The 144,179-nt window shown below is 42.8% G+C and overlaps 3 protein-coding genes across 4 annotated transcripts; 1 reads left to right on the top strand and 2 right to left on the bottom strand.

The window, feature by feature from the left end:
- Positions 1 to 4,005: 4,005 nt before the first annotated feature.
- On the bottom strand, positions 4,006 to 17,155 carry FAIM (Fas apoptotic inhibitory molecule; the record flags this gene model as incomplete). The annotated part of the gene is made up of 5 exons (XM_084231260.1): positions 4,006 to 4,152; positions 6,604 to 6,653; positions 14,589 to 14,817; positions 15,430 to 15,562; positions 17,112 to 17,155. 5 exons carry the CDS (start codon positions 17,153 to 17,155, stop codon positions 4,006 to 4,008), a joined length of 603 nt encoding a protein of 200 aa, XP_084087386.1.
- Positions 17,156 to 43,192: 26,037 nt separating this feature from the next.
- On the top strand, positions 43,193 to 94,524 carry CEP70 (centrosomal protein 70; the record flags this gene model as incomplete). 2 transcript variants are annotated; one of them, XM_084232027.1, is made up of 16 exons in its annotated part: positions 43,193 to 43,273; positions 51,622 to 51,712; positions 51,817 to 51,940; positions 52,253 to 52,433; positions 59,695 to 59,864; positions 65,163 to 65,219; positions 70,609 to 70,735; positions 70,828 to 70,916; positions 73,353 to 73,427; positions 84,683 to 84,788; positions 89,217 to 89,387; positions 90,136 to 90,282; positions 90,473 to 90,641; positions 90,794 to 90,908; positions 91,917 to 91,996; positions 94,463 to 94,524. In XM_084232027.1, the coding sequence occupies 16 exons, from the start codon at positions 43,259 to 43,261 to the stop codon at positions 94,522 to 94,524; spliced, it is 1,779 nt and encodes a 592-aa protein (XP_084088153.1). The 2 variants fall into 2 exon arrangements, with proteins under 2 accessions (XP_084088153.1, XP_084088152.1); XM_084232026.1 differs by having other exon boundaries at positions 43,259 to 43,273; positions 70,648 to 70,735.
- Positions 94,525 to 100,323: 5,799 nt separating this feature from the next.
- On the bottom strand, positions 100,324 to 143,533 carry ESYT3 (extended synaptotagmin 3; the record flags this gene model as incomplete). The annotated part of the gene is made up of 23 exons (XM_084231165.1): positions 100,324 to 100,360; positions 100,681 to 100,730; positions 101,591 to 101,696; positions 103,239 to 103,370; positions 107,327 to 107,425; positions 108,080 to 108,573; positions 110,253 to 110,402; positions 111,097 to 111,183; positions 111,767 to 111,835; positions 112,337 to 112,399; positions 112,494 to 112,556; positions 112,946 to 113,035; positions 113,267 to 113,315; positions 114,735 to 114,817; positions 115,492 to 115,662; positions 117,566 to 117,686; positions 119,099 to 119,154; positions 119,614 to 119,703; positions 120,625 to 120,691; positions 122,256 to 122,332; positions 123,573 to 123,707; positions 125,229 to 125,270; positions 143,216 to 143,533. 23 exons carry the CDS (start codon positions 143,531 to 143,533, stop codon positions 100,324 to 100,326), a joined length of 2,649 nt encoding a protein of 882 aa, XP_084087291.1.
- Positions 143,534 to 144,179: the final 646 nt, after the last annotated feature.

Raw genomic sequence — 144,179 nt, 5'->3', positions numbered from 1 at the left:
TTTTTCTTTTTCCTTTTCATTTAGTTCACTGAGCATAATCCCTTCCAGCTTCATCCATGTTGCTGTGAATGGAATGGGTTTATCCCAGTACTCCGTTGTGTATGTATACTACATCTTGATCCATTCATCTGTTTTGGGGCATTTAGATTGTTTCCATATCTTAGCTATTATAAATAGTGCTGCAATAAAAAGGAATGCAGGTTTCCTTTCAAATTAATATTTTTGTGTCCTTCAGGTAGATTCCTAGGAGTGGAATTGCTGGGTCATATGTGATTTGCAGTTTTCTATGTAGAGTCTTTTTTTGTTAGATTCTTGGGTAGTGACTTAACATTTCATTGTTGCTAATCTATGAAACTTGCTACAGTGGAAAGAAATCCATTCCCTTCAACATTTGTTTTTCTTTCCCTTCTGCATTGATTAGTGATTTCTATAAAAGATTGAATGGAAGCAACCTCAAAGGAAGTTTTCCTTACAAAGTTTGGTGTTTTCCCAAGAATGAAAGGATGCTGAAACTTACCATTACATGGAATGAATCAAACTTATTTTTAATTTAGTATTTTTATATAGTGTAGGATTTGAGTTGCTAATATTTCATTTGGAATTTTTGACATCTATTTTGATCAATGAAATTGCTCATAAATACCTTTTAAGGTCTGGGACAGGTTCATTTGCAAATAAGTTTTTGTGATCTTACAAGACAAATAAGATTTCTTACTTGAAAGTTTTGATAGGGGCCTCCCCGGTGGCGCAGCGGTTGAGCGCTGGGTTGCAAAGCTGCCCGCAGCCTCTGCAGCGCCAGTTCGATCCCTGGCTGCTCCCCGGCCACCGGAGGAGGGTCCCACATGGCGCTGGCGCGCAGACCTCTCCTGCCGCCCGCTGCTCCCCTCAGCAGTGTACTTCGGTCCTTCTGCCTGCTCTGCTCCCCTCTCTGGCTCTGGTGAATTCTCTCACCCTCCCGCGCTTCTGACTGTACCCAATGCTTGTATAAATAAATAAATAAATCTTAAAAAAAAATAAAAGTTTTGATAGATATCCCAAAGTTTTGCATGGCACTGCCCTTCCTCTGCAGCATCCATTTTGAGCAGCAGCAAGCCTCAGTGCTACCCTTGACTGTGGGCCTCAGCAAGAGCTACATGGTGACTAAGAACACGAACAAGCGGAGGCATAACTGCCACCACAGGCACCCACCAAGCACACCAAGTCCAAGTACCTATGGGACATGATCCAAGAGTTGTGGGGCTCTGCCCCATAGGCAAAGTGCCCCACAGAGCTGTCCAAAGTTTCCAAGAACAAGGAAGCCCTGAAGTTCATCAAAAAAGGGATGGGAGCATACATCTGAGCTAAAAGAGAAAGAGCAACCATGACTGCCCTTAGGTAGGTGGCCACCAAGAAAGACTGAGTTTCTTCCCCACCATGTATGTAAATAAAATCTTTTCAGAAAAGAACAAAGTTTGACAGAATTTTTCTAATGATAGGTGTTTTCTTTGAGGTATGGATTTAATAGCTAGGGGAATAATCTGATTTTTATATCTTAAATTGTGTGTTTTAATGAGTCGTCATTTCCTAGGAATGTATTTCATTAACATTTTCAGATTTATTTTATGAAGTAATTCATGTGTTAAGAATTTATTAATGTTTCAGAATGGATAGTAATGGCCTCCTTTTCATTCTTGTTACTGGATATTACTGGGTATTATTAGTGCCTTCTCTTTTCTGAAATAGTCTCACTAGAAGTTTATCAGTTGTAATGATCTTTACAAAGAATTGTTTTTTTCACTTTTTGATCTTCTGTTGTCATTGTCTCTCCATTTACCTTTATAATTTCCTTTCTTCTACTCTATTTGGATTTACTTTGACATTATTGCCCTTTCCAATTGTATGAGAAGGTTGCTTAGCTGATTTTAGCCTTTATCATATTTACCTGTAGCTTTTATAACAATTATCTGTATCCTAAGTCTTGATATGTTATTTTCCTCATTCAGTGCAAAATACTCCTTCTGTATTACCATGTGGCTTTGAATTAAAACAAAATATGGGTTCACCAAGTCAAAGGCAAAAGTACACCCCAAAGTTAGTCTCCACAAAACTAAATCAGACTATATTCCCAAGTGTTTGCTGAGGTACATGACACACAATGAAAAGCATGGATTTTGAACCCTATAGATACTAGGACTCTAGATAATGTGAGTATAATAAGCCTCAGAAGCGTTCCTAGAGTTCATGTTCTGGTGTCTCAGTGGCAGTGATAAAAAGCTCTGGGGTGGCATGGGGAGAGGTGGGGGATACTTTTTGTAAAGGCAGTATGCTGATGTGCCAATTTGTAATTTGTAAAGACTTCAAATTAAGAAAAATAGTAGTTGTTGAAGGTTGACAGTAATGTTTACTCTCCCACCAAGCATGTTGTCTGCCTGGCCCAGGCCCATCTCAGCTACCTTTCCTCACCGCTCTCCTGCCCCTTAGTTCTTTCTCACTGGTATTAGAAATATTCGAATCTGGGCCTCCCTGGTGGCACAAGGGGTTAAGACGCAACCTATGAAGCTATCCGCAGTCACTGCAGCATGAGTTCGATCCCCGGCCAGGGAGCAACCCACATGGCACAGCAGACCTCTCCTGACTCACCCACTGCTCCCCTCAGCAGTGTATTTCAGTCATTCCGTCTGTTCTGTTCCCCACTCTGTCTCTGATGAATCCTCTTGTTCCCCCCCACCTCCGACTTCTGGCCTGTCCCCCAGTTCTTGTATGCATAAATAAATAAATCTTTAAAAAAAATTTTTTAAAATTCAAATCTGGTTTTGTCTCTTCTGCCGAAAAATCTTAGAAATATATTAATGATAGGGATATAGTAATAAAGGGCATTAATTATATTTAATTTAACTTGAAGAGCTATATAACTATGGCTACCATACTGGACAGAACACTTCGAAAAAATGGAGAATTCCCCCACTCACGGAGATCACCATGTGATAACATAAAATACCACAAGAGAAGCTATATCCTGCCGTGAAAGAACTTCAAAGAAGAGTCCTGAAACTATCTGAAGTACTTAACACATTGACTTGGTGTTCTCTGTGAATCAGTCATCCAAGTAGGTCTGCTTTTGTCCCCAAAGTGCTGCCACTGGTGCTCCCTGCAGATGCAGGTCTGCACCTCTAACTTTGAAAAAACCACCCTAGAATGGAAGTGGTGTAGCCTGGTGTAAAGAAGTTTGCTTCTTCCTCTTTTTTTTTTTTTTTTAAAGATTTATTTATTTATGCTTACAAGAACTGGGGTACAGGCCAGAGGTACAGATGATGAGAGGATTCACCAGAGACAGAGTTGGGAGCAGAGCAGACAGACTGACTGACTGAAATACACTGCTGAGGGGAGCAGCGGGCAAGACAGGAGCGGTCTGCTGTGCCATGTGGGTTGCTCCCTGGCCAGCTGGGGATTGAACTCTTGCTGCAGAGGCTTCGGATTGCTTCACAGTGTGGTGCTTAACCCCTTGCGCCACCAGGGAGGTCCTGTCCTCACTGTTCTGATTAAACAAAATAGCTGTAATTTTAGAACTCCATTTTTAATTTTTTTGACATTTCCTTAATATTGTTTGCAGATCATAAGATGTTTCTCATTTTCTCCAGTGAAGCTAATCTTACTAAGCACTAATGATTTTAAACAAGAGAGGCAATCTGTGTATATGGATTACAAATATAAAAAGGCACCAATTTTTAGAAACACAAAACACCAGTTTTATAGTATTTATTATAGTAAAAGCTCCTCATGTAAAACATTAGCATTTTTGGTCCATATTTTCCATTTGGCTTTAGAACATTTTACATTATTTACAAAATAAGTGGTAATTTTTCTGTTTGTACATAATTTTTTTTCCTGGCCCTTGGAACATTCGTTTTAAGAAACTAAAAAATGAAATTATGGCAGACTAACTGTACTGAGAAATACATAATGAATACACTTAATTACCACATTAATTTAAGTGTCCTGCTCTTTACTTATGAAGATTAAAATTCATTAAAGAATCTCCGGGATTTCTCTATTATCCACAATGAGAGTATGAATAATGCCTTCTTTCCGCTTCCCACTACTGACAGCCTTTATGTAACAGTCATGGTTGCCAATACTGAAGTGAGTTTCAGTTCCGTCATCTACAAACTCACCCTAGGCAAACAGAAGAAGGAATTAGTGTTAAGGAATATTTATCTTTGTGTAGAGAGGTAACACCATCTATGAGGAAGGTATGAAGAAGTATGTCTAGTGAAAAATTAATTTTACAAAATTAAAGTCAGAAGGTTGTATTTGGGGGCCTCCCTGGTGGTGCATGGGGTTAAGACGCAACTTATGAAGCGATCCACAGCCACTGCAGCACGAGTTCGATCCCCAGCCAGGGAGCTACTCACATGGTGCAGCAAACCTTTCCTGACTTGCCCACCACTCCCCTCAGCAGTATATTTCAATCATTCCTCTTGTTCTGTTCCCCACTCTGTCTCTGGTGAATCCTCTCACCATCCCCCGCACCTCTGGCCTGTACTCCAGTTTGTGTATGCATAAATAAATAAATCTTTAAAAAAAAAAAAAAAAGGTTGTACATGGATACTTTCACACACATCTGCTATGACTTAAAGTTTTGTTTCTTAGTTGTATTCCCTCCATTTTTAAGACTCTTAAAGTACAGGGTGTATAAGGGAAACAAGCATTTTCCTAGCTCTGGGAAGAATTTGGCCAGGCCCTTTCTGGAGGTGTCCCAAACATCACAGAGGAATGGGTGTGCTGCACCTGGAATGCAGTGGTGCTCTCACCTTTTTTAATATTGAGGCTTGAAGAAAGCCTGTAGGTCATGTTTCTGAGAGGTCAATTTAGAGGGCAAGACAAGGGCTGAATAATATAATCCCTATAGGTAACTTCTTGGCAGTTTGACAAATACATAATCTTGATCATGGTGCTCTGAGATTAAAAGAAAAAGGGAAACCTAGGCTGTAACTCATAGGCAGTGAAAGCAGGTATGCAGAGAGCTGCAGAGGTTGTCGGACATGAAGCTGCCAACACTGCCCTACAAATGAGGCTGTAGTTAACAATGAGGAGGCAACCGGGCTATAGAGAGTAGGTGTCCAAGTATTCGTAGTCTCCTGTCAATTACAGGACACTGTAGAGGAACATTTTTAATGTCTTACTTATTTACAACAACATTCTTTACATTTGCACTGAAAAATTCATTGGAGGTAGGGAGAAATGTGATTCAAAACTGCTGATTCTCCATCTAGAAAACTTCAGGAAGGAAAGAAATAACAAGTAGAGCCCCCAGTTGTGGCAGTGGGAACACAGTAGGTACCCCACCCATGTCAGCAATATCTGAAGTTGTTGCAAAAGGGGTCATAAAATACAGGAAAGCTCTTCAAGCCTCTCTGCATAAAAAAAGTCTCCAGTAGTAGTAGATTTAATTCAGAGAGTGGTTCAAGCACTGAGGATCAATTTTGAGTGGTTAAATTTCCCTTCAAGAATCAGTAGCAGGATTAAGAAACTGTAAAGCAACTGTTTCTTATTCCTGCTACTGATTCTTGGCACTTTGAATCTTTGATTCTGACTTCAGCACTTCCTGAGAAGCAGACATCTAAAAGATCAGCAGGTTCTAGGAAGTCTGTTGGATAAATTCCTCCAAGCCTACCTTCCGTCCAATCACTGCCCAACTTCCTATAGCCATATTAGATAAAGGAGATAATGGTAGCAATTCCAATATGCAATTAGCTAAAATATGACTAGCGATGAGAGCATTTCATTATCTCTTGTCCTGGTGTTCAGGTAACGGGACATTTCCACCCAGTGATTTCAGCTCCTATTCCCATATTCCCTGCTTCCCTACAGTCTCTTTCCATGTTCTCCCTGTGTTTGTGTACACATTATTATTTCATTCCTATGTGAAATTCATTTCTATGTTCATCTCTTCCATAGCTATAACAATGCAAGTATCTGGGAGCAAAAGCTGAATGCCCTGGGGTTTGGATTGGATTTCAACAGGCTTGGACACAAATGAGAAGGACACCCTCTTCCTGTCTGCCTTTGTCATCTGACACTGTATGCATCACTTCATTTTCAAAAACTTTGCTTTTAGAAAAGTTCCATATGCTTTGAGCATTTGGTATAAAGCCTTCCTATTCAAAGTGTCACCTACGGACCAGTTGGCCTGGCATCAGCTGGGGAAATGTTTGAACTTGCATTTTAACAAGATCCCAGGTGATCTTGTTTGAGAAGCAGTGGTATAAAGCACCCTTGTAACATAGATAAACAGAGGAGGATGCCAGCCCTTGGGAGAGAAGTTCCGTGTTTTTTTTTTTTTTTTTTAACATGGAAACTTTTCAGGGCAGCACCTGGTCTAGGAGATGAAAGGGAAAGATGTGATTGGTGTCAGCTCACCACATAAGTGTGGCCAAACTTACTGCCCACGCACTGTCTGGGAGAGGTCTTCAGAATTTGGAGTGAGGAATACTTAATCTCTTTTTTTGTTTTTAACCAAGTGGGCCTTGGTTAGTTCTAAAGGCTCTGTGATTAGGAAGCACAGAAACATTTCAGTGGTAGCTGATAGACATGGTGGTAAGAGAAATCAGAAGTTCAACTTACTGCTGTCTCCATTTTTTTTCCATTGCACCAAACATCCATTGTGTCTTTTTCTGTAACAGAAATTTTAAAAAATTAACAGCTGTGGTTTAAAGATGAAGTTAACTCTTTATACTTATTATTTGAAGAAAAGTTTGCTATACTGAATTTAAAAGACTCCACTAATATTCCAAAACTTAACACATGGATTTGAAACTCTTATAAATCTGAAGAAAATATATTCATTTTTTGTTCATAGACAAAAATGAAACAAAACAAAATTTAAGATAAAATTGTGGTCCTAATATAAATTGAAAACTGTTAAAAAAAAAAAGCTGAAGCAGTCATTAAAGGAGATACACATAAAGGAATATGAGGGACCTTTCCACATAAATCCTTAAATATCAGTGACTTGATGACTCATTCCCTTTACTTTTCACACTGACCCAATAGGATGATGAGGCCACAAAAAGAGCTGCCACGGGGCTCATTTAAGATAGACAGAAAGTATGTAAAGTTTAGAAATTTAGCTTTAACTTTCTTACTGCATAGCACAATCATCTCTATTCATTTTTATAATAGTTGAGGCTTTGGGAAAAAATTCTAGGTACATCTGGTGAATTGTGTTTAGTATAGTGCTGATACCGTGGAATAAAATGCTACCATGAAACTTGGACTTTAAGCCCTCATGACTCATTTCAGGGTGATGTGTGTATGCGCACCCATAGGCACAAATGTGCTTGTGAATGTACTCCCTGGGGATAGTACGAGAGGAGATGGCTCTCATCAAGCAGCCAGAAGGTGAGCTTTCGGTATTAGAAAAAAGCAAAGTGAAGTGTGACGTGTGGGTGCAGGAGGAGTGCAGAGATCAAACACTTGCCTGGAGCTCAAGGTGAGCTTGACTCTGACAGGACTTAGCTCCAGGAACAGATTCTTTTCTCCCCACAGCTCGAGCTTGGGATAGAGGAAGAGAGAGAAAGGCAAGGGTTGCCCCAAACTGTCTGAGTGGGAAGCATCTACAGTCACAACTACAGGGAAACCCAGCGTGTACAAGCACACGATTAGACACACAATGCTAAAATAAACCACAATGGTGGGGAAAATTGGAGTTTTATTTGTATGGCTCCTAAACATATGCATATACTCAAGATTTTCTATAACACCTTATTATTGATACACCTCTGAAGAAAATCGCTAATCTAGAAGCCATAAAAGAGTGGAATAAATTAGACTACATAAAAGTAAAAAATATGTCTGCATGATTTAAAAAATACTGAGCAAACACATAAGCGAAGTTATACAACAAGTGACACACTCACAGCACAAGGGGCTGACATTACTAAAATGAAGACTCCTAGCAATCGAGGATAAAAAGACCAACAATCCAAAAGAAAATGGGACAAAGGACACAAAAAGACCCTTAAACACTAAGCTGCTCAACCTCACTCAATTTTGTTTTTTGTTTTTTTAAAAAAAGATTTTATTATTTTTTATTTATACAAGAACCAGGGTACAGGCCAGATGCATGGGAGGATGAGAGGATTCACCAGAGACAGAGCGGGGAATATAACAGGCAAAATGACGAAAAACACTGCTGAGGGGAGCAGTGGGCAAGACAGGAGAGGTCTGCTGCACAATGTGGGTTGCTCCGAGGCCGGTGGGGATTGAACCAGCACTGCCGAGGCTGAGGACAGCCTCACAGAGGCACGCTCAACTGCCTGCGCCACCAGGGAGGCCCCTCACTAAATTTTGAAGAAAAGCAAATAAAAACAACACTGAAAACCTGTGAACTTGTGGAGAAATAGGTAGGAATATAAAATGATAAAAGCACCACAGCGGGCATCTGGGTAAAATCTACTAAAATGACAATTGCAATTCTTTGACTCAGCAAATATGGGGATTTATCCTAAACAGATATACGCACTGTTTCCTAAGAGCCAAGTAAACAAACTCATTCAATATTGCTCTGACAGCAGCAGATTAGAAATAGCACAGTGCTCATCAGCCAGGTATGAACTAAGGAAACTCTTCTATTTACTAATGAAATTTATTCTGATTCTATAAAAAAGTTGGAAAAGTTCTTTCTGTACTGATATAAAAGAATCTACAAAACACTCTAATAATAAGGCAAGATGTTTTTATGCAGTAGGAACTAATAGGGCCTCCCTGGTGGCGCAAGGGATTAAGCTCCTCACTATGAAGCAATCCACAGCACGAGTTCAATCCCCGCCAAGCCAGGGAGCAACCCACATGGCGCAGCAGACCTCTCCTGTCTCACCAGCTGCTCTCCTCAGCAGTGTATTTCAGTCAATCTGCCTGTTCTGTTCCCCACTCTGTCTCTGGTGGATCCTCTCACCCCCTGCATCTCTGGCCTATACCCCCACTCTTACATGCATAAATAAATAAATCTTTAAAAAAATAGGAAGTAATAAAATATTTGTATTACTTGCATCTGAATAAAGAAACACTATAAGGAATTACTATTAAAATTGCTATCTTTATGAAGTAAACAGGGTGGAAGCAAGATTTCTCAATGTATCTTTTCATATCCTTTTGATTTCTGATTCAGAGTATATATCACCTGTTCAAATATATTTTAAAAAGTACATAATATACCTAAACACATAAAGTCAATGACAGCTCAGAAGTTTATTCTCTGAATCATAGAAGATACTTGGAGCCTGCCTCTACTGTCTGCAAATTCTCTCAGCCCACATGACTGACTGACCAGCAGCAAGGGAGTCAACAGGCGAGTCCTGAGAAGGCATGTTCTGCAGATGATTTCACAGAAGTGCAAGGTTTCAGAACAGAAAGAAAATTTCCTCCCAACATAAAGTTTCATCATAACAGTACCTTCCTCCTGCAGTCTTTATTTTCCTCCCACAGTGTTCAGTGGTTTGGCAACTTCTAGACCTAACAACACTTAACTATTCTAGTCTTTGGTCCCCTGTGTGCTGCATATCTTTTGAATAGTGAAAAAGAAGTGCATTATCATTATCTTTGAGTTCACAGAGGCCTGGGTTCGAATTCCAGCTTCATGATTTACTATCAGTAACCATTCTTCAAGTCACCACCACTCTGAGGATCAATTAACCTCAAATTTTCTCACGGTGTAATGAAGATGAACCCACTTTTATTGCAGGCTGTTATCAAGATTAGAAATAATTTATGTAAAGCGGGCCTCCCTGGTGGCGCAAGGGGTTAAGACACAACCTATGGAGCTATCCACAGCCACTGCAGCACAAGTTCGATCCCAGCCAGGGAGATACCCACATGGCACAGCAGCCCTCTCCTGACTTGCCTGCTGTTCCCCTCAGCAGTGTATTTCAGTCAGTCTGCCTGTTCTGTTCCCCACTCTGTCTCTGGTGAATCTTCTCACCCCCCCCCCACCCCTCCACACCTCTGACCTATACCCTAGTTCTTGTATGCATAAATAAATAAATCTTAAAAAAAAAAAGAATTTATGTAAAGTGCTTAGCATAGTATCTGCCACAGAATATGGCCTCAGTAAAAATGTACCAGTTTTGTTATCAAGTGCTTTTTTGGCTTTGTTTTCTTTTAATTTCTCATAATGTTTAGAAAGTTATAAAACATTGATTTGAAACTGGTCATATAATATATAAGTAATCATCACTCCAATACCTTAGATAAGCCCATTCTTTGCCCATAGTAACTACAAAAAACATATTTAAAGATCCCATGATGTGAGAAATACTATTAAATATGTTATATGTATTAACTCTGTTAAACTACAACCACCAACAACTTTGTGAGGGAGATACTCTTACTAGCCCCATTTTACAGAAGAGGAGACCAAGACTGGGAGATGAAGAATTTGCCCACCACACAGTTCTGATACTGGAGTCAGCATTCTTCATCACTAAACTGCAAAATGTAGAACTTAGTCACAATAGCCTGGAGTTGGTGAATCTTGGAAGTGGAAGCTCAAGCAAAATGAATGCTCTCAGCAATTTTGCCCTCACCTCAGCAAAAGACTCTGGCCTGGTGCTTTTACCAAGTTCCTTTCAAACAAGCAGCAAAAGGAATAAGCTTGGTCTGAAATTTATTTCCCTTGCAGGCTCATCAAGGGCTACAAATAGAGAGGAGTGAAGGCAGACAAGAAGTGAAGGAGAAAAAAGGATTTTAAAGCCCTAAGAGAAGACACAAGTACATGATCCTGGGTATTTGAAAGAATTATGAGCTAGGCACAGCTTAGATATTCTCTTCCATTTTGCCTAATGAGATGGAGACATTCTCAAATTTTATTGAAGAGTGAGCCACTACATTTCTAAACACACCATTGTGAAATTTTGGAAGATAAAGATGACTCCCTACCCCCCAGCCCAAGAAAAGTCACCAAAAAATTTAACTTTACATATTGAAAAGATTCACCATACACCCCAAAAATGATCATTATCCTGACAAGTTAATAAAATTAGACAAAACACCAATGAACTTTTACGGGAAATAAAATTAGATTGTCATCTGATATTTTGACAATTACCATTTATACAGAATGTAGAACAATACGTCTAAGATAAAAAACCATAAAGTGGTCTTGCCAGGAAAAAAATCAAACGTACATTTGACCAATTCTCAATTACCAATTTACAGGCAATATTAAAGACAAAGGAATATAGCCAAGAGTGCAATCAACAAAATCAGAAATATTATATTTAGCAACTGACATTTAATATAAATGACACAGACAAATGTCACCAACATGCAAGAACTCAAGGAAAACTGTTCTCATGAGTTTTTCCTATGGAATGTACTAAAGAACAAGTTTTAGAGAAGTGAAATGATCAGAGAGAAGGAAAAGTATAATGATTTTGAAGGAATAAATATTTACTTATAGAAAAGTGTGGGTTGGAAGGGATAGGACATAGTATATAATGGTAATATGCTCTGGCAAAGTACATACAGTACAAATGGAAAATGATATGCAAGAAAATGTTTTAAATTTTTTGGTAATACATAATGGTGGTAGTGTTTATGTTGCTAATTGAGACTATTATGTATGTAATATGCCACAGAGCAAATGATTAATTATGTCATATTTTATTTTATTTTTTTTATATATATATAGGCATGTTTTATTTATTTATTTGTTTGTTTGTTTGTTTTGTTTATACATGCACTGGGTACAGTCAGAAGCGCGGGAGGGTGAGAGAATTCACCAGAGCCAGAGCGGGGAGCAGAACAGGCAGAAGGACCAAAGTACACTGCTGAGGGGAGCAGCGGGCGGCAGGAGAGGTCTGCGCGCCATGTGGGACCCTCCTCCAGTGGCCGGGGAGCAGCCGGGGATTGAACCGGCGCCGCAGAGGCCGCGGGCAGCTTCACAACCCAGCGCTCAACCGCTGCGCCACTGGGGAGGCCCAATTATGTCATATTTTAATTGCATCATCCTCTGTGTCCTTGAGAAGGAAGATTCTCAGTGTGGAAGAAAGGATGTACAGATGTTAGATGAGGTTAAGTAAAAACATGGTATTCCTGAATTTGAATTACAAGTATCAGTATGAACTCATAAGCTACTTTATCTTCACAAAAAGGCTCTCCATCTATTACTTTATCCATCTACTGAAAATCTATAAATAATAAATGAACATCCTATTATGTATGCTTGGATTAAGCTCTTAAAATACCATTTTCTTCTAATAGAATCCAAGGCTGATTGGAAAAATGGGTGATTCTAGGTCTGGGAAGAAAAGGTTCAAAATAAGCCTAAAGCATCTTATACCAGACAGCAAGGAAGGTATCAAAATCTACCTAGGCTATGTCAAAGGAATTTTGGAGCCATATAAGGAAACCACATTGGCCCCAAATGGCACAATTTGATCATCAATAAAGATAATAGTTGTAATGTACTGAAACACATCAAATTGTTTAAATCTATGAGTTAATTATCTTAAAAAAAAAAAAAAACAAAACCTAAATGGTCATCTTTCAAGGAGAACAGTCAATTCAAAATTTTGAAAACTGGGAAAAACAAGCAGCTATCCTACATGCCCTATATAAAATGTACCTCTGTATAAATAATTAGATGATAGAAGTTTCTTGCTATAGACATATTCCAGCTAATGAACTAAGAATGATAGAAACAAAACATTACCATTTGACAACTGCTAATGAATGGATATCGGCACTAGGTATTAATGGTTGCCATTAACAAATTTACAATAAACACCATTGTGCCTCTTGACATAAAAAACCTTAAAGTGGTCTTGCCAGAAAAAAATCAAACGTACATTTGACCAATTCTCAACTACCAATTTACAGGCAATATCAAAGACAAAGTAATATTGCCAAGAGTGCAATCAACAAAATCTAGACCATAGGAAACTCTTCAAGACAAACTGACCCAGTTTTTCCAGTAAAGTATACTGGAGTTTATGGCTGTTGTTTTTTTGTTTGTTTGTTTTTTTCCAAGTTGACAAACTTCTTCATTCTTAAATTTTTTTTTTTTAAAGTAATTTGCAAGCATTCAACTAAACTATAGACAAAGTATGTTCACCTATGGATCTTTATTACCTGGTACAGTACAACTGGCATTTAATATGTACTTAATATTATCTAAATAAGTAAATCAATACATTAACAAGATGATCTAAATAGTCTTAACTTAGTGGTATAAGAAGCAGGACATACTAGAAGTAACCAGAAGAAAGAAAAGGTAGTAACAGTAAAAATATCTGTCTTGCAAGCTTTGCAATAGAAACTGAGAACATAGATGACAATATATAACAACAGAAATTAGCTTAACAATCATTAACTTGTTCTATTTATTTTTAAAATCTACTTTATCAGGACTTTGATGATTTTGATCTGCTGCAGTCCCATGTAGAGAAAAATTCCCTTCTTAATGATGAATCTTAAATTTCCAACTATCTTTACGTATGCTTTATTTTTTAGATTTTTTTTTAATGCATACAAGAACTGTGGTGTAAGCCATAGGTGTGGGGGGTGAGAGGATTCACCAGAGACAAAGTAGGGAGTAGAACAGGCGCATCCATTGAAATACACTGCTGAGGGGAGCAGCAGGCAAGACAGGAGAGGTGAGCTTCACTATGTGGGTTAGCTCCCTGGCTGGGGATTGAACTCATGTTGCAGTGGCTGGCAACAGTGGCAGTGGCTGGCGATAGCATGAAAGTGCTGAGACTTAACCCCTGCACCACCAGGGATGCCCAAATTGACACATACTTTTTTTTTTTTTTTTTAAGATTTATTTATTTATTTATACAAGCAGTGGGTACAGTGAGAAGTGCAGGAGGGTGAGAGAATTCACCAGAGCCAGAGCAGGGAGCAGAGCCGGCAGAAGGACCCAAGTACACTGCTGAGGGGAGCAGCGGGCGGCAGGCGAGGTCTGCGCGCCATGTGGGACCCTCCTCCGGTGGCCGGGGAGCAGCTGGGGATCGAACCGGCGCTGCAGAGGCTTTGGTCAGCTTCGCAACCCAGCGCTCAACTGCTGCGCCACCAGGGAGGCCCTACACATGCTTTTAAAGAGAAATATCAGTGGCCTGCCTGGTAGCATCGGGGGTTAAGTCTCACCACTATCACCGCTAAGGACTGAGTTTGATCCCCCACAGACCTCTCCTGCCTTGCCTTCTGCTCCCCTCAGCAGTGTACTTCAGTAGACCCCCTAATCAGCTCCCCACTCTGTTTCTGGTAAATACTCTCACCCCACACACCTCTGGCCTTCACCCCAATTCTTATATGCATAAATAAATAAATCTAAAGTAAGAGAAATATCAAATAATAAATGTCTACATCATTTCTCTTTTTTTTTAAACCCAAGCATATAATCCTCAAATCCATCACTATAAAACCTGGTTCTCTTATGTTTCCTATATAAATAAGTCTATTAAACAAATACTTCATTTATACAGGATATATTAGAAATACACACCCTCTCCTACTCACAGCTCCCATAAAAGGCCTGTACAGTTAGAGGAACTAATTAAGTAGCCATCATAAGAAGCCAATATATTCTGCAGAACAGCACCACTTACCCAACACAACTCTAATGTCTTCACCATCCAAACATAATATCCAGGTATTGGTGGTTTTTAATCTGTTCTCCATATACTTCTTGAGACTTTTCCCATTAATTTCCAGGGTATATTCATAAGCAAAACCACTGACAGCATCTATTTTTATGGTTGCTTTTGTCTTTGCAGCTCCAACACAGAAGGTTTCTTTGCCTACTAATTTGAACATCCATTCTCTCCTAATCTCTTCCTAAGTGATAAAATATAGACAAACAAACGGAAAAAAAATTAATATCTAATTTTAGAAATAATTTAAGTGAGCAAATGGTAATGCTATTTAGATGTAATTTTTTTTAAAAAAAGAGTTATTTTTGCATAGAAGAACTTAATGTAGGCCAGAGGTACAGGGTTGAGAGGATTCACCAGAGACAGAGTGGGGAGCAGAACAGGCAGACTGACTGAAATACACTGCTGAGGAGAGCAGCGGGCAAGTCAAGAGAGGTCTGCTGCACCATGTGGGTAGCTCCTTGGCCAAGGATCGAACTCAGGCCTTAGTGATGATAGTGCTGAGACTTAACCCCTAGGCCACCAGGGAGGACCTAGATATAAGTTTATTAATGTATGACACAAGGTTTTAGAAAATAAAGGCAATTTAAGTTTAAACATTAGATATTAGTATAGCCTATGAATTTTGTAACCAATATTAGTGTGCTTTTCTTAGGAAAATGATATCTGCCAAAGTATAAAGATAAACACAATAATAGAAAAGCCTTGAATTCACATATGAGAATCTAGATTAACAAAATCAGGTTTCTCTGATACCATATTTTTATTATACAAAGCAACATATTTTTTTTCTTACCTTCCCATCAATATATACCACTCTTTTGCCTGATGTGGTTCCATGTTCAAATTCAATCTTATGGACTCCGTCACTTAAAGCAACATCCCAAACAGCTACAAGATCTGTCATTTTTTCCAAGTTATAAGGAGGGCTAAGGAAATAAAGCAGGTATAATTGGTAAAAGATATAGTGATTGAAAAACCAATTAATCCTTCCAAGAAGAAAATATGATTTTTAAAACCCCTGAAGTTACAAAATAAAATGACATTACCTAAGCAATCTTACATCTTCTTTTTCTTATATACACTCTTCCTTTAAGATGAAACTACTATATAAGGCTATTTAGCCAGATAATTCCAAACAAAGTCACCTTAATATTAATAGGATTTAGAATCTATCAGTTTATCCACATTAGTGTTCTAAGATAGGCTACGGAATAATACTTGGAAAGGTCAGTAAAAAAACTCTCTGCTTCTCCTTCACTTCATTTAAAAAGCACAGTATGTAATTATGGTGGTTTGTTTTTCAGATGCAATCACTACCAAATAAGAACTCTCTAAACCTTCCATACTTAACTAATGACTAGGGGTTCACAAAAAGGGTTCTAATTTTTTATCCTAAGGCTGAAGAAAAGAGAGATCCTGGAATGTCCTATAATAGAAATAAAAATGTTATGAGGAAAAAAAGTCATTCTTGTCATCACTCCAGGAAATCTTAAAAAAAAAATGGACTCTATGTAAAAGTTTCTATTATAAGAAGCTCTCCTCCCAAATATGTGCCATGTGATAAATATTTTGACATTGATATAATTTCTCTATTTGAGGAAAGTAATATTTATTATAGTAATAATGATTACAGAAAAGTTATTAACTGCTTGCTGTATGTCAGTCACTGTTCTAAGAGCTTTATACATATTAACTTGCAGATTCCTTGGCATGAGATACGTGATATTACTATCCCTGTTTTATAAATGAGGGAACTGAGGTTCAAGAGAGGTTAAGGAGGGCCTCCCCGGTGGTGCAGTGGTTGAGAGCTGGGTTGAGAAGCTGCCCGCAGCCTCTGCAGTGCCAGTTCGATCCCCTGCTGCTCCCCGGCCACTGGAGGAGGGTCCCACATGGCGCGCAGACCTCTCCTGCCGCCCGCTGCTCCCCTCAGCAGTGTACTTCGGCCCTTCTGCCTGCTCTGCTCCCCGCTCTGGCTGTGGTGAATTCTCTCACCCTCCTACACTTCTGACTGTTGTATAAATAAATAAATCTTTAAAAAAAAAAAAAAGAGAGAGGTTAAGGACTCATCTAAGGTCACAATGACAGGAAGTAACAGAGATGGAATTTAAACCTAGCACTCATGTGTCAGAGCCTGTTCATCCTACTGTTCATTCATTCTAATCTCTTCTGTGTGCTCTAGATCAGAGATGGCAAATGGAGTTTAAATCATTTTAAAGTGAGAACTTCAGGAACTTTGTAATTCAAGGAATTTGGACCTTACAGCCTTGTCCTATGGGAAAGGATGTCACATTAGTGGTAGTCACCTTCATGCCAGGTATTTACTAACCTTGCTCTAAATCACAGAGAAATAAAACCAGGCATTCTAAAATTTTATGAAATGTGTCCCTAAAAAAAGTGGACTGGATAGCTGTTCTGAATGAGTAAAACAATCTTGAAAGTTTCAAATGCAATTTTATTGCAATGTAAGACATTTACCTTTCGTCATCTTCAAAGATAGGACTGTCATCTCCAGATGCCATGGTTAGCAAAACAGTCTTTAATCCAATTAGCAGGCAGGAAAGAAAAGAACAGAATTGCAGCAAAGAAAGGTTGAGAGCAACAAAGATAGCATCTGCAAAGGATTTTTGAAACTTTGCGATTCATTTCTTAAATTGCATGCAGTTTCTGATGAAAACAGCTTTTACATACAATATAATTGCAATTTCCAATTTTCCAGGGAAATAAGTCATGTAAATTGACTTATCATATTTTTCCCTGTTACGGATTTATAATATCCTAAAACTACAGAATAAATTCTTGCTTATTTCAAGTATTATATCACATCAGAGCTGCAAGAGATCTAGAAGTCCTCTGGGTCCCATGCTTCTCATACTGAGGCAAAAGGAGCCCCAAGGGTATACATTAAACTCCAGGATAAACAGAAATGATCTTCTGGTAGCATCAATGTTACAGAGCAGTAACAAATTAAAAATGTAATCTTTAGCTTAAATTTTAGAAGACTATGTTGTGGTGTACTAAATACTTAATTTTTTTTTTTTTTTTAGATAAATTCAAAGAAATGTTGAGTTTTCAGGAAGCAGCCAGGGATATATACTTGTTTGCCTTCTAATTCACCCACTTACTCAAGCCCAGTTTATTCACTAGTACCAATAACAAATCCACAAAAGTTATATGGTTTGCTCACATCACTAGCAGTTCCCAAGTCAGAACAAGAGCCCAGCACTCCTGGTACATTTAACTACACAGTAGCTGGGCTGTGGTGCTAATTTTCACAGAAGCAGAAACACATTATTCACATGCACAGGAAACCCTCCACATTTGACGATTTGGGGCTAAAACTGTATCCTTCCCATACCTACTAAAAAACAGACTGAGCAATTTTTTTACTCCCAAGATCTACCCTAGCCTAGCCAAGTGTGCTCTCCTTTTTAAAAATGAGATATTGCCAGTCTTTTTTGGCTGGAAATAGTCAGATGTCACAAATCATTTTTTGAAAGGTATTAATGAAGAGGTCTGCACACTTAAAAGCAATCCAACAAGCAAAGAATAGATAAAAATTTAGAATGAAAACTAGGTAAAGATTCAAAACATTTTTGTTTTTTGTTTTCCTTTTATTAATCATTTAATTTTTCTACATTGTTATTCATTTTTGTACAGTATTTGACTTCTCTCAGATGTAGTCCCCATAAATATCCCACCGCCAGTAAACTATCACTATGGTCCCTTGTGCTCTTCCCATCCCTGTTTAGTTAGAACCTTATAACTTTGTGGATTTTTCTAGTCTTAAGAAGCCCTAGGATAGCTCCTATGAAAGTGGAGAGTATCCTGCAACTACAAAAGCAAAGAGAAAATATAGCAAAAGAATAAGCCAAACAGCACAATATAAATTTGGATAAGGCATCTTTGTAAATCAAAGTGGACTAGGAATATCATTCAAATTTTGCTCTACAACTTTTAGAGACTTTAGAAAATTCAATAATTCAGCAAACTTGAAAGAATTGACCCATTTTCCATTATAAAGAATTTCAAATATTATCACCCTAAGATAAAGCACAGTGCCATCTTCATTACAACTTTTTCCATAAAGAAGTAGATAAAAGACAATATAACAAATTACAAGGGAGGTTAGAAATCAAGAGTACATTTATTTTTAAATATTTGTCTGTAAAATATCAAATTCATTCATACACTCACCATTTATTAATGGAGTATCTGCTTAAAGTGTTGGAAAAATTTTGGAAATAGATAGTGGTAATGGCTGTACAATATTGTGGATGAACTTAATGCCAATGAATGGTGCGCTTAAAAATAATTAAAACAGCAAATTTCATATTATATATTTTACCACAACTTAAAAAATTAATATTGTAACTATTTTAAAAACATTGAGGTGTATACTTTAGGTACATTTTAAGTGAATTATACCTCAACAACATTGTTTTTTCAAAAAACCTAGGTGCCCTGTTGGCAGTGCTTCTTGGAATGTGATGACACCTATAACCAAAAGAGGATCGCATCCGTCCTTGTTTCCGGTTTCTACTTTATTCACTTGAATGCCAAGTAACTGGATTTAATAAACACATGTCACATTCTAAATCCATGCAGCATATCACCACTTATGTGCCAAACACTGAGATGGACACTAAGCTCACAGAGGGGGATTCTAGAAAGACCAAGAGATGATGACAGCAAGCAAGGACACTGTCCTTGTAAAGGGAAGCAGTAAAGGACAAAGTGGGTTCACAGAGAAGGGATCCCAGCTCTGCCAAATGGGAAGAAAGGCCAGGGAAGGCTGTGCTTTATAAGTTGTGAGCAATGAATTAATCCATTGTCATTTTAAAGCTCTTAAACGTACATTTTAGGATCATGTGACCAAACTGAAAAATTCCCTCTATTTTATTACAAAGGTGAACAGGATGGATAAACAAATTCCATTTATTTTCACTGATGGAGATGATGTCACTCACTTGAAACTGTTTACGTATCTTCCAAGAAAGCTTCTTGAGCACCTAGTGACCTGCATCAGCACAATCTTCTATACTTTCTCTAGCGTCCCAATACTCATGTTTCAGAGTATGACTTAAGCTATTAAAACGTTCATTTACCCCCGGCTTGAATTTTCCCTTAATTTAGGGACTGTAGCGGTTTGTCCAAGCTAAACCTGTCATTTTTACAAAAAACTAAGATTCTCATAGGAATATGAGCTTTTCAGCAAAAGCCCTGAGTAAGGCCAGCCAAGGCAGTTCTCTTGAACACCCAGGGGTTGATTCTGTGACCTCCTGCAAAGCCCGTCTGGAAGCTACTTGGGCCAGGTATTTGTCAAATGCTACAGGGACAGGGTGGGGTCGGGGTGTGGGGATACAAAAGTGAGAATAACTTTTCAGAGGATCGTTTTGCAACAGGTATCACAAGCCTCATGAGGGATATACCCTAAACACATAGCCATGCTCCCCAAACCAGACGGAACGGCGTTCAATGAACTGCTTTTTGTAATAGCTACAGCCAGAAAAACACCTGTAAGTTAAGTTCACCATCATGGAAGGAGCCGCTTAGGTAAATCACGGTCCTGCCACTCAACAAATTAAACATCGAGAGCCGGGGACGAACGCGGTGGTCAGTCCAGCACACACACACTGTTCAGCGTAGCCAATGAAAAGGATAAAGAAAAACACAACGCCGGGGTGGACAGGGAGCCACGCTACAGCGCTTGATGGTCCAGGCTCTGCAGACCGCGGCTCAGACTAGCACGGAAAAGGAAATGGAAGGAAACACAACTTCAGGGTAACGCGGGCTGCTCGGTGGGGGGCGGGGGGAGGGGGCTGGCTCTGATGCTTCCTTTCTTGTGCTTTCCTGTCCCACTTTTCCTACGGCGACAAGCGATCTTGGGGGAAAGGCGGCGGCCGGGAGGCCGGGGAGGGAGTGGGGGGGAGGCCGGTCGCAGGCCTGGTCGGCCCCGGCGCCCCCAGCCCGCCCCCCTCCCTGGCCGCTCCCGGCCCCGCCCCGGGCGGCCGCCCGACGCCCGAAGACCCCCGGGGCACCCCCGCGCGGGCCCGAGCCTCACCGCAGGGTCCCGGGGTCCACGCAGACACCGCCCACCACTGGGGCGCCCGCCCGCCGCCGCAGCCCGGAGATGGCCGCCGGCCGCGCCGCAGCGGGGGCGTTCGGGGCCGCGCGCAGGGGCTTCCGGGAGCCGGGCCGGGGCCGCCCGCCTGGGCCGCCGCGCTCACCTGGGCGCCTGGACCGCAGGAGGCTCCGGGCCGCGCTGCTGGGGTTCGGGAGCCGACACTTAGGCCGCCTCTCGGGAAGCTGGAAGCTCGGCAGCTGCGAGTCCCGGGCGCGCCGGCTGTTTGTGGCGCTTCAGGTCCCCTGAGGGCCCCGACGACGCGGGCCGCCCGGCGCTTCTCCGCACAGCCGGCCCGACCCCCGCCCGCTGCCTTCGGGGTGGCTTTGTGCGTCTTCAGAGGCCCTCCATGGACCCCCAGACATTATGGAGTCCCCCGCCACACCCGGTCACAATGCCAACAAGCCGACAAATGCTGGTGAGAGCCAGCTGATGCCAGGCGCTGGCAGGACGCTGGGCATAATCTGGTGGGCAAAGCCCTGAGTCTGCACTGAAGCCACGCAGGTAAATCTGGTCGTGGTAGTCCTTGAAACCGCCCTGTGGGTTCTGGTTACTCTTTAGCTTAAAACTCAAAACTCCTTAAAATGGGCACGAGGCCCCTGATCAAATTTGAGGTAACCCCTGCTGTCTTAGCTTTGTTTACATTCTCAAAGATGTCAAGTCATTGCCCCAAGACCCCTGCAATGCACTTCCTTTTGTCAGGACCCACCTCCTCCTGTCGTCTCTTAGTTAACCTCTATTTTATTTTTGAGATTGTTCAGTTATCATTTCTGAAGGAAAGCTATCCTGGTCCCTAATATTTGAAGCACGTGGAATTCTCCTTAGTCTCTTGCAGAGTGTGCAATAATTTGTGTCATTTTTGCTTACTGTGTAACTTACTAGTAGGCTGAGGTCTGTAAGGCGAGGACCATGGCTGCTTGGTGCTCGCTCACATCTGCGAGGTGCTCTGATATTTGTTGAACGAACGAATGAGAAGGAAATCTGGATAATATTTTAGGTGACCTCGACTTTTAGTCTAAGGAGGAGACAGTGACACATGGAGAGGAGGAGGAAGGTTGTTTAATGGGGCATTGAAGAAAACAGTGAGTGATCCCTATGGAGAGTGGGCCTGGCAACTAAATAGAGACGTGAAGGTATTCAGAAGGAGTTCTGAGGGCCCAGCAGTTTTAGGGTCACAGAGGCGTCCAGGCCCCATTATGTAATTTCTTCTGGCAGCTTGATGTTAATGTAAAGAAGTCTCTTTCACCTTTAGGGTTGATAGCGTGGATGCTGTTTATACATGCGAACAAGTATGTGAGAGAGGGATGAGTTGAGAGACAATAGGGGAAAATCTCTTGACTGGGTTAACCCATCTACAAAGTATTAATAACTGGACCTTCCTGGTGGTGCAAGGGGTTAAGTCTCAGCACTATGAAGCTATCAGCAGCCACTGTAGCATGAGGTCGATCCGGGCTAGGGCTCTAACCCACATGGTGTAGCAGACCTCTCCTGTCTCACCCCCTGCTCCCCTCAGCAGTGTATCTCAGTCAGTCACCTGTTCAGCTCCCCACTCTGTCTCTGGTGAGTCCTCTTACCACTACCCACCCCAGCCCCCGCACCTCTGGCCTACACCCCAGCTCTTGTATGCATAACATAAATAAAATAAATCTTTAAAAACAAAAACAAAGTAATAATAGCTGACTTCTTAAGCAAATTATATTACAGGAATTCTGCTAATTGAATGCTGATTTTTCTATCCTGTATTGAAGGCTCCCCAAAGACAAAAACTTTTCATATTTATTTTCTTCTGTGCCAATGTGTTGATCAGTTTTCAATAAATTATTGTTGAAAGAATGAGTTAGGAAGGAAAGCTCAAAGGGCCCAGAAGGGAAATTTCTAGTGATAGGAGGAGACTAGCTCAAGACAGCTGCCTGATTCCTTTTTCCTAGTCTTTAGTTCTGAGAAATAGTCCTGAGTTGTCAGACTATGACCAGAAAACCCTAGCTGGGGAACAACCCAATATGAAGGATCATATTTTCTTCTAAAACTTTAGGAATCTGAATATCTTTTACAAGACCTATAAGATATAATTCATTGAATGCTTGCTATGTGCCTTATTTATCATTGCCTGTAATTCCCACAGTTACTCAGTGGTTATATTTATACACATTTTACAGAGAATTCCACAGTCTCTCAGAGTTGCAGTCCAGGCCTATGGGATTTGGAGAGTTCATGTGAACAGAGCCTATTATTTGAAAAGTATTAATTGTGCTGGAAGAAAAATCTAGTCCTTGTTTTAGAGGCCCTGTGAGCTTCTCTTCCCTGAGATCCCAGAGTTCAGTGGGTTGGGCCCACTTTTAAGTGCATCCAGCCCAGGCAAGTCAGTGTGTGCTTCCTCATCTGCCTTGTTCTGTGCCACTCTTTGCTCTTTCCGTATAATTTCTGGTATACAGGTTTCCCCCACTATCTGAAAATAAAGCATTCCTATTTGGCATGATCTGATAGTTTATTTTTTGGATCTGGGAATGATCAAAAATTTTTCCATATAAATTAATGATAATAATAGTGATAATAAAATAATGTTCCAAATCTACTAATAGGAACATTTACTTTCAATAGCAGTGGAAACCTGTGCTTGGAATTAAGAAATATGCCAATTTAAGCTGCAGTTTTCCACTTATCCATTCCCTGGGCCCAGAACACTGGAGTAGAAATGGTTAATTATTACCAGAAGGCATTGTCATGGAGAGAAAGAAATGAACAAGGGCCTCCCTGGTGATGCAAGGGGTGAAGACACAACCTATGAAGCTATCTGCAGCCACTGCAGCACGAGTTTGATCCCTGACCAGGGAGCTACCTACATGGCACAGCAGACTTCTCTTGACTTGCCCGCTGCTCCCCTCAGCAGTTTATTTCAGTCAGTCTGCCTGTTCTGTTCCCCACTCTGGTGAATCCGCTCACTATGCACACCTCTGGCCTGTACCCAGTTCTTGTATGCATAAATAAATAAATCTTAAAAAAAAAATAAAAGAAATGAACAAGACGCTGAAAGGTACTGGACTTCAATACAGAATATATTCAGTCAGACTGATTCTGCTTTTGACTTTATCACATTCTCAGATTGTTTCCTGTTTCCCGGAAAGCACTGTGATGCTGCTTTGACCTCTTAAAAGGCCTCTCACCAACTTGCTCACGGCTATCAGTGATTTATTTTAAGATAGCTGCTAAAAATTCTTTCCTTTACAATAGTCTGTGTTTTCACTGGCATTTCTTTTGAAAAGGGAATTGTTAATGAATTGAGTGATTTTTCTGAACTTATTTTTAAACAGCATAAATGGAAATCAAAATAAAATGGAAAAGCTATATGAACTTATACCTATAGATTTTATTTCATTTTTTTTAAAGATTTATTTATTTATACAAGAAAAAGGGTACAGGCCAGATACGCAGGAGGGTGAGAGGATTCACCAGAGACAGAGCTGGGAACAGAACAGGCAGACTGACGAAATACACTGCTGAGGGGAGCAGCGGGCAAGACAGGAGAGATCTGCCACGTCATGTGGGACCCTCGCCGGCAGGCCGGGATCGAACCGGCGCTGCAGAGGCTGCAGACAGCTTCGCAGAGCGGCACTCAACCGCCTGTGCCATCAGGGGAGGCCCGATTTTATTTCATTTTAAAAAAAGATTTATCTATTTTTGCATACAGGAGCTGGGGTATAGGCCAGAGGTGCAGGGGGTGAGAGGATTCACCAGAGACAGAGTGGGGAGCAGAACAGTCCGGCTGACTGAAATACACTACTGAGGGGAGCAGCAGGCTAGACAGGAGAGGTCTGCTGCTCCATGTGGGTCAGCTCCCTGGTTGGATAGTGGCTGCCGATAGCTTCATAGTGCTGAGACTTAACCTGATGCCTATAGATTTTAAATGTTCCATGTGCCCTTCCTGTGCCCAGTGTGACTGTTGGGCTCTTTGATAAAGGAAGAAGCACCTGTGCTTTAGAAATGAGCCCAGGGCTCAGGATTCTGGCCTCAGAGGATTGTGTGTGTAGGGCCCAGTTCCAGTAGCCACAATCTCAGTACTGCTGCTGGCCAAACAGCTTCTGCTTAGACATCTCTTCCTCAGCTCAAGGTGGCTGTGGCTCTATGTGCACAAACACAAAAAGTGGAGAAGCAGAACTTCAGACCAGAAAACTTAACAATTTCAGGAGAAAATAAGTTTTTGTCTGGAGTTAACTGGGGAGTGAGGTTTCTAGATACAGCCTTAATGAGAACAAAGAGCCAAAGGAAGGCAGTAGGAAACACAATTCAATTGGTTAAGACTTAAAAATTTGTATCTTACTTGTTCTGGGAGATTTTTAAAATAAAAAATGTACAGAGAATCATACCCATACTCCCCTGACCCAGCTAAGTCACTCCTGCATGCCTGACTCACAGAAACTTTGAAATAGTGTTTGTTTTAAGCTACTGTGCTTAGCGTAATTGTTATACAGCAATAGATAACTAATAGACGGACAGGTAAAAGAATTGCAAATCGGGTAATGGTGGAGCAGATGCCAATGGTGAGAAGTGGAATGGTTGAGTGCTTATGATATAGGCCTTTGAAGGCTGGATGCTGGTTTCAGATCCTGGCTCTGCCACATATGTCTGTGTGACCTTGGCAACTCATTTTTTTTATTTATATTTTCTAATTTGCTCATTTGTAGAAGATAATAACAGTATTTACATTAAGAATGTTGTGAACAGTCAACAAGTTTGAAAATGAAAGGGTTCAGTTCAGAGACTAGCCTCATGCATTTTAAGGGTTCAAGTAATGTAACCATTGTTATTCTGTACATGTACAGATTGAGTACTTTTCATTGATATAGTTGCCTGAGCTGTTTGCTTATTGCTTTTATAGTCACTGTGAACTGACTCTTGAAGGTGACTGCCCCCCATGTAAATCATTTAATTAAATTTAACATTGTAATGAGTGTGCTGGAAACTGCTGAGTCTTGAATAAAGTTTAGTAAGAAATGATCCATACTCCTGGGAGTTCAAATTTTCATTGGGGAAGCAGAAGTAAATGTATTAGTGTAATAAAGGATTCTAAGTGTGAAAGACTTGTGAGTTGAATCTTTAGAAATCCATCATCAAATGCCATTCATGTACTCTTTCTTTGTTGTGGGGTGAAAACAGATATTCTGGAAAGGCTTTGGTGGTCCACAAGAGGGGAACTCTTGGGCCTCCCTGGTGGTGCAAGGGGTTAAGCACCGCACTATGAAGCAATCCACAGCCTCTGCAGCACAAGTTCGATCCCCGGCCAGGGAGATACCCACATGGTGCAGCAGACCTCTCCTGTCTTGCCCACTGTTCCCCTCAGCAGTGTATTTCAGTCAGTCTGCCTGTTCTGTTCCCGACTCTGTCTCTGGTGAATCCTCTCACCGCCCCCCACCTCCGCATCTCTGGACTGTATCCAGCTCTTATATGCATAAATATACATTTTTTTTTTTAAAAAAAGAAGGGAACGCTTTTGAAGGGCAGTGCTACAGAGCCTTCTCCCCTCCATTTGCTATACATGCAACCCAGGAACTAGTGAAAGGGAGGCTCTATTGCTAGAAAATAGAGAATAATCAGCCTTCTTGTGTTTTGGAGATTGTGAAGGACGTTGGTGACTATCCATCAGTCTCCAGTGCCCTCTAGCCCCTCACAGGACTCTAGTTTCATTCAAGTAGCCATGCCTCCATCTTGCAGTCCATGTGTCTCAAGGAGCATACACTCACCAGTTCCAATTATGGTAACCCCTTTTCCCTGCTGAGACCCAGGCTTAAGTGCATTTGTCAAGCAGTTACTGGTTGGGAGACAGAATATCTGCCTGGGAACTACTTAGCTCAGAAAACCAGAGGGGAAATTTTTACACAGAATAGAAAGCATGTGGTCCTGATTGCTTCTGTTAGGCATCTGGAAAAGCACTTTATCATGAATTTGAAATCTGTGTTTACAGAAGAGCGGAGAGACTGGCTCTTGATAACTTGTTGAACTACGTATTAGCCAACCCCAAAGTCTGTCCTGCCTCTGGACTTCCTGCTATGTGCAATAATAATTTTTCTTAGTGCTTAAGAAAACAGTTTGAATTAGGTGTTATTTGCAGCCAAAGTAATCCTAACTGACCCAATAATGTTTGGCTTCCTGGCCACACTCAGAAAAGTAGGCAGGTCAATCTACTAAACTGGAGAAGGAAAGCAGTGAGATGCTTTGTGTTTTAAGGATTGAAAATGAAAATCTGTCAGCCATTGCTAATGTGAATACCTTGGTATGGAAAGTAGGAGGGTTGGGACATGTTTGCAAGAGGAGATACAGATCAAAAACACAGTGGCCCCTGCTGCCTGGAAGAAGGCTGAGAATGGGTGTGCAAGTATCAAACACTAAGAGTTGTGACGCTGAGAGCACCTTGTGAGAGACATGTGGCTGATGCCCTCTGTGGGAAATTCCTGTTGGCTACTGTGTCTCCTGCACCACCAGACACCTGCATCATTAGACCAATAGGAAAATACATGTTAACAGCGACACCATGTGGATAGAGGATGAAATGACAATGTGGCAGATGAGATGCCTTGTCTTTTTCTCCCCCCCAAGAACATTATTTATTATTTAGTAAATCTAGATACAACATCTTGTGCTCATGCCATTCACCAAGTTCACCTTATAACATTAGTAGCTGAAGACAAAGGAAGAATCAAGCTCCTCCAACTCCCCCAAAAATAAATGATTATATGATTGCTGATTATTGTCTTCTCTTTAGGTGTGTGGAAGTTGGATTTTTCCTTTAGGAATTTTTGGATCACATTACCCCCAAAGAGTTTTTGAAAATAGTGGAAGGGACCCTGTTTGTAGATTCTGGATTTACTAAACCGGTAAACTGGTAAATCAGCCTTAAAGATTTCGGACCTCCCAGGTGGCGCAAGGGTTTAAGACGCAACCTATGAAGCTATCTGCAGCCTCTGCAGCACGAGTTCCATCGCTGCCCAGGGAGCTACCCACATGGCGCAGCAGACCTCTCCTGACTCGCCCACTGCTCCCCTTAGCAGTGTTTCAGTCAATCTGCTTGTTCTGTTCCCCACTCTGTCTCCGGTGAATCCTCTCACCCCCCGCACCTCTGGCCTTTACCCCAGTTCTTGTATGTATAAATAAATAAAATTGGGTTGATTTCCTTTCAGTGTGAAAAAAAAACCCAATGATCTTATTGGTATACTGTGGACCTGATTTTTATAGCTTCTAATCCATATGTCAGGGTGCAAGAAAACTAGTATTGCAGACACCCAAACAAAACCCTTTTTATTTTATCATTTTATACCTCTTCTGAAAACTTATCTGTGGTTCTCCATTGCCTGCTGGATAAAGGCTCAACCCAGTAGCACACTCTAGTGCCAGCATGCACAGGGTAGGTTCTCTCTCAATTTGGGCAGAAGGATACAGGGGAGTCTCAGAGGCCTCAGTGGATTTTTTCAGGACTTAATGCTCTCTTAGGAAACCAGGTACACAGGTACACCAGGCAGGGAGGCTGGCATGCAAGGAGGCAAGCACAGGCCGGGCAGGGGGACTGGGAGGCAGGCAGGCAACTGAACCTCCCAGAACCCTATGAATCTTTATGCTTTTTCTCTGGGCTCTCTCTGGTGTTGTTTCGTTATCTTGTGCTCTTGCCTCTTCTGTAGTCATGCCTGTTGTCATCTTGTAGCCATGCCTGTTGTCATCTTGTAGCCATAGTCTATCTCTGAGTGACATCCCCCCTTATAGCCCTGCCCTCTAGTCTCAGGTGTGTACACTTATGCAGGCCCACACCATTCTCTGGGTGTCCACAAGCAGGCACATGTGCCCTGTGCTCATACTTCCAAGTGCCTTCTGCAACAACACCATTGAGGCCACAGGTGATAGCCACAGAGGCTTGTGGCACAAAAAGCATAATTCACTTACCCTAAACACACCTCCTCTTTTCGCCCTCTGCCTCTCCAATGACGCAACACACTCCACAGCTTCCTTTAGGAAGCCCTAGTAGATTCACTATATTTACAAACACTTCGGGAGTTAGGTTTTGGAAAGGGTAGATATGAACTGTACCACAGGGGCCCTCCCAGTCTTAATTATGAAAAAATGTAAGATTTATTAAGTACTTGTAGAGTCAGGACTGACCACTGAGCAGGTTTTCTGATCCCATGCAGACCGGGTAAAGGAGGAGTCAGAGTCCTCAGTGGCTTTTGCAGGTCTTTTATTGGGATTACCAGGTACACGGCAGGCAGAGGCGCTGGGGGGTTGGGAGGCTGGCAGGCCTCCCAGCCACCAGCAAGTCTTCACTCTTTCTGGGCTCTCCAGCATTCTCTCTGCTTCTCTGATCTTGGCTTCTTTTTCAGCTTCTTTCTCTGCTTCTCTCTCAGCTTCTTCTGCTGGCGTCCCCATGACGCAGCCCTTAAAAGCACAGTCTTAGCCCAGGTGAATCCCATCTACATCTGCCCACACCCTGTTCCAGGTGCCCGCTATCAGGCATGCATTCAGGACTGCAGGGAGCCATCATCTATCCTGATGGCGGGAGGGCAGAAAAGCCTGACATTTTTCCTTACCCTACAGTCCACCCCCTCAGGGTTTTCTGCCATATAGTCTTCATATATACAATTTTCTTAGCAAATATGAACAATGCAGCCATGGCCCACAAAAGCAAATATATCACAATATAACAAAATACAACAGAGCACAAATAAGTCCAGGCAGGGCCCCAACCTAGTGGCAAAAGACAATTATTGGTACCAGCAGATGAGCCACCAAATCTGCTGCCGAAGGCACTGCTCATACGAGGGAGGGGAACCACTCACGGCATCTACTGTAACACACCAGGAGCCGTCAGGCTTCCTGGCCTTCTTTGGCTGTAGTCTCGGCTGCAAGCCACACACAGCATCCACCCCCAGGATGCACTCACTCCTGGATTGGGGATTCTCTACTCTTTGGGGGTAATCGCCCAACCCTCAGGGTTTCTGTCTACAGTCACTCCAACACTTGGCTGTCATAGCCACCAATGCGACTTGCAGACCCCTGCACTCAGGCCAATCCACTGCACAAGCACATGGGTTGGGGATCCAAACTCTACATTTGGTTTGGGCTCCACCCCAAGCCACGTTCCCCACCCGTCCCCCAAGGACGGGTTCCTCAGCTCCTCACCCTCACTCAAGAATGAGCAGGGCATCACCCACAGGTGATTTTAAGAGACTCACTAGTCTTCAGCATACTTAGGCTGGTTAACAGCCGCTCAGGGCTTCTCAAACTTAGCATCACTACCAGCTTTTGCCTGCTCATTTGGCTTTTCTCCTCTGCCTAGCTGCTGGGCATACACAGGCTGCTTTTGTCCATCCCACTGGCCACCCCCAGATTCCCAAAAGACATAACCTGCCAAGGTCCTCTACCTTCTGGAGGGATTGTCAGTCCAAGTTCATCAGTCCAAGTCCATCAGGCCTCTCCCTGCCATCAGCACTGACGAGCTCCAAATCGTGGTCTTCTTTTCCCCACGATGATTCTTGCTGCCTCAGGGGTTGTTGGCTGGTCCTTTCGGGCGTCTCCTCCATGCGAGGTCTCGTCCCGCAGCTCCCAGAACTTGTCCCTCTCCTGTGCCGCCATGACGCCTCCAGCATCGTCACAGGCAAACAATCTGTTCTCCTTATTCCCTCCAGGTCTTCGGAGGGCTCCATACCCGTCTGCATGGATCATCTTGCCGACTTCCGCCAATTGTAGGGGCAGGACTAGACAGTGAGCAGGTTTTCTGATCCAGCAGACTGGGTAAAGGAGGAGTCAGAGTCCTCAGTAGCTTTTGCAGGTCTTTTATTGGAATTACCAGGTACACGGCAGGCAGGGGCACTGGGGGGCAGAAGGCTGGCAGGCCTCCCAGCCCCCAGCAAGTCTTCACTCTTTCTGGGCTCTCCAGCGTTCTCTCTGCTTCTCTGATCTTGGCTTCTTTTTCAGCTTCTTTCTCTGCTTCTCTCTCAGCTGCTTCTGCTGGCATTCCCATGACGCAGCCCTTAAAAAGCACAGTCTTAGCCCAGGTGAATCCCATCTACATCTGCCCACACCCTATTCCAGGTGCCCGCCATCAGGCATGCATTCAGGACTGCAGGGAGCCATCATCTATCTACATACTATAGAAATAGACATTATAAAAAATGTGCTTTGGAGTTATTATTTTACTTAATTTGCACGTGAAATTTTCTCAACTTTGTGTTGCAGAACTCTTATCCTCCAGTCAAAATCATTCTTTAGTATTCTTCTAGGTTTGCAGTTCTTCCTGTTGGCTGTACATTGGAATCATCTGGGGACTTTACAAACAATTGGCAATTGGGGCTCATCCTGCACATTCTGATTTAATTGGTCTGATTTAATATTAACCTGAGCACCAATTATCAATGCTCCCCAGATGATTCTAATGTGCAGTCAGAGAGAAAACCTGCTGGTTTAGGAAGTGACAGTCATAGGTAAGTCTTCTCTTTCCCTTCTGCTATCCACACACTCTTCTCTGATCATACTTATTACAATATATTTTATTTCAGTGTATGCTCATCTCTCTATCTAGACACAGAACATCTCTATGCCACTAAGCATTTCTAGAACCCCATGTATGGCATGACAATTCATGGAAGAAATACAGACTGGGAGGGTAAAATGTCATCAGCGAACACTTATTGATATCCCCCAAAATTTACAAACCCCATCCTGTAGTGGAAAAACTGTTTTGCTAGACTGGAAAGGACCAAACGGCACTCTTAAGTCCAAGTGGGTGCAGGTTTATTGTTATTACACTAGTGGGCGCCAGATAGGAGCGGTTTCTCTCCTTGAAAGATCCAGGCCCTGAACGTATACAAAAGTTTTCTTTTATACTCAGTTTAACATGGGTTATAATTTGGAGGTCAGACAGAACATGAGAAAAAGGGGAGTTTCACTAAAGTGGAGAGGGACAAGGTTCCAGCAGAAGATAGAGCCCGCTTTCTCTGCCCGGTCCCTCCTCTTGGAATGCAGCCTTGTCAGCAAGAGGTGAACTTGCAAATGGTAAGAAGGTGAAGTTGCTAATTGCGCCAGTTGGGAATGTTTGTCTAATGGGGCCCTTTCACTGCACCAGTGGTTTCTTTGTTTTCCCCTTCACTATTAATTTCAACAGAACTTTGGGCACTTTCCACTTCAAACCCAAGAGTGGATCCTGTGCCCATAGGGAAAGAATTCACCAGAGAGCGCTGTTGAACCAAGTGTAGTTAAACCAAACAAGGCTTTATTAGAGATTCATGGGTGGCAGGTGGGGGAGAGAGGCAAGGCAGAAAGAAGAGTTTAGCCTGGCTGCTCTAAAGGAGTTAGGAGGTACTTTAAAGATAAGTCCTTTAGGGGGCTTCGCCTGGTGGCGCAGCGGTTGAGCGCGGGGTTGCGAGGTTGCCTGCAGTCTCCGCAGCGCCAGCTCTATCCCCAACCACCGGCGAGGGCCCCACAAAAAAAAAATAAGTCCATGAGGATGGGAGGAGTGCAGCGTCATGGCTTGCTCAGGGTTCTACACCCAGAGGGACCGGCCTCCCCTAACACTGGAACCCAGGAAAATTTTCATGAGGGCCTCCCCTGGTGGTGCAGCGGTTGAGCGCTGGGCAGCGAGGCTGCCCACAGCCTCTGCAGCGCCAGTTCGTTCCCCGGCTGCTGGCAAGGGTCCCACAAAAAAAAAAAAAAATTCATGACACTGCATCCTAACATCCATATATTCGATCTTCACCACGGAAATGGTGGCAAAAAGTGAAAAGGGTGGGGCTTCCCCCGTGGCGCAGCGGTTGAGCGCTGGGTTCCGCTGGGTTCCGAAGCTGCCCTGAAGCTGCCCTGAAGCTGCCCGCAGCCTCTGAAGCGCCGGTTCAATCCCCGGCTGCTCCCCGGCCACCGGAGGAGGGTCCCACATGGCGCGCAGACCTCTCCTGCCGCCCGCTGCTCCCCTCAGCAGTGTACCTCGGTCCTTCTGCCTGCTCTGCTCCCTGCTCTGGCTCTGGTGAATTCTCTCACCCTCCCGCGCTTCTGACTATACCGTGTTTGTATGAATAAATAAATCTAAAAAAAAAAAAAAGTGAAAGGGGGGAATAGTTAGGGGTAAAAGGATGTCCTAAAGCTATTTCCATACAGGCTTTGTGGACTCCACCCCCACCCCAGGCCAAAGCCATCAGGACATTGGGAAAGACAAATCCCATCACCACCAAAGGGAAGGTTGCTGGAACCTGAGGGTGGAGTTAAGCAGCCAGGTTTGGTATAAAACCAGATACGTGGTCTTTTTTTTTTTTTGGGGGGGCGCCCTTTTGGCTCTCCGCCAGCTCTCAGGGTGACACTGGGTTTCCAGGTCGGCGGATCGGGTAGGACGCATTTAAGATTTTATTTCCCTATTTTCTCCCTGAGTTGTACATTTCCTCATTTCCCCTTCCCTTGTAAATAAACCTTTTATTAACCTGTTGTGTATGTCTGCAGTGGAGTATTAATAAGTCCCTTTTAAGCGCAAGGGTGAGGACCCACAGCCAGGCAACCCGTTTTATATCGGGGCTGCTCTGTAGCACTACTACCCTTCATACCCTTCTGTAAGGACAAGAATGGGCCAGAGCAGGATCTCTATGATCCGAGCAGATGGGGTAAAGAAGAGTCATGGAGGCCTCAGTGGCTTTTGCAGGCTTTTATTGGGATTTACAGGCACACAGCAGGCAGGGGTGCTGGGGGGCCCGAGGCTCGCAGGCCTCCCAGCCCCCAGCAAGTCTTCACTGTATCTGGGCTCTCCTCATGGTTCTTCTGCTCTTTGCTTCTGCTGGCGTCCCTGTGATGCCACCCTTATAAGCCCAGTCTTAGCCCAGGTGTACCCACTTACGCATACCCACACCCTACTCCAGGGGCCGCCATGAGGCATGCATTCAGGACCGCAGATCCATCATCAATCCTAATAGGGGGAGGGCACAAAAGCCTGATGCGTTTTCGCTTATCCTACACTTTCTTCCACCTAATGTAGGATAATCAGTCAAGCTCTAATGCTCGTTGTCCATCATGCCACCTTAGGGTCAGTGTAGTGGACCAAGTTGTTTGGACAGGGCTCCTCAGTCCATGATTCAGTCCACCTGTTCAAACGGGACTTGGGGCAACTCATCCTACCCACTGGCAACTGTTTTCACCTAGGTTGTCTCACAAAGTGAGGTGCTGCCGTGGTCTGTCAGGTCTCGAACAGAGACCAGGTTGAGCGCCAAGCAGCAAGCGCTCAGCCAAGGCTGTCTACTTGGGCAGGCTACCTGCCCAAGCGTCCGGAACTTCCCTTTCATTCACCACCCCCAGAGTTGTTGTCTTCCAAGCAACGAAGCGCTTTCTAGGTAAACGCATCCAGGAAGTCGAAGTTTGTCGAAAGTGCGTCGGCAGCGCGCAGGCGCAGATGGCTAGCGCGGAGCAGTGACGAGTAAGCCCCGCCCCCAGCGACGGAGCCAATCAGGGGGCACGTGGCCTCCGGCCTCCCCTCGCGGCCGCGCCAAACGCTCCTGGCGTTGGGAGGCCGAGCCCAGGCGGCCCCTCCGCGCGCCCGGGCTCAATTGCCCGCCTCCCTGGGCGCGGTAACGGTCACGGGGGCGGGGCGGGAGGCGGCGCAGCTTGGCCCGCGGGGCGAGCTGCAGGTGGGAGGCGGCCGCTGAGAAAGGTGAGTGGCGTTCGGGGTTCACACGGCCGTTTACTAAAGCCCCTCTTTGAAGCACCCCAGGCGTTGGCCTCACCGGGGCCCTGCGAAGGGTCAGACTGAGCTTTTTTTTTTGGGGGGGGGGGTTCCCCGGGCAGGAGCCGCCTGGGTCGAGTTCGCGCTAGTTAATCCCAGCATGAGGCTGTAGGGACCTTACACAGCTGGTTCGAGTCCCGACTCCCTCCCTGCTTTGTGATTTTTGATTTCTCAGTGAATTTTGTAGTGCCTCAGTTTCCTCACTTGTGTATTGCAGCGGGTAGTTCTTGCCTTACATGATGGTGGATGAGGTTAAATGAGGCAGTGAATGTAAAGTTTAGGATGATGCCAGGACTCGGGCTGGATTCGGTATAAATTGTCGGTAGATTAACCGCTCGTGTACACCGGGACTAACCCGCTGCACTGCTCCGTGTTAAGGTGTCTGAGAAGGTTGCTTGGCCTGGTGAAGACTTAGAACAGCAGCGGGAAGGATAGGCGAAGGGTTAGATGAGTCCCTTTTCAGGTTTACTAGGTATAGTGTAGATTCCGGGGGCCTCTGCCTTCATGCCGAATCTAATTTCATTCTTTTAAGAAAATCAACGAGGTGGAAATGTCTGAAGAATAAGAGACCTGTTACTTAGAGACGGAACAATCTCTAAGTTTGGCCACTTTATTCCCAACCGTAACACTAAACACTGCTTCTCTATCCCATATTGGTTTCCGTTCTCTGCCTACGTTTTCTTTTAATTTTGTTATTGCCAAATAGACCCGGACCTTCCCCGCTCCACCTTGGGTAACAGGTGGCTGGCTATGTTTTCCTGCACCTTGGGCTTTGGAAAGGCGTGTTCTGGCCCTTTATGCAACCTCCCCTGGGACAGAATGATTTAGTGGAGATCATATCCAATTGTAACTGCAATTCCTTGTTTGTGGTAGAAGCTCTCCTTCTTAGGAACATTAAACAGCATGTTGGCTTTAGCATTTAATTGCTAAAGACTTTGAAAGTGTTGAGACTTTGAAAGTATTGCATGTTCCATTTATTGCAGTAATGTGAAATGTATACTTTTGAGAAAGTAGATTACAGATTTTGGTATTATTCAAGAAAGTACAGTTTCTAGTCATGCTTGGTTGTTTCTAGTTTTTCCCCAAAAAAGTAGTGAAAATAATTACATTTGAATGTATCATGTATGTTACAAGGCCTTCAGACCTACGAAGGACAAGTTACCAAAGAACTCTTAGGAAACCTGGACAGTGCCAGCAGATAGTTCAGCTGTGTTTTGCTTCTCTGCACATGGCCACTTATGTCATGCATAAGCCAACTCTTACCCTGTAAGCTCTTGCAGTGCTAGCAAGCACAGGGCAGGTTCTCTGTGGATTTGGGCAGATGGAGAGTCCTGGTGGCATCAGTGGCTTTTCAGGCTTTAATGCTCTTTCTGTACCAGTTGTTGTGGGGCAAGTCTCCTCCTCTTGCAGCCATCGTTCCTCCTCTCAGCAGCTGCTACACCATGGCCATTCTCCTGTGTCTGAGTGACAGCTCTGATCACCTCCAGGCTCAGGTGTTCCCACTTATGCATGCCCACATCATACACCAGGTGTCCACCATCAGGCATGCATGCGCCTAGCCCACTCTCCCAAGTGCCTTCTGCATTCAAGGCTGCAGGTGATAGCCACTGAGACTGCGGTGTAAAAGCCTGAGCATAACTTACACTACACTCTATTCCCAGTCTTAGTTTAGGTTGGAGCTATACCTTCTGCCTTTGCCTTGGGAAACAGTTGGTCTCTTCCTGTGACTCACAGTTCCAGACCTGTGTGTCCTGTGGTAGCCCAAAGTGGGGAAAGTCTGCTGTAAACTGACACATTAATTTCATAGCACAGACTTCTGGAAAGGAGTGCTTGGTGAATTGAGGAGATAGTTTTTCTTCCTGCCTTTACCTTTTGTGTTCAGTGGTATTTTTTTTCTGTCTGAGAGTGCTTCATTTTTAGTACCTTTGCAGAAGAGAATATTCTTCCTTTGGGGCCCAAGTCAAATTTGATGATGACAGATGTGGACTCCCAGCTAAAATGTTTCAACAAAACAGGGAGAGGAAAAACATGAAGGGAAAAGAAGAGAAGGGTGGTGAGCATTGGAGTCTATTACTAGTTACTTCTAGTTCAGTGTTCTAATTCAGGGATTACCAGTACCATAGATAGCTTCTCTGGAATAACACAAGATCGTTTTTACTAGGAGCACTACCATTTTAAGATTTTGGTCTGTTTATCTTTTTAAAACTTAGATGAAGATGTACTTTCAGACATGAGACTCACTGGATGATCATTTCTTTGAAATCAACTTGAATAAGTGAAAAGTACCAGAGGAATTCACTATGACTGAGGTATGTCAAACTTGAGAGATGTCTGGATGTTGGGAGGCCATAGGAAGGATCAATATTTACTAAATACTATAGTAATATTAAAAAATCCACTCAAGGGGCCTCCCCGGTGGCGCAGCGGTTGAGCGCTGGGTTGCGAAGCTGCCCGCGGCCTTTGCGGCACCGGTTTGATCCCTGGCTGCTCCCCTGCCACCGGAGGAGGATCCCACATGGTGCGCAGACCTCTCCTGCCTCCCGCTACTCCCCTCAGCAGTGTACTTTGGTCCTTCTGCCTGCTCTGCTCCCCGCTCTGGCTCTGGTGAATTCTCTCACCCTCCCGCTCTTCTGACTGTACCCAGTGCATGTATAAACAAAACAAACAAAGAAACAAACAAATAAATAAAACATGCCTCTATTAAAAAAAAATCCACTCAACTGTGATCCAGTAAATCTGTAAATGGAAGGAAGGCTTTTATTTGAGGTCTGTAGGAAATTGCAATCAGGGGGCACCCTTAGCAAACCTGTGTAAGTGCTCAAAGTGTGGAGGGAAAAATACAAAGCTTAAATAGGCAGTTGCCCCCCACAGGTAAAGTAATAAAATTCTTTAAAAGGGGAAAGAAAAACATGCAAAAGGGAAGGATGCCTAAAGGGTGGTGGAGTGATATTGGTTTGAGGCAGAGTTCTGGTAGTGTTTATCAGTTTTTATGACTTTTGGAACTGCTTTTTCCAAATTCCTCAAACTGAGTGTCAGGATGCTTGTTTGTACAGGGTGATTATGTGGTCAGGTGTGGTAGATGTGCATGAATTTTACTTTCTTAATGGCCTTAGACTTCTTCGACATTCTTTTTTTTTTTTAATTTTTTTTTTTTTAAGTACCATTGGCTTACATCATTGTGTTTTGGAAGTATAGGCTTTCCGCCTTCAGGTGTAGTCACTGTAGCTCACCTGCATCCACCACCAAAGCGCTCTTAGTTCTCCTCTCTCTCCCCCCGCCTTCTTGATAATCCTTTCAGGTAGATGTTTTAAATTCAATTAAGGAAACAAATCCATAGAGGTTAAGTAAATACTTAAAATGACACAAAATGGTCACTAACTCTCACCACCCCTGTCTTGCTGAGTACCAGGAAAATAATTGTTCTATTTCATTTTTATATTAACTATTCCAATCTTCACAACAACTCTTATGTGCTAAATACTATAGTTATAATCATTTTGTGGTAAGGAAATTGAGGCACAGAGAGATTAGTACTTTCTTGAGTGTGTGGCAGAATCCACAATTCAAACCTAGGCAGTCTTGATGCTCCAGGGTGGTACTTCCTTTCATGTAGTATTTCCTTTACTTTTGTTTTTATTAAGTTATAACATCTTTATTATAAAATTTTTATTATGAAATCAAACAAAGGAACACATCTACCAAATGTATAGTTTAATGAATTACTAAAAGATGAGGTCTTTTAATGAAGGTCAAGTTGTAGAACCATGCTAGCCATGCCAGAGCCCCTCCGTTACCCTGTCCCAATTACAACTGCTTCTCTTCTCCTGTTAGTAGACAGTTTCCTGACTGTTAACTTTCTTCCTGTGTTTTTAAACATGTTTTATCATAAATGTGTATTCCTAGGCCCCATAATGTGGCCTTTCCCATTAAAATAATTTTTAAACTTTTTTAAGCTATAGGCCTTTCTGCTTCCTTTATTTTCCTTATAATCTGTCTGATAAAGAACCTGGGTAGGGCCTCCCCGGTGGCGCAGCGGTTGAGCACTGGGCTGTGAAGCTGCCTGCAGCCTCTGCAGCACCAGTGAGGGTACCACATGGCGCGCGCAGACCTCTCCTGGTGCACAGACCTCTCCTGCCACACACACTGCTCCCCTCAGCAGTGTACGTCATCAGTCTGCCTGTTCTGCTCCCTGCTGTGCCTCTGGTGAAATCTCTCACCCTCCCGCGCTTCTGACTGTACCCAGTGCTTGTATAAATAAATCTTTAAAAAAAAAAAAAAAAACTGGGTAAAAGAACCTGGGTATTTTGACCTGTGTATCCTATACCTGGACTTAGCTGATTGTGTACTTGTGTACACAGTTCTGTATGTTCCTCTGCCCTGTTTAATTCCAGCATATTAATAGCGGGATCCAAGACTGGATCACACTCTGTTTCAGTACTTTTTGCAGTGCTCTAGGTGGTGGCAAGACGGTGGGAGGCAGGCATACGTCTCAATGTTTCTCTGTAATCTTAGCAGCTTTGATACTTGATGCCTGTATCTATTCATTGAAAGTTGCAAAATAGTGGTATTCTAATTCCATCATTTTTTTTCCCACTTAGTTGGAATGCTAGTCTTTTATGTATCATGTGGATATGCAGCAGTACAGTTCCCTTAGGAAAGACAACATAAATGCCAGATTTTTTCCATTTACCTAACAATTTTCAAGATAGTGAATTGGTTCCCTGCCTTCCAAAGATAATTCTTTAAAAAAAAAAAAAAATCACCTAGGGCCTCCCCTGGTGGCACAGCAGTTGAGCACTGGGCTGCAAAGCTGCCCACAGCCTCTGCAGCGCCGGTTCCATCCCCGGCCACCGGCGAGGGTCCCACATGGCACGCAGACCTCTCCTGCCGCCCGCTGCTCCCCTCAGCAGTGTATTTCATCAGTCTGCCTGTTCTGTTCCCTGCTCTGGCTCTGGTGAATTTTCTCACCTTCCTGCACTTCTGACCCAGCGCTTGTATAAATAAATAAATTAAAAAAAAATCAGATATCAATATAATGTCATGTATTTAAACATGTTTGATGGCTTTTATGTCATAATTTTTGCCATATTGAAACTCATGTCTTATCCTTTACTGGGGTTAGCCTGTTCAAGCCTGTCCTTTTGATATGAACATAGTAGTCTTTGAGAGCTTCCTTATTTGATATTATCTCTTAAAAATTTTTTATTGAACATTGGTTTATAACATTATATAGATTTCAGGTCTACAGCACGATTTCCACTAAAGTCTAGTTTCCATCCTCCCCTTTACCTGATTTGCTCACCCCCTTTCTCTCCCCCTTCCCTTCTGGTAACTACCATTTTGTTATTTTAGTCTAAGTAAAATCATACAATATTTTTGTCTAACTTATTTTACTTAGCATAATCTTTTACTTTTCCCCATATATCCCCTTGTTGCTTTCTCACTCCTCCCCGTCTCGGACCCTCAGAGCCCTCAGGGTATTAAATTTAGTCCACTACTTTTGTAAGTATTTTACTCTGTCTAATCATCCACTATGTACATGTCCAGTATTTGTTATTCTGACTGCATTACTACACATAATTCCCCCAGATTCCTTCCATTTTGCTGTAAATAGTTGTTACATCTTTGTACTGAGTAGTATTCCAGCTGGTATATATATAAAATGAATATACCACCAATGGATCCAGTCATCCACTGATGGACGTTTAGCTTCCATGTCCTAGCTGTTGTGATAATGCTGCGATAAACATTGTAGGGTATATTTTTTTGCATCGGTAGTTTTATATTCTTTAGATAGATGTTCAAAAGTGGGATTGCTGGGTTGTATGGTATTTTCACTTTTAGTTTTTTTTTTTTTTTTTTTTAAAGAGGCATGTATTTTTTATTTATTTATTTGTTTGTTTGTTCGTTTACACATGCACTGGGTACAGTCAGAAGCGCGGGAGGGTGAGAGAATTCACCAGAGTCAGAGCTGGGAGCAGAGCAGGCAGAAGGACCGAAGTACACTGCTGAGGGGAGCAGCGGGCGGCAGGAGAGGTCTGCGCGCCATGTGGGACCCTCCTCTGGTGGCCTGGGAGCAGCTGGGGATCGAACCGGCGCAGCAGAGGCTGCGGGCAGCTTCGCAACCCAGCGCTCAACCGCTGCGCCACCGGGGAGGCCCCTCATTTTTAGTTTTTTAAGATAAATCCATATTGCTTTCTATTTTATATGCCAACCAAGAGTGTAATAGGATTCTTCTTTCTCTGCATCCTCTCCATACTTCTTGTTTGGGGACCTCAGCTGTGATATGGTATCTCATTGTGGTTTTAACCTGCATCTCTTTTACTGAAAATGATAACATTTTTTTCATATTGTCTGTTGGCCTTCTGGATATCCTCATTGGTGAGTTGTCTGTTTATATCTGCTGCCCATTTATCAACTGGGTTGTTTTTCTGTTGTTGAATTGTGTGAATTTTTTCTTTATCTTGGCTATTGACCAGTTGTTTGCTTTTATTTCCATTGCTATAGAGGTCAGGTCACCAAAAACATCTTTATTGTTTGTATCATGGAACATAACAAAAAGTTTTCGTCTATGTATTTTATTGCTACAGATATTATATCTAATTCTAATCCATTTGGAATGTATTTTTGTATATGGAGTTAATGATTCAACTTCATTCTTTTATGGACAGCCTTCTAGTTTTTCCAGCACCATTTATTTTTATTTATTTATTTTTAAAGATTTATTTATGCTAAAAGAATTGGGGTACAGGCCAGAGGTGCAGGTGGTGAGAGGATTTACCAGAGACAGAGTGGGGAAACAGAACAGGCAGACTGACTGAAATACACAGCTGAAGGAAGCAGCCGGCGAGACAGGAGAGGTCTGCTGCGCCATGTGAGTAGCTACCTGGCGAACTGGGGATAGAACTCATGCTGCAGAGGCTGCAGATTGCTCATAGTGCTGTGCTTAACCCCTTGAGCCACCAGGGAGACCTTCCAGCACAATTTATTATAGACCCTTTCCCTTTGTATGGTTGTGACTGCTTTATCATAGATTAGGTACTGATATGTGCCTGCATTTATTTCTGAACTTTCAGTTCTAGTCTGTTGATCCATGTATCTTACTTTTGTACCAGTACTATATTGTTCTTAGTAGTGTTGCTTTTTAGTAAAGTTGAAGTCAAGTAACCTAATGCCTCCATTTCATTTTTTTTTTCCCTCAAGATTGCTTTTGCTATTTGAGGCCATTTATAATTTCATAAAAATTTCAACATTTTTTGCTCAATGTCTTTGAAAAATATTGTTAGTATTTTGATGGGGATTGTGTTAAATTTATACATTGTTTCAGACAGTAATTTTGGTAATAGTGATTCTCATCTGTGAGCATGGGATGTCTTTCCTTGTGTCACTAAGACCTTTAATACTATCTTGTAATTCTTCTTCTTCTTTTTTTTTTAAAGATTTATTTATTTATTTATTTATTTGTTTATTTATTTATTTATTTATGCAAGCACTGGGTACAGTCAGAAGCGTGGGAGGGTGAGAGAATTCACTAGAGCCAGAGCGGGGAGCAGAGCAGGCAGAAGGACCAAAGTACACTGCTGAGGGGAGCAGCGGGCGGCAGGAGAGGTCTGCGCGCCATGTGGGACCCTCCTCCGGTAGCCGGGGAGCAGCCTGGGATCGAACCGGTCCCGCAGAGGCCGTGGGCAGCTTCGCAACCCAGCACTCAACCGCTGCGCCACCGGGGAGGTCCTTCTTGTAATTCTTCTTGTAACCTCTTTAGTTAATTCTGAGATATTTAATTCTTTTTGAAAAAATTATAAAATTGTAAATGGAGTTACCTTCTTGATTTCTTTTTGTTGTTCATGTTTGTATGTAAGAATACTATGGATGACTTTTGTATCTTGATTTTGTAAACTGCCATTTTGATATATTTCTCTATTGTGGGTTTTCTGTATATAATATCATATTTTCTGCAAATGATAGCTACACTTTTTTTCTTGGATACACTTTATTTCTTGTTTTGATCTGATAGCTCTGGCCCAAACCTCTTATACTAAGTTAAATAGAAGTGGTGACACTGGGCATCTTTGTCTTGTTAAGAAGTTTTCCACTGTTAAGTTTTATATTGGCTGCTGATTTGTAATATGTGGTCTGTATTAAATTGAGGTAGGTTCTTTCTATTCCCTTCTTATTTAGAGTTTTTATAATCAGTGGTGCTGAATCTTATCAAATGCTTTTTCTGTATCTTTTGATGTTATCGTATGCTTTTTATCTTTTATTGCTATGATATATTTCTTTAATTGATGTTTATTAAACCACCCTTGCATCCCTGAGTAAATTATACTTCATCATGATATATAATCCTTGTGATGTATTGTTAAATTCAAATTGTTAGTATTTTGTGAAGATTTTGCATCAGTTTATTAGCATCAGGTGCTTTTCACATCTATTGATAGTTAAAGCAAATGGTTTTTTTCTCTGTGTAAAACCACATTTTTTTAGTAGAAGAGAACATTGATAGATAGGGTTTAGTCTAATTGTACTTAAAATTGGCTTCTGAAGAAGTCCTAGAAATTTTAATATACGAATGGCTATATTGCTCTCCAAGTGTAATGGGTTTCTTAAAATATAGCTTCTTTTGACATGTATTATACTTTTTTCTTTTTAACTTAGGTAACTCAAAATTCTATATTGCCAACATCTACTTACCAAAAAATTACTGATTCTACAAAAGAAACTATACCTCCAGCAGCCTCTAAAGCCCAGGAGTCCAGTAAATCATCAAACAGACTAATGACTGAAAAACAGGTAAATTTGAAATATTTTAAGCCACTGTTTCTCTCAGTATTTGCCAAAATATCTGCAAATGTAGAAAATATTACTTTAAAAGGATAACTTAGTAAAATAATTTTGGGAAATACTAAATTAAACTCTTCATTGAAAGATTTTATTTTTATGCATACAAGAACTGGGGTGCAGGCCAGAGGTGCGGGAGGTGAGAGGATTCACCAGAGTCAGAGTGGAGAGCAGAACAGGAGGATTGGCTGAAATACGCTGCTGAGGGGAACAGCAGCCAGACGGGAGAGATCGGCTGTGCCATGTGGGTCAGCTCTCTGGGCAAAGATTGAACTCATGTTGCAATGGCTGCCGATAGCTTGATAGTGCTGAGACTTCTTAATCCCTTGTGCCACCAGGGAGGTCCCAGAACTAAAGACTCATAATGATTTCATTTAAGACTTCACAATGCTGGGGGGAGCAGGAACCCACACCGGGGAAGACCGGGCGCACAGGAAGTGCGTCCTGCATTGCCATTTTAGAACAGGGACATTTCTTCAGTAAAGACTACTTGAAACCAGCAGAAGGCTCCTGGAGGAGCCAGAGGTGAGCTGGGAAGTTCGCCCACGGCCCCTTCTGGCCTGCAGTCCGAGCCCAGAGTGGGAGTGGGAACCCACTGTCGGTGCAGAGCAGGCACGTAGGGGAGCGTGTCCCTGCATTGGCATTTTAGAACAGGGACCTTTCTTCAGTAAAGACTGCTTGAAACAGACAGATGGCTCCTGGAGGAGCCAGAGGGGAGCGGAGAAGTTCACCCAAGATGCTGGCCGTACCAGCAACACAGTGTCCCAATGCATACGGCAAATTAGAAAACAGACAATAGGGAGTAGAAGAACCACACGCAACCTAGTAACTCCTCAGGAAAAAAGCACACCACAAAAAGGAAACCACCCCCCAGATTGCAACGACAGTAACTTGGAAGAACTTCTGAGCCTTCCAGAAAGAGAATTTAAAATTGCCGTGATTAAAAAACTGACAGAAGTCATAAAGGAAAACAATGATAAGGGAAAAATAATCAACGATCAGAAGAATGAAATTGAGTCCCTAAAAAGGGAAGTAAAAGAAATGCAGGAGTTCAAAGAATTAATGGAGGCACTAAAGAACTCTGGGAAAAGCAATGAAAGCAGAATAGATGAAATGGAAGAACGAATAAGTACTCTTGAAGACACAAATAAAAAGAACCAAAACAGAAAAACAAAGAGAAGTACAAAGGAAAAAGACAGAAGAAAGACTTCGAGAACTATCTGACTCCATGAGGAAAGGAAATATAAGAGTTATAGGAACACCAGAAGGAGAGGAGAGAGACCTAGGAACAGAGAAAATATTTAAGGAGATAATTGAAGAGAACTTCCCAAATGTGAAGGAGCTGAAAATTGATATACAAGAAGCAAGAAGAACACCACACTTCCACGACGAAAGGAAAAATACAGCAAGACACATAATAGTAAAGCTCCCAAGAATCCAGGACAAGGAAAAAATAATGAAGCTGACAAGAGGGAAGAAACAGATAGCATTCAAAGGAAAACCAATCAGGCTGACATCAGACTTCTCCGAAGAAACACTACGGGCAAGGAGAGAGTGGAGGGACATAGTCAACAGACTCCAAGAAAACAGATGCCAACCAAGAATACTCTATCCCGCAAAGCTCTCCTTCCTCTATGAAGAAAGAATAAGGACCTTCCCAGACAAACAGAAACTCTGGAATTTCATTATGACTAAACCCCCATTCCAAAAAATACTACAAGGAGTCCTAAAGCCAGAACCTCAGAGGGACGAATAACAACGAAAGAAGGCCAAAAAAAAAAAAAGTTATTAAAAGAATAGATAAGTAAAATCAAAGGAAAGGCAAACACAATGGCAAATACAGATGCTAACATATCAATAGTAACTCTAAATGTAAATGGACTAAACTCTTCAATAAAAAGACAGAGTTGCAGGCTGGATTAAGAAACAAAACCCAACCTTTTGCTGTCTCCGGGAAACACATTTTGCTACAAAAGATAAAAATAGACTCAAAGTTAAAGGATGGAAAACAATCCTACAAGCAAATGGACCAAAAAAGAAAGCAGGAACAGCTATACTTATATCAGATAAAACAGATTTCAAACTCAAAAAGATAAAAAGAGACCCCAACGGTCACTATATTATGATCAAGGGGACAATACTTCAAGAAGAAATAACACTCATTAACATATATTCACCAAACAAAGGAGCACCAAAATATATCAGACAACTATTGTCATCTCTGAAAACAGACATCAGAGAAAACACATACATAGTGGGAGATTTCAGCACACCACTATCAACAATGGATAGATCAACGAGACAAAAAATAAGTAAAGACACTAAAGCTCTAAATAAGGATCTAGAGCACTTGGGCTTAACAGATATCTATAGAACACTAAACCCCCCAAAAAAGGAGTACACATTTTTCTCAAGCACACGTGGATCAGTCTCCAGGATCGATCACATACTGGGGCACAAGACAAACATCAACAGATACACCAAGATCGAAATCATACCAACCATCTTTTCTGACCATGAAGGCATCAAACTAGAAATAAACCATAAAAAGAAGGCAAGGCACTCTCCTACCTCATGGAGATTGAAAACCACACTACTGGAAGACCACTGGACTAATGAGATCAAAGAAGAAATTAAAAAATTCTTTGAATTGAATGAGAAGGAGGACACCAATTTCCAAAATGTATGGGATGCAGCAAAAGCAGTAATAAGAGGAAAATATATAGCAATAGAGGCTCACATCAAGAAACAAGAAATAACTCAAAGAAACAACCTAATCTCGAAGCTCAAAGATCTAGAAAAAGAACAACAAAAAAAACCAAAACCAGTAGAAGAAAAGAAGTAATAAAAACCAAAGCAGAAATAAATGAAATTGAAACTAAAAAAACAATCCAAAAGATCAATGAAACCAAGAGCTGGTTCTTTGAAAAAAATCAATAAAATAGACAAACCCCTAGCCAGGCTCACAAAGGAAAAAAGGGAGAAAGCACAAATAAACAGGATCATCAATGAAAGAGGAGAAATCACAATGGACACAGCAGAAATCAAAAGAATAATCAGTAACTACTATGAACAGTTATATGGAAACAAGTTCAACAATCTAGAGGAGATGGACAAATTCCTACAACTCTACAATCACCCAAAGCTAGATAAAGAAGAAGTAGAACACCTAAACAGACCAATTACAAGCAGCGAAATTGAAATGGTAATCAACAACCTCCCCAAAAACAAAAGCCCAGGACCTGATGGATTTACATATGAATTCTACCAAACATTCAGAGATGAATTAGTGCCTATCCTTCACAAACTCTTCCAAAAAATTGAGAAGGAAGGGACAATACCAAACACGTTCTATGAAGCCAACATTACACTAATACCAAAACCGAACAAGGACAACACAAAAAAGGAAAACTATAGGCCAATCTCCCTAATGAACACTGATGCAAAAATCCTCAATAAAATTTTAGCTATCAGAATCCAACAATGTATCCATAAGATAATTCACCACGACCAAGTAGGATTCATGCCAGGGACACAAGGATGGTTCAACATCCGAAAATAAATCAATGTTATCCAACACATCAACAAAAAGAAATATAAAAACCATATGATAATATCAATAGATGCTGAGAAAGCTTTCCACAAAGTGCAACGCCCACTCATGATAAAAGCCCTTGAAATTCTTGGGATACAAGGAACATACCTCAACATCATAAAGGCCATATATATATGACAAGCCAACAGCCAGCATCATTCTCAATGGTGAAAAGCTGAAAGCATTTCCATTAAGATCTGGAACAAGACAAAGATGTCCATTCTCACCATTGCCTTGCAATATAATACTGGAAGTCCTAGCAGAGCAATAAGACAAGAGAAAGACATATAAGGAATCCAAACAGGAAAAGAAGAAGTCAAACTATCACTATTTGCAGATGATATGATAATATACATAGAGAACCCCAAAAACGCCACAGAAAAACTAATTCAACTCATCAATCAGTTCAGTAAAGTGGCAGGATACAAAATCAACATGCAAAAGTCAGTAGCCTTCCTATACACAAACAATAAATCTGAAGAAGAAGAAATAAAAAAACCATCCCTTTTATTATCGAAACAAAGAAATCAAATACTTGGGAATAAATCTAACAAAAGAGGTAAAGGACCTATACAAAAAAAAAAACTATAAAACACTGTTAAAAGAAATAGAAGAAGACACAAAGAAATGGAAAGACATCCCCTGCTCATGGATTGGAAGAATAAACATTATTAAAATGGCCATCCTACCAAAAGCAATATACAGATTCAATGCTATTCCAATCAAAATTTCAATGTCATTCTTCAAAAAATAGAACAATTATTGATGAAATTCATATGGAATCACCAAAAACCCCAAATAGCCAAAGCTCTCCTGAAAAAAAAAGGGAATGGCGGCATCACACTCCCAGACTTCAAACTATACTACAAAGCCATAATCATCAAAACTGCATGGTATTGGAACAAGAACAGACATACAGACCAATGGAATCGAATAGAAAATCCAGAAATAAACCCATACATTTATGGTCAAGTAATCTTTGACAAAGGAGCAAAGAATATGCATTGGAACAAAGAAAGTTTGTTCAATAAATGGTACTGGGAAAACTGGGTCACTACATGCAAAAGAATGAAGCTTGACCCCTACCTCACACCATACACAAAAATCAACTCAAAATGGATTAAAGAACTAGACATAAGACCTGAAACCATAAAATACATAGAAGGAAATATAGGCGAAACACTACGTGATATACACATCAAAGACATCTTTACAGACACATCACCCAAAGCAGTGATAGTGAAGGCAAAGATAAACAGCTGGGACTACATCAAATTAAAGAGCTTCTGCACAGCAAAAGAGACAATAACAAAAACAAAGAGAAACCCCACCAACTGGGAGAACATTTTTGCACACAATACTAATGATAAAGGACTGATCACAAAAATCTGCAAAGAGCTGATGAGACTCAACAACAACAAAGAAAATAATCCAGTCAAAAAATGGGCAGAAGAGCTAAAAAGAAACTTCTCTGAAGAGGAAATGCAAATGGCCAACAGGCATGTGAAAAAATGTTCAACATCACTTGTAATCAGGGAAATGCAAATCAAAACTACCATGAGATACCATCTTACACCAGTGAGAATGGCACATTTTGAAAAAACTAGCAACAACAAATGTTGGCGAGGTGTGGAGAAAAAGGAACTCTCCTGCACTGCTGGTGGGAGTGCAAACTGGTCCAACCACTATGGAGAGCTGTGTGGAGATTTCTGGACCTACTAAACATAGAGCTTCCATATGATCCAGCAATTCCACTCCTAGGTATTTACCCAAAGGACACAGAAACATCAATTCCAAAGAGCATCTGCACCCCTATGTTTATAACAGCACTGTTTACAATAGCTAAGCTTTGGAACAACCCAAATGCCCAAAAATAGATGACTGGATCAAGAGGATGTGGTACATATACACCATGGAATATTACTGAGCATTCAAAAAAGATAAACACATGCAATTTGCAGCAACATGGATGGCACTGGAAGGGATCATGCTCAGCGAAATAAGCCAGAAAGAAAAAATACCGGATGGTCTCACTCATAGCAGGAATCTAGAAAACTTAAATAAGGGACCAGGAAAATGAATAACTATAAGAAAGTGAAAATCAAAATCAACCAAAAACTATGAACCAGAGACACTCTATGGGGGGTGGGGAGCGGGGAGCTCAGGGATTGGGGTCAAAATAAGGGGGTTGCAATTGTATGGGGACTACAAAAATAAAATTTATTTAAAAAAAAAGTCAAAAAAAAAAAAAAAAGACTTCACAATGCTACCAGTCTCTAAAAGGAGATGTTAATATACTACATTTCCTACTTACTTAACACTAGTGTGATCAACATTTAATATTCTGCAGCACATGTTTTTGAAAATACCATTCTCAATTGTTTTCATAATTTGAAAACAAATTATGTTAATCTATCTTTTAAAAGATGTCTCAAGGAATAATATGTATAATTTGATTATTTGAAATGTAGCACATTATTTAGGGAACATTTTGTTTTTGAGTCAGACATCCATTGAGATACCCACACAGAGCTTTTGGCTCCTAAAATAAATAACAGCAATAATTTCAGTTTTGTGTCTGCTGTGTAGTTAATCTACCATGTGGTTAGTCTTTGTGACCAGAAGGCCTAAAGCATAAATAAGGGAATAGTTTGTGGGAGGGAGGGAGAATTATAGAAAGGATAAGAAAAGGAAGAAAGCCAGCAGTCAAAAGGAAAGATTTATTTGATGTTGTAATTGTAGTGTTATTAAAGATTCATCAGGGTAATTGGTTCCTTTTTTATCTTGAGAGATTCTTTAATGTTTGAGTGACACTTGGATGTGAAGCGTAAAACTTAATTTGGACTTTGTCTTTTGTCTGCATTATTAATCTTTGACAGTGCTTACATACTACACCACTATTAAAAATGTATAATGAGCTTCCCTGGTGGCACAGGGGGTTTAGACACAACCTATGAAGCTATTTGCAGCCACTGCAGCATGAGTTTGATCCCGGTCCAGGGAGCTACCCACATAGCGCAGCAGACCTCTCCTGACTCACCCGCTGCTCCCCTCAGCAGTGTATTTCAGTCAGTCTGCCTGTTCTGTTCCCCACTCTGTCTCTAGTGAATCCTCTCACCCCCAGACCTCTGGCCTGTACCCCAGTTCTTGTGTACATAAATAAATCTTTTAAAAAATGGTATAAATTGTACTTTTTATATTTAAGCCATGATTGAAAATTTCCTCAAATTACATTTTTACAAATACACATTTTAAAAGCAACCAAAGTGCACCTCATACAGTCATTTCAAAATTGATCATTGTGCTTACATTATTACAAAACTATTATTATCATGGATTTAAATATGTGATTTTTAAAAATCATCTCTATTCTTGCTCGTTTTTTATGATTTTATTTCCTTCATTGTTTTATTCACTTAAATCCAGAGAATTAGAGTTTGCCTCTTAGATTATGATATAAATGTGTATTTGAATTAGGGATATAGACTTCTGAGAGTGATTCAACTAGAATCAATTACTAGATGAACAGACTCCTTTTTCATACTTGGGCTTTTTTTGCTCATTATGCAAATTATGGGCTCTGACCAGTTAAGTATGTTTTGATTATTTTGTGACACTAGTCATTGTTAGGGACACATCTTTCTTTCTCTTTCTTTTTTTTTTTAGAGATTTATTTATGCATACAAGAACTGGGGTCTAGGCCAGAAGTCCAGGGGCTGAGAGAATACACCAGAGACAGAGTGGGGAGCAGAACAGGTGCATTTACTGAAATATACTGCTGAGGGGAGCATTGGGGGAGATGGGAGAGGCCTGCTGCGCCATGTGGGTTAGCTTCCTGCCAGGGATTGGGCTTTGAGCTCATGCAGCAGTGGCTGCCTGCCAATAGCTTAATAGCGCTGAGACCTTAATCCCTGTGCCATCAGGGAAGCCCGACACATTTCTTCACTTTTAATTAATATAGCCTAGTTTTATGCTGTTTATTTTGACTGAGGCATGATCTGCTTCAGTTACATCAAAAATTTGAGGTCTGTTTGGCTCACTGGAGTTATAAGGCCTTTTTGTTATTATTTTATCCTGGATTTGGGTAATGGAATTATTTGTGCTTAGTTACAATCTTCTAGTTTCCTAATTTTGTTAAAAGCAGTAACATCTATCAAGATGTGGTACATATACACAGTGGAATATTACTCAGCAATCAAAAAAATAAACTCATGCAATTTGCAGCAACATGGATGGAGCTGGAAGGGATCATGCTCAGTGAAATAAGCCAGAAAGAAAAAGAAAAATACCGGATGGTCTCTCTCACTCATAGCAAGAATTTAGTAAACCTAAATAAGGGACCAGGAGAAAGACTAATTATAATAAAGTAAAAATCAAAATCAACAAGCAACTATAAGTGAGAGACAAACTACCAGGGCGGAGGGAGGAGGGGTGGAGAAGGAGGGATTACGGTCAAAATAAGTGGGGTGGGAACTACATGGGGACTATAACCAAGATGAAAAAGCATACATTGTGCAAAAATGAAAAATGATGTAAAAAATATATAAAATAAAAAGCAATAACATGTTTTAATTTTAATCATTCTGTGGCCATAAAAATTCATATAAAAACTTTTGGAGAAAAAGTTCTGTTTTCTGAAAACAAAGGAAATTATATATTAGAAGGTACATCTTCATTTTATATTTTTCTCCTTTTGTAATTGTAGCAGGAAGAAGCAGAATGGGAAAGTATAAGTGTTATGTTGATGACGCATGGCTTAAGACCTTTATCTCTAGTCAAAAGAACAGATCTTAAAGGTAATCTGATCCTATTCTTGCACCTTACAGTAAAAAGCTTCCTTTTTCTTTATTTTTTTTACCTTACCTTTGTTTTTGCTATCTGTTACATTTTTAAAATGTAGATCTCATCATTTTTGACAAACAGTCATCACAAAGGATGAGACAGAATTTGAAAACATTGATGGAAGAAACAACACGTCAACAGAATATGATCCGTGAGCTCATAGAAACTAATCAGCAACTTAAGTAAGAAAATGTAAAAAAAATCTCTTTTGAATTGTTTGTGTATAAGTGGTATGCATCCTAACTATTAACTGCCTTTGGAAGGAATCTTGAAATTTTATATTCCTTTTAATTAAAAATATTTTCATTAGATAAATCAATTGGTAATAGTTTAGGTATAATGGGGCCCTTTATCTTGTAAGATGGAAATTTTAAGACTGACTACAAAGAAATTTTAGAAATTCATTTAGAAATTCAAAGAAATTTTGATGAAAATGTTTGTTAATGTGATTTATTTTTATTATTAATGGGGGGAATATGTATGTCTTTTATTAGAAATGAACTTCAGCTAGAACAATGCCGAGCAGCAAATCAGGAACAACGAGCTAATGACTTGGAACAAATTATGGAGAGTGTAAAAGCCAAAATTGGTGAATTAGAGGATGAATCCCTAAATAGGGTTTGTCAACAACAGAATAAAATACAAGACCTTCAAAAGGAGCAGAAAGCTTTACAGGTACTGAGTTATAAAGTACTTACTTACTTGATAGTGCTAAAACAACTCATCAAGACACGGTTGCTTGATTCAGTGGCCCTTACCTACTTTATCTGTCAAGGAAGGTTTCCTTCCTTGAAATTTTTTCTTTGCTTACTTTTTCAGAATATCCTTTCTTCTGGTTCAACTTTTATGGTCATTCTTTATGTCCTTTGTTGCTGTTTCTCATCTACTTGTTTGTGTTGGAATTCCCCAATACTCCTTAAACCTTTTTAACTCTCGTGGTGATTGTCAGTCTAATTCATAGCATCTAACTTAAATCTGTATCCCACACCTCTTCCCTTACTTCTAGACTCATGTCCTGCAGCCCATTTGATATCTCTGTGCATGTCTAGTAGGCATCTAGAACTTGTCTAAAGCTGAGTCCTGAATTTCCTCCCCAAACTTTTGTCTCTTGGTCTCTGCTGTGATCCATGTCCCCTTCATTTCTCTCCTGCTTAGTTTCTGAGCTTTCAACTTTTCCTTTTTCAGTGTTCTGTCAACAGTAGCCTAGTACCTTCCAAAGACTTCCCCTTTTCTTTTAGAGGAAAATCCAAGAATCTTACCATGACCTCTAGGGCAAATTTCTGTCTATTTTATTTAAGATTAAAAGAGTGTTGTTTTATTAGTAGTAGTGGATGCTCAATAAATATTTGAATTACATTTACTTGACATTTATATGGAATATGCTTTGTGATTATGAGTTATTTTGTTACTTTTTAGGTAAATAGCAATATTAAAACAGTGAATACTTAATTTCCTATTTTAAAAAACTTTATTGGTGTTTATTGTTATTAAAAGAAATAAGGTTTTTGTAGTGATAAACAGTGTTATTTGAGATATTACAGATCTTTACAAAGAGTACATCATTATAAACATTAAATTTTTACTTTAAAACAGTTTATGTTGGCACAATGCTATATGTACCTGTACCAGTGATACAGGCTGCCTAAAAATGACATCTAATAATGCAGGGTCTGTATGTATGTTCCTTCAGTTTATGTTGGCAGCTTTGGTAGGATGGATGAGCTAATATAAATTCCAGGGGTCCAAGAGAATCAGGTATAACTAGTGAGTTTTCTGGTATGAGGATAGAGGTAGCTGGTGTTCTGCCCTCATTTGGGTTGCTAGCTTGGGGTGGGCAGTGCTGGATCTGCTGCTGTGATCCTAACTCCAGAAGATCCTATCATTCTTTGATGGTCAGAGCAGTTTGTTACTCATTAGTTAACAAAATACTCTGCCATTAGAAAGTTATATTTTTAGGTTTGCTGTATAAGGTTGTTTTCATCATGAATGGTACATTATAAAATTCCTCTAAAAAAAAAGGAAGTTTAGAAAATTTTCTATGTGTGCTTGGTTTTGGCTTGCTCTCAGATATAGAACATGTGGTAACCTGAACCGCTTTAACTGATCAACTTACTGATGTGAGGATGCAGCCATCAGGAGCTCTGACGGACCTGGCTCCTTGGCTGGCAAGTTGTTGAGGGTGGGGAAGACCAGTGTTCTTTTTTTAAGAAAGATTTTCCTCTTTTCAAAGAGGTTGATGCATATATAATTGCAAAGTAAGTTAGAACATCAGACTTACAAATTTACCGGGGTTTTAGGGACTTCCAAGAACAGATGCTTGAGGGTTCATTGGTAAGAGGTGACTTGAATGCAGCAACAGATTTTTCCATCAAGCAATTCCATTTGTCAGAAATTATTTATGGTGTTACAAACTTTTTGTTTTAGGCCCCAGATATTTGCTACTTAGCTTGTAAATTGGTCAGAGGAGGTCTCATGTTCCAGTCTGCAATGGAGTGGGACAGATGGAATTGAAGATTAGGGTGTGGATACCTGGTGTTGGGAAAGCATATCATGCTAATTTGATCAAATAAAATTAGGTGGTTGGTTTTTTTTTTTTTTCAGTCCTGAAAGGGTACTTTTTATAAAGGTCAAAGAAATTGACAAACTGAAGGTATTGGGTGCCTCTCAGTGTTGCTTGGTTGCCCCATTCTATTGCAGACTAGTCATACATCTGGTTCCACACTGCTCGATATGTGCTTTCTTGGGACAAAAGGAAATGCCCCTAGAGAATAATTATATCACAGTTAAGGCACGTTCTTTTTCTGGTATACAGCCATTCCCAATTTCATTTTATTTTTTATTTTTTTAAAGATTTATTTATTTATTTATACAAGCACTGGGTACAGTCAGAAGCGTGAAAGGGTGAGAGAATTCACCAGAGCCAGAGTGGGGAACAGAACAGGCAGACTGACAAGATAAACTGCTGAGGGGAGGAGCGAGTGCGGCAGGAGAGGTCTGCACGCCATGTCACCGGTGGCCAGGGATCAAACTGGTGCTGCAGAGGCTGCGGGCAGTTTTGCAACCCAGCACTCAACCACTGCGCCACCAGGGGAGGCCCCATTCCCAATTTTAGAATGGTTTAGTGCAGCATCTTTTGCAGTTGGGAGAAAGGAAACATTGATTTCTTTGTATGTGGCAAAGAGGTCAGGGAAATCAACAGATCTTTGACAATGTTTTGCAAGATTGTTGGTGAAATGCAGAAACCAAAAGACAATATTGTATTTGTAGTTTCTATTTCTGCAGTGCAGTTTCCCTTTATACTTAGACCAGTGTGTTGACTTCTTTGAATATAGTTTTATAAACTTTTGGGCACTCTTAAGTTCTAAGCAGATAAATTCTTTTTAGTTTTAAGTCACTGTGATCTGTATCAGGATATAATTCTCCCTCTTTGCAAGATTGATGGTGCTAGGGAATACATGGTTCAGGAATTGATTTTTAGTAATCTTTCAGTGAAGAATAAAATATACATTCTTCTCAAAATCAAATGTTACCTTGTGATTTTTTTTACAGATTTATTTATTTATGCATACAAGACCTGGGGTACAGGCCAGAGATGCGGGGGGTGAGTGGATTCACCAGAGACAGAGTGGGGAACAGACAGACTGAAACACACTGCTGAGGGGAACAGCGGGCGAGGCAGGAGAGGTCTGCTTCGCCATGTGGGTTGCTCCCTGGACAGCTGGGGATCGAACTCATACTGCAGAGGCTGCAGATTGCTTCATAGTGCGGTGCTTAACCTCTTATGCCACCAGAGAGCCCCCCTACCTTGTAATTTTTAACTTATTCCATGACAGTGCAGCAATTAGTTTCACCAGTCCCCATCTTAAATTATTGGAATTTAATTGAAGTACTTCAATTCCATATTTATTTTTTATTTTTAAATATATTTACTATTTAAATTGAAATAACATTATTTCTCTCCTGTTTTTTAAATTTTTAAAAGGCAGGAATTATATACCTACTGCCCTAATTCTTTTTTTTTAAATTATTTATATACACTTTATGTCATTATTCTTTTTTTTTTAAAGATTTTTTAAATTTATACAAGAACCAGGGAACAGGCCAGATGCGCAGGAGGGTGAGAGGATTCACCAGAGGCAGAGCAGGGAACAGAACAGGCAGACTGACGAAATACACTGCTGAGGGGAGCAGCGGGTGAGGCAGAAGTCTGCCTGGCCATGTGGGATTCTCGCCAGCCAGCCAGGATCTAACCAGCGCTGCAGAGGCTGCAGACAGCTTCACAGCACGGCGCTCAACCACCTGCGCCACCAGGAGAGGCCCCATTATTCATTTTTTTAATGATGATGATTTTAAATTCTCTATCTGGCTGGTAGAAAATTTACTCCATGTCATTGTTGTTGAGTTCTGGTGGCTGATTTTTCTTTTTGTAGTGTTTCCTTCCCCTGAAGGCTTGCTTGGTTATTTGTATTTTTCCTTCTCCCTGTTTGTTTTCTAACTTATTCTATGCGTTGGGACACTGTGCTGCTGGTACTGCAGGCATCTCTTCGGGGTGCTCCTTCTGGAATGTCAGGGATTTGTAGACTGACTCCAGCAGTATTCATGCCAAAACTCCACAAAGGTAGTAATGCTGCGAATATGTTGATTGGCGCTGTCTCTGATGATCCCCTCCCTCTGTATTTACTCAGTTCCAGAGGGGGATGGTGCAGTCCCTAGCTTCCAACAGTGGCGCAGGGGCTGAGCACTCCCGGTGCCGGCAGGTCACCCTGATAGCCCCACTGCCCTAATTCTTTTTTTTTTTTTAAAGATTGATTTATTTATGCATACAAGAACTGGGGTACAGGCCAGAGGCGTGGGGAGAGGTGAGAGGATTTACCAGAGACAGAGTGGGGAACAGAACAGCCGGATCTACTGAAATACACTGCTGAGGGGAGCAGCAGGCGAGCCAGGAGAGGTCTGCTGCGCCATGTGGGTATCTCCCTGGCCGGGGATCGAACTTGTGCTGCTGCAGTGGCTGCGGACTGCCTCCTAGGTTGCGTCTTAACCCCTTGCACCAACAGGGAGGCCCTGCTATGAACATTGATATACAAAATCTCTTCCAGTATCTGCTTTCAGTTTTTTGGGTATATTTCCAGAAGTAGAATTGCTGGGTCATATGGTAATTTTATGTTTAGTTTTTTAAGGAACTGCCATACTATTCTCCAGAGTGTCTGTACCGTTTTACATTCCTGCCAGCAATGCACAAAGCTTCCAGTTTCTCCACATCTTCACTTACATTTGTTTTTTGTTTTTTCTACATTAGCCACTCTAATGCATGTGGAATGGTATCTAATTATGATTGTAATTTGCAATTCCCTAATGATTAGTGATAGACATTTTTTCATTTGTTTATTGATTGTCTTGTATCTCTATAGAGAAATGCCTCTTCAATTCCTTTCACTATTTTATAATCTGATTTTTTGTTGTTTAGTTGTAGGGGTTCATTATTTATCCTGGTTACTGACTTTCTATCAGATATATTACTTATGAAAAATTTCTCTCATTCGTGGGTTTTCCTCTGACAATGTTCTTTGATGCGCAGAAGTTTTTATATTTTTGTCAAGTCCAACTTGTCTATTTTTTCTTGTTGCTTTTGATGTCATATTCAAGAAATGATTGCCAAATGCAATGTCATGAAGCTTTTGCCCCATATCTTTTTTAAAGAGTCTTATAGTTTGGACACTATATTTAGATCTTTGTTCTATTTTGTTACTTTTTGTATGTATTATGAGTCCAACTTCATTTATGTTCTCTTAGGTAGCCAGTTTTCCAGACATTTTTTTGTTAAAAATAGTCTGTTCTGTCCCCACTTAATAGCTTTGGCACCCTTGTTAATTTACCATATATGTGCAGGATTATTTTTGTAGTCTGAATGCCATTCTTTTGATTCTATATCTCTCTTTATTCCAGTACCGCATTGTTTTGATAACTATAGCTTTGTAATAAATGTTGAAATCAGTGTGAGAGTATTAACTTTTTTCTTTTCAAGATTGTTTTGACTATTCAGGGTTACTTGAGATTCCAAATGAACGTGAGAGTGAATTTTCCTACTTCTGCAAAAATGTTATTGGATTTTGAATAGGGATTGCATTGAATCTGTAAATTGGTTTGGGTAGTATTGACATCTTAACAACATTAAGTTTTCTAATTTATGAACTCAAGATGTTAATGAACACAGGAATTATTTCCTTGTGTCGTCCTCAAATTTTTTCCAGTAACCTTTTGTAATTTTGAATGTATAAATCTTTAGCCTTCTTGGTTATGTTTATCCCCAGCTATTTCTTTTTGATGCCATTGTAAATAGAAGTGTTAATTGTTATTAATTTCCTCTTGGATTGTTCACTGTTAATGTGTAGAAATGTGTTTGGGTTTTGTGTTGACTTTGTGTCCTGCTATTTTGCTGAATTAATTTATTCCGACAGATTTTTGTTATGGAATTTTTAGGGTTTTTTTTTTTTTTTTACATATAGTATCAAATTAGCTGTGATGATAGATAATTTTACTTTTTCTTTTCCAAATTTGGATACTTATTATTTTTCTTGCCTGTTTAGAACTTGCAGTACTGTGTTGAAGGGAAGTGGCAAACTCGGGCAACCTTGCCTTAAGCCTGATCTTAGAAGAGAAGCTTTTAGTCTTTCATATCATTGACTATGTTTGCTGTGAGTTTTTCAAATTTGGCTTTTATTATGATGAAGTGGTTTTTTTTCTATTCTTAGTTTGTTGGATGTTTTTATAAATGTGTGTTGGATTTTGTTGAATGCTTTTTCTGCACCAATTGATTTAATTTTCCCCCTTCATTTCATTAATATGGTATATTACCCTTTAATTTTCATGTTGAGCTAGTCTTGCATTCCAGGAATAATTCCCACTTTGTCATGATATGTAATTCTTTCAATATGTCACTGAATTTGGTTTGTTAGTATTTTGCTGAGGACTTTTGCATCAGTGTTTATAAGGGATGTTGGTTTGTAGTTCTCTTGTATTGGCTAGTTTTGGTATCAAGGTAATGCTTGCCTTATAGAGTGACCGAGTTGTTATGTGGTTGATTCTTGTATATTGACCTTATATCATGCAACTTTACGAAGCCTGTCTTTTATTTTAGTTTCATGGCTAAATTATAGAAGAGGTGAAACTAGCACCCATGTCATTTGACTACAAAGGCCCTAACTGGCTTCCAGGGTGGGTGGAGATAGACTATCAGTCCTGGGTGTAACTGATGGTTATTGGGGAATGGTATGGTACCAGAAGCTAGTCCTCTTTTCCCTGAGGTTCTCTATCAGCACACTCAGCATTATAGGCAGGTGAGTATGTGTTTAAACATGGCATCTTCTTCTGAAAGTAGTATGTTCTAGTAACAATTGGGGATAGGGTTTCTTTCTGAGCTTTATGAAAAATATATTAATAACTGTGGTGGCACTGTGGACCATGAGTTTTCAAAGGGCAGTGAAGGACAGAAGTAGGAAATTGAGTAGCCAGGCCAATGGTATTTCACTGAAGGTAGAAGAGTGTCCAAGATTTATGTTCCTTGTAAAAATCCTGAATTATTGATGACATAAGAATCTTAATTCCTAGTCCTTTCCTGATTACTGTTTTCTTTTAAACCTACACATAAAATTATATCAGTTTTATAGAGATTTTTAAATTTGTTATGAATTAGTGATGATCTTGTAATGCAGTGATAAAACTCTTAATAGCCATGCAACTATAAGCATTGTATTCCCACACTTTACAACTATTTTGCAATTATGACATATTAATGCTCCTGGAACTTACACCCAATTAAAAACAACCTCAATACTGAAGTTCTTGAGTGAAGCAGCTTGATAGAAACTGTGAAGATGTCTTTATGTACGACATTGTTAGGACATCATAATTATGTTTCTTAAAAAATTTCTTGCAGGATAAATGTCAGCGTTATAAGAAAAACCGAATGGAACAACAAGAAACTATTACTTCTTTGCAAAAGGATATCTATAGATTAACAAAGGCGGACGAAGAACGCATTGCCACTCAAAACAGAGTGTTTTCCTATCTCTGCCAAAGAGTTCCTAATACCATCTTGGATAGACAGTAATGTTTACTACATAAATTAATATGTAGCTAGATGCTGGATTCATTATTTTTTAAAAAACTGAATTTCTTTTGTCTTGGGAATAGCTAGCTCTTATAAATTGGAGGAATTTTCTCGTCCCTCTTCTCTGCTTTTTTTTTTTTTTTTTTGTCATTAACATGTCAAAGAAACTGGTCAGTTGTCCGGGAGAAGTACATGGTATATTTGTCTATTTGCTTTCTTATGTCATTTAGTTTACTCTTCTGTTTACTGTATTTCTTCTAAGCCAGAAGTTTGTGGTAAATTTAGATTCGAGTATTTTTGGCAAAATTTAGGCATGGTAATTGTGCTATTTGAACATCAGGAGGCACATAATGTCTACTTGAGCCACTCTTGGGGTGCTAAGATTGTTCAGGAGATTAAATGGAAACAGTCTGACCCTTCTATTATCTTGCAAAATGGTGATTTTTTTCAATTCTGCTATTTTCCTTTTTTATTTTTTATTTTCTGGATTCCTCCCATTAAAAAACCAACCTTTCCTATTGACTAGGGACTATTAATAATATTAATAATAATAATAATAATAATAAATAAATGCCCTGGATTCCGCCCATTAAAAAACCAATCTTTCCTATTGACTAGGGACTATTAATTAATAATAATTAATGCCCTATGTGGTTTGTTACAGAGAAGGTAGTATCAGCACAATCAGTGCTCAGTTCTTTCATCTTAATCTCCACTCTTTAAAGAGAGGACTTGATACCGTGGTGATTTCTGATGACAAGCAATAAGATTGTTTATTTGTGGCTTGGTCCCTCTCTCTCTTTTTTTTTTTTTTTAAAAATCACTCATGGGTTTGCAAATAAAGCTATCCTCTCTCTGATTATTGGGAACTTTTTCATGGTAGTACTATATTTTTTTGACTGAACTCTATTAATCCTTGTTAAATTTCTTGGTTTTAGGCAAGAGTGTACATCTTGTACCTTTTTTGTCCTAGAGCTTTGTTGAAGAATGGAATCATATATGTTAAAATGAACATTAAACATTTTATTTTTTCAAAGATTATTTATGCATACAAGAACTGGGGTATAGGCCGGACGTGTGGGGGGTGAGAGGCAACAGAGTGGGGAACAGAACAGGCGGATTGACTGAAATACACTGCTGAGGGGAGCAGCAGGCGAGTCAGGAGAGGTCTGCGCCATGTGGGTTGCTCCCCGGCTGGCCGGGGATCGAACTCGTGGTGCAGTGGTTGCAGATAGCTTCATAGTTTGCATCTTAACCCCATGCGCCACCAGGGAGGCCCGAACATTAAACATTTAAAATTAAATTTAAAATTAATTACACATTACTCAAAAGGAGTTAGGGTTCTTTTAAGTCAGAAATGATGACTCAGAGACCACAGTTTGGGTATTGGAGTTGCTTATTTATTATACGCTGTCATTGACATCAGACTTTTCCAGTGGAGAGTATTTGGAACTACATTCTGGGGTGGGCGGGTGGGGGGGGGTCAATTTTTTTTTTCTAGCTGTAGATGACATTATAGGATCTCTGATCTGATTTTAATTTTTAACTCTTTCACACTGAAAAATTTTATTACTAAGGACATAATTTTTATTTGCTATATCCTGTAATATGTAAAAATAGTTTCAAGATAAAAATACCAGAATTACTGCTAACAATAGGCCTCCTGAGTGAAATTTAAATTTCTTTACAAGGATCTTTAACAATATATATTCCAGTATGAATAATATATTCCATTATGGATAGTTTTCTATGTGTGTTTGTGTATCACCAAATGATCAATAATATGCAGTTAAGTTTACTTGTTTCAATTTGTTTTCAATTTCAGGGAGTACTTTTTAATTATTTACTTTTGAATATATATGCATTTCTGCAATTCCAAAGCCAAAACAATAATTACTTAAATTGTGTTTTCATTACTGTCTCCTTAACCTTATTCCTTACCTACTACTATCCATGTTTCAGGTTATCTTTAGCAAATACAAGCAATATGGATATTCATACTTCCTCTTTTTGCAAGAAGTAGCATTTATTTTTTTCACTTTACAGATACAGACTTAATGCATTTTAACTAGCCTCAGTACTTGCATAGTAGGATTTAGTATCTTTACTAATTAGGTATTTCTATTTTAATGTAAAAATAAATGATCTCTTATATACATTATACCAGCTAAACCAAAGACTTTTTTGATAATTGAGAGAATGCATACGTATATATACACATATATACATATATATAGCAGATGCTCCAATAATGTGATTTTGTTCCGTGTTGCTTTGTTATGTTAATGAGAAAGAAACAATCCCTGCCCATGTTGAGCAAAATGATATTATTCAAAGACCTGCCTTCATTATACATCATTTTGCTTAAAGTTGTTTTCAAGAACCTTTCCATAACATCGAGTCTTACTACATATCTACACATACAGTTTTCATCTTTTTGAAGTAGGTGCAAGGACAAAATAAAAATAAACTATAATGAATAATTACAATGACAGAATACAGTGAGAATAGGTATGAATAAGAAGTAGCAAAGAAAGAATAATAGGGATAAGAAAGAAAAAAAAGGAAAGAGAAAGATAAATCCTGTAGGAGAAAGAAGATAGTGAAGAGGTGGAGGGGGGATAAAAACAATTAGAATGAATTTGAGAGGGCTAGAGAAAGAGTATTGAGACATCTTAACCATTTGCTAAATGAATTCAAACTAGGTATGAATTTGTGTGATCACCTAGAGATTCTTCACCCTATTTGATTTTTTTTTTTTTAAGATTTATTTATTTACGAGCACTAGGTACAGTCAGAAGCACGGGAGGGTGAGAGAATTCACCAGAGCCAGAGTGGGGAGCAGAACAGGCAGAAGGACCGAAGTATACTGCTGAGGGAAGCAGCAGGCGGCAGGAGAGGTCTGTGCACCATGTGGGACCCTTGCTGGTGGCCGGGGATCAAACCGGTGCTGCAGAGGCTGCGGGCAGCTTTGCAGCCCAGTGCTCAACCACTGCGCCACCAGGGGAGGCCCCTATTTGATTTTTTATGAAGAAAATTTTCAGTTTGAGGCACAGAATTTAAAAATTGGGAATTTACCTTCGTAGAAATGCATGAGTTACATTATAGCCATTAACAGCTGTTATCCAAAGTTAGAGGGACTAGGCAAAGCAATCTAGGGCAAATAGATTAGCAAAACCATGATTTTTGCATTTACAGGTCTGATAGTCTAGTTGGGTAGATACATACTGAGATAAGTAAACTATAACGTAGATTATGGTATGTGCTGATGATGATGCAAATAGGAGACTAAGTTGGTTTGGCAGGAGAGATTAGTTTCCTTTGAAGAAGATGGGCATGACCAGAAAGACTTCATGAAAAAGCCAAATTTTAAACCAAACTACTAGGTACTATAGAATTTTAATAGGAAGAGGTGAGGGAAAGGACATTTTAAAGAAGTATGGTGGCAGGAAAACAATGTATTTGGGAATGGCAAGTTGCCCAAGAGGTCTGAAGCCTATGAAGTATAGTTGATGGTAAATAGGAGACAATATAGAAGGAAAGATATGCTGGAAATTTGAGGGGCTTAATCTCCAGGCTGAAGAGTTCAGTTCTACTTTATATATAGCAAGATAAAAATTCTCAATTTCTGAGTGAAGAAATTAATCCCACAGAGACATGTTAGTAAGTTAACAGTCTAGGTGACTGCCATTTAGGCCAACAGAAAGAAGAGATAACTGAAGAGGTGGGCAGGAATTTTCCAGACTGATTAACTGTAGATTTTGAAAGAAAGAGAGGAGTCTGAGATAACCAGATCTCAAGCTAGGTTTGGGGAAAATCAAGAAGGTTGAACTATAGAGAAGTTTCAAATTTCAGATAAAGAAGAGGCAGAAGGAGTTATGTTTGGATGTCAGCATAACCAAGAAACAATGTATTTCAAAGAGAGGGTGGTCAGAAGGTTACATACTGTCTTATCAGTTTGATTTGCCTCTTCACTGTCTTATTCAGAATTTCCAGTTTTACAGATAAGTGCTTCCTTAAATTTATTGAAGGTAATAATAGGTGACAATCATGTATGTGAATGAAGTGTGCTATGAAAGGAAAGAAATGAAATGGCAGCGTAAAGGGAAAGCAGATAGTGAGAGGACTTGTGAAGGAGATAAGACCAAAAGCATATTTGCAGGACTAATATGAAGGCTGGTATGTATTAGAATGGGAAAAGGTTGAAGAGAAAGAATAGCCCAGGAAATTACATTAAAAGTACTATTGTCTGAGTTTGCTGTGAAAAAGAAGATGGGTAAGTTTCCCAGGATAGCAGAGAAATAGTGCAGATTGCTTTGCAATTTTGCTATGATGTGTGTTCTTTCTAGCATTTCACAACAGTAGTGCTTCTGACATTTTGAGATAGTTCATTGTATAAGGTTGTAATGTTCACTGAAGAACTTTTAATGTCCTACCCCTTCTCCAACTTGACAGTGTGACAGTCAACATTGTCCCACAGGTTATGATACCCACCAGTTAAGAACCTGTAGATTGGCCTCCCCGGTGGCGCAGCGGGTTGAGCGCAGTGCTATGAAGCTATCCGCAGCCTCTGCAGTGCGGGTTTGTTTCCCGCCCAGCCAGGGAGATTCCCACATGGCTCGGCAGACCTTTCCTGTCGTGCCCGCTGCTCCCCTCAGCAGTGTTTTCAGTCCGTTTGCCTTTCCTGCTCTCTGCTCTGTCCCTGGTGAATCCTCTCACCCTCCTGCACTTCCGGACTATACCCCAGCTATTGTATAAATAAAAAATCTTAAAAAAAAAAAAAAGAACCTATAGAGTTCTTTTTCAATATATATGTAAATTCACGTATACTTCTTTTACCAAAATAATGCTGGTAATCAACATTTTCCTTTATCAATGATTAGGACATACAAATATACATTATTTCTTTCTATTTTATTGTTTTCTATAATATGGATATTCATTATTTAACTTTTCCCATGTTGAATATTTAGATCACTCTGTGTTTTCACTTTCTCAAAGGTGAATTGAGCAGTTTTGTTCATCGTAAGAACTCTGGGCAAATATTTCTTTGGGAATGATTGCTAGAGGTAGAAGTATTGAGGAAAGGAAACATGCATTTAATATATTGAGATAGCGTTTGATTATTTTTTAATCTATGTTGAAATTAACAAAATGTATGGATTAGTATAATTCTGACAATCATATACATTTTTAATAACTTGCTCAATCTGTATCTTTATCACTGTAATTTGAAATTGTGTAATATTCCAGTACCACCTTTTGAAAATAATTCAATTTATCTTGTTTTCTAGGTTGCTTTGCCTAATTGATTACTATGAATCTAAAATCAGAAAATTTCAGAAGCAAAGGTACAATTAATCCTATATTAAATTAAAAATTAAATGTTTAAAGTTATTACCCAGTTACACATGAATCACACTAAAAGTTTTTATACCTGTTTGACACTAAATGAGCTTTGGAAATCTAATATATAACTATGAAATTCTTTTTTGTGAAGAATATTAAAGACTGTATCTTAACTAATGTTAAAATGTATTTTGCATTTATATTAAAATATTTAATTATAACCAAAGTGTTGATCACAGCAAAAATAGTGTTTACTTTTATTTTGTGGAAGTATTACAACTTGTTCTACTGATGTTGTCTCATTACTTACTGAGTATATCCATAAAGTACTTAGGAGTAGATTAGCTGCCTACCAAAGTACAACATAATTACTATGTAGATTTATATGAGCTAAAGGTAAAATGTCTTAGTGAAAAATTTAAGCATATATGGTAAAACACACTTGTCAACTCTGATTAAGGAAATAAAGGGTAAAGCTTACAACAGTGGTCTTTGACTAACCTGAAATAACTGAAAGATATGTAAGACCAAATAATTTAAGGTATTTTAATATAAGTGTTTTCTTACAATAGTAGCAGTTTTGTAACTCTTGCATGACTCAACAACCAGAAAGCATTGGCAAAGTATACAAGATCATTAAATTCACTATCTTCTGTTTCTTTCAACAGTTCCACACAGACATAGCATTTGTATACACATACTAAATAATTTTAATAATTTTATCCATGACATTTTTCATAGTCTGCTTCAGAAAACAACACAGATATTTTCAGTATGTGTAATACAATATAACAAAACAATAAGAAAGGAAACAGTGCTTTAAAAAATCCAGTAAATCTGAACTTTTAATAAATCTGAAACACCTTCAGTTGTGATAAAAAATAATGATCTAGCTGAAATTCTTCGAAAGAGATGTAAAATTCAAAAACATATAATACCATGGTTTGATTTTTTTTTTTTAAAGATTTATCTATGCATACAAGAGCCGGGGTACAGGCCAGAGATGTGGGGGGTGAGAGGATTCACCAGAGACAAAGTGGAGAACAGAACAGGTGGATTATCTGAAATACACTGCTGAGGGGAGCAGTGGGCAAGTCAGGAGAAGTCTGCCATGCCATGTGGGTAGTCCCTGGCTGGGGATCAAACTCGTGCTGCAGTGGCTGTAGATAGCTTTACAGGGTGCATCTTAATCCCTTGCGCCACCAGGGAGGCCCTTGATTTTTTTTTTTTTAGAGATTTATTTATTCATACAAGCACGGGGTACAGTCAAAAGTGCGGGAGGGTGAGAGAATTCACCAGAGCCAGAGCGGGGAGCAGAATAGACAGACTGACGAAATACACTGCTGAGGGGAGCAGTGGGCATGGCAGGAGAGGTCTGCGCACCATGTGGGACCCTCCTCCGGTGGCTGGGGAGCAGCCGGGGATCGAACCGGCTCTGCAGAGGCTGTGGGCAGCTTCGCAACCCAGCGCTCAACCGCTGCGCCACCAGGGAGGCCCCTGTTGTTATTTTTTTTACACTGATGAGACAAAACATTTCTTTTTTTTTTTTTTTAAATTTTAATTTTTTTATTTTTATATTCCCCAAGCAATTGCAACCCCTTTATTTTGACCCCAATCCCTCCCATTTCTAAGGTATTTGTTGAATGCACAATTCATCTACAGATCAAGAAAAGTAGGGCCTCCCCGGTGGAGCAGCGGTTGAGCGCTGGGTTGCGAAGCTGCCCACAGCCTCTGCAGCGCTGGTTCGATCCCCGGCTGCTCTCTGGCCACCAGAGAAGGGTCCCACATGGCGCACAGACCTCTCCTGCTGCCCGCTGCTCCCCTCAGCAGTGTACTTTGGTCCTTCTGCCTGCTCTGCTCCCCGCTCTGGCTCTGGTGAATTCTTTCACCCTCCTGTGCTTCTGACTGTACCCAGTGCTTGTATAAATAAATAAATAAGTAAATCTTGAAAAAAAAAAGAAAAAAAAAAGTAGTTGCAAATTTGAGTCAATTGATATAAGAAAGGTTCTTTTTTCCTACAGGTTGTTTGCTTAATTGAATATTTTTCACATTTTATAAAATTTGTTTCAGTTTCCTCATAATTTTCATATAAAATTTCTATAATTGAAATAATTTACCATTTCATCTGAAAATTTTTTTTTGTGTATGACTTCAAAATGTTTAGTAGCTAGCCAAAATCAGAAACTCAGACACTACAAAAAAATCATTTAAAAATTTTTTGTCAGATAATTAATTCTGATTTTACTGTTTAATTTTTATTCTTTTTTGATTGTTGACAAGAAACTTATCAAATTCACTGTGTATTTGCTGAAAATGCCTCTGCATATTCAGTTTATTTTCCTAAAATATCTTTATATAATAAACTTGAAACAAACAACTTTATTGAGATATAATCCACTTAAGTCACTGTTTAAAGTATACTATACAATGGTTGTATTATATTCACATTTGTGCCACCATCATCAATTTTAGAACATGTATATAAGCCCATTGAGAAACCTCATGCTCATTAACAATTGTTCCCCACTTCCTCTACCCTGTGACTTCACATCCTTGCAGTGCAGTCCCTACACAGTGCCTAGTCTACTTTTCCTATGGATATTCCTGTTTTAGTCATTTTACATCAATATATTTCAAATCATACAATATGTGATCATTTGTGACTGGCTTTTACTTTTCATAATGTTTTCAAGGATCATCCATATTATAAATAATGCATCAGTACTTTATTCCTTTTTATGTCTGAATAATAATCTAGTACTGGCTAATTCTTCATTTTGTTTATCCTTTTGTCAGTTGATGGATGTTAGGGTTGTTACTAGTTTGGCGTCATGAATAATGCTGCTGTATCATGTTTAGAAGAATTTGTATAGCCATGTTTTCATTTCTCTTGGATATGTACTTAGGTGTAGAATTGTGGAATCACATGGTAACACTAATTGTTTAACATTTTAACAAACTATCAATCTGTTTTAAAAAGAAGCTGTATTTTCCATTTCTGCTAGCAATGTATGGGGATTGCAGTTTCTTCACATTCTCATCAACACTTATTATTTGTCTTTTAAATTTTAGCCATGCTAGTGGACTGAAGTGGTATCTTATTGTGGTTTTTTTTTAAAGATTTATTTATGCATACAATAACGGGTACAGGCCAGAGGTGCGGGGGGGTGAGAGGATTCACCAGAGACAGAGTGGGAAACAGGCAGACTGACTGAAGTACACTGCTGAGGGGAGCAATGGGAGACAAGAGAGGTCCTGTGCCATGTGGGTAGCTCACTGGCCAGACAGGGGAATTGAACTCCTACTGCTGAAGCTGCAAATAGCTTCACAGTGCTGTGTTAACCCTTGTGCCATGAGGGCGGCCCTCATTGTGTTTTTGATTTGCATTTCCCTAAGGACTAAAGATGTTGAGTGTTGGTGCAGCGGGATGAGCACAGCACTGTGAAGCTGTCCGCAGCCTCTGCAGTGCGGATTCAATTCCTGGCTGGCCAGGGAGATACCCGCATGGCGCAGCAGACCTCTCCCGTCTTTCTTGCTGCTCCCCTCAGTAGTGCTTTCGGTCCATCTGCCAGTTCTGCTCCCCGCTCTATCTCTGGTGAATCCTCTCACCCTCCCGCACCTCTAGCCTGTACCCCAGCTCTTGCATAAATAAGTCTTTAAAAAAAAAAAAGATGTTGAGTGCCTTTTCATATGCTTATTGTTAATTTGCATATCTTTTATTGAGAGGTTGCTTATTTTTTTAATTGAATTATTTGTCTTTGTATTGCTGAGTTGTAAGAGTTCTCTGTGTAGTCAAGATACAAGTACTTTATCAATTTTGCTAACATCTCCCATTCTGTGGGTTGGCTTTTTGTTCTTGATGTCCTTAGAAGTACAAGAATTTTAAAATTTTGTTGAAGTCCAGTTTAACTTTTTTCTTTTTGTCATTTGTGAACCAGTAGGTTTCTTATTCTGTTTTACAGCAAACTATAATAGCATTCATTTGGAATTTTTTTTAAGGGTTATACTGTGTTGGATGCCATTATTTCCATTTGATTCTGTTAAAAAAAAATCTGTCCATAGTCATTTTTTAAACTAGAAAAATAGTTCTTATAACTAAAATAAGTATATCAATTTATCAAATCTGATTTATACTGGCATCACCATAAACAACAGTAGATAAATGACCACTACAGTGTTCAGTAAGCACTACAATATTACAAAAAAAAAAATCATTTGAATTGAATTAATTCATGGAGGAGACTAAACTGGTGGTATGTATATGTAGTACTACAAACCATGCACATTCCCAGTGCATAGGAGGCTACAATGGTAATATGTTACCTGATGTAACAGTTAAGGGAAGGACTATAGTTCTAAATAATAAAGTTGTGTTTAACAGAAAAAATATTTTACACTGCTTCAGTTTTTAATTTTTAATAAAAATAAAAGTTTAGTTCTTCAGTCAGCTATATTTCAGGTGCTTATTACCCACATGAAACTTGGTTACTACGTCGAAGAGCCCAGTGTTAGTTTAACAGGATTATTAAAAATGTAGTGCTGATTTTTTAGCATTTTGTAGATCACTGAGTATTTTAATATCTCATTTACTTTCACACCAGTTCTGTGAGATAGATGTAATAGTATCTCTGTTTTACATGTGAGAAAACAAATTTTAAGTGATTGACCTATTCAGAAAACAACTGGTTAATGGTGGTATCAAGAATTGAATTGGGACTATTAAATCTGTTGCTTTTTCCACTTATACTTTACATTTTTTTTCATGTTTTTTGTTGATCTAAAAGTACTAGTCAGAAAAAAAACAACGTGTTTATTCATTCACCGAGTATTTTTTTAACCCCATTCTTATGCCCCGTACTCTTACAGTGAGATATAGTGGTGAGCAAGACAGTCTCGTCCTCATGGATCTTGCATTCTAATTAAGGAGTGAACTGATACATACTATAATATTAGTATATTAATATTTAGTTTATATATAATAGTGTGTTCTAATACCATTCTCTGTAAGAAAAAGTAGGAAATTTGGCTTGAATTTTTTTTTTAAATATTTATTTATTTATTTATACAAGCACTGGGTACAGTCAGAAGTGCGGGAGGGTGAGAGAATTCACCAGAGCCAGAGCGGGGAGCAGAGCAGGCAGAAGGACCGAAGTACACTGCTGAGGGGAGCAGCGGGCAGCAGGAGAGGTCTGCGCGCCATGTGGGACCCTCCTCCGGTGGCTGGGGAGCAGCTGGGGATCGAACCGGCGCTGCAGAGACTGTGGGCAGCTTCACAACCCAGCGCTCAACCGCTGTGCCACTGGGGAGGCCCCTGGCTTGAATTTTAATTAATATATAGGTCTTTAAACCCTTGTTGTAATTTGACTTAAATTCTGTTAGCTAGATTTTTTTTCTTTTCATAAGAAGTACAATGCATGTATCTTTTCATAGGCAATATAAAGAAGATGAAAGTCAGTCAGAAGAAGAAAAGGATTACAGAATTCTGAATGCCTCACCAACTTATAAAGGCCTTCTAATGGTATGGGATGGCATGACTAATAAATACTTTTCTATTAAAGTAAAATAATCTCTTAGGAAAGTTAACTGTTTTTCTGTGGAATGTGTTTATAGTCATTGCAGAATGAACTGAAGGAAGCAAACTCTAAGATTGATGTACTTTTAAGTGAAAAGCTGAATCTCCAAAAAGCTTTGGAAACCAGGTGAGAGAAACTTGTAATTTTTACTTATCCTTTGGAAAATAAATATATATCAATTCTTGAGATATTCAGTGATCATTCAAACTCCTTTACTGTAAAACTAACCTTGGAGACCTCATACTTCTCATTTTAGTCACTTGTCTCTCATGATGGAAGAAACAAGAATGTCTAAATAGGATAGGGAAGTAAGAAAAAAGGAGTCCACACTGAAGAAGATTAAATTGGGTCAGAAATCGAGTGGAATCAGTTTTATACCAGCAGGTTTCCCATTCCCAGATTACTTTAGAATGCCTTATTACTTATCTTATTTCTATGTTATGGGAGGAGAAGAGAATCAAAACATTTAAATGGCATACAACAAAAAGGTATATATTTATATATATATATAATAATTGCATATACACTGTATACAGATGTCTATATATATCTCTATACATAATATATCTCTAATACATATAGAGAGATATACCTATATATATCTATATATAATATATAGAGAGAGATATACCTGTAGGTAGGATATATAGGTGTATATATTTATATGTATGTTATACCTACAGAAGGATACCTATGCATTGATATCCTTAAGTAATAAAGGAATGATCATTTTTTAAAATTCATTTTATATATTTCTTACATCATTTTTCATTTTTGCACAGTGTATGCATTTTCATCTTGGTTATATTCCCCATACAATTCCCACCCCCCTTATTTTGACCCTAATCCTTCCCCCCCTCTTCTCCCACCTCACCACCCCCACAATAGTGTGTGTCTGGTTTATAGTTGCTTGTTGACTTTGATTTTTACTTTATTATAATTAGTCATTTTCCAGGTCCCTTATTTAGGTCTCTAAATTCTTGCTATGAGTGAGACCATCTGGTATTTTTCTTTTTCTTTCTGGCTTATTGCACTTAGCATCATCCCTTCCAGCTCCATCCATGTTGCTGCAAATTACATGAGTTTATCTTTTTGATTGCTGAGTAATACTCCATGATGTATATGCACCACATCTTCTTGATCCAGTCATCTATTTTTGGGCATTTGGGATGTTTCCATAGCTTAGCTACTGTAAATAGTGCTGCTATAAACATAGGGGTGCAGGTGCCCTTTGGAATTAATGTTTCTGTGTCCTTTGGGTAAATACCTAGGAGTGGAATTGCTGGATCATATGGAAGCTCCATCTTTAGTAGGTTGAGGAGTCTCCACGCAGCTTTCCATAGTGGTTGGATCAGTTTGCATTCCCACCAGCAGTGCAGGAGAGTTCCTTTTTCTCCACATCCTCGCCAGCATTTGTTGTAGATAGTTTTTTTAATACGTGCCATTCTCACTGGTGTAAGATGGTATCCCATTGTAGTTTTGATTTGCATTTCCCTGATTACAAGTGATGCTGAACATTTTAAAGATTTATTTATTTATGCATACAAGAACTGGGACACAGGCCAGAGGTGTGGAGGGTGAGAGGCTTCACTAGAGACAGAGTGTAGAACAGAACAGGAGGACCGACTGAAATACACTGCTGAGGGGAGCAGCGGGTGAGACAGGAGAGGTCTGCTGCACCAAGTGGGTAGCTCCCTGGCCGGGGATCAAACTCGTGCTGCAGTGGCTGCAGATTGCTTCATAGGGTTGCATCTTAACCCCTTGCACCACCAGGGAGGCCCTGATGCTGAACATTTTTTCATATGCCTGTTGGCCATTACCATTTCCTCTTTGGAGAAGTTCCTTTTTAGCTCTTCTGTCCATTTTTTTTACTGGATTATTTACTTTGTTTTTGTTGAGTCTCCAGCTCTTCGTAGATTTTTGTGATCAGAAGGAATGATCATTTTTGAGACTTTTCATTCAACAAACACTTATTGAACAACTTTAACACTATCCTTTGGAATAATACAATGACTGAAAAAGTATGCTTTGCATAACATTTATACTTTAATGGAGAGGGGGCTGATATGTATAAGCTACTTCCATAAAGTTTAAAAACTTGTCACAATAATATGTACATTTATGGTAATATAAGTGTAGAGTAAGTATTTTAAAACATGCATGGGAATGAATACTAGTGAATTTATGGTAGGGATTACCTGTGGAATGGGAAGGAAAGTAATAAAAAAATGAGGGGTATACAAATAGGTAAAAGGATTTGAAACAAATTAATATTCTGCTTTTATGAAACTGTAGAGTTTTATAATACCTCTATATTCTTTTCTGTACATTTGAAATATTTCATTAAAAACAATTAGTTCATTATCAAGATAAAAAGTGGTTGAAAAGTTTTGAGTAGAGAATATACAAAAGAAATAGTGAGCTATAACACTTCACTAGCAGTTATAAAATAGTTTAAGATTAATAACCATATTTATGAAAGTAGCATGGTATACTCTGTTGTTATTGAATATCCTTATAGTTTTATCAATAAATTCATTCAATTTGATTTATTTTCTACAGGCCCACACAACATGAATTAAGACTTTATAAACATCAGGTAAAGAAGCTGGAGAAAGCCCTTATGAAAAGCACCAGGTAATTATATTTTACCAGTTATAGCTTTGAGTTTTATATTTTATTGTCTATTTTCATTACCTGTCAGCTCACTTCATGCTTATCCTAAAATTATAGGTTGATGGATGGAGATGACATTAGAAGGAATATTTCTAATTTGGCTGTTAAAAAAGTTTCTGTTGCCTTGGATTTGGCTAAATAACCTTAAATTAGAACAAGAAAAAAGTAGTTGTTTGATGTAATAAAAAGCAAAGATTTTAACTAGAAGATAAGCTTTGGAAGTCCTGGAGGAATTGCAAGAAAATCATAGAAATTAAAGATGACAAGCCCCACATTTTTGTTGGAAGTAGTTATAACCTGAATAGTATATAGACTCATCGCACTTTAAAAGCACCAGAATGAATGCAGTGAGCCATTCATATCTACCACTTGTACCTTTTTTGACTTTGAAAATCATGTACTCAGGAGTTTCAAAAATTGGTCCTCATGTTTTAACATGCCATAGTGAGAGGCAAGTATTTTGGACATCAGGAATTACATACTGAGTTAAACTAAGATAGTGTGGATTAGAAACTGAAAAAAAAAGAAGTAGAGTGTTTGGAAAGGATGCATTCACCATTCATTTAATATATTTTCCCTTCTTACTATAGCATGACATTTTGGCTACCTATAGTGCCTCTACTTACTCTCTGCTTGACATTGTGGGTACTGGAGTTACAATGGTAAACCAAGTTGGAAAGATCCCTGCCTTTGTGGAGATTACATGAAGGGAGAAGGACAATGAAAAAACAAGACAATGCCATAGTATAAGTATTAAATGTAAAAAAATAGTGGCTGAGTTGCTATTTGAGTGTGGATAAGAGATAGTGGTGACAATGTCAAAGGTGGCAGTAGTGGAGGTTAGTGTTAAAGCGTTTGGGATTATTAGAGAAAGAACTAATGGGACTTGAAAATAGATTGGATATGGGCACTGAGGGGGGAAATTTTTTTTTTTTAAAGAATTTGAAGATTTATTTATTTATACAAGCACTGGGTACAGTCAAAAGCGCGGGAGGGTGAGAGAATTCACCAGAGCCAGAGCGGGGAGCAGAGCAGGCAGAAGGACCAAAGTACACTGCTGAGGGGAGCAGCGGGCGGCAGGAGAGGTCTGCGCGCCATGTGGGACCCTCCTCCAGTGGCTGGGGAGCAGCCAGGGATCAAACCGGCGCTGCAGAGGCTGCGGGGCAGCTTCGCAACCCAGCGCTCAACAGCTGCACCACCGGGGAGACCCGGAAAATTATTTTTAAAAGGCCTGAATAACTAGATAGCTGCTGGTGTATTAACCGAGATGGGGAATATTGGTCAAGAAACAACTGGGAAGTGGAAAATTAAGGGAGGTAAAAATTCAGAAGACAAGCTGTAGGATAGGAAAAACTTTTCCTCATCCTTCATAGGGTCCCTGGCTGGGCCTGAAAATTAAACTGACAAAGATAAATATAAGAAAAGGATACACATTTATTTAATATAAATTTTATGTGACTTGGGAGCCTTCATAAGGAAGTGAAAATCTGAAGAAATGGTTTAGTTTTTTTTTTTTTAAAGATTTATTTATTTATTTATAAAGCACTGGGTACAGTCAGAAGCATGGGAGGGTGAGAGAATTCACCAGAGCCAGAGTGGGGAACAGAACAGGCAGAGTGACAAAACACTGCTGAGGGGTGCAGCGGGCGTGGCAGGAGAGGTCTGTTGCGCCATGTGGGACCCACGCCCTGTGGACAGGGATCGAACTGGTGCTGCAGAGGCTGCGGGCAGCTTTGCAGCCCAGCACTCAACTGCTGCGCCACCAGGGGAGGCCCTAGTTTATTTTTTCAATGGATTTAAATGAATGGAAAGCTGCAGAAAAACATGATAGGATAAAAAGAGAGCCAATGGGTAGTAAACTAGGGGAAACCCAGACTCCTGTTGGCATCCCTCTGTCTTCAGAGATAAAGATTCTCCTTTCCTCTAAGTTTAGGGAGGACATCTGTCACATGAGGGTCTTATGATCTGCTTCAGGGGAGAAGGGGGAGGTCAGAGAGTCTTTCTTGTACTTGCTTTTTCTCAGATTCCTTCTAGCTTAAAATATTTGTCCTGTCAATGTGGCACATTTTGGAGTTGCATATCCTAATCCTCCTTCAAAGGAATCTCACTGACTTCACAAAGATACATGCAGGGACTTACACATACATAGAGATATATAGTCAGTCCTCATTATTCATTGATTCCATATTTGTAAATTTGCCTACCTGCTAACATTTATTTTTAACCCTAAATCAATACTTGTTACACTTTCACAATTATTGGTGAATATGCCCAGTGCACACATTTCCAGCTGTTCTACAGACGACAGTCTGCCCCCTTATCTCTTATTTCAGCTCTCACACTATAAATGAGCATCCTTGTTGTAGTCATAGTACCACTTGGCCTTTTTTTTTTTTTTTTTTTTGCACTTTTGTGCTTTTTTTTGTTGGCAATTTCTCCAAGATGGTCCCCAAGTGGTGCTGAATTGCTATCTAGTGTTCTACTGCAAGAAGACTGTGATACTGTGATGTAACTTACAGAGAAAATACATGTGCTACAGAAGCTTCATTTAGGCATGAGTTATAGTGTTGTTGGCACTGAGTTCTATGTTAATGAGTCAATAATTTTAAATAAGATGTCTTTAAATATTAACACATATAAAGCAAGGTTGTTGATTGCTTAGTTGAGGAAATTGTGACCAGCAGCATGCAGTATTGTGATATACATACACACATACATATATATATTTGGAGTGAACCCTCCAAATAGAAGGGAAAAGGAACCCTCCACATAGAAGGGAAAAGGAAACAGTTTTTTAGTGAATTGACATTCAGTAGACTATAATGAACATTAGTGGACAATCTGCTAAAGAGATTGCAAATACGAAAATCTCACCCTTTTTATTACCAGGCAGTAGTAATTACATAGATATTAATTCTTTAGCCAAAGAAAAAATTAAACTTAAGGAAGTTATAACTTAGAGCCAAGTGCCTAGGCTAACCTCCATATAGTAGAGCTATAAGGCCACTGTCCTCCTTTCTACTCACATTTCAAAGGAATAGTTCCAGGATTCCCAAGAAAGACAATCCCAGGATGTAAAATTGACCAGAAATTAGTCTAGCTTTTAAAAAGATCTATATACTTCTTAGATAGAGAAGGGATTTACTACTGCAAGTTTTCCAAAGGAAATATAAGGAGGTGAAAGTCTATTCCCTTTTATAAAATCAGGAAAAAATTTCTTTTTCTTTGTATTTGTAGTTAGCTTTCAAATAACCAACCTTCAGTATCAAAGGAGATTATTTTAACATGGGAAAACGTGGACTCTTCATTTTGAATTAATATTTGCAAAAATGTTGGTTATAAAATTCTGTTGCTAGCAAGTGATCAAATAAATCTGCCTGTGCTAGATGACCAAAGTGACTACACTAATTCCATCTCCTCCTTCAGTGGTATTGTCGACAAAGAAATAATCTGACTAATGTAATTAAGAAAGCATTTATTTGAGAATAGGGATTTGGGTCTACAACCAAGGGTCAGTTTTACCAAGGTTAGGAAATAGGAAGTTTTAAAGGGCTAAGCAAGGAAGTGAGCTGAGCTTGGGTCATTTGTGCTGAAACTTTTGGTTTTGGTTCTTTTGTCTTTTTATGATGGGTTGACAAAAATCTTAGGCAAAAAAAAGTACAGTGTGGGGTCTTTTGTAACAATCAACAGATGGTCCCTTGTTTCTTTCCTAGTTACTGATAAGGTGAAAACAGGGTCAGACTGAACTCAGTAACTCCTCCAGAATTCTCAACATGGCAGAGACAAGACAGAATCTGTTTGATTAAAAGTAGGTTCCACAGTATTTATATTTTGCTAGGAGAATACCAAATCAGAGTCCTGCTACCCTAGGATTGCTACCCTGTGATGCTGAGGTGGCAGGTGAAAGGTGGACAATGAGCCAAACTGAAGTTAATAATCAAGGCTTTATTTACTTAGTGTAGTAGTATAAGAAAGGCCAAAAAGAAAAGGGCTGTGTAATGGCAGAAGGACACGGAGCAGGATCTCTATGATTCATGCAGAAGGGGTAAAGGAGAGAGTCCTAGAACCCTTGGTGGTTTTGCAGGTTTTTTATTGGGGTTCACCAGGCAATGGCAGGCAGGGGTGCTGGCTCTTTTTTCAGCAAGTCTTTATCTGGACTCTCTGGCGTTCGTTCTGCTGCTTCTTGACTTCTCTTTCAGCTTCTGCTTCGGCTTCTACTGCTGCTGCTGGAGTCCCCGTGACGCCGCCCTTAAAAGCACAGTCTGAGCTCAGCTGAATCCCATCTACCTATGCCCACACCCTATTCCAGGTGCCCGCCATCAGGCATGCATTCAGGACAAGGATCCATCATCTATCCTGATGGCGGGAGGGCAGAAAAGCCTGATATTTTCTTTACCCTACAGTCCACCCCCTCAGGGTTTTCTGCCATATAGTCTATACATATATATACAATTTTCTAAGCAAACAAACAATGCAGCCATGGCCCACAAAAGCAAATACATCAAATATAACAAAATACAATATAACAAAATACAACAGAGCACAAATATGTCCAGGCAGGGCCCCAACCTAGTGCAAAAGACAATTATTGGTACCAGCAGATGAGCCATCAAATCTGCTGCCGCAGGCACTGCTCATACGAGGGAGGGGAAACACTCACGGCATCTGTTGCAACACGCCAGGAGCCGTGAGGCTTCCTGGCCTTCTCTGGCTGTAGTCTCGGCTACAAGCCATACACAGCATCCACCCCCAGGATGCACTAGCTCTGGGATTGGCAATTTTATTCTGTTGGGGGTAATCGCCAACCCTCAGGGTTTCTGTCTGCAGTCGCTACAACACTCGGCCTTCATAGCCACCAATGCGACTCGCAGACCCCTGCACTCAAGCCAACCCACTGCACAAGCACATGGGTCGGGGATCCAAACTCTGCATTCGGCTTGGGCTCCACCCCAAGCCACGTTCCCCACCCATCCTCCAAGGACAGGTTCCTCAGCTCCTCACCCTCACTCAAGAATGAGCAGGGCATCACCCACAGGTGATTTTACGAGACTCACAGGGCTTCAGCATACTAAGGCTGCTTAACAGCCACTCAGGGCTTCTCAACTTAGCATCAGTACCAGCTTTTGCCTTCTTAGTTGGCTTTTCTCCTCCACCTGGCTGCTGGGCATGCACAGGCTGCTTTTGGCCATCAAGGCCCACTGGCCACCCCCAGATTCTCAAAAAAAAAAAAAAAAAACATAACCTGCCAAGGTCCTCCGCCTTCTGGCGGGATTGTCAGTCCAAGTTTATCAGTCCATGTCCATCAGTTGAAGTCCATTGGCCTCTCCCTGCATCAGCACCGGCGAGCGCTGAATCGTGGTCCACTCCTTCCCGATGATTCTGCTGCCTCAGGGGTCTTTGGCCGGTCCTTTCGGGTGTCGTTGGCTGGTTCTCTCGGGCATCTCCTTCACACCAGGTCTCATCCTGTAGCTCGTGGATGTTGTCCACCTTCTGTGCCGCCATGGCGCCTCCAGTGTCATCACAGGCAAACAGTCTGTTCTCCTTAGTCCCTCCAGGTCTTTGGAGGGCTCCAATACCTGTCTGCATGGATCCTGCCGACTACGCCAATGTAATGGCAGAAGGACACGGAGCAGGATCTCTATGATTCATGCAGAAGGGGTAAAGGAGAGAGTCCTAGAACCCTTGGTGGTTTTGCAGGTTTTTTATTGGGGTTCACCAGGCATATGGCAGGCAGGGATGCTGGCTGGGGGGCTTTATCTGGACTCTCTGGCGTTCGTTCTGCTGCTTCTTGACTTCTCTTTCAGCTTCTGCTTCGGCTTCTACTGCTGCTGCTGGCGTCCCCGTGATGCCGCCCTTAAAAGCACAGTCTGAGCTCAGCTGAATCCCATCTACCTATGCCCACACCCTATTCCAGGTGCCCGCCATCAGGCATGCATTCAGGACAAGGATCCATCATCTATCCTGATGGCGGGAGGGCAGAAAAGCCTGATATTTTCTTTACCCTACAGGCTGGCTCTTCAGTGTTCAATTTTTCCCTCATGGAGTGGCACCAAGCATGGGTTAGTCAGTGACATGCAGCACAGATGGGAGGAAACAACTTGCTAACTAGAAATCTTGCACAAAAGACTTCTGTTTCATTGACCTAGGGGGCGGGCTTGGAGTGGAAAACTACTGAGTCAGAGTGGAGAAAGTATTTTAGTTATGACCACCTCATCAGGAGAAGTGAAAAATGCCTCCTTCAGAGCCCCCCAATAAAGAAGCCTCAGAATGAAGGTTAGGGCTAGAAACGCAGGTGAGGATAGTTGACCAGGGGTAGGGGTGGCATTAGATAGTGGAACTGAGTACCTTGACAGCAACTCCCTCTAGAGAGATTGCTGTGCATAGGCTATGCATGTGTCTGGTATATGAACCTTTCTCCAGGAAACCTTCCAGGCATAGCCCTTGTACTTACCTATGATTCGGACCTAAAAGATAACACCCAGCATTTGGCATGGAGTTGGACCTCGCTCCCAGAGAAGTAGTTGCCTTCAGAGTTGTGGCATTGGTGTTGCCATCCTTTTTTTTTGGTCACTAATTGACTCAAAAATCCTAGGAATGTGGGGGTAAGAACTCAGGGACCATATAACTTTGAGAGGCTTACATTGATGCACACATGTGTTTGGTATCATTGTGGCTAAATTAGCATACTTTAACAGCAAAATTGGCCTTCCACTTGTAGCTCATTTCTCATCTCCAGAATGAGGGTCACTGTGACATCATGGAAAAACTTCGAAGACACAGTTAAAAGTTATTGAAAGTTATAAAGATGGCTATAGAAAACGAAACAGCACTATATATTTTAAGTTGAAAGTTGCATTTTATGGGTTTCTGTAGGGTAAAGAAAATGTCAGGCTTTTCTGCCCTTCCGCCATCAGGATAGATGATGGATCCTTGTCCTGAATGCATGCCTGATGGCGGGCACCTGGAATAGGGTGTGGGCATAGGTAGATGGGATTCAGCTGAGTTAAGACTGTGCTTTTAAGGGCGGCGTCACGGGGGGACGCGAGCAGCCCCAGCCAGCCAGCAGCAGAACCTGAAGGAGAAACCGAAGCAGAAGCAGAGAACGCCAGAGAGCCCAGATAGAGTGAAGACTTGCTGGGGGCTGGGAGGTCTGCCAGCCTCCCAGCCCCCCAGCCAGCACCCCTGCCTGCCATATGCCTGGTGAACCCCAAATAAAAAACCTGCAAAACTACTGAGGACTCTGACTCCTCCTTTACCCGGTCTGCATGGGATCAGAAAACCTGCACTGTGCCCAGTCCGGCCTTTACAGTTTCCTACGATCTGAGAAGAAACACAGCTGTTGCTGTTGGCTGTGTCTGTAAACTATGCCTCAACCACTGTTGGTGCATAGGGGAAAATCCCTAAACCCTCTGTTCTTTTCCAGCTAGTGAAGCAAACAAATCAACATCAGACAGATTAGTAGGAGAGAAGACCAGCTTAATAACATGGCTATAAATACTAAAGTAAATGGGACAAACTGGAGGTTTATATCCTGTGCTGTGGAATAGGAGATAGGGGACCCGTGCTATCAAGGAGAGAGGAGTGGGTCTCACCTGCCAAAGAGATGACAACTTCATGTGACAAAAACTTGCCTCTAGATGTTTGCCCTGCATTATGAGAGGTTTCTCTGATCAAAATGTTATTTCTGGAGAGGCCCCTAAATCTAGGTAATCTGCATTAATGTTGAGTTAACAGGTTTTTTCTGAGGCCCACAGAGTCTTGATTGACCTTAATTCTATATAACTAAGGTAATATGTGTTGGAAAAAGCCTACTTTGGACATTTTGGAAAAAACCTGTTTGAACGTTTTTGGGAAGAATGACCCTAGACCACTCTTAGAGGATTTTCATGGCCTTCTGGAAACAACAAAACAACCGTAGCACATATCTTACTACAGAGTATTCTGCTTCAGTATTGGTTTCTAAGATGTCATTTAATTCATGTACAATTGGAAAGTAGGGGAATGATTAGTAATGTAACATAAAAGTTGCATTGTTCACATGTTATTTTTTTCCAGGGTACAAAGGTTAGAATTGCCAGCAGTACTGACTACTATTAGGGCAAACAGCTTCACTAGTGCATAGCAACTGCCCTTTTAACTCTATTTTAAAAAAATTTAGAATGAAGAACTTCAACCAGGCCTTCTCCTTAGTGATGCCCAGTGTTAGACAGTCTGTAGGCTGGAGGCAAGTTGTATTTCCTTCTCTGCCTTTTTTTTTTTTTTAAAGATTTATTTATTTATACAAGCACTGGGTACAATCAGAAGCGCGGGAGGGCGAGAGAATGCACCAGAGCCAGAGGGGAGAGCAGAGCAGGCAGAGTGACAAAGTACACTGCTGAGGGGAGCAGCAGGCGGCAGGAGAGGTCTGCGCACCATGTGGGACCCTTGCCTGGCGGCCGGGGATCAAACTGTTGCTGCAGAGGCTGCGGGAAGCTTCGCAGCAAGGCACTCAACCACTGTGCCACCAGGGGAGACCCTCCTTCCCTGCCTTTTTTAATCTCAACTTCTTTGACTGGGAGCTCCATGTCTGCATGGTCTTGGCATCCTCAAACCAACATTCCTGCTCTGTTGTCTGTGCATATTTATTTATTTATTTATTTATTTATACAAGAACCGGGGTACAGGCCAGATTCGTGGGAGGGTGATAGGATTCACCAGAGACAGAGCAGGGAACAGAACAGGCAGACTGACAAAATACACTGCTGAGGGGAGCAGCCGGGCACAACAGGATAGGTCTGCCGTGCCATGTGGGACCCTTGCTGGTTGGCCGGGATCAAACCAGCGCTGCAGAAGTGCGGACAGCTTCACAATGCTGTGCTCAACCGCCTGCACCACCAGGGGAGGCCCATGTGCATTTTTAATATCTCTCGTAATCTGGAATAGCTTGATTTCTAACAACTTTTTTCCTGAGTTCAGTTATTTTTACATGTGTATAGTTTTGCAGAATACAAAGTTTTTTTCCAGGAATAGTATGGTATGGCAGCTATTTACTGTGAGACTATGTGAACCAAAAGTTAATTTCTCACGAGACCCTAGCTTTTACTATTTCTTATTTTCTGTAACTTTAGAAAAAGTGAGATTAAGTAAATTAATACATGTACAATGCTTGGGTTTCTGTGTAGAGGTTTCAATAAATAGTAATTATCATCAGGTTCCCAATATGTTACAAGCATTGTTAAATGAGGGGATCTTTATTCCTTTTTTTTCCCCCTAAGATTATTTATTTATTTATCCAAGCACTGGGTACAGTCAGAAGCGCGGGAGGGCGAGAGAATTCACCAGAGTCAGATTGGGGAGCAGAACAGGCAGAAGGACCGGAGTACACTGCTGAGGGGAGCAGCAGGCGACAGGAGAGGTCTGCGCGCCATGTGGGACCCTCCTCCGGTGGCCGGGGAGCAGCCAGAGATCGAGCCAGTGCTTTAGAGGCTGTGGGCAGCTTCGCAACCCAGCGCTCAACCGCTGCGCCACCAGGGAGGCCCTCTTTATTCCTTTTTACACTTCATTTCTCAGAGCGACTGTAGATAGTACATGCTATTATATATTTAGGTTATAGCACTGATAGCTAAAATTTTATCATAATGTAATATTTGGTAATCAGACTTACAAATAGTTCATTGATAAGAATAACATTTAAATTCAAATATATCAGTTTATTTGTATTTCCACTAGAGACCATATTGGCTTTTCTATGTCCCTTTTGTATTCTAGATAATATGCTCCTGGCACTGCCTTTGGGTAAAACTGTAAAATAAGTGAGTATGGTAATTAGGTAGAAGTCAAGTAGAAAATGGATTGTGAGATTTCCATGTCTATTAGAGGAAGGAGTTTGACTCTTTGGAGCTAATTCTATTAATTTGATATTGGTATATAATCACCAAAAAGCAGAGAATAGTAATTGAGTGAACATAAAAGACAGTACAAGTGACTTGAACAGCTAATTGTAGAATAATAGTAAGAAAGGAAGAATATTGGGTTAGGACTAATGGCATGGTGAAGTTTGAATGCTAACCCCAGTTAGTCGAATGTGAAAACGAGTTCACAAAGCAGTGGGAAGCCAGTGATTGTTTTTTAGCAGCACTTAACCTGATGGAGTATTATATTATTATATTACCATTCTATTTTCAAATAGCATGTGGAGCTTGTTAGTCATGGAGTCAGTTTAATGGCTCAGGATTCTGTAGTAAACTAATAGGTATACTCAGATTTGAGATGGCTAATTTGAAGTGTTTAATAAGAGGCTGCTTTTTTCAAAGGCATGGTGGGTAGGAGGAAGAATGTCTGTTATGGTCTGACTCTAGAGATATTTGGAGAAGAATGAGATGCTACATGGCTATACTCACACACAGATTTCTGGGCAAAGAGGCTCTCTCAGAGTTCTGATTTCACTTGGGACAAGGATTCTTGGGTTTCCTTGCCTTCTCTTGACTGGCCCAGGCATCATTGTCTGCTTTCTTGCACAAGTGGAGTATGGAAAAGGAAGGATCAACCTATACATCTTTTGCTTCTATAGTATCCAAACCAGTTACCCTGCCCATTGTTACTTGCTCCTCTCCCTATGGCCTCCAAGATAAGAGCACCTTGGAAATTGCTTCCATTCTTTGCTGTTGTTCTTTCCTCTTCTATTTTTTGTCAGTTTTGGGGAGTGGTTAGAACTTTCCTCTTTAGTCTGATCAGGTGTTTTCAGGGATTCCTTCTAAATTATGCTAGCAAATATATGCTACTCTATTGACAGGATCTTATTTGCCAGTGACAGTATGGCTTAAAATTTTTTTTTTTAAGATTTATTTATGCATACAAGAACTGGGGTGTAGACCAGAGGTGCAGGGGGTGGGTGGGAGGATTCACCAGAGACAGAGTGGGGAGCAGAATGGGTAGATCTACTGAAATACACTGCTGAGGGGAGCAACAGGCAAGACAGGAGAGGTCTGCTGTGCCACGTGGGTTAGCTCCCTGGCTGGGGATCGAACTCATGCTGCACTGGCTGGGGATCGCTTCATAGTGCTGAGACTTAACCCCTGTGTCACCATGGCTTAAAATTTAAAAAATAAATTATGTTTATGTGCACATGTATGTTAAAAACTGGTTGGGAGAGTATCTGGGTCATTGTTTTAGTTTATCATCTTAATCCAAGTGTTTAGGAAAACATTTTTTGTTACCTTGATTTTTCTCTCCCTTAGACTAAAGAATCTTATCCATCAAAATAAAACTGATGACACAGAGAAAAAAGATGAGCTCAACAAAGATAACCAGCATCAGGCTCTACTTGACCAAAGATACTTTCAGGTACTAACTGAGCAAGGAGACTGGTATTTGTAATGAACCATGGTTTCTCTAGCAGTGTAATAAATAAATCATCAGTTGGTAAGGAATACTAATATTCTGTACTTGTGTGTGCTTATTCTGTTTTGTCTTGTGATGACATACCTACTTGGCTAAAAACATTGCAGCTAGTAACTTGATTTAGAATTTACCTTACCCTTTAAAAGAGAATTGACTTAGTTCAAAGCAGGGTAATAAAATGTTTGATTTTTTAAAAGATTTTGTCATTTTCCCCTGCTCCTTAAGTCGTTTTCCTTTTTACTGTTTTTGTTGTTGGAATTAGTAATAGTAGTAGTGGCAGTAGTAATAGTATATAAATCTATTTTCTTTTTTAATTAAAATTTTTTTCTTGCATCACTGTAAGTCCTCATAGTTCTCCCACCACTGTATCACCTGTGATCCATAACCATATTCCCTTGTGTTCACCGCTCCCCTGTTTTGCCCCTCACCCTTTGCTGTATGCCTTAGTTCTATGGTCAGTTGACTTTTTCTTGACCTTTTGTTTGGTTTCTCTATATTCCATATATAAGTGAGACCATCCGGTATTTATCTTTTTCATTCTGACCAATTTCAGCTAGCATAATCCCTTCCACCTCCAACCAAGTTGCTACAAATGGCATGAGTTTGTCTTTTTTTTTTGGTTGCTGAGCTGAGAGTCCATTGGGTTAATGAGGAAATCAAAGATGAAATTAAAAAAAAATCCTTAAGACATATGACAAAGATGACACAACTTTCCAGAACATATGGGACACAGCAAGAACAGTATTAAGAGGAACATATATAGCAATACAGGCCCATATCAAAAAGCAAGAAATAACTCAAACCACCTGATCTCTCATCTTGCGGAACTAGAAAAAGTTACAACAAAAAAGTCCAAAAGCCAGTAGAAGACAGGAAATAATAGAAATTAAGGCAGAAACAAATACAATAGATTTAAAAAAAGAGAATCCAAAAAGATGAATGAAACCAAAACTTGGTCTTTGGAAAATAACAAGCCCCTAAACAAGGCTCACAAAGAAAAAAAAGGAGAAAACCCAAACACGTAGGATTATAAATAAAAGGAGAAAGTATAACAGACAGTAGAAATCCAGAGAATAGAGATGTACTATTAACATTTATATGCAAACAAGTTTAGTCTAGATATTTTATGGTTTCAGGTCTTATGTCAATTCTTTTATCCATTTTGTGTTGGTTTTTGTGCAGGGTGTGAGATAGTAGTCTAGCTTCATTCTTTTGCATGTATTCGTCCAGTTTTCCCAGCACCATTTATTGGCCAAACTGTCCTTATTCCATTGCATATTCCTTGCTCCTTTGTCAAAGATTAGTTGTTCATAAATATGTTCCCCAAACATTTTTCTAATTGATTATTATAGCTGTGTTCATATTAGGTCTAAACACCTTTCTGAAAAAAAAAATGTTTTTAGATAACTTTCATGTACACAGTATAACTGACATTAAGACCAACTCATAGATTAGCTTTTATTCTTGGTTCTTGTTTCTTTTCTTTACCTGACATTTACTTGCTTGAGATTTCTTTTTTATTTTTCTCAGGATGTTCATTGTCTTAATTCTTTTTTATTTTTCTAATGATGACCCCTAAAATATATTTTTATCTGTATCAAGAATCTCTCAGTATATGCAAACTCTTTCTGAATCAGGTAAGACTATTTTGTGAGTTTTTTTTTTAATTCCTATCTCTGGGAGTTATTTAGTTCATTTTGCCATTTCATCATTGTTAACTATCTTTTGTTGCCAGTGATCAGAGTGTGGCTAGATATAAGTAAGAATATGCTCTGCTCTCAATAATAATTCAGTAGAAGGGAAACTGATTTTTTTTTTCATAAAAATGTTTAAATATATTAGAAGTGAAATATACTCTCTTGAACGGAAAAAAAAGTCCTCAGTAAACATCTGAAGTCATGGAGACCTGTGAGTTATAATTTGAAGTATGAGTAGGAGCAATGATTCAAGGTAACAATGGTTATGTGTATCACAATGGTAACTTGTCTTTATACTATTTATAATAGTGTAACTGTTTATTAAATTGACTGGATTTGGTGGTAAATAGAAAATGGCTTTACTCTTTCCCCTTTAAACATGTTGTTTTGGGTCTCCTTTTCCTTTTCTTGGGTGATATATAAGGTAGAACTAATGTCAGTTGGCATCAGTTGGCATGGGTATTGTAGTCACTCACATACTGTACATTTAGATATTTAAATTTCAGTCCAGGTATTGATGGTATTAGGAAATTACTGTTAATTTTCCTATTTGTGATTTTGTAGGAGAATTTGCCTAATTTTAAGAGATGCACGTTTAAGTATTTGAGGGTAAAATGTTATATCTATTTTCAAGTGGCTCAGCTAAAAATACATATAGGTAGATAAAGCCAAGCAAATATAACAAAATGTTAACAATTGCTGAATCCATGTAATGATTATATGGATATTAGTAATACTTAATTTTATGTGGCAACTTGATTGGAACATGAGGTGCTCAGATATTTGGTCAAATTGTCCTGGGTCTGTCTGTGAGGATGTTGTTTCAGGATTAAGATTTGAAAGGGTAGCTGGTAAACAGATTGCCCTTCCCAATGCAGGTGGGTCTTACCCAGTTAGTTGAAAGCCTGAATAGAACAAAAACTCTTAGTAAGAGGGAACTCTGCCTGCATGACCACCTTTTAGCTGGGATGTTGCTTTCTTTTCTGCCTTTATTTGATTTGAAACCACAAATTTGGGTCTTGAGACTACTGACAGTTGGACTGAAATTATACTATGAGCTCTCTTGTGTCTCCAAATTGGCAACTACAGATCTTTGGGCTCTGTCAATTTCATAACTGTGTGAGCCAATTCCTTATTATAATAAATACAACCTCCTGATTGTTTCTCTTCAGAATCTTAACTAATCCAATGTTTATATTTTTATTTTCTGTATTTTTCAAAATTTTCTTAATGGAAAATTGGGAGTAACATGTTTCAAATCTCAGTCAAAATTTCAATCATCCAACCTGTTCAAACAGTGTGGCAAAGGAGTGTGATCTGTTTCTTTGTTCTCACAAACATGGCATTTTTCACTCACTAGTGCTGTACAATTCCTTTAAAAAACACTTTTGTTAGTGAATCCTGTCTATCGAATCTGACATTTTCCTAGATAAGCTTGTGGCTATCCAGGATATGCTTTGCAAAGATTAACTCTTAGCAAAACCTACATGATGTTTCCAGGACTTGTCTTTAGAATGTGTTATACTTTTTTTTTTTTTTAATTTTTTGTGGGACCCTCTTTGGTGACCGGGGATCGAACTGGCGCTGCAGAGGCTGTGGGCAGCCTCACAACCCAGCGCTCAACCGCTGCGCCACCAGGGGAGGCCCTGTACTTTATTTTTCACTGTCCTTACTTTGAACTTTAACTGAAGCTATGAAGACACAGGAAATCCCCCCTTTAACATCTAACTTAGTTTTAAACGGGAGGAGATAGAAATAAGAAATGTGGAGACTAGATAAGGATTCTGGATGATGATTCTCCCTATGTGGATTATGATAGATTATTCATAAACTACTTTCAAATCTAAATCTGTTAAAAATATATGTCGATTTTTCTGCAGCCTATGTTTTTCATTAGAACGTATATGTTTAGGGTCTCTCTGGTGGCGCAGCGGTTGAGCGCTGGCTTGCGAAGCTGCCGGCAGCCTCTGCAGCGCCGGCTTGATCCCTGGCTGCTCCCCGCCACCGGAGGAAGGTCCCACATGGCGCGCAGACCTCTCCTGCTGCCCGCTGCTCCCCTCAGCAGTGTACTTCGGTCCTTCTGCCTGCTCTGCTCCCTGCTCTGGCTCTGGTGAATTCTCTTACCCTCCCACTCTTCTGACTGTACCCAGTGCTTGTATAAATACATAAATAAATCTTTAAAAAAAAAAAAAAGAACGTATATGTTTAATCATATTGGTGAAACTGTTGTACTTCCAAACAACACAAGTGTCAATCTTATTTCTTATTAAAGATGTTCTTTTTTTTAATTGCTTATTTATGCATACAAGAACTGGGGTACAAACCAGAGGTGTGTGTGGGGGGTGAGAGGATTCTCCAGAGACAGAGCGGGGAACAGAACAGGCAGACTGATGAAATACACTGCTGAGGGGACCAGTGGGCGAGACAGGAGAGGTCTGCTGTGCCATGTGGGTAGCTCCCTGGCTGGGGATCAAACTCGTGCTGCAATGGTTGTGGATAGATTCATAGGTTGTGTCTTATCCCCTTGCACCACCAGGGAGGCCCTAAAGATGTTCTTAATACTGAAATTAACTCTGGACATGATGTTTTGTTGACAGATAAAGCCACCTTTTAATATGTATCACTTTGAAAGGACTGTGATAAACATTTTAACTAAAAACACTATTTTTAAAAGGTCCTGTGTAGCATCAATTCAATTATTCACAACCCAAGAGCTCCAATAATAATTTATAAACAGAGCAAAGGAGGAGCCCAGCATTTTCATAAAGATTTTGTTCAAGATTGTGGATTTGAGCATCTTATTCCAATAATAGAAATGTGGGCAGATCAGCTGACTTCCTTAAAGGTAAGGGGTTGAATATTCTTTTTACCTTTTGAAAATCTATTGGAGTCTATAGGCTTTATTAATAGAACCAGACTTAATTTTTTAACTGTGAAACTGAAAAAGGCATAGGTTACTTAAAACTTACATCTTGCAATTAACATACCTGTTTTTATTATTACCTATTTGATGTTGCCATTACTATAAGGGTTGCCTCCTCTAAAGTTGTTCTACCAAGCAAGACATTTTTAGGCTTGTTACTTTGTTGAAAATCTATATTGGATCCCCCTTGGACTTCTGGGTCCTTGGTGGTTCTACCTTCAGCTCCTTCCTTTTGGTATCCCTATGCTACAGATTTTCCTGGTCCTTATTCTCTCTTAACATGGAATGTCTTATCTGTCATTCTATTTTAATTGGTTTTTATCTTCTCTTCAGATTTTAAATTATTTTCTTTCTCTCAAAATTGACCTTATGTCCAATCTATTCTCTAGATGAAAAGCTAGCAGGCACTACTCTTACCAATATTGTCTGTGCATGGAAGATTAACATTTCTTTATAGAGTTATTATGTATTCTTTATTTCATAGCTTCAGGATTTTTTTGTTGTTGACCTGGCGAAACCCAATAGACTTTTTCTAAACTGATAATGGTATTTAAAAAAAATAATTATAATAACTAATATACATACTAAATATGTCTGGATAGTTATATTTTATTAGTATTATTATGGAAACTTAAAAATCATAGTACCATTTTTTTCTTTTGGTTATAAGGATTTATATAAGTCCTTGAAAATACTGTCTTTGGAACTGGTACCTTGGCACAGTGTGAAGAAGCATGATGAAAATGAAGGTATCAAAGTTGAAGATCTGTTGTTCATCGTAGACACTATGTTGGAAGAAGTTGAAAATAAGGAAAAGGTAAATATTTAATACATAAATGCTCACATTTTATTTTAATCTTAACTATGCTCACATTTTATATTAATCTTAACTACTGATAATGATATGGGTATATTCTCCTTAGAACTCTTTATCTTTTTAAAGTTTTTATTAAAGATTTGGGATTGTTGTAAGATGTAAACTCTTGTCTCTCTCTCCCTTTGGACAGGACAGAAATATGCCAAACTTTCGGACTTTGCAAGCTATTGTTTCTCATTTCCAAAAATTATTTGATGTCCCTTCTTTAAATGGAGTGTATCCCCGAATGAATGAAGTTTATACTAGACTTGGAGAAATGAACAATGCAGTGAGACACCTCCAAGAACTCTTAGAATTAGGTAATGATCCTTTATTATTTTTGACCCCCATTTAAGAAGTATTTCTAATAAGTCAACCAAAAGTAGGTAAAAAAATTGACAAAGCAAAAAGTGTTTGATTTAATGATTTTGAATATTCATTTTAAAATATCCTTTTTATTTCTCTTTGGCAGATAGTTCGGCCTCATTGTGTGTGCTAGTAGACACAGTTGGAAAATTGTGTAGACTGGTAAATGAAGATATCAATGAACAGGTTATGCAGGTACTGGGACCTGAAGACCTCCAAAGGTATTTATTTTGAAAGTGTGCAAAGTATGAGCTGGAATGTTTGGAGCGATGAAATTAAAGACTTTTAAAACTTCATAAGTTATTTATTTTTCCTGTTTGGAATAAAACCTTTTAAACAACTTGACATTCTAAACCAATCTTATACCCTTAGGGATGGCGGTAACACCAAGTATTTTCAAGATAAAAATATATTATATGGCCTGTAAGTTTATATAGGATGGGACTCCCAACATTATTGGTAAAACCCTGCTCCCAGGGGAATTTAGGTATATGATATTTAAACCTAGCTAACAACTTCATATATAAGCAAGTCCTATTTTTGGTATACTAACATAGATCACTGAATAAAGAGTATATTTATTTCATTAGAAAATAAATGTTATTTTAAAGCTAGGCATCCAATATAAAAGCTGATTTTTTTTTTTAGAGGTATTGAAATATTACAGCTATATTTAAAACAACTCTTCCCCTCCTCAGAATTCATACTGCAATATAGGGGAAGGAGAACACACATATATATATATATACCACATATTCCTTATAATCTGCAAATTTTCCAAGAAGAACCCTTATCTAATCTGACACTTGAGTTTTCTCGTACTTCATGCTTTTAAAGGAACATGTCACAGTAGGTCGTTTTCTTTTCCCCCCAGTTTTACTGACTGTTGACAATTAATGTTTAATAAATGCTAGATATAAAAGTCAGTTATTTTAAGAAAATGCTATATATTCATAGTCTGTTAGAATCTTTGAGCTAAATGGAGTTTCACATATTAGGAATGTTATATTAATTTAGCTTTGGAACAGATATTAACACTTTCTTTGTTGGTTTGTTTTAGAAAGTAATATGAGATGGACAAAAATCAAAAAGGAAATATTGCACTAAATGAGTGTCAAATTTATATTTAAATTAGCAGGACAATTTCTTTCCATTTTGAAAAATGTTTCAATCAGATGTAAGAACCCTAAATTAGTAATTTAGTGTAAACTGTGCATTTTTTTCAAAAGCATTATCAACAAATTGGAAGAACATGAGGAATTTTTCCCAGCATTTCAGGCATTTACTAATGATCTACTTGAAGTCTTAGGTAAGATTTTTGGTGATGGTGGTGAACTTTCGAGTCTTAAGATGTCAGTGGGCTGTGGGAATTGTTTTCCTTAGTCAACAATTAGTGTTTTTACCTGGAAACCACTAACAGTTCTGGAAAAACACCCCTAACTTGTTGATAGTTGGGAGCAGTCTACAGAATAAAGAAGCATATATCCTTTAAAGAATTAGGGGCTTGCCTTTGTTTTGGGATCTTAAAATGAGAAATAGCATTTCTCTGACTGGGCCCAGTTTAACCCTGACTATGTCATTGCCTAATGAGAAATCTTGTTTGGATTTATGATCTTGAATGGTATTTTTTCCCTTCTTACTTAAGAAAAAAAATTTTCTTTTTAAGATAGCATTTACCTACTCTATTTTTTACATTAAAAATATATTTTCCTTCTTAGGTAAAATGAAATAATATAAAATGGTAAACATCTGTAGAAAGGAGGAGATAGTTATGAATCCATACAAAGAAAGAAATATACTCTTGTCAGGTTGAAGGCTTTGTTAGTAGTAATATTTCTTAAAGGGAAAAAATTTAAAAATCATAGGCAAAATATATGTACCCATCTCTTATTTTAAATGTAAATACACATACTATAAAAATAATAATTTTAAAGTGATTTATTCACTGCTTTCTATATATAGAAAGTATATATATATTATTCACTGCTTTCTATATATAGCCCATTTGAAAGATTTTTTAAAATGACTTTTTGACATGGCTCCTTCTAAATTAAATTAGAAGAAATAAGATTTAGTAGGAGTAAAGGAATGCATAAATTAAAATTTGATAAGAAGATGAATAAATGAAAGAAGTATCTGGAGTGTACATAAATGAAGTTTTGTAGCTAGTATCATGTAGACTGGAAGCAAGGAAATAGTGAATGTGCTATGGGCACGTCCATATGTTTGAAAAGATCATAGCAAGAGAAAATGTAACTTGAAAGTTAAAAACATAAGGCATGAAGTTATAGGATTGTTTTGCCTTGTACCTTGGAAGAGCCTGGTTTCATAGAATTATATTATTATACTTGCTTTGGGGAGTAGCAATTAACTTTAATAGTGAGGTTCTCATCATTAATAAACATTTTAATAGTTGTGCCAGTAACACTTATTTGAGAATCCTTTTATAGAACTTCCTCTCAGTTATTATGAAACTAAGCATGGCTCATGTGGGATCATTTGCTTCAAAAAACCAAGTCTTCCTGCAGGTGAACTCTGTAATTTGGTCAAAATTACTCTGTCTTGGCAAACATGATTTTTTATTATTACTCAATATCATATTAAGCATCTAGAACTATAGAGCGGTGTACTGAATACCAGAAGACCTTTCTTTTTCTTTCATAAATGCTGTGATTAGCTGAGAAAATTGTCTTCTCAGCCAAGATCTTTCTCTGTGAGGTTCATTTATAAAACAGATTTCTCATTTAGTGTGAAAATTTCGGATTGGGGTTTATCAGGGAATAACTTGATGTTGTACCTTTCCATGATGTAAGGTGTGAAACAAATTCGCTGTTGTAGATTTGCTTGAAGTTTTTATCTTTTCATATCTTAGTGCTTTGTAAGAGTCCAGACAAATGCGCTGACTGAGGTTGTGAATTAAACAACATGGGTCATGTGTGTAGGCTAAAGGAATAACAGCTAAAATCTAAATGGAGAGAGATGGAATGCAGGGGAGCATGTTTTATGTAAAGGAAATGAGTTTATGAACAGTGGCCTAGCAGAAAAATCTAGAAAAAAAGTGGTGAGAATCGAGAGAACCTGCCACAGGGACTTACCTGTTAGACTGGAGTCTTGGTAAGAGCGAAACAACCTTGCTTCCTCAGTGGCCATGAACTTTCAGAGAGTGAAGTCTAACTTAGGCTCGCTGGAAGATGGTAATCTTAGAAGAAAAATCAAATTGAGAAAGAACCTGACAGAAAGGAGCCTGAATTGGTTTATCTGGTCAGCTGAATCAGGCTAAGCTCTCTATATATATTTCATCCTAAAAGCTAGATCTAAGAGTGGTCTTACTAATGAAACCTTTATAAAAGAAGTAAGGATAGGACTGCAACCCATGAGAAGAAATTCCTAAGTCCTCAGAGGGGATCCAGGAGTGAGACTGCCTCCACCTGGGATTTCACTGTGTAGACTCACTCATGTAACTGTACAGATTTAAAGAGGCAATAACAAAATGACACAAACGCAGCCAGTTCGCTCTGTTAATAAAGCGCCCTGTTAATGAGTTTAATACCAGAGTCAGAGTATCCTTGTGGTAGCTTTTACAAACAGAAGCCCTATGAAGCCACTGTTTGAATCATGATACACTATCACTACTGGAGAAAAGCTTCATGTATATGAAAGCACTAGTGGTGTTGCCTTTGTGTTTGAGGTTTGCCTTTGCATAGAGGTTCTCATTTCATCAGAACCTATCACTAGATAAAGCTACTCTTTCATTATTCTTGTTTTTCTATTACAGAAATTGATGACTTGGATGCCATTGTACCTGCAGTAAAGAAATTAAAAATACTTTCATACTGAAAACAAATCAAATCATTTTTACTGTGTAAATTGCATTCTTAACATTTTAAGTATTCTGTAGGATTGATCTTATTTTGAGACAAGGGTTATAAAATACTTTTATTCTCAGAATTCATCCCCTCCTTAGTGTTGGGTACTGCATTCATGTAATTTATATTGACTTTGAGGTTCTTATATACAGTTGCTAAGTTACAGTAGTTGTTAACTTTACATCCTTTAATCATTTCTTAAGTAATTTTTGTTCTTAAATTTTAAGATTGTTTTAAAGTACAGTGTGTGAGTAAAAGAGAAACTTAGGGAGGAATAGTATGAGTAGTAGAAAAGTTGCATTTAAAGTCAGGGTTTAGTGGCTTTTTGGTTTTGGGAATAAGGATTGTCAATGGCTCTCTTAAGTCCAGCCAATAGGAAACTGTTGCTTTCTTGGCAAAGATTAATTGGCACATTCTACTACGATAGGCTTCATGGCACTTGCCCTTTTAAAGCAGCAAGTAGAAAAGGAAGAAGGAAAAATGTTTTATTCTGTTAGGGTATGACATGAATCACGGGGTGAAATAGATGAGTAGATAAAAGTCTCTCATAGAAAAGTGTCTTTTTTGCATCTTTTTGTAATGTACTTTTTATAAGGACATGAGATCTTAAATAAAACTTTTGTAAAGAATTTCCAAATATAAGTGTCCTCAATGACTTATTTGTATTACAAATAATGAGTCTTTTTCTCTTACTCAGCTAAGCCTTCATTGGGCAACTGGTTTACTCTTGCTGCCTTTATTAAGATACTTTTCTTGCTGTCTTGTTATTTTCTGTTCTCAATATTCAGTCAGATTTTCTAAAGGGTCCAGTGTTCTGCCTTAGAACTATAGTATAAGCCACTTCAGGTTACTGTCAGCTTAGTTGAACACCCAGTCCACTTTTATAAATAGCAGTCGTCTGAATACTTTTTGGTGGTTCTTATCCATTGTCATATAGAATATTGTAAAAACAAAAAACAAAAAAACACTTCTGGGAAGCAGCATGGTGGAATGGAGAATGTAAACTTTGGTAAATAAGTATCTAAATCCTTGGTGTTGTGACCTTAGGGATTATACAAAACACAGTATTTTGGTTTCTAGTACTAGATTTAAAATCCTTTTTTTGTTAGCCTGCAATCACATTTTAAATAGTAGCCCACAATTTGTAAAAGAATCTGTCTTTCATTGTTGGGTAGAAAAAGTATTTGGATATTCAATAATGTTAATATTCTGAGTAAATTAGAATACTCCAATTATGACAATTACAGCTTTTGGAAAGATAACAATATTTGAAAGAAAGAAATGTAACTTAATTATTTTTATCTAAATGGTGACAGCTTAGTTTAATGGTTAATACTTAGTTTAAAACTTTTTTCAGACTCTTCCTTAGAGACCTAAAAATTTTTTGGAGGTTATTGCAAGGGAGGGATAGTGTCAAAAGTAGAAGAATTTTAGGTTCTTTCTGTCACATCCACTTTTACCCAATTTTAATTATTTAGAATATAATCACTTTAGCTATTGATTAGTTTTAGTGAAATATAAGTGACATAAAACTACATATTTAAAGTCTATAACTTGACAAGTTCTTACATACATATATACTTGAGAAACGATCACTACAATCAATCTAATAAACCTACCCATTATTCCAGATATTTTTTCTCTACCCTTGGTAATCTTTCCCTTCCATCCCTGGGCAATAGCTGATTTGCTTTTCATAATTACAGGCTCATTTAATATTTTGTATATTATATGTGAGTGTGTGTGTGTGTGTATATAATCATACAATTTTTTTGTCTGATATCTTACACTCAGCATAATTATTTTGAGATACTTGCATATTGTACATGTTAACTGTTCATTCCTTTTTATTGCTGTGTATATTCCTTTCTATGAATATACCATAATTGTTGATCCATTCACTGGGTTATTTACAGCTTTTTTTAAAGATTGATTTATGCATTATAAGAACTGGGGTGTAAGCCAGAGGTGTGGGGGGGTGAGAGGATTCACCAGAGAGAGTGGGGAGCAGAACAGGCAGATACACTGAAATACACTGCTGAGGGGAGCAGCGGGAGAGGCAGGAGAGGTCTGCTGCACCATGTGGGTTGCTCCCTTGGCTGGCCCGGGATCCAACTCATGCTGCAGTGGCTGAGGATAGTTTGATAGCGCTGTCTTTAACCCCTGCGCCACCAGGTAGGCCCTATTTACAGTTTTTGACTGCAATAAAATAGTCATGAACATTCATGTCAGGTCTTTGTATGAACATATACTAATATACGGTATTTTGAAAAGTAAGTGTATTTTGTTTGTTTTTTGTTATTGCTTTGGTTTTGGTACTTAAAGGTATAAGGGTAAATTCAGTTTCTCTTCATCCTGGCTAAAGTAAAAGTTTAGTTGTATTTACATAAGTCTGGAAATATGCAGGGTTTCTTGTCTTTTTATTATTTTCTGATTTTATTCATTGTAGCCAGAAAACATGGCCTTTTTGCTATTGAATCTGTAATTGGTTAATTGGTTTAGCCTTTTCTTTCTGGTGACTGTGCATTCCACATTTGCTTTTAAAAATGGCATAGCCTCCACTTATGTATATGTTATGCTATTTTTCAATCTACTCATTTCTATCATTCTTTGTTGCCTAATTTGTTAATTTATGGGAGATACTGAAATTCCTCTGGATTTGTCAAATTTTGCTTTATATATATATTTTGAACTTATATACTCTTTAAAAGAAATTTACTGTGAGAACAAGGGAATGGCGTAGAGTTCCTAAAGGTAAACTCAAAGGATTGGAGGTTCCCTTAAGGCTTGCCCCCCCCCAAAGCTTTTTTTTTTCCCCACCCTACCACCATCCCTTATATCCCCTTGTTCTTTCCCCTCCCTCTTAACCTCAGAGCCCCCAGTGTTTATTAATGTCCATTGGATTTTTAAAGTGTTTATATTATCAAGTTGTCTACCATGTAAATATCCAATATGATTTTTGTTGTTCTTACTACTTGATTTGCTATACATAATTCTCTTGAACTCCCTCCATTTTGTTGAAAAGAACCGCATTTCATCCTTTCTAATGGCTACATTAGTGCTCCGTAGTATGCACATACCACAGCTTCTTGATCCAGTCATCCATTGATGGACATTTAGGATGTTTAAATGTTCTAGTTATTATAAATAATGCTACTATGAACATTGTGGAACATAAAGATTTTTGTGTTGATAGTTTCATATTCTTAGGATGTATGCTCAAGAGCAGAATTGCTGGGTCATATAATATTTACATTTTTCACTTAAGATAAATTCAGATTGCTTTCCATAATGGTTGTACCAGTTTACATTACCACCAACTACAGCGGCGTAATAGTGTACCTTTCTTTCTCCATCCTCTCCAACACTTTTTGGAGGTCTTTTTAATATGTGCCACACTCACAGATGTGAGATGGTATCTCCTTGTGATTTTAACCTGCATTTTTGAGCCTATTTTATAAGTACATATAAATTCATAATTGATATATCTTGATTTTATTACTAATCGTTTTTCACCTTGAATCTAATTTTGTCTTTTAATTAGTTGTTGCTAGGTATTTCTTTTCCTTTTTTATTTCACAAATCTTTTATATTATATACTAAAATGGTCTAAACTATCAATGTTGAGTATAATAAATGATTATAAAGTGAACTACAACTAAGAAATAGAACATTGTCAGCACTCCAAAAAACTTCCTCCACCTATCATATTAATTTTATGGTATTTTTTAAAAAAACTTTTGCTACTTTGTCTAAACCAACATAGTTTTGTATGCCTTTAAACTTACGCAAATGGAGTTATAGAATATATTCTTTTTAATGTTTTCTCTTTAATCTATTTCTACTATTCATCTATGTTGTTTTATTAGGTCCAGGTCATTCGTTTTCATCGCAGTCTAGTATTCCTCTATGAATATTCCACAATTCATTTGTCTGTTCTATTGCAGATTGGGTTGTTTCCAGTTCTTGGCTATTGTGAACTGCTGCGAGTATTCTTGTGTATGTGTCCTTATATACATGTACGCAAGAGTTCTAGAACATATATTCAGAGGTGCAATGGCTGGGTTTCAGGGGAAAACATTTCTGTAGTCAGTCATCAAATCTATATACTGTACCTTTTCTACAGATAAGGGTGTGAATGAAACCTCTGGGGTTGTACAGTATAGTGACTTCAACAGGGAATATGTATCTTCCATTTTAGAAGAAAATGCCTATTTTCCAACAGGGTTGTATCAGTTTATATTCCCACCAGACCTGAGTGCATCCTGACCAATTCTTGGTAAGTCTTCATAGGTACTGTTTAGAGCTATTTTTATGGTTTTAAAAAGTTTAATTTCTTGATTACTAATGAAGTTAAGCATATTTTCCTTTGGCATGCTAATGTGTTTAACTTTTCTATTGGACTTTTTCCTATTGATTTATAAGTTATTTATAGATTCTGGATATTAGCCATTTGACAGTTACACATGTTATTTTCTTCTGTGACCTCTTTCCCTATAGTTTTTTTTTTTTAAATGAACAAGTCACAATATAGTGTTGAGTAGAAGTAGTGAAGCAAGAGGAAGAAGCAGCCCTTTTCCTAATTTCAAAAGGAAATCTTTGGGTATATCTTAAGTAGCTTGTGGCTGTACTTATTTTCATGGAATTTGACATTCTGGATTTTAACATTGGACTTAATTTCAGAGGTCTTCAACTGTCTTTTGTATATTCTATGCTTCCTCCCTTCTTTCCTTTTTTTACCTTTTCTATTACTGATTTGAAGTTTTCTATATCATAAAATTTTTAATACAGTTAACAGCCAACAAGGGGGAAAAGACTCTTAAGAGCTATAGAGTAGCAACCTCAGAAAGCAGGATAAGGAACTAGTCTGGAATAGAGCATCTGCACATGAATACAGGAGCAAAAATCTTGAGGCCAGATTATGGCTAAAAGCAAATTATTTCTTATAGAAAACAGGACATCATACATTTATAAACCTACATGACAAATGCTTTAAACATGTTACTATTCAGAAAAGTAGCAGTGAAGGTACAAGAAACTGATGGCAGGGGATATTGCCTGAATAAATGAGAGAAAAGGATGTGATCTTAACACCAGAGGACAAGAGAAATATGAAAGACATTTATTACAATTTACAATATACATATCTTGCTTTTAATAACAATAGAGCAGAATACCCCAACTTGTCTGAGATTAAAAAAAAAAAAAACCCTTTTCCTCTTTGGTACTTTGTAGTAGTCTCCAGCACTACAATACTTAAGAAATTTACTAGGTACATTGTTTACATTGTTATCACTAGGAAAGTACAGTTGCTGTTCTAAATCAGGTACAATACCAAATCTCCAGGCAGAGAAAGTGGCAGCCAGGAGGGCTTAAGCAGTGTTAACTCCTGGCACTTTGGGGGTGGGTCATTTTCATGGGAATGAAAAGCCACTTCCCTTGGTCATTCATTGCCCAGGAATACTGGTAGCTGCATCAGGAATGAATCTCCTTCACCTGTTTGAGACTGGATGCTTTGGATACATTCAGGTAAGTTATAAATCAGACAGTAGTTTATTAGGCACAAATACCCCATTTCTTCCTGGATTTGTACAACTTAGCCCAATGAAGAGAGTAGTTCTTGCTTTTACATGTTTGCTGCTTTTAATACTTACCCAGTCATGCAGTAAAAGAATGAGTGTGTGTATATGTTTAAGTGGCTATTCTTACTTAAATTACAAAATATACATATGTACATATTTTAATATAAAGGTGATAATCAGGCACATCATCAACTTCTGGGCTGCCCATCAGGAGTCAGTTCATACCTATAAGACAGGTGGGTTTGGAGTTCTGTTAGTATTAACTTGGCAACATTAGGACAAGCCACCTATTCTAACCTGCCTGGGCTTCTGTGGGACCAGCAAAACCCATTTCTGTAAATTGACCAGCAGGGTTAAGGTTAGAGCTTATAGAGGTTCTTAGGTAAATGAGAGCTATATGCAGTAAAGCCTCAAGTAAAGGTGATAATCTCTCCCTCCCTCCTTGGTACCCAAAGGAACTGAAATGTACTAGGGAAGGACTTTGGAGAGAAAACATGCACAACTGTCAGAGTAGCAGATTAAACATGATGAAAGGGGTCACTTACCATTGTGAGAAGCCCTTAATCAGATCTTCTTTTGATAAGTCAATTAGTACCTAAGCAATCAAAACATAAAATAGGTGTCCCTGCATTTCACAGTTTTGAGCAAAAAAAGCACAGTGACCTCAATGCACTGAGAAAAGGTGAATTGCTGTTTGGAGTCATTCCTTAGGAATTTATGAATGTCATAGAACAAATTGCCTTTACTCATTAAATTATAAACAAGATGCCATAGGTGGCTCAACTGTAAAAACAGGTAGAAGTAGATTTTAAAAAGATGAGTATAAGAAGGTGTTTATTAAAGCATGGCATCTTCTTGAGCAAATTTTCTCTACTATTTTATTTATTTGTTTGTTTGTTAGTTTGTTTATACATGCACTGGGTACAGTCAGAAGCGCGGGAGGGTGAGAGAATTCGCCAGAGCGGGGAGCAGAGCAGGCAGAAGGACCGAAGTACACTGCTGAGGGGAGCAGCAGGCGGCAGGAGAGGTCTGCGCTCCATGTGGGACCCTCCTCCGGTGGCCGGGGAGCAGCCGGGGATCGAACCGGCACCGCAGAGGCCGCGGGTAGCTTCGCAACCCAGTGCTCAACCGCTGCGCCACCGGGGAGGCCCTTTCTCTACTATTTTAAATAAAATCCCATCACAAAAATGTTGACATGAGATTTAAGCAATGCTACATTATTAAACAATATTTAATCCTATAGTTCAAATGAGCATGTAATGATAAATTTGATAAACTATGGTTTCAATATAAAAACAAACACACATGCACAGAACCAACCAATAAAGCTGCACCCTCCTTTAATGCAGTTCTGATGCCAACCAGGTGATCCCATCAGAATCTAAGTGTACCACCAGTCAACTTCAACTGGACTAGCAGGAAGGATAAAGTTTCAAGAGTTCCTTGTGTACTTACTTTTCCTAGCTCCTTCCTTCTGTGTGAGCCAAGGGGCCTACTGTTTTTCACTGCAACATCTAGAGACCTCTTCATTACTTCTTCCATAGGAACAAAAAATTCAAATCTTTAAGAAGCAAAAAGTCAGGCTATTAGATGGTTTAATCACTTTTGTAAAGAATCTAAAGTGTTTCATCTGTATCTTTCAAAACAAGATATATTCTTATAGTCTATAACAGTATTGGCTTATAGCAGATATTCTGTGCATCAATATTAGATAATCACTATCCTGTGATATTCATAAACCCTGGAAGTGCTTTGGGGTTTGCGTCTTATTTTCTCTAGCTCTACCTTAGCTGTCACTCTTTCAGCTGCCCCTTCATATTATGCCTGCTTATAGGACCACTTTAAGTTTTTTCTAATTAAGGGCTAGGATGCTGTGTGGGTTCTAGAGAGTTGCATGGAAAATAGTCTTCCCTCATGCACCTGTGAAGTAAGGCAGAGCAAGCTTAGTGCACATCTTCATCATGTACTCACAGAGGCCTATGGACTCCTAGGTTTATTTTTAGAGTAGAGGTTGCTTTCCAGGAATATTTTGCTATTTATAATCTTCCTGTGTTCCCCCATAGCAATTCTGACACCCTTTTATATACTTAGGCCAGTGTTCCCTTACTGTGACACTGGAATACAGGATGGTACCTGGCATCTAATGTTCAGTAAATATTAAATGAACTCAAAACTTAGTACACCCCTTTAAAATTAGTAGTTATGGGGCCTCCCCTGGTGGCGTAGTGGTTGAGCACTGGGCTGCGAGGCTGCCCGCAGCCTCTGCAGCACTGGTTTGATCGCCGGCGATGATCCCACATGGCGCGCAGACCTCTCCTGCCACACCTGCTGCTCCCCTCAGCAGTGCATTTCATCAGTCCGCCTGCTCTGCTCCCTGCTCTGGTGAATTCTCTCACCCTCCCGCGCTTCTATACCCAGTGCTTGTATAAATAAATCTTAAAATAAAATAAAATTAGTAGTTTTGGACCAGTTTAGCAGGAAGCCAGAATTATTAGGTATAAAATCTTCCTAGGTTCGATGTCTTCTCAGGAAGCAAAGATGAGATTTTGTGGCTTGAGGTCAACTTGAATAGGATAAAAATATTTACAATAAGATTTGCCACCACTGACCCATCAAAATCAGCAAATGAGATTTTAGTCTTGTTCCCAAAGACAGTGGTGGATAAGCTACTGGGGGCAGTGTGTCTGTCACACCTGCCGCTATGATGCAGAAGGAAAGACGAGCCTTTAGGCCCTTAGTTAGATTCAAGATATGTTCACATTTAACTACTGCTTTGAAACATTTAAAGAAAACATTTGGCCAGATTCAAATCATCTTAATACCAAAGATACTTCATTTAAAGGGAAAATATGGAATATTTCATAATCAGGAACAGTTTAGCCATTATGGCAAAAAAAAAAAAAAAGAGGATAGCTATTTTGCTAAATTGCCCTAGTAATTCTCTTTTCCCAATAAAGCATAGAAACCTCATGAATGCAGAGACCACGTTGTCCTGTCCAAACCTAGCTCTGCCCAGCATCTTGCAGGCTGTCAGGCACACAACAGATCTTGGCAAATACATGAATAGATGAGGCACTCTGGGAAGGCCAGCTTGCTTACTTACGTTTCATCAAACAGGGGTTCCAGAGTCTTCCGCTTTACTGAGGTCTTCTTTCGACTTGCCCACCTCCTTTCTGGCAACAAGTAGACACGAACATAGGGATCAGCTCCACTGCTGGTACAGGGTGTGAGGTTTCTGATAATTTCAAAGCCATTAAAGAAAAGAGTGATGTCAGCATCATAGTATTAGATGTCTTTGTTTTTCTCCTTTGATCTACAACTAAGCCATCTACAAATCATAGGTTCTTCTACATGTCAGTATAAGAGATCCACACATCTGCATATCTTAAGTTGGGTGGATTGGGAATCAAAGATGGTGGACCCCACAAATCGGACTTGTACCCCCTAAGACAGGAAGACAGCATTGGCACCCATACCCTCAGCCCCACTGACTGCAACTGCAGTAGTAGCAGGGCTTGTTTCATGGACCCAGAATAACAGTGAGTGGTTGGTAGTAAAGGTAGCATGTCCATGGATTATATACCACCACCTATGTCAGCAGAACTCAGGAGACTGACCGCCACCACCTTCCCCCCGCCCTCCCGCCCTTGCCAGAGCAGTGAAACTTCATGACTCTCATGACCTCAAACTCCACAGTTGCACCACCATCCTTGGGACCCTGGCAGTGATGCCTGCAATTGCAGTGATACCAGCAGCAGCCAGGCACCATTAACCCTGGTGGCACAAGCAGCAATGACAACAGGTGCTAGCGCACACCTCTGGCAGAGACTGGAGAGTGGAAAGACACCAGATAGCAAATATAGCCAAAGGCAATTCAGGTAAGAAACCAAAAAAGTAATGCTATATTGCCATTTAGCAATCTGCTGAAATGTTAGAATCAAAGTAAAGAAAGCTTTACATAAATAAGAATGGTGTTACTCTGTTGGCTATTTGAAGTAGCTATTTGAAAAGCACCATAAAATTTACAGTAACATAGTATTCACAAAAAGAAAATGACAATTCTCCAGAATCCAAACTTACAGTCATTGAAGATTGTGATCAAACTTACAGGGAATTCGAAATAGCTGTCGTGATGAAACTCATCAGCTACACGAAAACTTAGAAAAGCAGTTCAGTGAGTTCAAGAATAAAATTAATGAATAGAAGGAGTACTAAAGATTTTTCTTTACCAAGGAGATTGAAATTGAAAATAAAAACAGAACTTCTGGGACTGAAAACTCAATAAATGAGATGAGTAGTGTAAACCGTATAGAAGAGAGAATCAGAATTAGAGGATAGAAATCAAGAGATGATTCCAGTAGAAGAGAAGGGAGAAAGAAATGAAGAAAGCCCACAAGAATGATGTAACTGTTAGGGAAGACAGAATAAGGAGAAGAGAAGGGAGCAGAGGACTTGTTTAAAGAAATAAATAGCTTAAAACTAGCAGAACTGTGGAAGGAAATGGATATAGAAGTTCACAAAGTTAATAGGGCACCTAATTAACTCAATGAGACCTTCATCAAGATGCATTATAGTAAACTGTCAAAAGTCAGTAATAAAGAATTTTAAATGCAGTCAAGGGAAAGTTTCCTACAAAGTTGTCCCCATTAGGTGATCACTAGGTTTCTCAGCAGAAGCTCTATAGGTCAGGAGACAGTGAAGTAACATTCAAAATATTGAAAGATAAAAATAGCTTGCCGTCAGTATTCATCCAGCAAAGTTATTCTTCATATATGAAGGATAAATAAAGATTTTCCCAGACAACAGCTGAAGGTCACCACTAAAGTAAACCACCACCACTAAACCTGCCTTGAAAGGAATCCTGAAAGGAGCTCTTATACCCGAGTAAACAAAAATACAAAGAACTTTGAATAAGGTGAGAAGCAGCATCAGAAAACTGCAACTCTTTCAAAATAAATATAGTTTAAAGGGAATTAAAACTAAATAAATACTTCAATTTGGTGATGAAGTCACATTATAAAACAGAATAATTTTTGAGTGAAAAAACAAAAGGGCAGGCTGAAACCTGTATAGCTAAATGAATATAAGTATCAGCAGGAAAAAAAGGGACTCTTATTTATACAAACCTCATGGTAACCACAAAACAAAAATCAAGAGCAGAGACGTAAACAGAAAAATATCGGAAACCACCAAACTAAAATGGCAGACAGAAAACAAGGAAAAAGAATAGAGATATAGAGCAACCAGAAAATGGCTGTAGTAGGCCTCATTTGCCAGTAATCACCATAAATGCTAATGCACTCAGCTTCAATCAAAAAGCACAGTGGGAGGCTGAGATGAAAAACAGACCCAACTGTATGTTGTCTTCAGGAGACTAATCTTAAATCTATAATTATAGGCTCAGAGTGAAGGGATGGAAAATGATACTCCCAACAAATGGGAGCCAAAAGCAGACAGGTGTAACCATACTTAAAATCAAACAAAATAAATCTAGCCAAAAAAGGTAAGAAGAGACAAAGATGAGCGTTCTAAAGACAAAGGGGTCAATCCACCAAGAAGATGTAATAATTATTAATAGAAATGCACCAACAAAGAAGCACCAAATATTAACAGACCTAAAGGGAGAAATTAACAGCACATGTCGGTAGGATACATCAATAGATCATTTGGACAGAAAATAAACATTGACACTAAATGACATTAGACCAGATGGACTTACTAGATATATACAGGACATTTTGTCTCAGAACAGCAGAATACATATTCTCAAATACATAGAACCTTCTCAAGGATAGATCAAATGTTGGGACGCAAATCTCAATACATTTAAGAAGAATGTCTCAAATATCTGACAGCATGGCATGAAACTAGAAATCACAAGAAAATTGGAAAAATCACTAATATATGGAGATTAAACAACATGCTACTGAACAAATCCGGGGTCAATGAAAAATCAAAGGAGAAATTAAAAAATAACCTTCAGACAAAATAAATGCCAGAATCTATGGCATACAGCAAAAGTTGTACTAAGAGGGAAATTTATAGCGAGAAACAATCTCAAGAAACAAAAATCTCAGTCTAGCTATACTTAAGGGAACTAGGGAGAGAAAGCAAGCCCAGAGTAGAAGGAAGGAAGGAAGTATCAGAGCAGAAATAGACACTAAAAAGAACATAGATCAGTGAAACCAAAGGCTGATTCTTTGAAATGGTAAAGTCATACCTGGTAGAATGACTATTATCAAAAAGACAAGTGTTGGAGAGGATATGGAGAAATGTGACCTCATACACTGTTGGTGGGAATGTAAATTGGTACAGAAACGAAAACTGGAGATTTCCCCAAATATATGATCCAGCTATTCTATATCTGGGTATTTATCCAAGGAATATGAAAACACTCATTTGGGAAAAATGTATGTACTCTTATGTATGGAGAATTGTGGAGATTACTCAAAAAAATTAAGAATAGAAATGCCATATGAAATCTTAATTTGTGACAGTGCAGGCAAAGGCAAATACCATATGATTTCACTTTTGTGGAATATTTAAAAAATAATAGAACAAGTAAAACTCATAGAGCAAACTGGTTACCAGAGAAGGTCTGGGAGATGGGCAAAGTGGCTAAAGGGGTCAGCTTGTATGGTGATGGATGGAAATTAGACTTTTGGTGGTGGTCACAATGCAATATATACATGTCATTATAATGTTGAATACCTGTAACAATGTTAACAAAAGACAAAAAAAAGATTCCCAGTTTTGAAACATTGAAAATACTCATTTGGAGGAAACTACTAGCTATCCAGCTTTAGTTGGCCTTGAGGATAAAACTGTCCTGTAGTCTAGCAAAGTCTGCAGAATTTGAAGGACAGAATATTAGGACAACCCATGGTTCTGATATGCCTTTTCATAAAATTTGGAGTAGAACAAGTACTTTTCATGTAAGGCAAAGTAGAGATTTTCACTTGAGAAAATGCACTGGTTCCCAGCTACCAGACAGTTTTGCACAAGCTGCGTCTGAGCAAAGCTTTTGGTTTCAGAGCCCCTTAGCACCACTGAGTGCCTTGCATCATCATGAAACCTCACTCCTTTCCAGTATTTACAATATTTTGTCTACCTTGAGGCCCAGTGCACCCATTCTTGTTCTTTGTTACCTGATGCTCCCAAAAGACCTTTCCTGCTCCAACATCCCTTTACCTGCAGCCGTTGATCAGAACCCTCAGGCAGCGCCGTAGACACACATAGCGCACTGTGAGCTGAATCTCGCCCAGCCCCCGCTGCCTGAGATTTCCGTCTCTGAAAAGAAAGAGCTTGTCACTTTTCTTGCCATTACAAGTGTTTGCCTCTTCCCCTACCCACAAGACAAAAGCATCTGCTGCATGAAGAACCTGGAGCCGTGTGTGTTGTTAATTCTCAGTAAGGTTCCTTTCAAATGAAAGTCATTTTCACCCAGCATTCACATATAATTATTCTTCGCAACAGGAAGAACATGAACCCAGAGGACTCTGCCTACATACCGTAACTTCTTGTGGGACCTTGGACAAATTACTCAACCTTTATAATAATATCTAGTAGGGTTATTATTAAGTAATGCATCAGGCAAGGTACTAAGCCCATAGTAAACACTCCATAACTGGTTGCCATCAACTGCATTAATTCCATATTCTAAGCTTTCAACATCATCCCAGTATAGCTCTTTAGAATTTAGGAAATGTTTTCTGTTGTAAGGAATCTTAAAAGTCCAGCATCCATTTTGTGGCCAATATGTACTTAAAGAGTCATACCAGATTGTCTGGCATTCTGTCGTGCTGTATTCTTTTTACCACATCATGAAGCCGTGATGTGAAACCCGAACTTGCACAGAAAAATAATTTCATATCTACTTTTCTATCCAAGAAGGTACTTTTCATGCAGGTGATTTCATAAAAGATTAAGCAGAGAGGTGCATACTCAATGTTGAGGCTGATATCTGTCAGGTCAAAGCAGGAGGCCAGGGAGTTGAGCGAGGACATGCTGGGAGCCAGCCTCTTGGGCGGCCAGGCGAATGGGGAGGCAGGGCATGTCATGGGTCTGGGTGACTTGATGGGCCCTGGAGAGTGGGGGCCTGGGACAGTCAGGAAGATGGTGGCCGAACTCTTCTTCTCCCCCATGGGCTCACAGAACCCTTTGGCACTGTTCTTGCCGTTGGGCTCTGGGCTTGTCTCTTGGGGCTTGGGCTTGGTGGCAGCAGTGGTGGCACTGGTGGTGGTTGTGGTGTCCTTAGAAGCTTCCTTGGAATCAGAAGTAGGGCCCGGGGGACATGGCAAATCTGCAGTGCCCTCTCCCTGGGGTGGGGCTTTGGGATCCTGGTTGGTGGCCACCTTCTTAACAAACAGAGGACCTTTCTTTAGGGCTTCAGGTCCTGTGTATGGGGTCCCCAGCTCTCGTTCTTCCACACGCAGGAACTGTAAGCAGATGACAGGGTTGTTTATGGGCCGAGGCCTACTGCCTTCACTTTCTCCTCTGTTTTTATCTTAACCCCTGGGAAATGAGTCTTTCTCTTTTCTTGAAGGAACAGTTTTATCAAAATTCAGTTCCCTCCTGCCGCCCAATCCAGTGGACTCACTGTCTCCACCCTTAGTAAACTCTATCCCTAGTCCCTCTGACCAATGCTCTGTTTTTTCCTCCATCTCACAACTAGGTATTCATGAAAATTCAGTCCTGGTCCCCTCCTCTGTATTCACACTGGCTGCTGGAGCCCTAACCCACTCACAGTATGCACCTTCCCTCTATGCAGAGGATTCCCATAGCTGCACCTCCACTCTTGCCCTCACCTTAACCTTCACAAATCACCAGCTTCCCTTAAAATGTGTTTCCTATTCAGACACACCCCTGTGCTCCCAGTACCCAATTTTCAAGCCTCTGTCATTTTGTTATTCCTTCCCCTTTCAGTCATCAGTTACCAAGATCCTTTCTATGGACTTCCATTTCTAGCAAGATGGTGATTAAAAACATTCTGAAAAACCTTGCTAGGAATTCCCAGTGAACTGAAGCAACACCCTTTTAAAAGCACAGCGAAATTTTTAAGACAATAAGGAAGTCCTTATTGTCTCAAAAGAGAAAACTGGAAAAAAAAAAAAAAGAGAAAACTGAAAAAGGGCACCCTTTCCTAGAGCCATTTATCAACCTTGGAATCCAAGGAATTAGAAGAGGCCTTGGGTCAAAGTGAGGCTGGAGCTGGAGTGTGATCCATGAAGGTGGGAGCTCTTCAGTATAAAAGTAGTGAAGGAGAAACAGTCCATCCACTAGCAAAGGCTGATGAAAAATGTGTCTGTCTCAGCCTGTATTCTTTGTGGAGGAAGATAAAGTCTTTCCTGAGACTACTGTACTTTAGAGGCCTGTTTCATATAAATTTTGGGTTCATATTTATACTACCTTTGAAACCCAAAGTTAAGAAATGAGCATATAAATGATCCCAGGTTTGTGATATCCCTTGGGATGCCTGCCTGTAGCAAAAGCAAAATCTCCTTGGAAACAAATCCAGGTTATAAAGGAACACTGAATATATGTTTGCAACCCTTCTTCCAAATACAGAAATGAATCATGATGATAAAGCATCAACCTACACAACAAATACTGAAATTTAACTCCCAGGATCTTTAGATAATAAACAGACATGTAATATCAGTATTTTGATTAAAAAGGAGTAAAAACATGAGAATATATTAGAAAAAGACAGGTAAATTTGGAAAAGATAAAATTGGAAATGAAAAATAATCTTTGAAGTAAAAACCATGAAAGTCAGCTGCAGATTAGGCATAGCCAAAGAGAGACTAGTGATCTGGAAGATCTGAAAAAAATCAGAATGAAGCACCAAGAGATAACAAGTTGGAAAATACAAAGGTGAGGTCAGGTTGAGACATGGAGGCGATGAGAAGGTGCAGCAAAGGAGTTTTAAAAGGAAGGATCAAAAGAATGGGAGAGGCAATATTTGAAAGAATGCTAGGCAATATTCTAAAATTGATTAAAAATACGGATCCATCTCCTAAATACTTTCAGACATAGAGCGGGCACTTAGCGCTGAGCAGTTCACCTTGCGCCTTAGCCGTAACTCCACCCCCACCTAGCCTGGGGTGAGATTTACCCGAAGCACCAGCCTCATGGAGATGAGGCTGTCCAGGCCCGAATGGTCCAGCTGAAAGCGCTGCTCGAGGGTGAGTTCTGCACAGGGGAGAATCTGGCAGAGGGGGAAGTCCAGCACTCCCAGCGCATACTCTTGGTCATCATCAAGCACCTGGGCAGGGGGCCAGTCACAAAACAAGAGGGTAATCAGTCCCACCCTCACCACCACCAATGTCAAGTCTGCACCCTAGTCAAGTCTGAGTTCACTTTAGTAAATGAAGTGGTTCTGTGGCATTTTGAAAACTGGGATCAGGACCAGATCAGACCTGGGTCTTATCTTCTGTCAGGAAGAGAATGAGGTGGGGCAGAGGCAATTGTGATCTATGGAGACAAGTCTGTCAAACACCCAGAGCCGAGGGGACTCTAGGGACAGATGAGCTGTGCTGCTCCGTGACGAGACATCCAGACAGCTGAGGGCCCCATAAGGTCCCAGATCTCATTGTTGGTCATGAGTCTTGGACAAGTCACTGTGTCTTGTGCACTGTAAAGACCCCTCTCTGCCACAGAGCCTCCGTAAAGACTTAGAGAACAAGTTTTTGAAGAAGTGCGCCATCATTAATGTCCTGGGTAGATTGTTGCACAGGCCACACTGGGTGCTGTGTGACAACCAGAAACACAGGAGAGCCACTGGACTTGCCGGCTCTTCCCCTCTCTTACCCAGCCCTGCTGGGCAGTGGCCTCGGTGTCTTTTCCCACACTCGAGGGGCTGACTGCACTGCCAGGAGACGCTAGTCAGCGTGCACTTCCAGGTCCCCACCCCTCCTGGCTCCGACAGCTCTGGTCCAAGACCCCAATTTCAAGCAAACCTCCAGGTGCAGCTGCTCGGCTGCTACGTCGTGAACAAAGAAGGAGAACACCTGGCTCCACACAGGGTCCTTGCTATGGGGACACGTCTGGGGACAGAAGAGGGAAAGATTATTGAAAGGGCACGCTTGGCAGAGCAGGATACCAGTAACCCCTGCTCCCTCTCTCGTTGCTGGAACCGCTGGGAGCCGCCTCTGTGTCGGCCCCGGGATCAGACCCGCCACAGCCTGTGGGAGGCAGGAGGGCAGGGTGCCAGACTCCCAGGCAAGGAGAGCTTTGCCAGGAGGTAATTTTGCCAGAGGCTGCATCTTACTAACACCTGAGCTTACTTCTGGGGAGGGGCCGCTGGGATTTCTGCTTCTGGACTAAAACTTCGTGTGGCGGTGGAAAGGACACAGGCTGAGCCAGGCCTCTGCTTGAACCCTAGTTCTGCTTTCCAGCAAGTGCCTTCGGGCATGTTTCGTGGGCACAGCATGACACCAGTTACCAGTGGAAAGGAAGGAAACTGTTAATGGCGCTCTGAAAAATGTTCTGAGACTATGGTGAAGACCACATGAAGTGCCTGGAATGTGTCTTGGCATCTACTAGGCATTCGGTGTAAGCTCATTCACTCTTGCTTCCCTCCCCGACAATGGGTGGGCCCCCCTTTGGCTCCCCCCCAGGCTGCCTCACCTTGCTCGTGTATGTCTTCTTGCCGACAGACAGCTCGACATAGGAAGACGGGTCTCTGCTCGCTTTATTCTGTGAAGGTGCAAATCCGTAACAGTCAGGGTGGCAGCAGCGTCTGCTTGGGACACACCTCCCACCCCTCACCCAACTTCCCGACCCCAGGAGCATCAGTAGGAGCCGTGGCCAGCCCGCCACATCCCTTTGCAGGCCCCTGGCTGCCATAACTGCAGCGTCAGGACAGGGCTAGCTCAAGGGGAGGTTCCAAGTTCTGAACAGGGGGCTAGAGTCGGCCTAGCTGGGCAGGGCCTATTGCCTGGACCGGAGAAAGCCAAGTTCTGTCTCCTCCGGGCATTGCAATAAAAATGGACACCCATTCATTGGGACTCAGGCGTAACAAATGTGGGGCATGAGCTGCCAAGTCTGATGCCTGACACACCGCAGACTCAAGAGAGGGCAGCTCTGCCATCCCCAGGCTATGTGTGCACAGACTGTCGCCCGCAGACCCGGGTGTGGATCCTCTGCAGACAAGGAGCTGGGACCTGCTTTCAACTGTTCAGCCATATACACACTTGCCTTGGCAAACCTGGAGAGCTTTTTGGCTCGATACTCGCCATTCAGGTAGTCAAAAGGGTTTCTCTGCGGCACAAAAATAGGGTAAGTGAGTGACTCGTGGACACTTGAAGGAGATGGACACAAGGCCAGGTGTGACACCGGCCATGTCGACACTCACCGGTAGGTTGCAGGCATTCTCCAAGAAGACCACTAGGATGGCGGTGGAAAGGCCACCTTGGTCCTACAGGAAGACACAGACACTCACTAGGCCCCTGAGCAGCAGGAGACAGGCTGGTTTGGGAGACAGTCATAGATCCCTCACGAGCTGACTTTTCATTGGGGCTGAGAACTGTAACGTGACAGTTTCAAGTCCCAGACACGGGGTGGAGTCCCTGCCGGGCAGAACTCGGAAGGCTCACCTCTTCCCTGAAGATGACTGAGCTGCAGAGATGAGGCGCTGTTGTGCGGAGACTGAGCACATGTTCTCCAGGTGGTGGGGTTGACCAGAGGCTGAGCAAGATTTGGGGACTTCCTCTTCCTCCCTCCCTTCACACACACACCACCTGCACGTGGACCAGCAGCACCACAAACCCCCCTTTCTGCTAGGGAGCCCCAGCACCCTGCATTTACCTCAGTCAGAGCATCTGGGTCTGCAATCAGCGAAAGCCACTCCAGCCGCAGGTGCAGCCGCCCGCTGGTCGTGTCGTTCAGGACAAACCACTGTGGGGTGGGGGCGGGGAGCTCAGGGAAGGGGCTAGACACCTGCTCCTGGAGCAGCTGTTCAGGGACCCGGTGAGGCCCTAATCGTGGTTTCAGGGAAAAGGTGAACCAGCCCAGACCATGGGCTCTGGGCTTGAGGAAGTGGAGAAATGACGGTTATAGGACAGAAACGCTACACTTGGTTAGGGAACAGTGCCGCCCGTGGGGAGGGGCGCCAGGCACCCACCCTACCTCGTCCACCACTCTGCTCGTCATGACATCGCCAAGGCAGATCTGCAGGCTGGAAAGGGGGGAGAGGGGGTGTTGCGTCAGCTCAGCTCAGAGGCAGCAAAGCAGCAGAGGGCACGGAGGCCCCGCCAGGGAATCTTCAACTGTCTCAGTGGGGCCTCGACATAGATTCTTACTCATCTCAAGGAGCCAACGGGAGACACAGTGAGCGAAGGAAGGACCGTCCGCCCATCAGGGCTGCGCCCGCGCCCCTGGGTACGCTGCCCAAGCAGGCGGGGGGCTCTGACGTGCTGGTCACTTGGCTCTGCCTCCCGCGGTCATTCTCACAACCCAAATGCCCCTCCATTCCCAAGACTGCCCCACATACCCTCTTCTACCAAGGAGTAAGCCCAGCGGGCATGTGTGCGAGTGGCTAACACCCACATCCCCGCTGCCTCCGCCTCTCCTGAGCCAAGACTAAGTGGACGCTCCAGGGCTCCAAACACTGTTACATGAGACGGGGAACCACAAGCCACACTGCGATCTGCAGCATCACAAAACTAGCTTGCTTCATGAAAAGGAAAAATAAGAACTGATGAGCAATATCTGGTGGTAAACTGTCCTTAGGCTGTCAGACCGTGTGTTGCTTCTACTTTTGACATGTTCCCGGAGACCAGTTAAGTAGGGAGTGTGAAGGTCTGGGCCTCCTAATCCTGGCCCTCTGACATGAGTTGTGTGAACAGGCTGCGGGCAGCTTCCAGGCCTTTCTCTGTGCCCACACAAGCACAATCAAACAAACATGCAGCATCTGTCTCCAGGTCCTCCCTGGGAAGACGAATCAAACTTGACAGGTCTCTCCCAGCTGCTCTCCCACTCACACAGTGGACATGAACACACAGGTCAGCACACATGGGTCCCATTCAGTTTTTAAAGCTGCAGAATATTCTGTAGTTGGCAGCGGCGAATTTACACATTCAGCCATGTCCTGTGAGGCTGGACGTCATGTTTCCAGCTTCTGGGGTTGCTACTACACGTCCCTCTGCAATGAGCATTTCACACTGAATGCGCCTATTTTCTAGGAGATTCTGGAAGTAGGACTGCTGGACCAACGGACATTTAATTTGAAATTTCGATAGCCAGCCACACCCAGAGCGCGGGGCTAGACTTCCTTGAGGCTGGGCACTGGACCACGCCAGTCTTGCCCCCTGCCCACTCCTCCAAATGGGGGCTCTGGGTTCATTATCAGGAGTACAGAAAACTGGTATACACGATATACCACGATATACAAATCTTGGGGTCTTCTCTGTACCAGCTCCGGGCTGGGCGCCTGGGAGACACCAGAAAGGTCTGGGACTGGAATGTGGAATGATGGGCCCAGTTGCTGGCACAGTCGCTGTGAGCAACCAGCGCCGTTGCAGGTCACTGAGAGGTGAGAACGGGCCCGACCCAGCAGCCCCAGGGAGGGAAGCTGCCCCAGGCGCACCCCCCTCACCTGCCCAGGAAGTCATCCCTGTCAGGATCCTCGTCATACAGGTCCACCTCCAAGTCCTGCCCAGGGACTTCGTGGACTATGAGCTGCAAGGAGAGAGGTGCGCTGAGCCACACGCCACAGTGACTGATGAAGCCGGCTCCAAGCATGACCCAAGGGGAGCCAAACTCCAGCTCCACCACCTGCCGCCTCAGAGTCAGGGCCTCTGCTGGAGAAGCCCACCTGGGAGAAGAGAGTGATGCTGGCTCCCTTCCCTGCGGGGCAGGGGGAGGGTCAGAGACCAGCCATGCCAAGTCCTTGGCCTGCTGAGTGCTCAGGCGCTGTGTGAGCTGCGAGGGGCCTGGGACGTTCAGCGCACCTTCCCGAGCACGGAACAGGCAGAGGGGACTGTGGTGGAACTGGGGGAAGAACTTCACCCTCCTGGTGTCCAGCAATGTCAGGGGTGGCTGAGAAGGTTGAGGCAACTGCCTCTGAGGTTCTCTTTTATTTTCAAATATTCCCTCCGAGCTGACGGTGGTGGGGACGGGCGGTAGGATCTGTCTATACACCAGCCCTTCGTAGGCTAGGTGGGCCCTCGCAGCCCCCCTGCAAGCCAGATGGACATGGGAAGCAGGAATTACTCAGTCCTGCCTGCCTTCCCCAAGACCCACTCCACTGGCCCTGTGTTGCCCCTTGGGGATATGAGGACCCTGGGAGCAAGGCCTCCCTTGTCTGTGCCCAGCATGCCACACTGGATCCAAGAGCAGCCAAGGAGACTCACCTCAAACACCTCATTCCAGGTGGGGTTTAAGTCCTTGTAGATGGTCCTGCTCCGGAAATGCTGCAGGCCAATGCTGACTTTGGCATAGGGGTCTGACTTGCCTCGAATGCCCAGGAAGTGGTCCATCTGGGCCAGCTTCTCTGCCTCCAGCAAGTGGACTCTGATCACCCCCTGGAAGATACCCCAGCCCGGGGTCACAGCTGCCTGGGCTGTGCCAGCCCTGAGGCTGGCAACAGCAGAGCCAAGCCCTCAGGCATCCCTCCAGCTCCGCCAACTCTACTCCATGGTCTGGATGGAGAGACGGTGGCCAAAACCATCAGTCTCCCACCTAAGGCCAAGGAGCAGGGTTCAGCGCTCTGCCCACTGTGTCACAGAGCCCGGCCCATCCTGGCCTGCTTGACCCTCCCTGCCTCCGACCTGCCGTGTGAGCGCCACTCCTCCTGCTGCCTGAGGGTCCTTCTGCATTCCAGCCCTTCTCCATGACCTGCATGCAGACTACGTTCCAATGTCATTTCCTCCCCATGTCCAGGCGCCACAGCCCAGGGGTGTGGCCTGCTACTGGCAGTGGGTCCCTGTGCTCACCAAGGCCTCAGCACTGAGTCTCACCCGCCAGCCTCACACTCTGGCCTGTGTCGCCAGACAGAACAGAGCACAAGTATTAGGAATAACTGCTCAGGAGCTATTTGGCCTCCTGCCCACAACCTTTTGCTTGCCATATCAGTAAAGACATAGGCATTCATCCTTTAGCCCGGCAATTCCTCTTCTAGGAATCTGTCCGAAGCTTGGCAAAAAACAGAAAGACATTGCAAGGCTATTTGAAATGGCAGAAGACCAGCCACACCTGTCCATCGATAGGGATCAGTTAAATGAACTAGAGCAGATTCACACCCGGCGTCCTACGCAGCGGCAAGAATGAGCGCAGGGCCTCTCACTGTCATGGAGTGGTCCCCACGCCACGGTAGAGGGAGACTGTAGCGTGCTGCTCAAAGAAAGGGGAAGGTGGCTCTGAGCAAACACATGCTCGTGACCATCCGTCCATATGAAAAAGACTCGGTAAAAAAACGCCAGGACTTAGAGGGTGGACGTGGAGCCCGGCTGGCAGGCAGGCTCATGAGAAGCCGGACTCCTTAAAATCTGTTTTCCATGTTGGAATTTGGAAGCGTGCAAATATTTTACCTGATTGCAAAAGGAAGTTCAGGTAAAAATTACATACCCATTTCCAGAAATAGAGAATGGATTGAACAAATCACTAAATACTCAGAGCTGGTCGTCATCGCAGCTGGAGAGGGACTGTTGCGGGTGAATTTCAACCGCAGACACGCGCCAGGTGTCTCCAGTGGGATCCACCCAAAGGACAGGGGCTTTCAGCTGCTAGGGTGGACGTTGCGCTGGACGGTTATTCCGAGTCAAGCGTGCAGCGGGATAAAGCCAGCCCGTATTAGGGGAGGCCGCGAGGCCTATGTGCTGCCTGCCCAGCCTCACCCGACCCCGCCTCGCGTGGCCTGACTGGGCGGGCGCCTCACACTGGCATGGGTGGTGAAAGTGGGTCCTTTTCCCTTTCCCAAGGCCCTGGCTCCATCCCGGAGGGGCTCAGGCCCACAGTCAGGTCACCAGCTTCAGGGAGGCCGTGTGGCTCTCCTTGGGGGTTACCTGTGGAGGGTGCAGGCTGGGCAGGGGCAGTGGGCTGAGGACTGAGGAAGCCCCAGGTCCTGGATCAACCACACACTCTCCCCGGCAGACCCCAAGGAATCTTCCTGCCAACAAATGATGGAGCGGGGGGCTCCCCACCCTGAAGGGAATATGGGGCTCTGCAGTTTCCAAGGGGGCCACCATCCCCAACCCAAGCTCTGTGAGGGGGACCCGGATCTGGGAAGGAATGCCACCTGGGCTCTGCTCCTCCCTGGATGGGTGACTTTGGGGAAGCCCTTCCACCTTCCTGGGATGCAGCCTTCGCCCAGTAAAATGGGGATGCTCTGGCCTCCCGGGGCACTATCTGTAATGCGCTCCCCACGTGAGCCTGTCGGTCCCCAACGCTGCACCCAGCGCTGTGGGCCGGTGCGCCGCGGGTACTCACGCAGGGCAGTGGGAAGCGCAGGTTGGTCACGTCCAGACCCTTCTTCACGGGCACAGTCACCCGGTTGGGCAGCACCAGGTGGGCAGCGATGAGGTCCTCCAGGAGGCTGTCAGACACCTCGCTGGGGAGGGCAGACACGACGAGCTGAGCTGCAGAGGGGGCACTACCTCCCCTCCCCATCCCAGGAGCTGGCACCAGGAGCAAAGCTGAGGGCGGGGGCGCTGCCCATGGCCCAGAAGTCCAGCCCTGACCCCAGCCTGCCCGCATGGGATGAGAGAGGGGGTGTATATTTAATAGCCCCTGACCTCCCAGCCCCCGGCGCTGCTGTGTTCTTCTCTGAGGCCGCCCAGCAGGGAGCTAAGAGCTCTGAGCAGGCGCCTGTGTTAGAATCTTGGCTTGCGCCCCACGAGCTGTGTGACCCCAGGTGAATCACTAACCCTGCCTCTCAGTTTCCTCAGTTCTAAAATGGGGACTCAAAGCTTCCCTCCGCGGGCTGTGGGAAGGATGAGTCCATGGTGCCAAGGGCTGAGGACGGTGCCCGCTCTGCAGCAGATGCTGGGTCTCTGAGCTACTGCAGTGCTTCTCCCCGAAAGCACCCAAAATTCACATGCTGCCCACGCCATCTCCCCAGCACTAGGAGACAGACAAGATGTGGCACAGCACTGGCACACAGTAGGTGCTCAGAAAATACTTTCTGAATGAAAGAATACGTGACCAGACTGCTTGTGGCCAGAGGTCAGCAGGACAGCCCCAGCGAGTCAATGCGTGGCCCTCCCTGGGCAGGGGTGGGGGGGGGGCAGCTGTTGAGCCTGGCAACTAGCTGGCATGCACCCCTTAGGTCCAGCTGTTTCTCCTCCCAGGAGGTGCCTCTTCATGGGGCTGGAGTTCTCTGCTCCTCTGGGGGGCCATGCCTCAGAGCAGCCCTCCAGCCCCAGAAGGTAGGGTATTGCAGACCAGCTCCTCCTCTCTGGCCTCTGCTAGGACAGCCCCCGTCAACCGCCAGTGTTTGCAGCCATGCTGGGGCTAGGCCCCAGGGCTTCTCACTGAGCATGGGCATTCGGGTTGAGGGTGTAATGAGGAAAGGGTGTAATGAGCCCTCTGCGCCACCACCACCGTCACCACCCCAAGACAGAGGAACTCGGCTCCTGTGGACCGGGAAGCCCAGAGGGGCACCGTCACTTGTCTCATGTCACACAGTTGCTCGGCCGGCCAGGCCCCAGAGCCTTGCTTTCCTCGCATTAGCCCGCAGGCCACCTGTCGGACATCTCTAACCAGAGCCACTCTCCCTGCTGCCCCTCAACGTGTGTGCACGCACACGCATGTGCACCCGTGTTCCCGGTGCTGTGCCCACCCGCAGAGGCCAGGCACACTTCAGTGGCCACCCCTGCTCCAAAAATACCAACACTTCTCTCCCCCACCACAGGGGTGGGGGGGTTCCATGTTGACCCCCATTCCTCAAATGGGGAATCGGGGAGGGCACTGCCCTGGAGGCCCCACGCTCTGATCTGCCTGGTGGCGCTCACTGGCACTTACTTGATTCCTGGCGCATCCAGCAGGTTGGTCAGGCCTGTCCAGTTGATCTGCAGATGCTGCGGGGCAGGTTGGAAGGAATCAGAAACCAGGGGCTGAGAACCCTCTGCCAGTGCCTCACACCCACCCGCGTGGAGAACCCAGCCTGCTCGGGGGATGCCCTCTGTAGGGGAGCCACGCAGGTTAGGGCCCTCCGTGCGCTACTCAGGATGGGCCGGGGCTGTCAGACCTGCTGCTTCCCGGCAGTCCACGTGGTCCTGGACCAGCCCTGCCTGGGGGAGGCCTGCTACGGACCCCAGGTCAGATGCCTGAGCGACCTTGGCAAGTCACTAAGTCGCTTTCTGAGCGGTTTTCTAGTCTTGGGGAGGGTAGGGCCAAGTACCGACGCTGCCTTGAGGAGCGATGAGACAAGGAGCGTGGAGGGCCCGGGTAGAAGGGGGCTTACGCAGTGTCCATTCTTGGGCGCAAAGCCAGCGCCTGGGGCCCACACCAAGGGCTTACCCGGCCCTGAGACTCACCGGCTTTTGCAGGAAGAACACAGTCACGGCTCCCACAAAGGGCTTGTCCACCAGGAGCGGCTCCAGGATGACCCTCAGGGTGCCGTGTAACTGGATGGGCACAGAGGGCCTGTGAGGGTCCTCGGCCTCCCTTTTTCCCGCTCCTGCTGTGCTCAGCTGAGGCCACTGGGGTCTCTCATTCATGCCCATGCCACCCCCAAATATGAGAGGCACCTGCTGTCACAGCAGAGACCACACCTGGGGGTCAAAGCCCGGACACCACTGTATGCTTGACCGGTTACCAGGGGCCGTCACCAGCGCCCCCTCGGCTACACTCGCCTGGGGCCCACAGCTCTAGGCTAGCCCAGCCAGCAAGGACCCAGCTGTGGTTTCCAGCTCCAGCTCAGCTCACCTCCACCCACCTCAGGGTCTAATTCCTGGCTCTGCCCCACTTTTTTTTTTTTTTTAAGATTTATTTATTTCTAAATATTTATTTATTTATTTGTACAAGCACTGGGTACAGTCAGAAGCGCAGGAGGGCAAGAGAATTCACCAGAGCCAGAGCGGGGGGCAGAGCAGGCAGAAGGACCGAAGGACACTGCTGAGGGGAGCAGCGGGCGGCAGGAGAGGTCTGCGCGCCATGTGGGACCCTCCTCCGGTGGCCGGGGAGCAGCCGGGGATCGAACCGGTTCTGCAGAGGCTGCGGGCAGCTTCGCAACCCAGCGCTCAACCACTGCGCCACCAGGGAGGCCCATCTCTGCCCCACTTCTTAAATAAGCCCCTCACTTCTGGGGCAGCAAAAGCCTGTCCAGAATCTTTGCAAACACAGGTAAGTGTGGAGAGAGCCAAGGGTCTGAGCAGCAGGTCTGTGAAGCCCAGCCCCCTCTTCCTGGCCCTGCCAGCTCAGCCCTGCAGCCTCTCATTATTAGCAGCCTCCATCTTTGCTGCCACAGCCCCTCTGCAGCCTGCTCCAGCTCGGGCCTGCTTCCCCGACCCTTACCCGGGGGGTGACTCCTATGGGGCCCCACCCACCTGGATCCCGTTCACACCAGCCTGTATCTTCTGCAGCTCCACGCTGATCTCACAGTCCCCAATGTAACTGGAAGTGGGGTGAGACAAGAGGTGGGGGCGGGTCCACTGCTCAGAGAAGTGGAAGAACCCACCCGGCATCGCTCAACCCAATTCCAGGTGGCCGGCCGCCGAGGCTGAACCCCGTGCCACCTGATTATGACCTCCCTCCGGCTCTGTGCAAACACTGACCCAGGCCCGCACCCCAGGAGACAGCCCCCCAGGTGCCCAAATCCAGGCACATCCCCACTGACCACGAGGGCAGTGACTCAGGCACCACCTCAGCCCATGACACCCACCTGGATGGGAGGGTGAAGGAGGGGCTCTCAGCAAACACGCTGCCCATTTCTCTGCACCACAGTGCCCTGGCCCCCCCTCTAGGCAGGCCTCTCCCTGACGACGCAGAGCAGCCTGTGGAGGCTGGGTTATATGCTGGGGGTGTGGAGGTGGGCCACGGTAGCAAGGGCTTAGGCTGCAAGGACAGGTGCAGGCTGGCAGCTCTGGCCAAGTGGGCACAATGAGCCTAGAATGGGTGCACGTAGGGGTACAGATCAGAAGACCCTGTCAACGGGCTGAAGCATTAGACTACTGGGAAGGAGCGGGGGAGGATGGCTACCAAATATCTGCAGGATATAGGCAGATTTCATATGTCACAGGAATGCTGAGTGCCCCCTGAAGCGGGGGAAGAAGAAGGGGAGACTTGGGGACCCAAGGGCTGCCTGAGCTGACTGGGAAGCTGGGTAGGTGGGCAGATGATCTCAGCATGCCTCAATGATTCATATAAGATCTTGTGGCAGAATCTTGGCGCCAGGAGCACCTGATAGCCCATCGCCATCCCAACACACTAGAGGATCAGACCCCAAGTAGGGACAGGTGTTTCCAGAGCCGATGCCTGTCTTGTCAGTGTGCTCTTAATGCCAGCCTCTGGGCTAAGGACAGGAAATATGAGACACAGGAAAGGAACGGCCACATTCTGGAGCCTCACAAGTTGATCCTTTGTCCCTTAACGTATAATTCAAATCTCACCACCTCCAGGAAGACTTCCTGGGTTGAATCTCCCTTCTTTCCAACTCAGATCCATTACAAACCTCATTTGAAAGAGGTGCTCTTGCCCAACCCACTGAAGTGGTCACTTGTGTGTCTGCATCCTCTAGTTTTTCTGAGGAGCCAGAGAGTTCAGTTCTCCTACTTCTCACAGCTAGTGTTCAGGAGAGTTCCCTGGGCCTCACAAGTCCCTACATCTTGTCACACTTGCTCCAACTTGCTACATGCTCGCTGTGGCAGCTGGTCTGACCTTCCAGGTGACCTACCAGGTCCTCACACCCAGAGCCTGCCTGTTGTCTGGTCTGATGGTAGAAGCCAGGTTTGGCTGAGGGACCAGAATGCAGCAGGTCCCCTGGACCTGTCATTTCTCCATTCATCCTCCGTGTACTCTTCCCCATCCCTGCTTCCGTGCCCCAGCCTGGGGGGAGGAGGTGTGCCATAAGGGCTTTCACACCCCAAGTTAAAGCATCATATACGCTACTCCATCTTCAACATGGCTGTTGGCCCCACATGTCTCCCTGTTCCCCACTCACTCCACAGGCAGGGCTCACCATATCTGCAAGTCCAGGACCACCTGCCTCGGGTTGCGCTTGTCAGTGTGCGCCTTGACGCCATTGACCCTGGGGCACTGGAAGAGAAGCGGGACGTCAGCCTGTAGCTACTGTACCAGGTTCTCCTGACATTCAAAATCATCCTTAGGATCTGCCACCTCCAGCCCTGCTTCTGCTGCCAGCAGGGGATGGCTTTCCAGCCCACCACATCCCAAAGGCATCACCACCACAGAAGCAGCTTGGCTGAGCCAGGCTCTGCAGGCTTACTGTCTCTTAAAGCCAATGGAAACATCAGCCCCTTCAGGAAGTCTTCCCTGACTGCCATAGGCCCCACACCCCTACACTCCGGAACTCATGTATCTACATCATCTGAGTATACGGCCATATAGTCATCCATGGCTGTATGTGTCTGTCTTCACAACGGGATGGCAATCTTCCAGAGGCAGGGTTATGGACACACCCATCTGTCTACAAGGCCTTACTCATGGCCGTGCTCAGTCATGCGTGAATGAGACAAGGGATGAACAAATGGATCCACAGAGACTGGGATAAGCTTTTCCTGGCAGAGCCTGTGTGGTATAAATCAGAATCTCTAGGGCCCAATGCAGGGCCCACTCAGGGGGCTAGCAGGACATGGCTGGGCAAAGGCCTAGGGCTGGCAGATGACTCTCAGCAGACTGGACCCTGACACCAGAGCGGACCAGATGCCAATGCCTCTATTTACCAGGTGATGGACATCACAGAGGGTGGGGGTGCATTTTCAGATAATCAAAATAAGATTCCATCAGTGGTCCTTCAGGACAGGAGCAGGGGACACAGTGGGTAAAACGGGACAGCTCAGGACAGCCTGACATTAGGTATGTTAAATACAAAATCTTTTCTCCTGGGTCACCTATTCATCTTCATACTGTCTGCCAGAATCAACCCATCAGAAGGGAATTAAACACTTCTTCCAGGCCCCAACTGTCTCACTCCTCGAAGGAAAGATCTCCTAGCCCATGCCGGCTAGCCAGCAGGACGTGCGCACCTCTGCATCTGCCTGGCTTCGATCACACCATGTTTCAAAACTTGCTCAAGGGAAGTTGTTCTATGAGAGTCAGGCGTCCTTAGAACCTGGATGTTCTAGGACAGTGAACAGTGGTGCTGGACTAGGGGGTGAGGGGTCCCCACAAAGGTTAAAAGGCTGAGAAGTGCAGGGGGGGCCAGCCCGCCCCGCCATGAGGTCCAGTGGGTAGCTTTAGCCAGGCGGCTGAGGTGCCAAGGGAGGAGACAGAACAGTGCGTGGCAGGTCCAGCTCCCTCACTGGCTGGCACTGACCTTCTGCCCAAAGTAGAGTTTGGTGAAGGTGAAGGTCCTCAGGTGGACACTCTTCTCCCGGATCTTGGGCTCAAGTTTCTCCCGGAACTTGTTTTCCATAATCATGCTTAGGTAGGGCCAGGTCTGGGAGATGATCTGTGAGGACAGGAAGCGGCCCTTGGTAGCCAGGTCTGCGGCCCCTGCCCCAGCCCCAGGGCTGCCCAGGACAGTGTGCTGAGTCTGCAGCCTGGCACCAGGGTAGCGTCTTATTGGCAGCACCCGCCTGCCCGCCCACCCCGCGCCTCTCCAGCCGCCTATCAAACACTGGGATTTTCATGCTTGCACAGCCTTTTGGCTCTGTGCTAAAACATAAGTTATCTAAATCTATACTTGGGTGCAAACTAGAAGCGGCTGTGCCAGAGGTTGAAGGGAAAAAAAAATCCTCAAAAGAGAAGCTTATTTCCTGTACATTTAATTTTTTCCTAGCACTCAGAAAAGGCTGCTTTTGGCCGATTTCTGTAGAGTGACTCACGGCCCTGGTCTGGGAAGCAAGCACGGGACCCGGGAAGGAGCGTGGCAGAGAGCTGCAGCCGGTGATCGGAGCGGGAAGGCGGCTGGCCCAGCCAGCTGATATGGACAAGGACTTCTCCCACTTCCCTCTCTGGGCCTGGAAGCTTGGCTGAGGGGTGTCGCTTGGGTGTGTTTCATCTACACAAGCTATTCCCCATTCATGCTGAGGGAGGGGGCCTCGTCTCTAATGCCTTGTGTGGGCTTCTGCCTGTTAACTGGTACAAAAAGGATGGCACGTGTGCAGGGAGCTGTGAACTTGCTCACAGACACGTGGGAAGAAGCCAACTTTGTGGGAATAGGATGAGGTTTATCCAGATGCCCTGGGCCCGGCGTTCATCCACAGAATCCAGCTACTCCTCTCAAAGGCAATCTACTTCCTCCAGTTTTACTTAGAGGTTGGGAAGCTTTGCTCCACGTGACAGTGATATTTTTGGGTGCGATCAAGGCCGTCAGGAAGTTCTTTCATACCAAGCCTATTCCTGCTAGGGGTTAAGCAGAGTCCAGGGGCCTCTCCCACATGACCCAGCAACAGTCACAGTGATGTACTGCGGAGCTCATGTGTACCAGGCCGGGTACTGCGCTAATTACCTCACTAATCCTCACAACCACAATTATTCCCATTGCACATGAGGAACCAGCTCTGAGACATTGGGCAACCTCTCCAAGGCTGCACAGCAGGCTGATCTGGACAGGGAACCAGGCAAAATCCAGCCTCTGTTGTCGGGACCACAGCCTTCTTTCCCAAAGGAAGCAATGATCTTGGGCTGCCCAGCCCTGAGAGGCTGCCATTTTCTCTATGATTCTCTACCTTTTCTATTTTTTTACTTCAGCTAATCATTCATTTCACAATTGCAAGAATTTTAAGCAGAGAGTCATTGTCTGGTGATGAGAAAAACCTGAGTGTGGGAAGGGTGAGAGGCAGGCAGAAGACCAGCACCCCAGTGTCAGAGGGCCACTTCTGGCCCTCCGGGACAAGGCTATTGCCGGAACCACCTCTTTCTGTGCACAGCAGGTCCCCATTCAGACTGGCAGGACTCCGCAGAGGGCTGTGGGGCAGTGGGTGGAGGGGGGAAGCCTGGAGTAAGGTCAGCCCCGCCCTGGCCTTACCTTGTTGGCCCACTCGACCCGCTCCACATCCGGAAAGTGGATCTAAGGAACAGAAACCCAGAGGGGAAATTAGACTCAAGCCATGCCTACCCTTGGGAATCAGGCAGGTGGCACGGGAGCCACTCCAACCCCAAGCACCCCTGCTCTTCCTCCCCGTCTGCTCGGAACACCCGCTGGGCACTGGGACCTGGTGACTCACAGCCCTGCCTTCAGTGGGTGCACCCTCCAGTGGGGTAGGTGGCAAGTAACCAGATGGCACCAAGCTCAGGGCTTCATGTGGGTGTGTCTGGGCCCATGGGCAGAGCTCAGGACTCCAGTGCTGCTTCATCCCTTGTTTCTAGCCCCCCCAACCCCCCACCCCTAGCCCCGCAGGCTGCAAGGGGGCGGGACTGGGCCTCATTTGTATATGAAGCATTAGAGGCACAGAAGCCCCTAACTTGGGCCTGAGTTGGGGGTAACACCTGAGTTCACTCTTGAAATCCTATCCCTCTCATTTTATTCCATGGCCTCTTTATTTGTCCTCTGCCTCTGTAGAGAATCCAAAGGTAACGTTCGCCACTGAAAGGCCTCAAAGGGCATCATGTCACGGTCACTGGCCACTGTATGGTGGAGGTGCCGAGGGGCCACCCCTGCTCACCCAAACCTTAGTCCTTCCCCAGCAGCCATGTCCTATAGTCACACAGCAGAATTTCATCTCAGCCCTCAGCACTGGGCCTGTTGGCTGAGTCTTCCCCTTATCAGGGATGTGGCAGGAGTTCAGGAGGTAAGGTGACAACACTATTGGCTAACCTTTACATCACATGCTTGATTTTGGGGGTGTTAACCCCCTCCCCGCAAAGGTCTCAGACTCCAAATATGACTGTGGAGCTTCTCATTCCAGCAACCCCCACCTCACCTCCTCAACTCCTACCACTGAAAGGTTTCCTGGAACAAACAGAAGAGTAACAGGGTGCTGGCACCTGGCACGAAACAGTAAAATGGAAATGCTGGCCACCACTGTCTCTGTGCCCAAGGCCCCTGAGCATGAGGTCAGACTGAGATCCCTCTCACAGTGGGCCTTGGCCCTTCCAAGGTGGAGAAAGGGCCTGTCCTTTCCATCCGCGGTCAGAAGGCTCACTGCCCAGGGATGGGGTAGGTGCGGCCACGTCTCACACATTTGTGTACACCTGCCAAGGGCCAGGCCATAGGCCGGCTGCAGGGAGGCCCTGAGGGCCCAGCGCTGACCCTGACCAAGACCACTCACCATTCCCAAAGGAGGGGACAGAGCAATTTAATTTTCTTAGAAGCACAAATTTTAAGAGCCTTGAGAGGTCAGTGGGGCTCAGCGCGTCTAAGTACCAGGTATCATGGCCTTATTCCAGCTCCAGGCAGTGGCCTGAACTTAAGAGGAAGGGAAGATACTGCCTGGTTCCGAGGGGGAGCTGGTCCAGTCCCCAGGAACAGCGGCAAGTGATGGGGATGAAATCCTGGGGAAAAGGGGCAGGAGCTAGACTCAGCCCAAGCAGTTCAGCTGGGGGGCAGCCTGTCACCACACATTCCCTTGGCTCAGGTCCCAAGCAGGCTTCCAGGCCGGTGGAGGGCGAGGTCCTCCCCTGCTCCCACTACACTGCCCAGCAACACGGTAAAAACTCACCCACAAGGGTCCTGAAGGGGGCCCAGGCCTCAGCCCTCAGACTCTCCCCCCAGTTCAAAATTTCGGTCAGCCACCTTGACCTTTTCTGTCCCCAACAAAGGCCTGCACATACCATTCCTTGGGTTTAAACCTATTTCCCAGACTCCCCTTTGACTGCTTCAGTCATCACCATCTTAGACATCACTTCTTCCCAGCAGTCTTTCTAGATCTCTCAAGGCAGGGATCTGTGTCCCTGTGAGGTGTCTGCTGGTTCTCCATTACAGAATTCGGCACACCTTGTAGCGCCACTTGCCCTTCCTGCTTGCTCCGGACTCGACTGGAAGCGCTGGTGGGCTGACTCAGGCTCCAGCCCTCTTCACGCCTGTGCCTGGCATGTTAATGTCTTAATAAGCATGTGTGGAATGAAAGCATGAATTAATGCGAGGCTCTTGCCCTCAAGGAGCTCCAGGCTGCTGCAGGAGACAGGCAGGACCAGCACCAAGGCAGGGGAGGGGACACCCACAGAGGAGAGGATCTGGATGCAGCTTGGCTCCCCCAGCACCTCTGTTCCTCTTCTGCCCAAACCTGCAGCCTGGACCCCTCACTCTCCTCTTTCCATCCCACCCCTGGCACATCTCAGTGCATACCGCTCCCGATCTCCTCGCACACCCTCCTGCTCCGGGGGTTCCTGCCCCTGGGAGCTGAGTTCTGAGCCTCTGGTCCCTAGTAAGGCCCAACCCTGGCCATATGGGGGAACTGGTCAGACGAAGATTCCCAAGCTGCCTCACGCCTACTGAAACAGGACCCAGGCTGGGCCACCAACTGATTTTTAACAAGCTCCTGGCATGACTCAGGAGTTTACTCAGGGTTAGATGCGTGATATCAGTGACCAGGCACCCTCATTCACCTGACAGAGAGGATGCTGGGATGCCCAAGGTTCACACTCATGAGATCTTCATGGCTCCTGTGGCTGCCTATGCCTGTATCTAAGGTTCCTTCCTAAGATATTCCTCCACACAGTGAGTGAATACCCTGAGAGGGCAGCAATTTGGACCAAGAAAAGAAAGGACCATCAACCCACGCCACCCTGCTTTAGGTACCCTACGATCCTGCCTTGGCCTGAATCTCAGCCCCTGTCCGCACTGCCCAGTGAGGGCCACCTGTCTGTGACTGCCTCTGAAGGGGTTCGGAACAGGGAATGAATGAAATCAGAGACTGATACTGTGGGGCCCACTTGTGCCCAATGTATCCCCTGTTGGACGGACACATTTGTCTGTTCCTCCATTAGAATTAGCCTGGAGGCAAAACTTGCAAGCTGACCACAGGCATACAGCAGGGGAGGGGAGAGCACAAGGGACTGTGGAGGTGGATCATGGATGCTATGGGGGTGAGAGAACTATGGGACTGCAGCTGAGAGGAGAAATCAAATGCTGTCCAAAAACTGACAATGTTGTAAAAAAATAAAATTCAAAAACTCATTTTTTTTCAATCTTTCCTATCCCAAATTCTCAGTTATTCTACATTTATCTATTGGCTTTATAGTTCAACGTTTGCATTTGGCTCTTCAACCTCTCAAAATTTTTTTTTGTAGGCAGTGAGATAGGGATACATTTTTACCTCTCTCTACATTCTAAAGCAATTTTCAACGTCACGCAATTTTCAACATCATGTGCCTGTGCACAGAATCCATCTTTCCTCCTGACTTGTAAAGCTACTCGCCTCATTAACCAGCTTCTCACGGACACTGTGGTGCTGACTTCATTGGTGTATCTGTTCCTGGGCCAGCACCCAGGAACACTAAGACCTGGGGCAAGGTGACACCCCCTCTTTGTTTATCTATTTCAAAGTGATTTAAATAATAGTAGGTATTTATACTTCCTTGTGAATTTTATAATGATTTGCCATTCTTCAAAAAAAATCCTCTGGGATTTTATTTATTTTTAAGATTTTATTTACGCATACAGAACTGGGGTGCACGTCAGAGGTGTGGGAGGTGAGATGATTAACCAGAGACAGAGTGAGAACAAGCAGATCTACTGAAATACACTGCTGAGGGGAGCAGCGAGACAGGAGAGGTCTGCTGTGCCATGTAAGTCACCTCCCTGGCCAGGGATCAAACTCATGCCACAGTGGCTGGCAGTAGCTTGATAGCACTGAGACTTAACCCCTGCACCACTAGGGAGGTCCTGGGATTTTATTTTTTAATGCATATATTTGTCTGAGGGAGAAATGACATCATTACAATATCAGGTTTTGCATCCAGAACCAGAATACTCCAGTCTTTCATCTTCTATTGTATTCACATTTAGAATCATAAACTTGGGCCTCCTTGGTGGCCTAAGAGTTAAGTCTCAGTGCTATCCCCACTTTGGCCTGAGTCAATCCCGGGCCAGAGAGCTAACCCACATGGTGCAGCAGACCTCTCCTTTCTCGCCCGATGCTCCCCTTAGCAATGTGTTTCAGTAGATCTGCCTGTTCTGCTCCCCACTCTGTCTCTGATGAATTAATTCTCTCACCACCCCCACCTCTGGCCTATATCCGAGTTCTTATATACATAAATAAATCTAAAAAAAAAAATCATAAACTTTATTCTGCAAGAGACTTTCACACTTTCTGTGCTTTGTGGGATCTGCAGTTGTTAAAAATAGTATTTCAGGGCCTCCTCATGGCGTAAAGGGTTAAGCACAGCACTATGAAGCAATCCGCAGGCTCTGCAGCATGAGTTCAATCCCCAGCTGGCCAGGGAGCTACCCACATGGCGCAGCAGACCTCTCCTGACTCTCCGGCTGCTCCCCTCAGCAGTGTATTTCAGATCTGCCTGTTCTGTTCCCTGCTCTGTCTCTGGTGAATCCTCTCACCCCCCACACCTCTGGCCTGTACCCCAGCTCTTGTATGCATAAATAAATAAATCTTTAAAAAAAAAACAACAACTGTATTTCACTTTCTAGACAACTTTGCTACAATCTGTTACTAGTTCCAATGGTTAATTCTCATAGTTATTTGCATACATTTATAGCCACCAAATAATTTTTGTCCTTACTCCCCATCTGCATCCCCTTAACACTTATTTGACCTCACCGACAAGGGCCTCCAGCACTATATTAGGCATTAGTGGTGAGAATCTCGCTCTTGTTCATGAACTCAAAGGAAAGTTTTTCCACTGAGCATGATTTTTGCTGTAGAGTTTCGCAGAAAAGCCTCTATCAGACTGAAGAAGTTATTTTCTTTTTTGGAGGGAGGGAGGAAGGGTTTGCTTTAATCTGAAAGAATTACTTCCAAGAAAAGTCACATACACAAAATTTCAGAATAAAAAACTAAAAATTATTAATCAGATGCAAGAAAAGAAAAAGAATTATTGTGTTACTGTACTATCTTTTTGGGATTCACTTACCCAATCTTGACGCTCTAGGATTCACAGGACAGGCATGTAAACTACAATGGAAAGCAAGGCATGCCTATCCCAAATGCAGGGCACACATGGTCTCAGTGCCTATGTGTTTTCGTTATGAAATACACACTTTGGGCGGCGCCACAAATCACACAAGCCCATGAAGAAGTTATTCTCAATTCCTCATATTTCAATGACCTTCCCTGTGTATAGGTATTGAACTCTATTCAATGCTTTCTCAAATCTGTTGAGACACTCATGCTGTATTTTCCCCTTTCATCTATTAATGTGGCCAACTTAAATGAAGGTTCTTTCTAAAGCAAAACCATCTCAAGTTCCTGGGGTAACCCCTCCCTTGATACATTTAGCCTGGTATTTAGGTTTTATAAACTCAGGATTCAAAGTGACACCTACAAATTTTGTTTTTATATAGTTCATATATAGTTTTGGTATAAAATTTTTATAATAAAGTAGAATTGGAATGGGACAGCTTTTCTGAAACGACTTATAAATATAGGAATTATTAATCTATGCAATATATCTCACCTATAAAACAATCTTAGCTGAGGCTTTTGGGGGTGGCTAGTGGTGAGTTCAAGGTATACTTATTTCTTATTGTGGCAATTCTGGCATTTATATGTTTCTACAAATCCATTTCATCTAGGTTTTCAAGTGTATTCATATGTAATTGCAATTATTTTAATATTTAACATCTATAGTTATTTCTTCCTTTTTTATTCCGCATTTCCTTTTCTATTTTTTTTTCTTGGTCAAACTTGACAAGTGTATTGCTTATTTTATTAATCTTTTCAGCTATCTATCCTTTTTTGTTAATTATTAACAAATTATATTCCTTCCCCCTTCCTTTAAAGTTTGTTTGTTCATCCTTATTATTTCCTTCCTTATTTCTTGATCTAACTGCTGTTCTTTTCCAAATTATGTTTATTGAAGTAAAGTAGGTTTACATCTTTATATCTGCTTACAGTTGAACCCTACAAGTCTTAGATTTGTATCTTATTTTCAATTTTTAATGTTTTATAACTTCTAAGCTATAAATTCCCTTATAACTTTTCACATTGTTTTTATTCCAGATTTTTATCATTTCCTTTTTTTCCACTTCCTCTTAAACAATTATTTTAAAAAATAGCAATGTTTTAAAATATCCAGAACTGTGAGATTTCTAAAGCTATATATTATTGTTTTCTAATTTTATTTCTTTGTGGTCTAAACAGCCTGTGAGATGCAATTCATTGGAATATATTGATAATCCCTTTGTGTCTTAGTACATGATTAATTTCTGAAACTGTTCTATGTATGATCAAGTTATTAATCATGTCCTTCTAATAGTCTTTATCCTTGCTTACACAATTGATCATTTTCAGAGAATATACTAAAATTTCAAAATTCAATGGTTGATTTATCTACTCCATGCAGTTCTGTTATTGTTTATATTTCAAGTGTATAGTACATGTAAGTCCATGATTATTATATCCTCTTAATTACTTCCCCTTTTCTAATCTTATCACATCTATCATTATGATATACTTCAGTTACATTCTATTTTGTCTAATATGAAAATTGCTGCTCCAGCTTTCTTTTGTTTGAAAATTGCCTAGTTGTATCTTTTTCTACCCTATTTTCAACCTTTTTGAGTTCAGGTTATCTCATGACATTTACCATTCACCTTAATCCCTGACTCGCCACATTTTACAGATAAGGAAACTAAGGCTCAGAGGTTACTTACATACAAACACCAGCTGCAGAGTGCTAGAGTGACTCAGACTGAGACTCAGATTGAGATCTTATAACAAAGTTTGTGCTGTCTCATTCCACCCAATTCACTCCTTTCAGGAAAACTTCACATACCTGGTTTCCTGTTTTACAGAAAGTCTAATTTACAGCACAGTACTGCCCTCGCAGACATGAGTCCTTGTCGACAGGCCATGCTTTACAGTGTGCAGAGGGCATTCCCTAGACACTTTCATTTGATCCTAATGCTTTAGAAGCTAAACAGTAAAGATGGGGTTATCCTCATTTTACAGATGAGGAGGTGTTCAAAGATCAGTTAGTACTTGCCAAGATGGCCCAGGTGACCAGAACTCCAATCTTCTCACCTGAATCCAACCTTCAATTCTTTCATTATTTCCCCCTAAGAACAGAGTCACCCAGCAAGTTCTCTACTGGCTTTCCCGGTACCTGTGGCTCTGCACTTTGGGAGACCACTGAGAAGGGAGAACAGAAAATGAAGAGAGTGTTACACAGCAAAGTGTTTTGGGCCTTGTGTTTTGCTCACTAAACAAAGCAAAGGCAGAAAAAGACAACTCACTCTCAGAGTGCCAAAGTCACTGAGGTTTCCAGGACCAGCTTGGGAGGATGTGTGCTGGGCTGGGGAGGGCGTGCTCAACCCTCTGCAAAGCCAAGGGCTAGACTCAGACAGTGGTTCTTAAAAGTTCTTGTACAAAACACTACCTGCAGAGCTCATTAAAGTGTGGATCCTTAGTCTGGGCCCTCTGATTCAGGAGGGCTAGGGAGGGGCCTGGAGACTTGCACAAGGTCCCAGGTTTTTTTTTGATCTTAAAGGGCCGTGGGTGAGGGTGTGGGAGAATGAGTGCACAAGACCTCCTAGGCTAGGGGACCTGCTCAGATCCTGGAATAAGGTGGTTCCTCTGCCCCCTGGGGCTCCTGACTAGTGTTCCAAAGTCAAGGCCTATGTCTCCAGCTGTCACTCCTGAGACAATATGGTTTTGTCACCTAATTCTTAGCAGCAGCCTATGGACCTCAACTCATTTACAAACGGAGTATCTTTTGCACCGTAAGGAGCAAGGGGAGAGCTTGCTGGTGAAAGCTCTTAGGGTACCATGATTTTGCCTGGCTCTGACTGCCCTTCCCCCTAAAATGGGAGCTACACCCCCTCCTAGCAGCTTTTTGTAGATAGGCAGCAGGAGGTGCAGTCAGAGGGGCGCAGGTTTCTTCAGATCGAGAGAAGCGAGACTGTTCGTTCCTGTTCTGCCCAGAGCTACAATCTGGGCAATTAAAAAGATAATGGACATGAATCCACTTCTGAGTAGAGAAAATTTCAACACTCCAGACAAATTCATTCCCACAGAAACTTGAACACTATCTTGACCCATGTTTTACAGATGTGAGCAATTCAGAAAAGCAGGCCCAGAAAATTCTAGTCACAGGACCCACATTTAAGTCATCAGGATCTTGGTTGCCTGCTGTACCCCTGCAGGCCCCTTGGAGAAGCTTAAATAGAAAGGGCCTCAGCCCCCTCCAAGGCATCCCTAGGTGCGCACACCTCTCATTTCCATCAGCCTCCGGGGTGAGGAAACACACACACACACGCACACACACCCTTTTAGCTGGGGATAAAAAGAAGAGCATACCTCTTCTTTGCTCCAAAAGGTACTTTCATAAACACACATGCTGACTTAACCAATGTTGCCAACCCCTCCCCAGGCTTCGCGCAGGCTGATATTTTAATGGAGCATTATTAGACATCGTCTCAGGAGTGGGAGTACTTAGCACTTATTGAGGACAGACAGATTGTAGACTCGAGCCTAAGAATTTCAGGCCACCAGAAGCTCACATCAGGCAGCCAAGTGCTCTACTGGTAAACCCTCTAGGAAAAATGATTCCACAGTAGTGGGGAAAGGAGCACAGCCATGGCAACATCCCGTCAGGGCTGGGCCTAGGCAGGCCCAGAGATGACTGCTGTTAGGCTGGAAGGACTGGACAGGAGTTTTTGACCCCCAGTCCCTCTTAGGAGGCAGGGGGTGGCAGGCTTCCCATTAGTGGCCTGCCCGTCTCTAGGTGAATCCTGCTTGTTCTCATGGGGACATTCGTTCCTCCCGCAGAACCACACAGAGATAAGATATGTATAAGGACACATGTACACAGACAAGTGACCGCGCGTGCACGCACACACGCACGCATGCATGCACGCGCGTGCGCGCGCACACACACACACACACGCGCGCGCACACACACCCTTTTAGCTGGGGATAAAAAGAAGAGCATACCTCTTCTTTGCTCCAAAAGGTACTTTCATAAACACACATGCTGACTTAACCAATGTTGCCAACCCCTCCCCAGGCTTCGCGCAGGGGTGTCCTACACAGGAGGCCATGCTGGGCTTCAGGCTGGTTTCTGTTTTCCTATCAGTAACTGCTCTGTGGATGTCTATAGGGGTTCTTCCTCTACCAGTAAACAATTCCTCAATTTTACTCTCCTCCTGATATAGCACAATCTTTTGGCCTGCTCCCTACCTCCTCAGCCCCTCACCTTTTTACCTCTATTCTTGGGAAGTAAACATTTAACATGAAAATTGCCTTTAAATCTGCCCACTTTTCTGCTGAAAATTCCTAGTTAAAAGTGCTATAAGGGAAATTCTTGCTTTGCCAACTTGAAGTTCTGTCCAGCATGGATCTGGAATCCACAGGCTTCTGAACAACAAGCCCAGCCTGCAAACTGGCCTCAGGCACTGGGAACAGGTTACCCCCGCCAGCTGCCATCAGAGGCCAGAGCACTGATGCCAAGGGCCCACTCCTCTGTGAGGAGTAAGAGCTGAGAGCAGTCATGTTTTCAAGGATACCTGAGTGTAATGCTAAGTTACTTAACCAGTTAGCTGTGTAATACCTAGAGGTTAGGAAAAACTTATCTTCCTGCTTATCAAACTAATGAAGGCAGAAAATCAAAAAAGATAATACTCAAGGATGACAAGGCCTCATAAGGTTGGAATGAGAATCTTTAAAATGTTCATAAGCTTTGATATTATCAGCTTAATGTACACAAATCTGTAGTAAGGACTTGGGAACCATGAACTGAGTTATATAGCACACATTCCCTGCAACAGATCATTACTGGGAGACTGCTGTGCATGAGGCCCTGAACTGGGAGCTGAGTGTACAGAGAAATATACTTGGCCTTAAGAGAACATTCAGTCTGGAAAGAGAGTCAGACGTAAAAACAGGTAGGTGCAAATCGACTTGAGAAGTGGAGTGAGAGACACGCTGAGGGCACTGTGGGGGTTGAGACTGGCCTGGGGGTGCCTGAGCTTGGGCCTGGAGAGCAACCAAGGGAGCCAGACTGGCAGGTCAGAGGGAAAAACTCCACCCTTCTCGGAGAGCCAGACAAACAGGGCAAAGGTGGAAATAACTGAAATAATCATGTTAGAGAGATGGGCACGCAACTGATGAAGGCTACCATAATCCTGAAAATGTTTTTGGAGAATGTTATAGTTTTAAGAATATAAAACATGGGCCTCCCTGGTGGTGCAAGGGGTTAAGTCTCAGCACCATGAAGCTATCCGTAGCCACTGCAGCATGAGTTCAACCCCCAGCCAGGGAGATACCCACATGGCACAGCAGACCTTTCCTGCCTCGCCCACTGCTCCCCTCGGCAGTGTATTTCAGTAGATCTGCCTGTGCTGCTCCCTTCTCTGTCTCTGGTGAATCCTCTCCCCCTCCCCCCCACCTGGGGCCTACACCCCAGCTCTTATATGCATAAATAAGTAAATTTTTTAAATATATATATATACATATATATAAATCATAAGAAAAAAAGGGTTTGAGATTTTTAAAAACTGTTTTCATTTACTTTCTATGCAAAGGAAGTACCCCAAATATAATGATGTGTCTCTGGGAAGAAGGCTTTTAAATGCTTATTCAGATTTCTTCTCTTAGGCTATTTTGAAATATTCTATAATGGGAATATGTTCCACTTTTATAACCAGAAAAACCAGATTTTTAACCACTTAAAAAAGTAAACACAACATGGACAAAGGAATGGAGTGGGTGACTCTGGGGTCTTATAACCTACTGTGTCCCAGATAAGTCCCTTGGCTGTTTCACTTAGGATGTTTTGAGGACTAATGACAGCTGGACTCTTGGGGCAGGACTTTTCAGGTGGGAGTGGCCATCTGTGCTCCTGACAGGCTTGCAGGAGCTGGGCCTGACCTCCAGCCTGAGGGACTAGGCTCATGCCTCTGCTTCACACAGGGCGTGTGTGACTTTGTCCTTTTACTAGTTCCCACTGGATCCAAAGACTTTTTTTTTTTTTTTAAGATTTATTTATTTATTTATTTATACATAAAAGCACTGGGTAGAGTCAGAAGCGCGGGAGGGTGAGAGAATTCACCAGAGCCAGAGTGGGGAGCAGAGCAGGCAGAAGGACCGAAGTACACTGCTGAGGGGAGCAGCGGGCGGCAGGAGAGGTCTGCGCCCCATGTGGGACCCTCCTCCGGTGGCCGGGGAGCAGCCGGGGATCGAACTGGCGCTGCAGAGACTGCGGGCAGCTTCGCAACCCAGCGCTCAACCTCTGCACCACCGGGGAGGCCCTGGATCCAAAGACTTTTTAATTCCCTCTTCACTATTAGCTGTGAGGAGGTAGAAGAAAACAGAGATGAATTTCCTCAAGCACATGAACACTTCTGGGCTGTAAGCACTAGGTTTCCAAAGATTCAAAAATCCTGGAACTCTGCCAGGAGAAGTGACTCCAAGTGGAGGGGAGGGAGAGGAGTTGAAGAAGGATAGGGTGTGCCCTATCCCTACTCCTCCATGGAGCTGGACTGTGGGGTAGCCCACACCTCCCAGCAGCCCCGTAAAGCTGCTTCCAGCAGTCCCACCAAAGTGCCAGCTCTGCCTGTCATGGCCTGAGTCAGAAGCTCAACAGAAGCAGGGATCAGTTCTCCACACCCAGCTGCCAAGGGAGAGGGGACCGTGACAGAGAGAGAAGGCTGTCCCACCGTGGCCCTGAGCCTCACCACCACGTGACCGCCCAATTACTCAGGTCCCCAGGCAGTTGGCTTGGGGAATAGGTTGTTGTGGGCACCCCTACCCCTAAGCTCCTGCCCCGTGTAAGTTAAGCAATGGGCACTCAGGTGAATTTGGTTCTCATCAGTTACTAGAATCAGTTCATCCCAAGGTGAGCTGATGAGCTCAAGTGACCAAACCTGGGGAAATTTGGGGCCCAAAGTTCCTGCTTGTAGCCAGCATCACCACAGTGCCACTTGCCCCAGGAGACCTCCTGGGCCACTTCCAGGCTGGGGTAGGTTTCTTTGACCCTTGCACTGCCACCTTGTAAGACATATCAGAAAAGTTGTTCTCTTGGATCTGAGTCCCAGGGGTTCCTAGAGGTCAGAGACATGTCACCTGTGTCATGGCACTCGGCCTGATATTGCCAGCCTGAGGTAGATGTTTGCTGACTGAGTAAAGGAACAAACACATGGATGCCTGAGATCCCTCTCCTGGGCCTGGAGCAGGGAGGCCTGCATTCTGTGCCTCTTATTGCCCAATCCTGGCCCAGCACCTAAGTCCATGAAGCATCACTGAGACATGGGGCAGAGACCCAAGGGCATGACTAAAACTGCTGTGCCTCTTCCTTCCTGAGGATGGGCCAGATATATGAATGACCTCAGGGGCCATAGGAAGGAAGTCCCTCAGCTCTGGGAGGCCCCCAACCTACTGCTGTTTGAAAACAGGTTCATAGCACTGATTCCAAGAATTGAGCTTTGTGATTATTTGGGAGTGCCCAGCTTCACTCAAAGCTGTCATTGCTTCGTTCCCCTACTTAACAAAGTACCAGTGCAAGGCAAACCATGAGAGCCTGTGCCCTAGAAGATTCTGCTCCACTCCAGGAAAGCAAAGCACTCAGTCCTGGTCATCGGCCTGAATGGCTGGGACAGAGGCTTGGAGGGGACTATCCCAGGGGGAGAGCAGCCCAGGGTGCTGCTGTGATCCTTGGAACATTGGCTTTGGGGGAATGGTTCACCTTCCACTGGTGCTCGCCTTAAGCCAGCACCTCCAGGGTGCACCCAGTCAGATAGTGGGTAGACAAGAAAGATTTGAGGAATAGGGCCCCATGGGTATGTGGCACCAGGAAAAGTCAACCTGGGACCGATTAATGAAGGCAGATTCCTATAGCTTCCACGACTCCATAGGACTTCCTAAAGCCTTGTTATTTTCAGAGAGGAATTAGGACCATCTTAATATGAGTCAGGCTCAGAGTCCAAGTCCATACCTGCCACCGTATCACATCAGCAACTGCCCCCCACCCCATCCCACAGATACACAGGGTTAATTGTCCCTAACAAAGCTGCCAACTGATTGCTATCAGCCGGCAGGAGAGCAAGCGGAGCCAGACCTGAGACCGCAGACAGACAAATCGCCAGGTTTTCTGACAGTTCTTCCCCTTCTCTATGTAGCCTCAAGCCCTCCTGACACACCCCACCTGTCCTGGAGCCAGACGGGACTCACCATTCCTCGCTACTCATACCAGCCCCACTGCAGGAGGGGCAAAAAAAAAAAAAAAATCTAATAAACTAACAATCATCCAGTTGGCCCTACTAAAGGATTTTAGACACCCCATAAATGCTCTCACAGCAAAGGGCCAACTGGTGCTGGGCCCCTGGAGTGCTGCCTTCAGAGTTTCAGCCAGGGGTCCATGCCACGCATGCACGGGAGATGGCAAGCAAGCTGGCAGCAGAGGCCACCCCAAGAAGGCACTTGAGGAGCCCAGAGCATGAAGGGGCAGCTCTGCAGATTGCAGGGGGGCTGTTTGTGGAGCACCTGCGGGATCCTGTGAGCCGACAGGAGCAGGTCCCAGGAAGAGCCCGGGCCACACATGGACTCTCCGTACATTCTGCCCACTCGCTCCACCCTCCACTGTCATTAGATCCACAGAAACACGCTTTCTGCTGGGGCACTTGGTGGCGGGTTCCTAGTAGGCAACGGTAGTTAAGAGGCCTGGGGAACTCGCTCTGGCTCTGGTGAATTCTCTCACCCTCCCGCGCTTCTGACTGTACCCAGTGCTTGTATAAACAAACAAACAAATAAATAAAACATGCCTCTATTTAAAAAAAAAAAAAAGAGGCCTGGGGAACTGAGGGGGCTCCCGTGACGGCCCCCACTGAGCTCTCCTTGCACCTGAGTCAGCAAACAGCTTTCAGACACTCAACCCACCTGACTGTGGAAACTGAGCTTCCCAGCCCTACCTGGGTGGCGGGGCTGCGATTTCACCAGCTCTGCAAGATTGGGGCTTCACTCGTGTCACTGTGCTGTCTACTGCCCCCAGTCCAGCCACGGGGGGGGGGGGGGGGCATCAAGAAGGCTCTTAATTCTTTGAAAAATGTATCTAAAAATGTGTGAGAACATTCACATGTAAAGAAGGCAGCTGTGGGCCTCCCTGGTGGCGCAACGCTGTGAAGCTGTCCGCAGCCTCTACAGCGCCGGTTCGATCCCTGCCGGCCTTGGAGCAACCCACATGGTGCAGCAGACCTCTCCTGTCTCGCCCACTGCTCCCCTCAGCAGTGTATTTTGTTCAATCTGCCTGTTCTGTTCCCCGCTCTGTCTCTGGTGAATCCTCTCACCCTCCCGTGTGTCTGGCCTGTACCCCGGCTCTTGTATAAATTAAAAAAAAAAAAAAAAGGCAGCTGCTCTTCTGTTTAGAGGGTGAGTAGCAGAACCTGTGCGTGCTCTTGCCACGTGGCCAGGACGCCACAGGACTAGGGGAGACACAGGCTCTTTACCTGTGACCCCATTTAAGGCAGAAAAGTCCTTCCTTTGAGCTCTGTCTCACACGGAAGGAAAACTAGGAACGGTGCTGCCTGAAGTTTCACCAGAAACCACTCACTTTCACAGGTGGGACACTGAAACCCACAGAGGGACGGCAGCTCCGCTCCCCTGGAGCAGCAGCTTGGAGCAACGTGTGGAAGAGGAGTCCGAAGGGGCAGAAGAAACACTCCTTGACAGCTGACGGACAAAGCCAGCCCTGGCCTGACAGGGAAGAAGGCAGACCTCTCCGTTCCTGCTCAGCTTAGTCTCCACCTCCTCACAGGGACTTGGTGCAAACCAGAACAAGGTGCGCTCTCCAAGCAGCACACACCTTGACAAGCAGCAGATGGGCTGAGCAGGCCCCCACTCACTGGTACTGCTGTTCAGGGCACTTACTTGACTGTGCAAGGCAGGCCTGGGGTAGCAGCCACAAATGAGAACTCCAATTTTTCTTCAATCCTTTAACTACTGGTTTGCCAGCTGGTGATCGTAAGGCTATTTCTTGATACCAATAGAGGTCATAAGCCATCAACCCCACTTCCATGCAAGGACATCAGTTCTCAAAACGCAGAAGGCAAGCAGGAAGGTACATATACAAGGACAGACATCCGTGCTCCAAAATCACAGACAAGAGTCCTACTGTTCCCACCATACCCAGAGTCCCACCGTACCCAAAGTCTCAGGAGGCAGAGGGGGCTGAAGAATATCCAACCAAGGAAGTTCCAGGTTTTCCACATCACTCAGAGCTTGACAAGCTTCTTCACAGGTGTTCACACAAACAACCTCCCTAGACCAGCTTCTCATTCTAGATTTTCAATCCCAGTAATAGGTACCCAGCTCCCCAAATTAGAAAGTACCCTGGGTGACCCCTGAATCCTTCCCTTGCCCCATCTAGAAGCCACCTACAGCCCCACTCTGCACATCTCTCACCCCTTCCTCTGCATCCCCACTGTTACCATCTTGGTTCAAACAAATTTCCCAGTTGGTTTCTAGTTTCATGCCTTCCTCCAGCATGTTTTTACAGACATCCCAAAACCTTCCACAGCCTTGCAGCCTTCAGAATCACACCCAGCCTCCATTAAACCTGCCCCAAGTTGGCCCTGTCCATCAGCCTCAGCCACACACTTCAGTTAGGCCAAACCACAAGATGCTCCCTCATCTCCTGGCCATGCCACACCTCCACGTGGCAGTCCATGCGTCCCTCTGCTTGGAATGTCCTCTGCAGCATGACCTGCCTCAATCCAAAGCATTATCTAGGCATGGCCTCTGAACTGGCTAGTTTAGAGTCTGGAGAAGGCCAGGTCTTCCCAGGAAGCTGTGGTCTGGGTATGGAAACCAGGGAGAGTACTCTTCATCCAGGCCTCTGATTGGACCCCATTCAGATTCCAGTCTCCAGCTTCCCAGAAACCTCTATGGCAACTACCTGCTATGCATCTGCCTCCTGCCCCAGGCTGCCCTTTTGGTAGGACAGACACCATCACCTCCCTCTGTGTGTCCCCATACTCAGTCAGGTCAGCCTGGAGCGTGGTATATTTTCGAGGGTGAAAACCCAGAGGAACTTTGTGTTCTGTCTTACCCATCAGACTGAGTGCCCTGTTGCCAGGTTCCATGTTTCTTCTGGAATCCCCTTGCCCAAGAGCAGCCAGAACAGCTTGCGATGCTTTTACCAATTTCAGACACTTTGCCTTTGCATATAGCTGGTCTAGAGGCCTTGCTACCACAGGACAGGGAAAAAGGAATGTCATGTGGAGGCTGCACACGCCCACCTCATGGGCCGAGGCTGCCATGAAGGTCTAAGCAGAGGTCTGACAGGCAAGGAATGACAACAGGTCAAAGCCTGCTCTGGGCCCACACTTTTCAGGATCACAGACCCCCCGCGGAATAACCAGGATGATCAAGGTCTAGGAGAGACAGATCACAAACACCGTCCCCATGGCTACTACCCTAGGAAAATGGTCAGTGTGCTTTTTTATTGTGCACCCTTAGCAGGAAAACTCTTTGGCTTCTTCATCTCCAATATAAACCTAGTTTCAAAGCTTTGCTGGCAATTTATGTGTTAAATATTAGTGTTATGGGTTGAACTGTACCCCCAGCCCTGAGTTCATATGTTAAAGTCCTAGCCCCCAGAAGCCCAGAATGTGACTATATTTGGAAATAGGGTCTCTAAAGAGGGGATTAAGCTAAAATGAGGCCCTAATCCAGTCTGAGTGGTGACCTTATTACAGGAGGGAAACTGAACACAGAGAGGAAGACAGCTACCTACATGCTAAGGAGAGAAGCTTCAGAAGAAACCGCCCATGTTGACAGCTGATCTTGATAAATTTCCATGGAAGCTGCCCAGTCTGCAGGAATTTGTTATGGCTGCCCTAGCAAATAACATAGTAAGGCCTCATTCCTCCCTCTCCTTCTCTCTTTAAAGACAAAAATAAATGTAAATAGGCCCTTCTAATATTTTCTTCTCACTCCATTTTTGAGACAGCCATGGCCCAGTGTGAGGAACCCCTGGTCTGCTGGATTTGAGAGACTGGCCTCGGGCAAGAGATGATGAAAGGCCTGATGGCCTCTGGGCTTCTCCTGTCCTCAGTCTTGTGTATCTAGAAGAATCAGAGAAGCGGGAGAGCCCAGCACCCAGAGGCGTAGGTGTGCACAGAGCAAGTCTTGAAAACTGAAAGCTCCTCTTTCCGGTATTTCCCAAACTCACCCAATCCTAGGAGTCACCCAGGGTGCCTCTGCACCACCTGGGGGCTGTGAGGTGGGGCCCAGAACTTGTTTATGGTAAGTGGGCCAGGTGATGCTCAGGACTGGATGAGTTTGGGAAGCCAGGGTGCAGGCCCTTCCACTCGGTTTGTAGCTTTAGGGTGTGCGTGCCTCTGGGCGTGTGCGCGCCCCTACCGGGAGAGCAAGGGAGAGGCAGGGGTAACCCAGGGCTGTGAGCCCCTCAATGCCACCCCACAATCCCATCCCCCGCCCGGGGCGGTCCTCCGTCGGGGTCTCTCCCACAGCAAGCCTGCAGGTCTCTCACCGCCGCGCTGGTCTGAGGTGAGCCCTGCGCTCGCTCTTTGAATCAACAGGCGGGTGGAAAAACTGCCTTCTCCTTCCCTCCCAAGAAACTCTGCAGAGTCCCAGACGCCCTTGTTTTTCTCCTGGGTGTGGTTCGCCGTGAATTTTCTCCCAGGCTCTGGCTCTTAAGTGAAACCCAGTTCCGGGCTTCCCGCGCGGGCGCGTCAGGCACGGGAGTGAGGCTGGGGGGCGGCCCGTCGAGGGTGCGGACGGCCCCCCGGACCCGGGCAGCCGGCGTAGTGGGTGCAGGGTTCCGCCCGCCTCCTTGAGATCTGCGCGCCCCAAATCACACCCCCCCGCCGCTGACCGCAGCTCCCTTCCGAACCTCCACAAGCACCAGCCCCACCTCCGACGCCCGCCCGGCTCGGCTCACCCAGGCGGGCAGGTGCTGGCCTCGCAGCTCGCGGCTGATGAACTGGCGTTCGTTGTCCAGGAATTCGAAGGCGGCCGCCAGGCGCCCGAGCTTCCCACGGCGGTTCCCGCGCCACCACATCCACAGCAGGGCGCCGAGCAGCAGCCAGATTATGCTGAGTCCCAGGTAGCCCGCGAGGTAGACGGGCGCCAGGTAGAACAGCGCGCGCATCACGAAGGTGTAGAGCTGGGGCAACAGCTGGCCCGACAGGCGCGGCTCGGAAGCGGGGACGCGCTGGGTTCCCGGGGCGCCAGGGGCGCAGGGTTCCTCCGCTTGCATCTTGTCGCCGCCGACTTGTCTCTCCCGAGAGCTTCACCTGAGCCCCCCGCGCCTCGACGCCCAGGCACAGCCGTTCCACAAGCACGAGGACGGGGCCGCCGCGCCGCTCCCGCCCCAGGAGTCCTCAGCTCCGGGCCGCGCGGGGCGCTCGGCGCTGCACCAGCGCGCGAGGTGCGGAGCCTCGGAACGCACCGCACCAGCCGCGCGCCCGCGCTCCGCGGCCCACCCACGCCCGGCGCCCGCCGTCTCCACCCCCGGGGGCGGGCCTGGGGGGAAGGGGCGGGGCCGGGCCCTGGGCCAGGTGTCCCGGGCTGGGAAGAGGAACCAGCTGGCCTGGGCACCATCGGATCCCAGGTCCTGCGCAGGCGTCAGAGGAGGGCGCAGTCTCACGCATTGGTAGAGCTCAGGGTGGACTGGGTGATGCCCCAGGCGGTTTATGACTCACCGAGACATGTGGGCAAATGATTTGTCATGGATAAAAGTCACCTAAAACCTGCTTCCTGCAGTCTACAATATACAGTCTAGTTTAGACTGCTGGATTGACTCAGCCGGCCCACCCCAGCTCAGGTGGGCCTGGCCTTGGTCTGAGGCCGCCTAGAGTCCTGCATTGCAGCCTTCTCCTCCGGCATCCCTAAAGCTCAGACCT

Source organism: Talpa europaea (assembly GCF_964194135.1).
Source record: "Talpa europaea genome assembly, chromosome: 4".
NCBI classification, from domain to species: Eukaryota; Metazoa; Chordata; class Mammalia; order Eulipotyphla; family Talpidae; genus Talpa; species Talpa europaea.
Note: the sequence above shows the minus strand (reverse complement) of the source record. Positions and strands in the feature narration are given on the sequence as shown.